The 109,296-nt window shown below is 39.2% G+C and overlaps 1 protein-coding gene and 1 non-coding gene across 5 annotated transcripts; both read right to left on the bottom strand.

The window, feature by feature from the left end:
- Window positions 1–19,255: 19,255 nt before the first annotated feature.
- On the bottom strand, window positions 19,256–99,530 carry SLC39A12 (solute carrier family 39 member 12). 4 transcript variants are annotated; one of them, XM_004757581.3, is made up of 13 exons: window positions 99,415–99,530; window positions 98,141–98,484; window positions 89,810–90,091; window positions 85,945–86,152; window positions 68,182–68,354; window positions 63,788–63,959; window positions 58,732–58,904; window positions 56,021–56,173; window positions 53,636–53,746; window positions 50,763–50,829; window positions 46,576–46,734; window positions 44,946–45,133; window positions 19,256–19,835 (listed from the first exon to the last, which is right to left on the bottom strand). In XM_004757581.3, the coding sequence occupies exons 2-13, from the start codon at window positions 98,399–98,401 to the stop codon at window positions 19,707–19,709; spliced, it is 2,076 nt and encodes a 691-aa protein (XP_004757638.1). In that variant the 5' UTR covers window positions 98,402–98,484; window positions 99,415–99,530; the 3' UTR covers window positions 19,256–19,706. The 4 variants fall into 4 exon arrangements, with proteins under 4 accessions (XP_004757638.1, XP_004757639.1, XP_004757640.1 ...); XM_004757582.3 differs by lacking the exon at window positions 53,636–53,746; XM_004757583.3 differs by lacking the exons at window positions 53,636–53,746; window positions 56,021–56,173.
- On the bottom strand, window positions 79,107–79,264 carry LOC123393356. Its single transcript, XR_006608118.1, has one exon. It is a non-coding gene; the product is annotated as a U1 spliceosomal RNA (small nuclear RNA).
- Window positions 99,531–109,296: the final 9,766 nt, after the last annotated feature.

The following is a 109,296-nucleotide window of genomic DNA, read 5'->3' on the forward strand; positions in this document are numbered from 1 at the left end:
GACCATGAGCCCCAGGTGCGGAGCCCCACGAGGTGGCCTGCGGCATGCCCTCTCCCAGCCCCCCAAAATGGCTGACTGTCCTCTTAGCTTTTCCTCACACTGGATTCATTGCAACAGGAGACCCTGCGCCAGCCTATCTGTCACCATAAAACAGGAACACGAGGCAGGGCCTACTGCAGAGTTAACCTTATCTGAAAGGCATTATGTGATCAAGGGAGATTTGGCAAGCTTGCCAGCGCTCGGCCCTGCAGAGGAGGCCCAAGTGCTGATTTTCGCTTCTCCAGCTCATTTCGACTCCGCTACATGAAGGAAGAGCAAACACAGCGTCAGTGTGATGTCTGAAAGGACACAAACCAGACACCGGCTTGCTAAGTTAAGTACATTCAAAGGAGAAATATTTATATTTTACATTTTAAATAGTCCCCGAGGGAAGCGCAATATGTTTTTCATCTCGCTTGTGTTTAAGAACTTATCGTACTTGAAAAGCAAAGGAGGCTGCCGCAAGCTATGGATTCAAAGGACGGTGATTGTCTTATCGTGCAGATCAAAATAACAGACTTGGAATACAAACGAGGCTTTCTGTGCGAGCACAGGCTACAGAGGTTGGGCAGAAGAAAAGGTAAGAACGATTGTACTAACAGAGTGTGCATTCAGTCGCAGGGCTGGCTGCCTGGACCCAGGCAGCTGGGAGGTAAAATGTCCCCACGCTTCTCCTGAACACTAATGCCCGTTTTCAGGAATGTGTTTCATGAGACTTTGGGCAAAGGATATAGAGATCCGTGGTAAAGGGGAATTAGGAACATTCTAGAAAAACTCTGAGAAGGGAACAGATGGGCATATGGATTTCCAACCCATAAGATACCGTGTGGACGGAAAAGGCACTGTTTTAAAACTGCAAGTCTTTGAGAGAGGGGTGACTTCTCATGGTCCCTGTGGAAAGAGTAAAGGGATGTGTGTGGTTGAGTTGTCTTCTGAGAGGCAAAGGACCACTCAAGCAGGTGAAGACGGAGAGAGAACTGGATGTCAGGGGGTTGGAAGGAGTCATTATCTAAGGAAATGAAAGAAAGAGGCAACATGGAAGACCGCTTGGCCAGTTTACGGAAGAGAACCCTCGTCTCTGTCATGGGGTACAACCTTCTACTCTGGGGGAAATACCAGTACCGTTTGCTATAGACACCTCATTGTTTGCCAGGATTGGGTTCCAGCTTCACTTCCTGCCAGCTGTGTGACTTTGGCGAAGTCACACGCTCTGTGAATCAATATCCCTAACTGATAAATGAGGAAAATGATAGTATTTATCTTTTTTGTTTTCATGAACACACAGCTCATTATGTGCTAGTCACTATGCTAAACTACTTACAAGTATGGACTCCCTGATTCTCATCATGAACTTTAGGGAGTAAAGGTCATTGTGAGGATTACATGAGATAATACAGGTCATTATTTATAAGACCAAAAGAGAGAAAGTGCTTGGCAAATGGTGCTAATGTTAATATGCCTATTGCTTTTGAAAGAACTGAATTTAATCTTTACTTATTTTCTTATAGCTTGACTGATCGAAAAATTTTTTTTTTTAGATTTTATTTCTTTTTTTGACACAGAGAGAGTGAGAGATCACAAGCAGGCAGGCAGAGAGAGAGAGGGAAGCAGGCTCCCAGCTGAGCAGAGAGTCCGATGCGGGGCTCGATCCCAGGACACTGAGATCATGACCTGAGCCAAAGGCAGAGGCTTAACACTCTGAGCCACCCAGGTGCCCCAGATCGAAATACGCTTAGCAGAAGTAACAATATAATGATGGCCATCATTTATGGACTGCTTATTATATGCAGAGGACTACATTCTGTTGCTTACACATGTCATAGCAACCCTATAAGGCAGAAAGTGTAACATGTGCCTCAGATGGGAATGGAGGTTCAGAGTGGTTAAGGAATTTTCTCCATTAACACAACAAATAGTGTCAGAAGTGGGCTTCAGAGCCCATGCTCTTCCAATAGGCCAGGCTATGAAAGCCAGAACTAATAAACAAATTCCATGATCACTGAACAGACCACAGAAAGAAGTAAATTCATTTGAACTGTCTGATGATACCCATATGTGGCTATATATGTTCCCTAAACATCAGCGAACTCATGTAAGAATTCAACTACTTCCAAGTAGTAGATACCCTCGGTGCATCTGGCACACATCGGTGCCTCACAAATGAAGGGGATGTGGTTCCAGGGCTCGTACTGGTACAGGCGCAGCTATTCCTACTATAATAGGATGTGGATGTAGAATGATCCCCCAAACCTCTCATTCTTTCATTTATAGGGTGACATCAAGAATATTGTTAATCGGGGCACCTGGGTGGCTCAGTGGGTTAAGCCTCTGCCTTCAGCTCAGGTCATGATCCCAGGATCCTGGGATCGATTCCCACATCTGGCTCTCTGCTGCTCGGCAGGGAGCCTGCTTCTTCCTCTCTCTCTTTCAGCCTGCCTCTCTGCCTACTTGTGATCTCTGTCTGTCAAATAAATAAATAAAATCTTTATAAAAAAAAAAAAGAAGAAGAATATTGTTAATCTGGGCACCCGGGTGGCTCAGTCATTGGGCGTCTGCCTTCAGCTCAGGTCATGATCCCAGGGTCCTGGGATCGAGCCCCACATTGGTCTCCCTGCTCAGCAGGAAACCTGCTTCTCCCTCTCCCACTCCCCCTGCTTGTGTTCCCTCTCATTGTCTCTCTCTGTCAAATAAATAAATAAAATCTTTAAAAAAAAAAAAGAATATTGTTAATCCTTTTGCAAAGGAAGTTCTTGGCGAAGAAAAGAGACAGCGGATGTCCCAGAAAGAAGACCATAGCAGAACACAGACTCACAGCAGACAGGCAGCGTGGAGGGCAGAGGACGAGTCAGGGGAGCTGGGTTCTGGGCTCAGCTCTGCCACTCACCAACTGCAACACCTTGGCCAGAATCCATGTGATTCCCCAACCTCCGTTTCCTGGATTCCTGAATCCTCTGATGAGCCAATAATAGAGTGAGACTTGGGTGTGCTGTTGAAATTCAGACAGACTAGTCTAATCGGAGATGCTGTGACCTGTCCATCATCCCAGGCAGAGCCTCCAAACCCAGCCCATCTGACTTGGCCGTCTGGATTTTTTTGATGCTAAATGGAAAGAAGGCTTCTGGAACTAGTCTGGAATTAGGATCGAGACTATGGCACCCCTTTCAACATTGTGTCTGGGCAGCTTTCTCTCCTTCTCCCAAATCCTTGCCCCAATGTCAAATCAGTTTCTCCAAACCTCTTCCATTAGCCCTTGCTCCTTTGCGGCCAGCCCTTTGTCATCCAGAACCCACATTTTCCCAACATAGTTTTGATCATACCACATTGTACCAGCATCCTGGTATTTTAAGTTCCACCTTTATAAAATAAAGGATTGAGCTGGAAGCCATCACAGTTTCCTTCCAGGCCAAGCACTCTCTGATTCTCTACATGAAGTTGTATATATTCATATCACATGTCTATTTCAGAGAAGAATTCTGTTTCACTTTTAAGATACTGCCTTACCAATGCAGGACATAACTGGGCAATCAGATAAACACTATGACATGAGCTCAAATCTGAGTGTGTCTTCTCTCTAAATAAATTGTCCAGAATGAAATAATCTACTATTTGTTTAGATATTTATCGTTTGCAAATATTCTCAAATGCACTTTCTCCTCTACTTTTTTTTTTTTTAATTTCTTTTCAGGATAACAGAATCCATTGTTTTTGCACCACACCCAGTGCTCCATGCAATACGTGCCCTTCTTAATACCCTCCACCTGGTACCCCAACCTCCCACCCCCCACCCCTTCAAAACCCTCAGGTTGTTTTTCAAGTCCATAGTCTCTCATGGTTCACCTCCCCTTCCAATTTCACTCAGCTCCCTTCTCCTCTCCATCTCCCCATGTCCTCCATGCTATTTGTTATGCTCCACAAATAAGTGAAACCATATGGTACTTGACTCTTTCTGCTTGACTTATTTCACTCAGCATAATCTCTCCTCTACTTCTTACATGAACCATAAAAGATAAGTGTTAACCCCTCCACCAATTTCTTACAAACATCAAGGTACTCACATAAGAATAACCATCTCATAGTGGTACTAAGGGTCAAAGAAGGTGGTACTTACAGTACCAAGAACAGTGCCTGGTACACAGTCAGTGCTGCACCAATGAAGAAGGTGGTCACAGCATGGTGGTGGTGTGACAGATGTTCTCGTTATGTCATGTGGTGGAGATGTGGTCTGCTTCGTTACCCTCATCTCTAAAACGGCTATCTTTAAAAAAAAAAAAAAAAAAAAGATACCCAGAGACCCTATTACGTGTTTTATCTAACTTTCCAATATTAATCAGAAGGGAAACTTCTGAGCAGTGGTACCCCAGCTGTTGAGCTCTGGAGCTAGCTGTAGCCTCTGAGTTCGCAAAAGACTGTCAATGACTCCCTGGCATCACCTTTCCTGAAAACCGAAGTGTCTTAGTCTGTTTGGGTTGCTGTAGCAAAATGCTTTAAACTGGGTTGTCTGTACTACCAGAATTTTATTTCTCATAGTTCTGGAGGCTGTGATCAGCCCCAGGCAGATTTAGCGTCTGGTGTAGGCCTACTTCCTGGTTCGTAGATGGCTCTCTTCTTACTGCGCCCTGACACGGTGGTGGTAAAAGGAGCTCTGTGGGGCCCATTTTATAAGGACACTAATCCCATTCATGAGGGGTCCACTCTCATGACCTAATCCTTTCCCAGTGGCTGCATCTACAAATACTATTGTTGGGGGTTAGAATTCAACATATGAATTTGGGGGACATTTAGTTCACTATCCACCTTGTGATGTTATTAGCATAATAACTAAAAGTTTTTTTTTTAATAATTTATGAAAAAAACCCCAAAAGGGGAACCTGGCTGGTGCAGCCAGTTAAGGGCCCAACTCTTGGTTTTGGCTCAGGTCTCGATCTCAGGGTCATGAGGTCAAGTCCCACGTGAAGCTCTGCACTCAGCACAGAGTCTGCTTGGGATTCTCTCTCTCTCTCCCTCTGCCCTCCCACACATACCCTCTCTCTTTCTAGAATAAATGAATAAATCTTTAAAAAATAATAATTTACAAAAACACCAGACTAATACTTGTATCATAATGGGTAAATATTTTGAATATCTCACTTGTGACCCCATTCAAAAGATTAGGCTGGTGCTTCATTAGATTAATCTCATCTTTTCGACTCAACAGGTTTCAGATATGGAGGTGAGTTATATACTTTATCCTAGGAGAAGAATTTATGAGATAATCATGATCTCTGGATAATCGAACCTCCTAAAAGCCTTGCATTAAAATAACACTGAAAAAATAATTATATACCATTATACACACACACACACACACACACAAACTTGTACAAAGCAATGCTTTGTAGCCTAAAGATTTGCACAACTCCACCAGGGATTAACATCTGTCACCATAAACAGCTATGTAAAGCAAAGTAATGCCGTATTTCTAGACATATCTCAGCTAACTTATGAATCTATGAAGTAACCAGATAATCAGCTCACATGAAGCAAATGGGGATCGTTTCTTCCTTTCAGTGCCATTTAGGTAAATTAAATCTGCTTCTTATTTGTGAAGACAAAGCAATTTGGCATCTCTGTGAGGTTTTCTGTTTGTTTCCAAATAGACTTTGAAAACATTTTAAAAACTGAAATATTGGTTGAATTTTCAATTCAATTGCCAAAGCACTTTAATTGATTTATTCAGTTATTCATCACATAGTTACTAAATGCCCTCCACAGGCCAATGGTTCTGTAAATATCAGGATAAACAAAATGTAGTATCTGTTCTCAAGAAGATTGCCTTCTGGTGGGAGAGAGCATTGTCTGAACAGTGATATACCACAGCCGTGGATACCATGATAGAGATTTATTAAATCTTTTTTTTTTTTAAGATTTTATTTATTTATTTGACAGAGAGAGATCACAAGTAGGCAGAGAGGCAGGCAGAAAGAGAGAGGAGGAAGTGGGCTCCCCACTGAGCTGAGAGCCTGATGCGGGGCTCCATCCCAGGCCCCTGAGATCATGACCTGAGCCGAAGGCAGAGGCCCAACCCACTGAGCCACCCAGGCCCCCCATGATAGAGATTTAATGGAAAGAGAAAAGATGGTGATTGAATCCCATTGGATTTGGTGAGACCTAGGAAGAAGAAAGAGGGAAGAACTTCTGAAGGAAGTCATGGCCAAGCCATGCCAGGTAGAGGGAACCATGTTGCAAACTCATGAAGGTGAGAAGCAGCAATATATGAAGAAAATATATAGCAGTTTGAATTTTTTGTAATGTAAAACACAAAGAAGGAGGGAATGAAAATTCAACAGGAGAAGTAGAAAGTGACAGTTCATGGACTTGTTAAGTAACTCCATGTTAAGTAACTTGGACATTTTCCTGAAGGCGATGGGGAGAAACAAAATATTTTGAATAGGGGAATGACGTGCTCTGATTTGTTTTTCAGACAGTTCATTATTTAGCACCTTTGGGGCAGAATGCTAGATTCTCAGAGTGTAAACATGAATGAGAGAGATCATTTTACCCTGGAAGAACTAAACATCTGGTGGAAAACACAGATAAGGAAAGAGTTAACTTCAAAATTTTTGGTGAGTGCTATGATAGTGACCTGAATATTTGAAAAAAGAACTCTCAGATATAGTTGGCAAACCTAAAATAGCTCAAAAAATAGCTGGGAAAGTGCTTCTCTTCCCTGAGTTGTTCATAGTATGAAGTTTGAGTCTGTAACACAAATACGTTGTCAGTTTCCATTCCCTCCAACAAAACGTTTGCCTTTGCCTGGCTGTCTGCTCCTAGTCTTGGGGGTGGTGGTAGTTGGGAGTACTTAGGTTATTTAACTCGATAGCCTTTCCCAACTGGGAAACTCCCCCAAGCCAAGGCATCTTGTTCCACTGTTGGAAGAAGATGTGTAAGAAAGGGAATTGCCACAGAGCACTTCTGAATGACCTCTTCTAGTGCTGTCTTTTTATCTCCTTGTCTGAGACAGTGTGTGTAGTGGTAAAGACCTGAGACCTGAGACCATGGAATCACAGTAGCTCTGCCATTTATGAGCCGTGTGGTCCTCATTAATGTATTTAAACTTTCTGACTCAAGTCCCTCATCTCCAATATGGTTTAATATGGGGTTTAAATGATGAGAGAAATATTACAGGTAATGCAATAAGTGCCTTGTAGAAAGAAGTTCAATAAATAGCAGCTATTACTATTATAATTAAAGTATAATTCTAGATACACCTTCTGTCCCCACTTCATTAAAAAAAAAAAAAGGCAAAACTTACTTCCATGAACTCAAAGTGTTGTATCTCAATATTGTATTCATTACCTGGGTTCATCAGACATAATATTATCACAGAATACCATCTCTCTTGAGCAGAAAAAATACATGGGCAATTTCTGACATCTTTTCCTATCTATTCATTTATTGTGACTGCTGATCTGGTAACTTAGTAGCCAAAAACCCTCTGTCTTTTCCAGGTTGGCCTGAGAGCCAGGTGTTTCTCTGTGCATTTTTTTTTTTAAAGGCAATGCATTTGTATGTCTTCATTGGAGAAGTGTATTAGAATGGCCAAAATTGGCAAGACAGGAAACAACATGTGTTGGAGAGGATGTGGAGAAAGAGGAACCCTCTTATACTGTTGGTGGGAATGCAGTTGGTGCAGCCACTTTGGAGAACAGTGTGGAGATTCCTCAAGAAATTAAATATAGAGCTTCCCTATGACCCTGCAATTGCACTACTGGGTATTTACCCCCAAAGATACAGATGTGGTGAAAAGAAAGGCCATCTGTACCCCAATGTTTATAGCAGCAATGGCCACGGTCACCAAACTGGAAAGAACCAAGATGCCCTTCAATGGACGAATGGATAAGGAAGATGTGGTCCATATACATTATGGAGTATTATGCCTCCATCAGAAAGGATGAATACCCAATTTTTGTAGCAACATGGACGGGACTGGAAGAGATTATGCTGAGTGAAATCAGTCAAGCAGAGAGAGTCAATTATCATATGGTTTCACTTATTTGTGGAGCATAAGGAATGACAGGGAGGACACTGAGAGATGAAGAGGAGAAGGGAGTTGGGGGAAATCGGAGGGGTAGATAAACCATGAGAGACTGTGGACTCTGAAAAACAATGTAAGGGCTTTGACGGGGCAGGGGGTGGGAGGTTGGGGGAATACGGTGTTGGGTATTAGAGCGGGCAAGGATTGCATGGAGCACTGGGTGTGGTGCAAAAACAATGAATACTGTTACACTGAAAAGAAAAAAAAAAGGCAATGCATTTAAAACTCAAAATGAGACCATTTTTCTAATCCATAGTAAACGCATTAGGTGACCTTGCACATCAAACATTTGGCATCTGCTTACTCTACTACTCCAAATCACAAAAAAAAGTAAACATCTTCTAGTTCAATATGTGGACATAGAAGGATCCGGAGCTTACCTCTTCCCAAAGACAAATCTATAGCTACAAAAGGAATCATTTCTTCTGAAAATAAAGGCCCCAAATTAACTGGAGGACTCCTCTATAAATTTTCTCATACGTGAAAAAACAAAACAAAACAAAACATTGAGGTGGGATGAAGAGGCTGAAACACAATTTTACCATAAACCTCACCCTTAGCATGGCAACCTATAATGGAGAAGGCATTCAAAATCCCAGACTTCTTCCTGAGGAAAGAAGGGTTTGAACTCCACATCTGGCATCTCAACTTTAAGAACTTTAGGCAGAGGATCCCCAAAACATCTATTTTTAGAAGTTAATAGGGATTGCTGCCCCCCCACCCCCGCGTCCTGGCAAGACAACAGTGATCTAAGAAACAGTTCTTAAATAGCTTATGCACCTCCTCACCCACCCCAGAGTTCAGGGTGGAGGAAGCTGAATGAAAAGTTCCCAGACTTTTTGTGAAAGACACTTATTTGCTTATTTTAAAGCATTAGATTGAGGGGTGGGCATCTAATTTAACACACGGCTAGGGGGCTAGTGAAATATTCTTCAAAGACATAGGCTGGCAGGTACTATTTTAGTGCTTTCCCTCTGCCTCATTCCAGCCCTTGTATCTCCCAGAAAGGAGCTTCTATATTTATCTGGTGCCCTGATTTTTACAGTGTCTGCCCAGGACAAACCTCTGGATTACCTGGCTCTGGTAGCCATTGTGGCTTACGGTAGTGGGTCCCATAGGGCTGTAGCAAACAGAGAACAAATTCGTAACTAGCTCCAATGCACAGAGGACAGCAGAGAGGCAACAGACTGAGGCAACCAGTCTTGCTGTTCAAGAAACCTATAAGCTTGTCTTCATAGCTGTGGCCTGAGGGCAGGCTTCCCATTAGACACACACACATAAGGGTTGACAGTAATCCTCTTCAGAGACTTCAGAGCCTGAGTGATATCAATGTGCTCTCCCTCTGCTGAGCTTGAGAGCACTGGGGTATCCCAGACGGGAGCTTGTGCACACATCTGGAGCCTCAGTTTTCATGTCTGTTGCCCCAGCTCTTGCATCTGCCACACTGAGGCACATCATCCGATAACTTAACTGTGATGGCCAGTGTGGCTGGTGTCCATGGGTTCAGTAGGATGATGGACAAAAAACCAAATGGTTCTCAGATCAGGGCTCATTGCAGAGGGAGCAGACAGAAACACTTGCATTCCAGTCTTCTTTTGAAAGAGATAAATTTGCACATTTTAGAAGTTACTACTTGAGGATCTGACTTCCAATCAGCCTAAATCTAGGTGTTGACAAGATCTTCCCCTTTGGGGCAGTGACAGGTATGGCACCCTCAACTATTGGGAGCCACTAAGGTAAAGAAGCCTGCTTGGACAATCACAAAAGTTTGAGAGACAACCAAGAGTTAGGGCAGGGTTGAACAATAAGGCTCATCTCCTCTAGGAGTTCAATCCTTCAAGACTGGGAGAGATGACTGTTTTTTCTAATGCACAGAAACCAACATAGTGAGTCAAAGAAAATGAAGAAATAGAGGAATATGTTCCAAATGAAAGAATAAGATGAAACCTTGGGAGAGAGCCTTAAAGGAGATAGAGGTAAGTGATTTACCTGAAATTGAGTTCAAAATAATGGTTATAAAGATGTTCACTGAGCTTGGAAGAATGGATGAACAAACTGAGAATTTTAACAAAGATAGAGAAAATATAAGGAAGTACCAAACAGAAGTCCCAGAGCTGAAGAATATAATAATTCAACTACAAAATACAAGAAAGTTTCAACAGCACATCAGATGAAGCAGAAGAAAGGATCAATGAATGCAAATACAGGAGAGTGGAATTAACCCACTCAAAGCATCAAAAGAAAAAAGAATGGGGGCACCTGTGTGGCTCAGTGGTTAAGCCTCTGCCTTCCGCTCAGGTCATGATCTCAGAGTCCTGGGATCAAGCCCTGTATGGGGCTTTCTGCTCAGCGGGGAGACTGCTTTCCCCTCTCTCTCTGCCTGCCTCTCTGCCTACTTGTGACCCCTCTTTCTCTCTCTCTGTCAAGTAAATAAATAAAAATAAAAATCTTAAAAAAAAAAAAGAAAATGAATATAGCTTAACAGTCTGATGGGACACCATCAGACAAATCAACAAACCATTTGCATTATAGGTGTCCAAGACAGAAAAGAGAAAGTAAAATGATCAGAAAATTTATTTGAAGAAACCATGACCGAGAACTTGCCTAACCTGGGGAAGGACACATACATACAGATTCAGGAACTGCAGAGAGATCCAAGTTAGAAAAATCAAAAGAAATTCACACCAAGAGACATATTATAAAGAGTCAGATTCAAAGACTAGGAAAAAAATCTTGAAAGCAGCAAGAGAAAAATAATTTGGCAAGAAGAAGGGAATCCCGATAAGATTATCAGCAGAAATTTTGCAGGTCAGAAGAAAGTGGCACCATATATTCCAAGTGTTCAAAGAAAAAAAACTTCCCAATCAAGAATACTCTACTGGGCAAAAATTTCTTTCAGAATTGAAGGACAGATAAACAGTTTTAGACAAATAAAAACCAAAGAAGTTTATTATCATCTGATCTGTCTTATAAGAAATGTTCAAGGGACTTCTTTAAGCAGAACAAAATGGTACTAATTAGTGAAGGGAAAACATGTGGCAGTTTCAATTTCACTGGTAAAGGTAAATATATGTTAAAATTAGAATAATCTAATGTAGAGATGATAGATTAATCACTCATAAAGGCATACGAAAGCTAAAGACAAATGTAAATTACTAAAACTGCAATAATTTGTTAATGGGTGTATGAGATGAAAAGATGTAAGTTGTGATATCAAAAATAAAATGTTGTGAGGGAATATAAAAATGTAGAAATTTAGATGCATTAACACTTAAGTTGTTACTATCTTAAAATAAATTGTTATAAATATAAGTGGCTTTTAAAAAAAATGTAAGCCTCATGGTAACAGAAAGCAAAAATCTATAGTAGATCCAAAAAAGACAAAGAGAAAGGAATCAAAGACCTCTACAAAATCATCAAATCACCAAGAAAAAGAGCAAGAGAAGAAAGAAAAATGGAATTACAGAACAGCCAGAAATCAATGAACAAAATGGCAATAAGTGTGTAGCTATCAATAATCATTTAAGAGTAAATAGACTAAACATTCCAATCAGTGGACACAGGATGGATGAATGGATTAAAAAAATCCATTTATATATTGTCTATAAGAGACTCACTTCAGAAGGAGGGACACACACAGACTGAAAGTAAAGTGATGGAAAAGACATTCCATACAGATAGAAACCAAAAGAAAGCTAGGGTAGCTATACCTAGTTATAGACAAAACAGACTTTAAGACAAAAATGGTAACAAGAGACAAAGAAGGTCATTACATAAGTAAAAAGGGTCAGTCCACGAAAAGGACGTAACACGTGTAAATATTTAACTACACAACATAGCAGCACTTAAGTAAATAAAGCAAACATTAACAGACCTAAACAGGGAAATACACAGCAACACAACATGCAAAAATCTGTTGCATTTCTATATACTAGTAATGAACTATCAGAAAGATAAACTAAGAAAACAATCCATTTCCGACTGCATCAGAAAGAATAAAATAATAATGAATTTTAACCAAGGATGTGAAAGGCCTGTACACTGAAAGCTATAAGACACTGATGACAGAAATGGAAGAAGACACAGGTTAGTTGAAAGATATTCCATGCTCATGGATTGGAAGAACTAATATTGCTAAAATGTCCACGTTACTCAAAGCAATCTACAGATTCAATGCTATCCCTAAGAAAATTCCAATGGCATTTTTCACAGAAATAGAACAAATAATCCTATAATTTGTAGGAAGCCACAAAGACCCCAAATAGCCAAAGCCATCCTTAGGAAGAAGAATAAAGCTGGAGACATCATGCTCCCTGATTTCAAACTCTTACAAAGATAGAGTAATCAAAGCAGTATAATACTGGCGTAAAAACAGATAAATAGATCAAAAGAACAGAACAGAAGGCCAGAAGTATACCCAAGCATGTATGGTCAATTAATTTGTCACAAAGGAGGCAAGAATACACAATGGGGAAAAGACAGTCTCTTCAATAAAGTCTTGAGAAAACGACAGGTACATGCAGAAGAATGAAACTGGACAACTGTTTCATCATACCATACACAAAAACCAACTTGAAATGGATTAAAGACTTGAAAATAAGACCTGAAATCTTAAAACTCTTAGAAGAAAACAGACTGACATCAGTCTGGTGAGGACTTTTTAGATCTGACACCAAAAGTCCAGATAAAAATAGCAAAAATGAACAAGTGAGACTTTACCAAACTAAGCAGTTCTACACAGCAAAGGAGACCATCAGCAAAGTGGAAAGGGAGCTACCCAAATGGGAGAAAATACTTGCAAATCAGATATCTGTTAAGAGGTTAATATCCAAAGTAGATGAAGAACTTGTACAACTCAATGACAAAACAAACACCCCCCCAATCCAATTAAATAATGGGCAGAGGACCTGAATAGACATTTTTCTGAGTAAGACTTCCAAATGGCCAATAGGTGTATGACAAGATGCTCAACATCGTTAGTCAACCGGGAAATACAAATCAAAACTGCAATGAGCTATTTCCTCATGTATATCAGAATGGTTAGTATCAAAAAGACAAAAAAAAACAAGGGTTGGTGAGGATGTAGAGAAAAAAATGATCTACTGGTAGGGATGTAATTGGTATAGCCACTATGGAAAAGAGTATAGAGATTCCCCCAAAAGTTAAAAATAGAATTACCTGTCGAGCCAGCAATTCACTTCTGGGTGTTTATATGAAGACATGAAAACACTAACTCAAAAATATACCGGCACCCCCATTTTTGTTGCAACATTATTTATAACAGCCAAGATATGGAAACCTAAGTCCATCAGTGGATGAATGGATAAAGAAAATTTGAGATTTATTACTTATATTTATACATATATATGGTGACTTATATGTGGTGATATCTATACTTCGTACATATATATGGTGACTTATATGTGGTGATATCTATACTTCCATATATATCTATATACATATATGTGACATATGTATGTATATATGATATATGATATATCTATATATGATATGTATCTATATATGATATATCTATGTGTATATATGATATATCTATATATGATATATCTATATATATGATATGTATTATATATTAGTTATATCTATAAAGGAATATCAATATATATGTGGTGATGAGAGGTGTATACATTACCACATATATATCAGTATTCCTTTGTATATGTAATATATAATGTATATACTCCACACATACACTAATATTCTATATAATATTCCATTATATACACACACACAATGGACTATTACACAGCCATAAATAGAAGGAAATCCTGCCATTTAAAAAAAGATTTTATTTATTTATTTGACACTGAGAGAGATAGAAAGCACAAGCAGGCATAGAGGCAGGCAGAGAGAGAAGGAGAAGCAGGCTTCCCACTGAGCAGAAAGCCTCACACAGGGCTCGATCCCAGGATCCTGAGATCATGACCATGCTTAGGTGACTGCGCCACCCAAGTACCCCAGATCCTGCTGTTTTTTACAACATGGGTGGATCTTGAGGACATTAAGCTAAGTGAGAGCAGTTTCAAGCCCAGCTAGTGTCTTTATAACCATTATTCTGAATTCTAGTTCTGACATCTTACTTATGTTCTTACTGATAAGTGGACTCTTAAAATCAAAAAAACAAACAAACAAACAAACAAAAAAACCCCAGAACAAACATAGAGGTCCAGAGACCAGATTGGTGGTTGCCCGAGACAGGGGGATAAGGGTGGGAGACACACATGAAGGTGGCAAAAGTCGTAAGTTTCGAGTTATAGAAATAATAAATCATGGGATATAACACAGGTGACTGTAATCAATAATACTGTGTTGTATATCTGAAAGCAGCTCAAAGTAGATCTTAAAAGCTCTCCTAGCAAGAAAAGAAATTTTTTTGTAACTATGTGTGGTGATGGAAGTGAACTAGACTCACCATGGTAAACATTTCATGGTACATACGAATATCTAGTCACTTTGTTGTACATCTGAAATATAATGTTATATGTCAACTGTATCTCAATTAAAAAAAAACAACCTAGCTGTTTAGACTCTAAATCCTCATGGGAAGAAACTAACATGAATTAGGTAGTAAAAGCAACCTCAGATGACTGAGGTCTTCCTGGTGAATTGTTTGATTGGGCAGGACCACGGAGGGCTGGAGACTGTTAAGATGGTGGGACTAGAGTCAGAGGTCTGAACTAAGTCCAATGCCAATTCCTTTACAGAGAGATAAGAGCTCAGGCAATCATTTAGACTCTCCCAACCTCAGTTTCCCCTCTGTAAAGGTGATGTGATGTAGGGATTAAGATCACGGATTCCGGAGCCAGGCTACTGTAAGCTTGGGCAAGTTAACTGACCTCTCTGGGCCTCAGTTTGTTCATCTGTAAAAGGGGGGCACAAAAATAGTATCAGGTCTACATTCTCAGAGTTCTTAATTCAATGACTCCCACAAAGCACCTTTAATAGTGTCTGGCACACAGTGCTATAAATATGTTTGTCATTATAACACTACTAGAAAATCAAAGAGCTACATTAAATGTTTGACTTTGGTTCCAGTGCCAGCATTATGGGATCCTGTAGGCTGAGACCATGGGTCTTTGCTTGATGTTTCAGGAAATGCTGAGTCCATGAGACAACCTAAGACAGAACACAGAAGTCCTAGATACTTTCCAAAATTTTGAGTGAAGCCAAGGGTACAGATGGGAGTGTGTGGGAGCCCAGGTAGGTTACAGTTGGACAAAGCATCTTTCTCGGTGAGCAGGGGAAGAGGGAAAGTTTTTGATGTTGTTTAGTATGATTAGGGATGTGGAGAAAGTTATAGAATGAAAGAGAAAATTCTGAGAAACAAGAGGCTTTGAAAAGCAGGTTAAGGAGTGTGTGGGTTGGGGGTGGGGCTTTGAGTTTGCCGGAGGAAGGTCTGTATGACAGATCTCCACCTCTGAGAGGTGGCTGGTGTGGTGGGGGCAGGGCAGGGAGGGTGGGTGGGTACTGTCAGGCTGTGCAAATACATTTCATAGGTACACCCTTCAAAGAAGCAATGGGTGTAGGGTAAAGGCACTTTGAATTTGGGAATGTCTTTTTAGCTTCTCAAACTCTATGGTTTCAGTTGGGTATTGAGAGGTGCCTACGTAAGTAAAAGTATGAGAATGTGGGGCTCATGCCCCTACACTGAGGGGAGTTATGGCACTAGGGGTATGCGCAGCGTCTAGGGGAGATGGAGTACCACAACCCATGGTGCCCTGGGGGTCCAGTGTAGGCTGTGCATGCTGCCAGCCAGAGGGCTTCTGGCTGTAGAACAGGACAGGCCTCCAGTGGCCAGACCTCTTGCTCACCCTGATAGGGCTGGACTCTTCTCAGAGCTGGTTTCATTCCCTCACCAGGGGCCCTGGCAACAGGGGGGACACGTTGAACTACTTTTTACTCTCCCTGAGTTGAAATCAAGTTGTAAAAGTAACCATGACCTTAGACAGGTTTCTCGCTATCAGGCTCCATGATTCACCCTCCACATCCTTAGCAGTGTGAGTGGAATAGAATAGAATAGGTTTTCCTCTTTTATGAGTGATAAGGAATATGAGAGAGAGGGGCTCTCATCAAGCATAAGCATTAGGACATGTGGATGAAGGCTCTCCAGGGAGATGGGCGGAGTGGGTTCGACCAGAGGGGACCCACCTCTCTGGCTCCAGAAGCCTGCGGACATCTTTGCAGGACTATTGGGGACGAGCCTGGAGGAGTCACTAGAGGACTGCAGACATTACATAAAAATCCTTGATCTCCATTCTCTACCAAGACAAGACATTTCCTTGACCCAAAGTAGAGCTTGGAGAGGTGAACTATGAAATTGACAACAAAGGGGGTCCTGAGGGTAATTTCATCTTTATGGAGCTATTTCTGTTCTCCAGGCACAGTGTTAAGTGCTTCATGAGCAGTAAATATCTCATACGGACCTTATCACCATCCTATGAGTTGGGTTCCGTTCTCAGCCTTATTTTACATGAGAAGAGAGAATTGTTCGAAGAAGTGATAAGGTTATGAAATGGAAGCGCTGAGATTTCAACCAAGATTCCGGGGTAAAGCCTGATTTTTTAATGATCACACGAGAGCCCGAACCTGATTAGTCCAGTCTACCCTAGTGATGCACAGCCTTGTGATATTACCCTTCCCCTCCAGCCCTGAAGGAGAAAGGAAAGGGTAAACGTGCAGTGTCCTGACAGATGCATCTTACAGAAAGAGTCACGGTCTCACCCCTGAAGCGTGTGTTCTAGGAGGAGTGGTATCGGCCACGATTTATAGCCTCATACATAGAACACGCTCATCCTGGTAAGTACGCAGCACTGGACCCATCTTCCCAGGCCCGGTACTTAGCATCACAGTGACACAGTTCCAATTCCCCTTCCCGTAGAGATGGCTGTCTTTGGGCGATGGCAGGCCAAGTAAGATTTCTGTATGATTTTCTCTTTGATTTTGCTCGCGGACCATTTCTAGCTCAGTGACTACAAAACAAATCAGTCACCAAGTAGAAATACAGTGGAATCCTAAATTTAGGCCTGGCAGACAGAAATACTCCAGTATTATTGAGAAATCTGGCTTCAAGGAAAACAGCACATACGCCAACTCTCGTGAGTAACCCATGATGTAGACGACTTACCGGGACGACAAAGTTCAGTCGCCCCAAATTCAGGCTCTGTCCATATTTACAAGGCAAATAGTTGTCATAATAGTTTTATCATTACCATTCAACTTGGAGGACAAAGAGAATTTCTAGCAATGCTAAGATTGTTTGTGGCTGGAGGACCATCCCAGGCTGTCGGGTTACTCAGTGAATTAGCAAAGAGCCAGTTAAGGGAGAAGGAAGAAGTGGTAAGGCTAGAAAGGTGCCCTTGGAAGTGATTACATTACCTACAAGTGACCTCTGATGGCCAGGACTGATGGCTTACTGAGGGCACTAGTTGTAGGCTTGCAAAATGCTCATTGGGGATGTCCCTCCACTCATTCCAACATGCGGCTCCCTTCAAGCCCCTCCGTCCTGTGCCCACGACCTCATCCTAGAGATTAGATGAAACTCCCTTTAACTTGAAGGTTACAGAGTAGCTTACATCGAACATTTTAATTTAGTTCGCCCCAAACCACTCTAAACTTGAACTTGGAGTACAGTCATCCATCAGAGCTTTCCTAATTAAATTGGCATAAATTAAGGCTTAATGTCAACATCAGAACTTGGTCACAGAAACCATAACACAGACGGTGCCAGGGGCTTCTCGTGTGCAGCCCACATGCTGTGACCTGCACAAAGGCGTTTCTGTTCGGTTACAAATCACTGGGTTCCTTAACAAAAGAAGGGCAAAGCTCGATGTGTCAGGTCTGAATAAAAGTGCCTCTCTGTGGACTCGTCATCCAGGGACCCCCGTAACCGTTCCGATGCTCCCAGGCGAGGAGGAAGAGGAAAGGAGTTTCACCCTAGGAATGCTGGTCCCGCGTGAGGTTTGCAGCGTTAATCAGCTTAACCAGAATCACACAGCTCTTGGGCAACAGGGCTGTGTTCCTGCTCTTTCTTGAAGCCAGATGTGCAGACTTCTACCCCACCAGCGGAGGTCAAACAGGGTGGGGTGGGGTGGGGGGGGGTTACCAGCAGCATGGGTATCACCTGGAGGTCGTTCAAGATCAGAGTCTCAAAATCTGCCCAGACATTCAGGATCAGAAACTCTGGGGACAGAGCCGGATGTTCTGTGTTTGGATACATCCTCTGGCTGATGCCCATGTAGGCCAACGTCTCTGAACTACTGCACTTTATCATGAGGTCTCCTTAAATCAAGCTCTCAAGACCACTGAAGAAGAAACCAGTCTCATTTTGAAATCAAATAAAGGCGGTTAAAAGACATGGGGCTTCGGTGGGACATGGCGAGGGTTATCTGCCTACCGGTAAGAAAGAAGCAGAAGAGATGTATTTGATTGAGTACCATGAGGCATTTTGGCAGGAAAATGGGCTTTTTTCCTTGTCAAGAGATATCATTAAAAAAATAAGAAAAATATTAGGCCTCTGTTTTCCAAGAAAAATAACTAAAGCCAGGGTTATTTTCTATTTTCATAATTTTGCTGGGTTATCTGTAATGCGGCTTACACATTTCCAGAACTTACCTACTGAAATGATGTTTAGGTTTCCTCAAAAAAATATAAACTATATTGCATCATCAGTAATATTATATCCATAGGCATGTAGCTGTTAAATCTGTGAGAGTTTATGCATTGATTTATGCATAAATTGATTTATGGGAGAGTTTATGCATTGATTTATGCAATATAAACTATATTGCATCATCCGTAATATTTTATCCATAGGCACAGTCTGTTAAATCTGTGAGAGTTTATGCATTGACTTACTGCCCAACTCCAATTTTATGACTTAAAAAAATTCTTCACCTCCCTTTTTGTTTCCATTTCTCCTTACCTAGAACAGATTTCATTTGGTGGTTAGCTAGAATGCTGATCTATTATCCTTTAGGGTTCCGGAGTTTGCTGATTTATATGCATTTATGAGCCAGTGAATAATGCTTCCAGGTGAACCGCATTGTTTCGGTTTTGCAAGAACTGACTCAGATTCCGACACCCAGTAACAGAAGGTCACACAAATCATCACATCAACACTAGACTTTATTACATTTGTTTGTAATTTATTTTGCTTATGGTTTAATGTCTTACAAGCAGAAGAATATTATTGACATCAAAGAAGTTGCAGCTGGACTTGATCTCAGCAGCCGTTCGTCCACTTCAAATACTGCAAACATTCTTTGTTGGCAAAACAATATTGTTTGAAAGTTTACCAGCATTAATTTAGAATTGGCTAATTACTAAAAAAAAAAAAAAGAGAGGCGTTCCATCATGGTGCTGGGCACTGACACCAAAATTTCTGTTGAGGACAACCTGACATTTATATCCCAAAACAAAAGTGCATCATAAAATTAATAAGTTAATGAACTAAAAGACACATAGCCTTTCTGGAAGATAAAAATGCTTAATTTACAAGCCACTCTGGAGTATAAGGAAAGAAACAAAATGAAGCTGTATAAATTCATTTTTGAAGGATTTTGAGACTCTCAGCTTATATTTTAATATTTTGTTCATATATAGCCAACAGTAAGAGAGAAAGCCAACCTACGGTCAGCCCCAAGTTCTGCAGGAGAAACATCAACCAGGGTCGCCGTGTTTGAACATGAGTCATTTCAGGAAGCTAAAAAAAGAATAAAAAACCAGAATAAGATCCAGATATACTCACTGCTGGGAAAAGTTTGGTGGGAAAACATGAGAGACTCTGTTATTCAGAACTTAATAACCTTTCAAATTCCCAAAACAGTTACAAAATGCTTGATACCTACTCTTGACCAAAACTTAAAAGTGTAAGATAAATTAAGTCATTCAGCTGTGGTTAGAAGGATCGTAGCATTGCCAGAAGTCTTAAAATGACATAGTTATCAGCCTAAAGCAAACCCAATCCTTCTTACTTTGGTTTTCTGAGAGTGCTTAAATGTGAAATAGATAATAAAGTATTATTTTTGACTCTTCTTCTAGGTTTATGAAGCCGTTAGATGTACTGGTTGTTACAAAGCACATATTTGTTTCCTTTCAAAGAGATCACCAAGGTCTTCCTGACCTTCAGAACAATAAAGACATCATGCCCTCAAGCTGTATTTTACTCTCAGAGAGGGAAGTGGCAGCTGTTTTTTTAGTGGAATGGCTTTAACACCACGTGGAAGAAAATGTTCTCATGAGAGTCTGGGGGAAAAGTAGCTCAATGTGTTCCTTTTTTTTTTTTTTTAATCTCTTTCTATTTATTTATTTTTAATTTTTTTTTCATTATGTTTGTCACCATACAGTATATCATTAGTTTTTGGTGTCGTGTTCCACGACCTATTTTTTTTTAAATTGAAGTGCACTTGACACACATTATTACCTTAGTTTTGAGTGTACAACATAGTGGTTTCACATCCCTGTATGTTCTACTGTGCTCACCACAGATGTAGCGATGGTCTACCTTACAAGGTGAGAATACCAGTGACCATATTCCCTATGCTGTAGCTTTCATCCCTGCTATGTTTCTGTCTCATATTCCTTTGAATCCCTTATTATGTAAAGGAGAGAATGACGTATCTCTTGCATGACATAGTCATTTCCATTGGGAAACTGGCTTAAGTCAACGTCGAGGGAAAACCTCACTGGACCATGACATTATTGACATTTGGGGTTGGATAATTCTTTGTTAAGGGGGCTCTTATGTGGGTTAAGGATGTTCAGCAGCATCCCTGGCTTCTACCTGATGGATGTCAGCTGTTACCTCTGACTCCAGTTGTGACAACCACAAAGGTCTCCAGATGTTGTCCCAAGTTCCCCAGGGGGTTAAAAAACAATCACCTCTGTTTGAGAACTACCAGGGTATTGATAGCAAGAAAAAGGTTTAAAACTTACAAGTTTAAAACTTGTAAAATATGCAAGGGTCTTAGATTTATGGCAATAAAAAGTTGATGTATTCTTTTTCTAGGTAGACTTGTTTTTTTTTAATACCTGTCCAAGAGCGTCCTGAACGTTCTCTTTGGGTATGCTTGAGATGGTTGTTTCTCCCTTTTAATTAGAGAAATTGACAGGATGAGGATGAGGGTTATTGTGATCTGCTATCTCACACCCTCACAATGAGCAGTGGACCAAAAGGTTAAGTAGGATCCAGAAATGCTGTCCTGGGTGGATGACCTTAAACAGATTATGTGTCCTTTTGGTCTTTTTCTGCCATGTATAAACATAAGCTTACCCATACTACTTTATAATAAAAAGTATGTATGTATGGTTCATTATCTATTATAAATATAAAATGACATTTTGAAAATCCATAAAGCATTCCCAAAGGGCTGGCAATTGATGGTTCTCTTGAGGGATTAACAAGATACATGCACTGGAGGTTCCAAGACAGCTGATTCTCAGGAGTTTGTAAGCACTTTCCAAGTGTTTACTTCAAAGCCAGACAACATAGGTGACCAGTTTCCTTCTATCTCAATCATTTGTCTCTCAGACCATCTGTGAGACATAATTATGCCATCTCTGGTCACAAAAAGGCTCAAACTTTGATTAACCTTATTTCCAAATATACTAAGACATTGTGTAATTCCTTCTCCTTGTTTTTCAAGAAGGTAATTAATATTCATCCTCAAGATGTGGATGAATTAACAACTTGTCTTATGTCTACTACGTCTGGTGCCATCTGACTGTTGTTCCTCTCTGATGAAGTAGAGGTAATTTCTAGAAAGATTTTTTTTGGCAAATACTCCTATAATATGAATAATTGAATGAACCATCATGGTGTTTTTTTTTTAGTATATTGTTGAGAAAATACTTCAGCCAAGATACAAAGCATGCTGGTGAAAACAGTTCTAGTTCCAAACATAGAACTTGAGATGCATTTTCAAATCACCTATGTCTTAACCTACATTTTAGAAAGCTCATTTTTGAAGTTCCATTTTTGCTGCAAACATCTACTCAGGGTCTTTGGTTGGAAAGATGTAGGTCTTAATCAGCTAGATTTAATAGCCAATATGTTTAAGGTACAAAACTGCAGAGATTAAATTGGTGTCTTGGGACTTCCTTCATAATCTCCATCAGTTTCTGTCCCAACTAAATCCCAAAATGCCACAATTTTTAAAAATAATTTTTGGACCTATTGTTTTTCAAACCAGCCTAAGTTTATAGACCAGCTACTGGCTTATAGTGTGTGACACACAATAAAATTGAATAAATGTGTTGAGAAGAGTTTCCAGGCTCTGTCATTGTCTCCACCCCCAGTAAGAAAACCAAGAATCCTTGACTCTGAGTACATAAATGGCATTATCCACAAGAAAACACCATGAGGATTTTTACAGCTCCGGGAGCCACTAGTCACATGAATGCAATATCTTCTGGAGAGTTTTGCATCAGGATCCCTGCTTTTTACTTTTTAATCAAAATGGCTGCCTCTACGAACTTGCCATCCATGTAGATGGGACTTCTAGGAGCTCATCTTTTCCTTGAACTCCTTCAGGATGCTCTGGCTGAAGGTTGTATGTGGCACTTACTTTCATTGACATCCATTTTGTCTTGCCCTATCTTAAATCCTGCACCCTCATTTCCTACTAAATTATTAAACTCCTTTTATTTAGGAGGAAATAATGGCTCAAGGAGGATAATAACTTACTCAGTCACATAGATGTGACATCAGAATGAGGACAAGAAGCCAGCTCATCTCGTTACTGTAGAGGACTGCAGGAATGCAGAAAACATCGACTCCATCTTTGGCGCTCCATTGTGTTCATGTTTGTTCAGTGAGCTCTCTTAGGGCTATATGTTCTGGCCCTCTTGGAGATTAATATACATGCCCTAGACATGCCCACTGAGGCTGAGATTGGGGGAAGCTTGTTTTGGTTTCCCATGATTCTGTTAGAGATAACATAGTCTTTCTCCCTCCTGATGCACAGGTGATGCCCAAGATCTAATTAAAGCTTAGGTGTCAGTTAGGGGCATGCAAGCCCTTGGAAGTGCATGTGAACACTTTGATCTCATGACAATGAACTTCTGTGTTTTCCCTCTATATAACTGGTGTACTAAGGTCTACATTAAGGTCTGGATTTTGCAAAGAATAACTATGCTGCTGCCATGTATCACTGCCTGCCCACCCCCGCCCCCATCAGTAAATTATCCTGAATAAAATTCTGTGTAAACTATATGGAGTGGTCTGCTTCATTTTCTGCTCTCACCATGCTTTCTCGATTTGGGGGATACTTTACTGTCCCTCTTCCACCTTCTAAAGAACTATAAAGACCAGCTCTCTGCCTGAAATTCATCTCTATTATGACCAACACGTTTCCACCTAATTAGAAAAAAGTGGAAATATCAAAGCTAACAATGTTCAAATAGACATAAAAGTCACTGCATGTAATGAAAGCATAATGAAAATATATTCTGCAACATATAGATATCATGCTGCTTTTGTTATAAAAAGACATCATGCTATTGATTCTGTTTTTAAGGCAAACAATGTGTACTTGAAAAAGCTATTTAAAAAAAGACTAGCTTTGTGAGCCTATAAAAACGGACAAACGATAAAAATCAGCATTTCAAAAAAAAAGTTTAGGGAGAGTCTCATTCTGACATGGATCATCTTAATTTGGGTGGTCTATCTGAACTTCTCATGTCTGTACACAAATGGGCTTGGTAAGAAAATCCAGCTAAGCCTGCTTTTGAGACAATACTTGGCTCTTTTTTTGAATGATTATGGATGAACATATAAATCATAATATCTCTTGGATATACACCAAAATACCAGAGAGTCTTACAAAAAGTCTTTCCAAAAGATACAAATGTAAAATGCCAAATCTCAACCATGTCTGATTACAGCATTTCACTTCCTTTGAATCTACCCACATTTTTTTTATCATTTCAGTAAGTAAATTTTGAAGGAAAATAAAGATCCATATGAACTAATTTTCAAGTGTATATAGTTTGTTTTTTTTTTTTCTTAAAGAAATTCCAGATGTCAGTTTTATTGCTCCCATTTTTCCCCTGGATTTCAAGAGAGGAAAACCTCCTTTACCTCCTGGGCAATTAAATTATTTTATTGAACAATTTTATAGATCTTGATTTATACCCTAAGACTAGAGGGGGGTGAAATGATGGATAGAGTATGTTAACTGAAGAAAAAGGTCAGGAAAAAAGAGAACTGTTAGCAAAACCCTTTGCCAGAGATAGAGCCAAGAGATACATATTTTTTAGATTTCTGCCAGAAACTTGGAAGCCTTGAGGTAGAAAATAATTTTCTTTTTTACCTGCAATGTTTAGCAAGTTCCCCAACTCAAGTCAGTGGATGCCTAAACATGGCAGTCAAGGAATTATAATTTTCTGGCAAAAAAAAAAAAAAAAAAAAAAAAAGAATGAGAGGGGGGAAAAAAAGAGAAAAAAAAAGAAAATCTTTAACTAAAAGATAGTCCTTTATCATGCCATTGTTTTAATCTGAATCAGACACAGGAGAGAAATTCCCTGAGACGCACCAAGTCTATGCAGTGACTAACTTGTCTGCAGATGTAAGTATTATAGCCAACCGGTAATTAGAATTTCTGAAATTTTAGAAAGTGATATTAAGTAAATCACGTATATTTGAGGCAGTTCCCATAACTGTATTCATAGTCAAGCTGAAGTTTTAAAAGCAATGCTCATGGAGAGTGTTAGAACCCATCAGGAAAGAAACTGGATAAATTCTAATGTCTTGTGCTATGCAATTAATTATATACTAGTGAAGACATCTCAAAGGAGGATGATCTATAAAACATTCTCTAGAACTTAGGTTTTTGGTTTCTCCTTACACATCTAAGCTTCAGAATCTTGCCATGCAAAGCCTTCTCTACTTCCATCTGTAATCTGAAACTGGTTTCTTGTTGGTGTTAAAGATCTCTCATAAATGTACATACTGACAAAGTTCTGTATCTGATGCTTCTTATAAACACTAAAAACAAACAAACAAACCCTAAGTCCTTTCACCATGAAAAATTTACAATTTAAATATAAATATTCAACATTCACTTGCTGAAGACATTCGATAGATGTCTCCGTTGCAGGTAAGATTATCATTCATATATTTTTCCTCTCTCAGGAATGCATAGTTTTTGGCATTATCAACTTTCAAGAGAAATGATTTGCTCCTCCATTCGTGAAGCTCCCTTGATAACTGACTTATACCATCTTCTTTTCAGATGATTCCTAAAATCCTTTGTGCACACTGAGTTATGTATCCATTTGCATTTGCTAAGAGGAGCCATTCTTGTTCCTAGAAATATGATGAGAGAAAATCTCAGAAACTTATTTTGTAGGCTGTCCTAGTAAAGTTTAATCTCTCTAGGGGCACAAATTCTCAGATGTGGGTCTTCTCTTACTGTCACATCTGTAATGAGTTTAATTGTGTCCTTGCAGAAGACCCACATCTGAGAATAAGATGGAAATTTGTTAGTGAAAGTCATGATTTGGCTTGCAAATCTGCAACTATCTGTTTGCATATGCAAACTATACACTTAAAAATTTAATAACAAAACTTCTGGTTTCTGGTATGTCATAGAAGATTAAAAGTCATCAATTCACCCAGCAACAAGTAAAAAAGATGAAGAAACTGAAAAATCAACAACTCTCCTCAGATATGACAGAAAAGTGAGATCAAATGGCTGCCCCAAACATTGGAGAGAAAGAAGAGTGTATATAGAGAATCTAGTTTACCTGAGCAGAAACCTATAACCAGAAACCAGTGCCAGGGCAGAGAAATAAACTGTAATGGACAAATTACTAGATTCAGTGTAGATAAGCCTAAAAGTAAAAAAATCTAGGGGGACCCAACCTTAAGTCTTAATCCTCACTTCTGTGGAATTTTTCTGCCAAGAGCTCTACTGAATTCTCACAGGGAGTATTGGGAGGAAAATCCCTTCATGCTTTTATCAAGAGGAAGATAAAGGAGCTATTTTGAAATATGCCAGAGAATTCTGATCTTAACAAGGACTTCTCTTAAGAGAAACTATTTTATCAGAGCCTAACCTTTTGGGGTTTTATTAGAGTTTTATTATCCTACCTGCTAAAGAGAAATGCTCAATTTCACCCCCCCTCTTGCACCCCCCCTCTTGCCATTCTCTTCCATCTAAAGATGGAGGAGACAAGAAGTTCACCATCTGGGAGCACCAGCTCACCACAATACCAAGACCTAATCAAAGACCTATATAATGCTTCCCCTCACCCCATACCTTACTCCAGTATTATTAAAGGACTATTTGCCACAGTTCCTTTTACCCAGAACATTATGTCTTCCTTTCAACAAAAGTAACACGAATTACATGAAAACCAAAAAACACAATTTGAAGACACTGAACAACCATCAGAACCAGAGTCAGATACAGCAGGAAAGTTGGCATTATCAGTCCAGGAGCTTAAAAAGACAAAACAAAACAAGATTATGATATAGTAAAGGCTTTAATGGGAAAAGGAGACAACATAAACAATCAAAAATAATATTAACAGAGAGATGGAAATTCTAAGAAAGAATAAAGAAGAGATGTCAGAGATAAAAGGTGCTGCAAGAAAAATGAAGAATAAAGGGCTCGTTGGTAGATTGCACATGGCTGAGGAAAAACTCTGAGTCTGAAGATATGACAGTAGAAACTTCTAAAATTGAAAACCAGAGAGAAGAAAGACTAAAAACAAAAACAAAACAAACCAACAACAACCCTCAAAATACAATACCCAGGGATACCTGGTGGCTCAGTCAATTGAGTGGCTGCCTTCCACTCAGGTCATGATTCCCAGAGTCCTGGGATCGAGTCCCACATTGGGCTCCTTGCTCAGCAGGGATCCTGCTTCTCTCTCTACCTCTGCCTGTTTGTACACACACACTCTCTCTCTTTCTGACAAATAAATAAATAAAATATTTAAAAACAACCAAACAAACAACCCCCACAATATTATAAGGTACTTCTATTACCCATGAAGTAGTGTTGAGAGTGGAACTGGATTACTTGTAAATGTATAAATAAATAAATGTAACCACTTAAAATACTAGAAAATAAATATAATTAATGTGATAATAAGTGAGTCAAAATGGAATTGTATAAAATGTTCAGCTAAAATCACAAGGCAGAAAAAGTGTTGAAGACAAAAGTAGAAACAAAGAATAATAGGTAACAATTAGAAAACAGTAAAGAATACGGTAGCTATTAATCCAACTATACCAATAATCACTCTAAATGCCAGTGGGATAAATACACTGAAAAAAGACCAGGGATTTTCAGAATGAATCAAAAATAAGACCCAACCATATGCTGTCTACAAGAAGTCCACTTTAAATATACAGATTAAAAAGTAAAGGGATGCAAGATATATCACATTACACTAACTAAAAGAAAGCAAAATACCTATGTTAATTTCAAACAGAGCAGACTTCAGAGCAAAGAATGGTGTCAAGTATAAAGATGGCCATTAGATAAAGAAAAAAGACTCAATACTCCAAAAAGACCAATCCTTATTATGTGTGTACCTAACAACAGGGTATTAAAATATGTGAAACAAAATGGACAGAACAGCAAAGAGAAAGAGAAGGATCCACTGTTCGATTGGAGACTTTAACACCACTCTCTCAGAAATGGGCAGATCCAGCAGGAGAAAATCGTTAAGATCACAGTTGAACTAAAGATCACCAATCCACTGGATATTATTGACATCTGTAAACTACTTCATCCAATGACAGAAGAATACATATGTTTTTGCAAGCTCACATGGAATATTCACCAAGATAGTTCACATTCTCAGCCATTAAACACATCATAATAAATTTTAAAGAATAGAAATCATACAATGTCTACTTCAGCTAACAATGGAATTAAATAAGAAATCAGTGACAGAAAACTCGCTGAATAATCCCCAAATGCATGGAAATTAAATAACATAATTCTAAATAACACAAAGGTCAATAAAGAAATCTCAAGAAAAATTTTAAAGTATTTGAACTAAAAGAAAAAAGAAATACAAGTTATCAAAATTTGTGGGGCTCAGAGCAAAAGAAGTGTGTAAAGCAAAATTGTAGCATTGAATGCATAGATTAGAAAAGAGCAAAAATCTAAAATCAATCATGCAGACTTCTAATTTAGGACACTAGAAGAATAGCAAGTTAAATCCAAAGTAAGGGGGAAAAAAAGCAAATAACAACATTAGCGTAGATATCAATAAAATTGAGAATAGGAAATGAGTAGAGAAAATCAGCTAAACCAAAAGTTGGTTCTGTGAAAAGGTCAATAAAATCAGTAAGCCTCTACACATGCTAAGGAAAAAAGAAAGAAAGAAAGAAAGAAAACACACATTGCTAATATCAGAAATCAAAGAGATATCACTACAAATACCAAGGGTAATAAAAGCATAATAAAGGAATGTTATGAATACCTCAATATCCACAAGTTTGATCATCTAGAGGAAATACACCAATTCCTTGAAAAACACAGCTGCCAAAACTTACACAAAAAGAAATACACAATTCGAATAGGCCTGTATCTATTTTAAAAATTGAATCAATAATTAATAATATTCCAAAAGGTTATTCACCAGTGAATTCAACCAAACATTTAAGGAAGAAATCATACCAATTCTCTACAACCTTTTCTGGAAGATAGAAGCAGAGGGAATACTTCCCAACACATTCTATGAGATTAGCAATATCTTAATATGGAAACTAATGACATCACATAACAACTATAGGGCAATACTTCTTAAGAACAGAGATGCAAAACTTCTCAACAAAATATTAGAAGATTGAACCCAACAATATATAAGAAGAATTATACACCACAATCAAGTGGGATTTATTCAATTATACAAGGTTGGTTCAACATTCCACGATCAATTACTGTGATCTACATTGCAACATCAACAGGTTAAGAAGGTATCAATAGATGCATTAAAAGCATTGGCAAAATTGAACATCTATTCATGATAAAAACTCCCAGCAAATTAGGAAAAGAGAGGAACCTCCTCAAAATCATAATGAATATCTAAAAAAAAAAAAAAAAAAAAACCCTACAGGTAACATCATGCAGAAAATTTACTGCTAAGATCAGGGACAAAGTAAGAGCATTCCCTCCTACCCCCCCTTTTTTTTTAAACATCAGATTGGGATTACCAGTGAGTGCAATAAGAGAATAAAAGCAAAGAAAAGAATACCCCCAAAATGCCATCTAGGTATAAAATCCAAAAGAATCATTAAAAAAAAAAAAAAAAACCCTCCTAGAATAAGTGCATATTGCAAGGCTGCATGATACAAAGTTACTACACAAAAGTCAATTCTTACATATGAAGAAAATGAACAAGTGGAATTTGAATTAAAAACTCAATACCATTTATATTAGTACCAAAAATAGTGCGATACCTATGTATAAAACTATATGAGGAAAAGTATAAAATTCTAGTAAAAGACATCAAGGACAAACTAAATAAATCTAGAGATATCCCATGTCCCTGGGCAGGAAAACTCAATATTGTCAATATGTCAGTTCTTACTATAGATTCAACACAATCCCATTCAAAATCTCAGCAAACTATTGCATTGATATTGACAAACTGATTCCAGAATTTATATGAAGAGGCAAGAGACCCAGAATGGCCACCATAATATTCAAGAAGAATGAAGTTGGAGAGTTGACACTACCCATCTTCAGACTTACTATAAAAACTATCACAACAGTGTGGAACTGGTGAAAGAATAGAAAAACAGATCAATGGAAGAGAATAAAGAGGCCAGAAATAGAACCACATAAATATAGTCAACGAGTCTGACAAAGGAGCAAAAATAATAAAATGGAACAAATATAGTCTTGTGAACAAATGGTGTTAGAATTATCAGACAGCCACATGTGAAAAAATAAAAAACTCTATAATGACTCTGTATGCAGAACTTCCACCCTTGACAAAAATTAAGTCAAGATGACTTATAGGTCTAAATGGAAAACACAAAACCATGAAACTCCTAGAAGATAACAAAGGAGAAAACATAGATGACCTTGGGTAGAGTGATGCCTTCTTAAATATTATACCAGAGACATGATTCATGAAAGAAATAATTGATAAGTTGATTTCATTAAAATTAAATTTTCTTCTCTGTGAAAGACAATGTCAAGAAAATGAAAAGATAAACCAGAGACTGGAAACACTTTTTTGCAGAAGACACATCTGATAAAAGACTACTATCCAAAACATACAAAGAACTCTTAAAACACATAAATAAGAAACAACCCGGTTTTTTATAAAAATGATTAAAAGACCTGAATAGACAGACACTTCCCCAGGGAAGGTACACAGATGGCAAATGAGCACATGAAAAGGTGTTCAACATCATATGTCACTAGAAAATTTCAAGGGAAAACAGCAATGAGATATCACTACACAACTACTAGCATGGCCAAAATCCAAACATTGACAACACTAAATGCTGTCAAGGATCTGGAGCAATAGGAATTCTCATTTATTACTGATGGGAATGCAAAATGGTACAATCACCTTGGAAATCTATTATAAAATTAGACATATTCTTATCATATGACTCAATGATTACACTCTTTGGTATCTTCCTAAGTATACAGAAAACTTAGGTTCATACAAAAACCTGCACATGGATATTTATAGCAGCTTTATTCATAGTTGCCAAAACCTGGAAGCAACCAAGATGTTCTTGGTAGGAGAATGGATACATGCCCTGTGGTACATCCAGACAATAGTATTTAGTGCTAAAAAGAAATGAGGTATGAAGCCAGGGAATAACCTGGAGGAAACTTAAAACATAGTACTAAGTGAAAGAAGCCAGTTTCAAAATGTACATATTGTATGATTTCAACTACATTATATTTGGAAAAGGCAAAAGTACAGAGATTAAAAAAAAAAAAAGATTAGTGGTTTCAAGGAAAGGGAGGGATGAAGAGGCAGAATACAGAGGATTTTTAGGGCGGGGAAATATTCTATATGATATTACAAGGGTCATTTGTTATTTGTCAAAACCCATGGAATATACACCACCACACATGAATCCAAATGTAAATTACAGACTTTGGGTGATAATAACATGTCAATGTAGTTTCATCTATTATCATAAATGTACCTCTGTGGTGTGGGATGCTGAGAGTGGGGGAAGGTATGCATGTATAGGTCAGATGTTATCTGGGAACTCTCTGTACTTTCTACTCAATTTTGTCATGAACCTCCAACTGCTCTAAAAGAAATAAAGTTTTTTAATTAAAAGAAAATCCATTTCCCAGTACAATACACTTCAAGTGCTTGATGAGACAGCCGTACGTGGGGAGTGACCACTGTTGCAGATAGTACAGACCAAAAAAAAAAAAAGCTGATTACCTAAGTCACCAGATAAATTTTTTAAAGGTTTTATTTATTTGAGAGAGAGAGAGAGAGAGCACGATATGGGGAGGGACAGAAGGAGAAGCCAACTCCCCACTGAGCAGGGAGCTCAAAGCAGGGCTCAGTCCCAGGACCTGAGACCATGATCTGAGCCAAAGTCAGATGCTTAACTGACCATAATAAACCTATCTACCATCCAGGCACCCCTGTCACTAGATAAATTAAAGAAACACTCTTAGAAGGAAGTATAGGCCCACTGGGAAAAGAATTATAATGGCTATGGATCATTTTATATTTCTGCTGTTCTACCCACACATTCTTATTAATCTAAAAATAGAACAAAAGGAAAAGAAGGAAAAACTAAAGCATATTTTGAGTTACTGGACTATTTAGTGGCTTAGGTCAAACTAGATAGTGTCATTTCAAAGTCTTCTATTTATACTCAGGACAGAAGGATTTTTTTTTTGCCAAATATTTTCCACAGTCTTATACCACTACTATATCTAGGTTTTTTTTCAAATGATCATTATTGCTACAAAGAGGCACTGGAACATCTGTATATCGTCAAATGCATGAGGAAAAAAAATGATCTTTGCATATTCACTCATCCGCATATTTATAATGTGAATAAGGCAAGCAATTTTTCTTTTGATCTTGAAGAGGTTTTTTTTGTTACTTTCTTTTGATTTTGAAGGGTTATTTGGTAATTATTAATTAATAAAATGTTATCTAGAAATGATTACAAAGAGACGTGTAGGAGTTCTTCCATTAAATAGATAGGTAGATAGGTTTATTATGGTCACAAGTTCACCCAGTGTTTGCAAAACTAAACACTCAGTCGATATGATCCTTTATACATACTCTGTCTCCAAGAAAATTTTCTGAGGAAGTCATCCATGAGATCACAACTTGCTGAAAAATTGATAAATTAGAAAGGCTGTTGGCCTTTATATACCCAATAAAAATAGATAGACTGATTTTTGTTTGTCTTTCTTCTCTCTTCTGTCAGCTGACCAACTTACTTGTTTTAGTAAGTATTCAACCACAGAAACAATCACATGACCTTTTTGTTTTTCTCCCAGGATGTTGACAGCATTCAGCCATATATAAGCTATTTCTTCATAGCAGTGATCATCTCATGCATTCAATAACCATTAGATGAACTGAATTGTAAACAACCTATGTTAGTCCTAATGAGTAAACAAGATTGTATCTGGCATTCACTCTCATGGACTTCATAAGTTTGACAAGGAAGCTGCTCTACTAAAGGAAAAATCATGTAAGGATCAAATTTGTCATACAGTCTTCAATAAGAATTTAACATCCTCCCTTCTAACTTTCAGGGAAAAAATGAAGATTTCTTCTATTTACATATTCTCATCAATGCATGTTTACCTATTCATATAACAATAATTGAGGAAAAAGAGAAAAACATGGATAAAATGGAGGCAGATTTCTGTTTCTAGTGAGTTAAAAAAAAAAGAACAAGAGAAATGACCTCATGTGATTAATGATGGATATCTTCTGACTTATAAATGTCTTTATTTAAAAAACTGTATTCACTATAGTATTATATTTAAAAATTTCTGATTATAGGGGCACCTGGGTGGTTCAGTGGGTTGAGCCTCTGCTTTCAGTTCAGGTCATGATCTCAGGGTCCTGGGATCCAGCACTGCATTGGGCTCTCTGCTCAGCAGGCAGCCTGCTTCCCCCTCTCTTTCCGTCTACTTGTGATCTCTCTCTGTGTGTCAAATAAATGAATAAATAAATAAATAAAATCTTAAAAAAATTACTGCTTATAAAACATGTCCTTCTGATAAATAAAACTTTGTTACACAGTGCCAATACCTTTTTTATTTCTGAGATGTTAAAACATGATTAAAAATTTAGCAGTTGTATGATACACATCAGCACAAAAATCTGTTGTGTTTCTATCAAAAATAACGAACACTTTGAGAAGGAAGGATATTAAGACAACTATTTCATCTGCAATAACATCAAAAAGAATAAAATAGTTACAAATTAACTTAATCAAAAAGGTATAAATAAAGGGAAATACATCCCATGTTCATGGATTAGAAGACTTAATATTGTTTGGATAGCAATACTAGGTAAAGTGATCTACACATTTATTACAATTCCTGTCAAATTCTTAATGATTTTTTTACAGAAATGGAAAAATCTATCTTAAAATTAATTTTAAAAAATCTTAAGGGACCCTCAATGGCCAAAACAATCTTGAAAAAGAACAAAGTTCAAGGTCTCACATCTTCTGGTTTCAAAATTAATCACAAAACTACAATAATTAAGAGTGTGGTCCTGGCATAAAGACAGACATACAGACCAATGGAATACAATAAAGAGCCCAGAAATGAGTTCTTGCAAATACAGGCAATTGATTTTGACAAGACTGCTGAGAGACAATCCAGTAAAGGAAAGAACAGCCCTTCAATGTAAGGAATTGGAAACCTGGGTATCCACATATAAGAGAATGAAATTGGATTCTTACCTTGTACCATATACAAAAATTCACTCAATATGGATCAAAGCCCTAAATCTAAGACCTAAAACTATAAAACCTTTAGAAGGAAACGTGCAGAAATCTCCATAACATTGGATTTGGCAATGATTTCTTGGATATGTCATTAGAAGTTTAGGGAAGAAAATATTAGAAAAAATAGCTTAAATTTGATTTTACCAACACGAAAAACTTTCATGCATCCAAGGACATTATAAACAGAGTGAAAAGGCAACACATGGAATAAGAGGAAGTTATCTGTGAATCACACATCCACTAAGAGGTTAATATCTAAAATAAGTAAAGAACTCCTACAACTCACACTCACACAAAAATCTAAACAAAATGATCAAAGGACTTGAATACATATTTTTTCAAAAGAAAATACAAAAATGGCCAATAAGTACATGAATTGATTCTAAAGAACATCGCTACTCATTCAGGAAATACAAATGAAAATAATGAGATACCACTTTGCATCCACTGGTATGGTTATTTTAAAAATGACAGAATACAATAAGTGTTGCTGAAGTTACAGAGATACTGGGAGGGTAAAATGATGCAGTCACTATGGAAAACAAATAATTAAAGTTAGAATTACCATATGATTCAGCAACTCCGCTTCTGGATATATACATCAAAGAATTGAAAGCAGGGACTTCAAGATCTATTTGTACACCCACATTCACAGCAGCATTAGTCACAGTAGCCAAGAAAGCAACTCAATGTCCATTGATGGAAAAAGGCATAAGCCAAATGTTGTGTGAACATACAATAGAATATTGTTCAGCATTAAAAAGGAGAGAAATTCTGACACATGCTGACAACAATCAACCTTGACGATCTCATGCTGAGTAAAATAAACCAGTCACAAAAAGCCCAATACTGTATGAATCCAATCAAATGAGGTACCTAGAATAGTCCAATTCATAGAGACAGAAAGTCAACAGGTGGTTGCTAGAGAATAGGGGCAGAGATAATCAGGTGTTAGTGTTTGTTTAATGGGTATGGAGTTTCAGCTTGGGAAGGCGAAAAGAGGTTGTACTACAATGTGAATATACTTAACAGAATTCTGAGAGACCTTTCCTCTCCCTGTACTCTGCCATGTGAGGACACAGCAGGACAGACATGCGCAAACCAGGAAGCTGGTCCTCACCAGATACCAAATCTGCCAGCACCCAGGATCTTGGATTTCCCAGCTTCCAGAACTGTGAGAAGAAATGTTTGTTCAAGCCACCCAGTCTAGGGTTTTTTGTTGTTTTTTTTTTAATTATAGCAGCCCAAACGGATCAAGAAATTAACTCATAAAATAATCCATTTTTAGAGGATTAGAATCCTTTTTTTTTTTTTCATAGTCTACAGTGTGGACTACTTTGAATTTCTTTATGATTGTCGGCCATTACATGATGGAGGGAAGTCTATGTCTCCTTTCCTTGAAGGAATCTGGCTGATTCCCTGGCTGCAGGTTGGCTGGGGAAGGTTGCCTCTCCACAGAAAGAGGTTTTACCAACTATAAAATCTCAGAAAGGCTCTGCTGGATTTCTCTTTCTTCAATATTCTAGAAGGTGAAATTTTTCTTTGGAATATTTGCTGAAAAATATTTTATCAATTCTTGCCTCTAACAATCTCCTAAGACTTAAATTCAATACAAGTTTAGGAATGGTTTCCAACCTAATCTACCCTTTTGTCTATGATATATTTTCTCTTTTGTTTTATTAAATTCATTTTCTCTGTCATTTCTTTTGACATCAATGTAAAGGAGGTTAGAAGTATGTTCTGTTTTGTGGGCAGAAGACATGAACCATCATTTTTCTGAAGAAGACATCCAGATGGCCAACAAACACATGAAAAGATGCTCAAAGCCACTAACTACCAGGGAAATGCAAATCAAAACCACAGTGAGGTATCATCTCACACCTGTCAGAATGACTAAAATAAAAAACACAAGAAACAACAATTGTTGGTAAGGATGTGAAGAAAAAGAATCCCTTGTGATGGTAGAAATGCAAACTATGGCAGCCACTATGAAAGACAGTATGGAAATTCCTCAAAAATTTAAAAATAGAATGACCATATGATCCAGTAATTCCACTCCTGGGTATTTACCCAAAGAATATGAAAACACTAATTTGAAAAGATATATGCACCCCTATGTTTATTGCAGTATTATTTACAACTCGTCCATCCAAAGATGAATGGATAAAGAAGATGTGGTATATACATCCAATGGAATATCACTCAGCCATAGAACAGATGAAGTCTTGCCATTTCCAGAACTATGGATGGCTTGTGGAGGGTATAATGCTGAGTGAAACAAATCAGCCAGAGACAAATACCATATGATTTCACTCATATGTGACATTTAAGAAACAAAGCAAATGAACAACAACAAAAAAAGAGAGAGACAAAGAAAAAACCAGACTCTGAAACAGAGAGAACAAACCAACAGTTACTGGAGGGGATGGGTGAAATAGGCAAGGGGAATTAAAAATCACACTTATCAAGGTGAGCACTGGGTGACATGCAGAATTGTTAAATCACTCTATTGTATGTTGGAAACTGATAGAACATTGTATGTTCATTTTAACAGAATTAAAAATTCCATGGTGTGTAAAAGCAGCTGTGGAATAATAATATTGTTTTGAAATAAAATTCACAAATTCTATATGACAAAAAAGAGAAGTGCCTTTGATTTCAGCATCATATTTGATTACTAATAGTAACACCCTGAACACAGATCACCATGTTGACGCCACAATATCCTAAAATTGGAGATTTGTTCCCACTGACCCACGTCCTGTTTCCAATTCAAGTCTTTTTAAATTAGTAGCTCTCTTCACAAAACAACTTAATACAGCAGTTTTAATTTTCTTTTGCAAGCAAGAAAGCGAGGTCTACAGCTTTCACAGGGTTCACCCAGGTGAAAGTACCAAAGACGGGGCTTATCTTAAGGTTATTTTTAAAAATTCAACATTAGGTATTTTCTTTAAAAATTCAAACACAGGGATGTCTGGGGTGCTCAGTGGGTGAAGTACCTGCCTTCAGCTCAGTTCATAATCCCAGGGTCCTAGAATCAAGACCCACATTGGGCTCTCGGCTCAGCAGGGAGCTTTCTTCTCCCCTTGCCTGTCGCTCTCCCCACTTGTATTCTATCTCTCTGTCAAATAATTTTCAAAATATTTTTTTTTAAATTCAAACACAGGATACTATAGACTTCTAATTTCCCGATCTTACCTTCCTAAGGGAATTTATGAAGCAGTTTACGTTAGAAAATAAATCTCCTCCTTCAAAAACTGAGTTGTAAGACAAAGACCACATATAATTCAGAGAGACAAATATATTACCTCTTTTAACCTCTATTTAATAGTTCACGTCTCCATTTTTTTCCTTAGGGGAAGTGATTCTGTTAGACAAATTCTTGTATATTGTATAGCTCAGAAAAGAGAGTCAATGGTCGTCTCTCGTATTTTCTTAAGAAATGGATTACTTTGGAAGATGTATTTACATGCCGAGAGTCTGGCTAGAAGCAAAAAAAAAAAAAAAAAAAAAAATACAAGGGGCAGAAAAATACAAATGTTTCTGGTGGTCAATTTTTTAAAATCACAGAGCACAACATTTATCAAAATTGGGTTTATCAGTCATTTTCTCAGTAGAAAATCTCTAAGCATAGCGTTTGACTGATTTATAGAGAAAGAGAATAAAAATCTTTCAAAATTGTTGATAAGAATGATTCATACTTCTTGCTTTTGTGAAGTAATTGTGCATATTAAATCATGTGCATATTAATTCATGTTAATTTTGCTGCCTGAAATTGTTTTCAAATTCTTTCATTTTTTTCTATAGAAGAAGAGCATTTTAAATAATGTGAGTTGCACTCTTTGATTTGAAGTATAATATTTGTTGAAAGCAAATATGTATATTAAGGTTATTTTGTATGTCTTTCAAATAAAATGTCTCCTTTTATGGATGCATATTTTTTTAAAGGATATCACACCTAGGTATTGTCAAACTTCAAAGAAGAGGTAGCTTACTAGTTTTGGGGAGGGAAAAAAGGTTTTTTTACTGGAACCAACTTGGAGACTTTACCAGAACAAACTTGGTGATGATTGACTGAATTGCATTGGACGTATCTAGCTTTCTCTGAGAAAGCACGAGTCCATCAAAATCAATAAATTGAAAATAAACAATAACAGAGAAATGCAAATAGGATCAATATCCTAAAAGCAGAGAATTCTATTTTAGTTTAATTCTGTAGTCATGCGGTTAGGAAAAACTGAGAAGCCTCACTAGAAATTCAGCTGTTTTGTCAATTTATGTTATTTTCGCCCAATTCACTATCCAGAAGCTATTAAATTCACTGAATTAAAATAAACACCGAGAAGCCAATGCATGTTCATCATCTGACTGCTGATAATCCTTTTTATACACAGATCTTACTTTTGTGTGTGTGGATTTATTTTCAAAGCAGAGGATCTTAAGTTCGGAATCCAAATACTCTTACCCTGCCTTTCGCTCAAGGAACATTATTTGGACATTGGAAAATGGTCCAGGCAAAAAAGTCTGGCTCTGCTACTACTTCAAGGAGACCCTTCTTTGAGGGAACAGATACGTGAGATACTCTGACTGCCCCTCAACCTTGTAGTTTCCTCTCCCTATTACGTAAATGAAATCGAGATGGAAGGAACATCTGTAATCATCTGGAAGAGGAAGAGATATTTTAAAAGAGCATCCCTTCGAATGAACAAACCAACAAAAAAGCAGAGAGGGGAGAGAAAGAGATCCAGAAGAACTACGTAGTCAGGGAGACTGGTTGAGGAGGGTGCTGGAAAGAAGGTGTATTCTCAACTAGATGGCCTTGACGTCCGTGGAGGGGCAGCTGAATTTTGTTTCATTTTGTTTGGGCATGAACCGGTGAACTCAGCGCTCTCCCTTCTCTACGACCTACCTCTCAGAGTTATAGCTTCTGCACTATCAGCATGGGTGCTATTCATGTACTGGGGTCCTGAGCAGCTGTCCAGTTCCACCAATTCTAGGGACATCTCTAATTCTATCTGTGGTGACAGCCCCTTGAGGTTTCTATGGGCTCGTTGTTATGGAAACAGTTTTGCAGGATCTAAAACCTTAGGAAAAATGCCTAAAGGTCTGAAACTTGTTTCTGATCCAAAGTAAACGTTCCCTTGCCATAACCTCTTCTGTTCCTTAAGATGAGTTAATTTATTCTTTAAGTAATAAATCACATTTATTAAAAATAAAGTCTCTCCTACCCAAACTTCTGAAAAATAATACTTCCAGGGCCTGTCCCTTCTAGTTTAGAAAGTTTGTAAACTTAGGGAAGGTGAATATGAGAAATCCTCTGGGCTCCTTTAGTTCTGAGAATTTTCTTAGAAGGAACTTGCAGTTAGTAAGCAGAATGAGACTGTCCTATGTAGCGGTCTCTGGTCCCGAACACATCTAAACCAGGGTTAGTACTTAGGGAGGAGTAGTAGGGATATGTTCATTTTCTCTGGCTGCTGTTAACAAATTACCATTTTTCTAGTGGCTTAAAACAATATAATCTGTTATCTAATAGTTCGAGAGGTCAGAAATCCAGCAAGGGTCCCACGAGGCTAAAATCAACGCTTCAGCAGAGCTGGGTTTCTTTTGGAGGTTCCTGGGGAGAATCTGTTTCCTTGCCTTTTCCATCTTCTAGAGATGGCTGCGGTTCTTTGACTCTTGACCCCTCTCCTCCACCACGTCAGTCAGAGAACCAAATCTTTCTGACCCTTCTTCCGCCATCACATCTCTTTCTGACTATAGCTGGGGAAGGTTTCCCATTTTTAAGGGCTCATGGGATTAGAACGTGGCCACTCACATAATCCAGGCTAATCTCTCCATCTCAGAGTCCTAAACCTTAATCACATCCTCAAAGTCTCTTTTGATATGTAAGATAACATAGTCACAGGTCCCCAAGAAGAGGACAGGGATATCTTGGCGAGGGGAGCATTCTCTACAGAACACGTCTCATGAAATCTTCGTAGCAAACGTGGGAGTACAGAAAAGATACCAAGCCAATAGATCCAGTTATTAAATACAATTTGGAGGAAGTAGATAGACAAGATAAATGGATTCTAATCTATTAATTCCAGGCATTTTGTTTTGTTTTGTTTTTTAAAGATTTTTATTTATTTATTTAACAGACAGAGATCACAAGTAGGCAGAGAAGCGGGCAGAAAGAGAGGAGGAAGCAGGCTCCCAGCTGAGCAGAGAGCCCGATGCGGGCCTCGATCCCAGGACCCTGGGATCAGACCTGAGCTGAAGGCAGAGGCTTTAACCCACTGAGCCACCCAGGCGCCCAATTCCAGGCATTGTTAACTGTATCAGACATTTCTATTACATGACACTTCAAACACTCTATCAAGACCTCACCCCTGGGGCGTCTGAGTGGCTCAGTGGATTAAAGCCTCTGCCTTCGGCACAGGTCATGATGGCAGGGTCCTGGGATCAAGCCCCACATCAGGCTCTCTGCTGCAGAGAGCCTGCTTCCTCCTCTCTCTCTGCCTGCCTCTCTGCCTACTTATGGTCTCCATCTATGTCAAATAAATAAATAAAATCTTATAAAAAAAAAAAAAGACCTCAACCCTTATTTTCCATAGGCAGGGGAAGACAAAGCAATGGTCAGGATATTCTGTGCAAATAGTAAGCAGAAAAGCAGAGGTGCCTCTACTCTATTCCATTTGTCGATGACATACAAAGGAAGCTTCAAGACAAAGAGTTTTCTCAGGGGTAAAGAGGGATCCTTCTGCATGATAGAAGTATCAATTCAATCAAGAGGACAGGACAGCCCTAAATATGCATGCCTCTACTGACAGAGCTTATATTGCATGAAGCAAAATTAACAAAACCAAGAAAGAAACAAGTAAACCCACAAACATAGGTGTATATTTCAGCATCACTCCTTCATAATTAACAGATCACGTGGAGAAAAAGATCAGTATGGAATGTGAAAATACAACTAAAACCATCGAGCAGCCTGACTTAATGGAGATTCACAGAACTTTACACCCAAGAAATGCAGCATTCACAGACTTTCCAAACACGCAGGAGGGCATTTGCCAAGATGGACCACACCCTGCACCATAGAACAGCCTTAAAATATTTGGAAGGACTAAAATAATACAGAGTATATTCTCTGACAATGAAGAAATTAAAATAACTAAGAGCTACCTAGAAAAGTTACAAACATTGAGCAATTAGGCACCCTCCTTCCACAAGGAGGTTACATGAGACATTTAAAGACATTTCAGAGGGATCCGTGTTGAACACACAACAGATTAAAATTCATGGGATCCAGCAAAGTAGTGCTGGGAGGGAAGTTTATAGCTTTCAGTGATTGGATTAGAAAAGAAGGAAAGATTTAAAATCAATGATATGTCATTCCTTCACAAAGGAAGAAAATAAGCAGAAAATTAATGCAAAGTGAAGAGAGAAGGGAATCATAGAGATGGTAGAAATGAGAGAAAATCATGAAACAATGGTACACCATCTTTGCCAGCTCTTCCTTTGGTAGAATTTGTGCTTCCTGTTCCTGCAAAGTTAAACACTGTCCAATCACGGTCTATTGTTTTTGAAAATACACCAGGGAACATTTCCATTGAACTTGAACCTTTAAGTACATTTGTGCTCCTCCTGTCAACTGGCCAGGACAAAGCAGACCCCTCAGGGAAGACCTGGTTTCCCTTTTAGGGGAGAAATCTGGGTCTGCCAAAATGTGGCCTGAAGGTGAGGAGAATCAAAGTTGGATGCTACAGGACAGAGATGGTGGAATATCAAATATTGCCTCAAGACCACCGGGTTTGGAGCGTGTTCCACTAACTATTATGCATTGAGTCTTTTCCTGAGTTTTTGGTTGGCTCCTGTCCTTGAAGGAGCTCCTCGTATTCTCCACCTGCGACAACCAACCACTGCTGCAGAGACCATTTCCAAAGGCGTGTTGATGAGCTTTGCACAGAAGTTTGCTTCAGCCCACACTGTGTTCCTCCTTCTCTGGCCTTGGGCTTCTCTGTGGGACTGCGGTGGGAAGTCCCTTGGCGCTCCAGCATGTGTAACCTGAAAGGGGTGTGTGTGTGTGTGTGTGTGTGTGTTGGGGGGGTATGTTTGTGGCGCTAACTCTGAACAACAGGGATGGGAACCTTCCACCAGAAGGTCCTGTGTGGTGGATCCCCCATTGAGGAGATCGACTTAACAAAGACACACCGTTTTCTTGATTTTTCATCATTTTCTGCCCCCTTCCACCTGCCCTCCATTCTTGCCCCTGGGATCACCCCCAGGGCGAACTGCCTTCACATACGCCTTTGTCTTAGCCTCTGCTTGGGACAAATCCATCATAGCACACTGATCTTTATAAGAGAATGAATTTCCTCTGCCACCCAGGCCTCCTTCATTCTTAACTTTCTTTAGAAACCAATCAATGCCTCTGAGAGTTAGTATGCTTGGAGAAGGCAATACCACTTTGGAGAATTCAGGCTGGCAGATTTCCCTAGTGAAGCCTTTCTGCTTTGCTGACTTCATTACTAATGGCCTGTTTTTTGCTCCTAGTATTTTTTTTTTTTCTTCTTCTGGGAGTTTGAAATAACATGCCCAATTACTTTGAAACAAACAAGCAAGGCAAAAATGTAGCTAATCTTTTCACATTAGCCCTGCTCAGAAGGTGCCTGGTAAATTTCCAGCATTTAGTAAATAACCAGTGCTTGAAAGTATCCCCTGCCCCCCCTTACCCTTTTGTTACTGTTATTTATTTTCTTTGCTGTTTTACAGAGTCTTGAAGACTTGTTTTCTTCCCTTTCAATGACAAAAGACTATTTTCTCTGGCAGAGCCCCAGAGCACAGCAACAGTTAAAGTTGCTGCTATGTGAAAGACTCCCATTTATTTAGAAGTTACTCCAAAGGCCGTGAGAGCAAGCGACCTGGATTATAGGAAGTAGCCCCAGGAAACTCAAGAGTATTTTCTTTCCTGTCTTTTTGCCAGGATGCCAGTTTTTCCTTAACCAATAGTAATTTACAGCAAGGTCAAGATTCATTCTAGTTGGAATCTCATAGGATGTCTGCCACATTTCGTACAAGCAATTGCTTTCGCTTACAAAGCCAGGGGGAGAAACACTGAGAGGAAAATGATGTATTTAGCTTAGGGTTCTCCCTGGCAAATGGTTCTTGATAATATCCTCAGGTCCATTTTGGTAGCTCAGACTCTCTAATAAAGAAAAAGCATTAACTAGATAAATAGACATCCATCATCATCAAAGAGAGATCCAGACTTAAAAAACAAAAAAACAAAAACAGAATACACTTTAAAAGAATACAGCAACTGCCCAGCCCCTCCCACCCCCCACAACCCTGCCAACTGAGTCATAAAGAGAAAGGAATTTGAAAGCAGAAAACTGAACATCAGGAGACTTCGGAGTGAATCGGAGGACTGACATACAGACATTTTAAACAGAAGGTAGCTCACAATTCAGTGATGAGTGACACTGTTCTTTTGAAGCCACTAGGAGAGGTTAGCAATCCAGATTGTTCAAACTGGAAGCCTCACAGAATTTTGTGAAACCGACCTTGGTTTGAGGATTCAGGTTCAGAAGAGCTGTATTGAACTTGCCCCCCCCTCCCAAGTATTGTCTTTACTATCAAGATTAGGAAATTCCCTGAGTATCATAAATAATATCTAAGAACATTTCTAAACATGGAAGTGCCTTTTGGTATTCACCTCAGCTCTCTGAATCTCATGAGAATTAAGAGAACAACCAAAAAGCCAAAAGTATGTAGACCAGGGTTTAAAATGGTTGTGTTAATTTCAAGAGGTCCCTCATCCAATTCTACCTCCAGAATTCACTGTTACCTGGTTGTTTCAGTAAAGGTTCCTGCCTTTCCGATTTTTTTCCTCATGAAACATTTCTCTTCACTTACTTCTGGGGCAATAGCAAGGTTCTCCCATATCACAAGACATCATTTCCTGTTACACATATGACCCTCAAAATTGCTTATTTTACTTTTCTTCTCTAGAATACATGTAATCACATATCTTACTTTCATTTGGACTGGCTTTCTACTGCTCTTCACTGTCCAATATTTCTTTCAATCATTTATATTATTTTATTTGCGTGATTCCAATGTATGAGAAAGGATAGTTATTCAGACTTTCTACCTCAACACATCCAAGTCATACCAAGTCTAATAGAAGGTGACCTTAAAAGACTGGTTTATTTTTCAGATTCCAGAATTTAAAAGGAAAAAAAAAAAGTAAAATTCCCAGCTTATATTCCTTCATCAGATTAGAGAGGAAGACAGGAGATAACCGAGTTCCCAGCCATGTCAGGGAGGATATCTTTAGGAAATAAATGTTGGAATGTGAGAGGCCTCTTGCTATCACCTTTCTCTTTTCACCAGCATGATAGCCCTTTGGCTAGTAAAACTGAAATAAAGATGAAATCATTATTTTAAAAAATACAGTTGGTTAATGAATTCAAACAGCTGATTAATGACAAGTTCAGTTGAACTATTGCCCAGTGCATAAACAAAATAGGTGGCTATTTTGCAGAACTTTCCATTTTTCAGCTAGAACGATAGGTATCCTATAGAAACGCAAAACCAGAGCAGAATGAACTGATGATCACCTTTTTTGGCAATTTGACAGGTTTCACTCATTCCACTTAAATTCGCTTAAAGGATGTCAATATTTTCTGTATCTCAAATTATGTTTCTTCTGCCTACAACTTTACTTTCTCGGATTACACAGAATATTTCCTTAGTCTTTTATGTTATTAAATATAGTCTTTTCTCATCTGTCCTTCCATTTTATAGCTTTGTCTCTGTTTTACATTTTCAGAGTTTAGAAACACAACACAGAAAAGCCACAGAGCTTACCATTTCCACCAAGGATAAATACAAGAACATGCCCGCAGTAACTGTTAAGATCCAGTTTTGAACACACGGATCAGCTGATACTGAGAGACCAACGTAGAGTCCTACGAAGGCGGTGAGAGCACTTAGAAAATTCATAAGGATGGCAATCTTAATAGGAAGGCCAGAGCTTAAGAGCACGGCAAAGTCTCCTGAAATTTAACGGAAAATGAAAACATAATCATTGTGTAATTGATGATCCCTTTCCTGGAGTAATGTGCTATTAGGTTGCTTCAAACTTCAGCAACTGGGACCAATTTTGCAAGGGAAGTTGACCGACCGGTCGCTAAAACATTTCTCGTATCTCTCTAGGATTCTCAGTGTACCATTAGGAAGTTACATCTCAATAGCTGTCTTCCTTTTCCTAGTCCTGAAGCTAACATCTGCCAGGAGGACCGACATATTCTTTAGTTCCTGGCACCCTGTGACCCAGATAAATGCAGAATAAAGCACTTGCTGTTGCAGAGTTTTTAAATCTTTTTGCCTGGAAACTTGCCAGACAAAATCTCCTTACGTTGGCTTTTATTATTTACTTCTGCGAGAACTCCTGTGCACAGAGAACTACTTAATAGATTTTAAAATCAGCCCAAACTGACCTTATTCTCTCCACACCTTTCCTCCTAAGAAGAATGACCTTTTGATCAGAGAGGTATAACCGGTATAACCGGTCCTACGACAGGTCTTAAAACACATTCCCTGGCCTGTCACAGACTGTCACACTCCTCTGTGGTTTTATTATAATAGCTAAAGGCAAGGCCACAGTATGTAGCACCCAGACCAGGTACATTTTAATGGATTCAGGAAGATCCTTGGATGAACTGCTCTAAGAAGGATGGGTGATGAGTTGTTGACAGGATTTTAGGCAGTAGACACTGAACACTGGGGTTAGGGTGGCCCAAAGGGGAAGTGTAGACCTGGCAGTGGGGGGCCATGAGCCAGAGTGCCCAGAGCCCCCTCTTTAGGACGTGTGTGTGCCTGGAGCCAGCCCCCCCCACCCCCCCACCCCCGCTCTTTCTGGGTCTCTTTCGGAAATGTCTATTTTGCCTTCTCTTGTTTCCTGGGAGGCAGAATTTGAATTACAAGGGCTATTAAGATTATCCAGAAAAAGAGCCTTATGCGCATCTGCTAGCATTCGCCTGTCATTTCAATTTTATGCTTGGTCTTAGACATTTTATATAAATCAAGTTGATGAAACCATGGTTTGGCTTTAATTTAAATGTTATTTTATCTCATTGGCCTGTTTGCTGACATGATGGGGAAAGTTCCCCACTTAATGTTTTTCCCACATATAAGAAGCAGATTTTAAAGACTTTGCCGAAGTTCTTAAAATGAGGTTTCTCTAAATGACTTTCTCAGATTTGGAACTCTCCAGAATCCAAAACAAGTGACTTCTGGCCCTGGGGAAACATCATAAAGAGTGAATTTTATCCCAAGGTACAGAAGCTTCCCCCGACCAGTTGTTTTCTTCTTGCCATTTAAATAGATTATGAATGGAAAGTGTTCGTCTTTCAATTGTGTTGGAAAAAGACGCCTACAGACCATGGCTAGAAATACCCTCTAGCTTTCTCAACAGCCATGCTACCGTCTGACTTACCCATTTCGTGTGGAATTTCGTGACACAAGATAGCAAGTGTGGTGGTCGCTCCTGACTCAGATGAAGATGAGAAGGCCGCTCCTATCACCAGGCCATCCGCGAAATTATGCAGGCTGTCCCCAACCAGTATCATTATTGCTAACAGGCTAACGGTTTTGCCTAAAGAACCAAATAAAGTGAGAAGCGTGAACAGGGCCCTAGACACGTCACGGAACCCTTCACACACCACCAGCTCCCCCATTTTCTCTCGACATTCTTAACATCGCGTCAAATTAAGCAACCCTGCGTTGGATCAGCTTTTCAAATGAGTCAGGACTAGAGATGCAGATATGGTAATTGACACATTCGGCTGCACGATCATTGTTTTCCTACTGGATCTGACTCGTAACGAGATAAATTATGCATGACTTTCACTATTCTGTCACTTTGTTCAGCTATCCCAAAAGAAAAAATTAAAATAATGTTGTTATAACCTTCCAAAATACCTCCAGTGACCTCTGCACTGGCATTTTTTGTGAAGCACTTTAAAATAATTTAAGACCCTCCCCGTAGGATGTCGTTAAAATAGAGGCTGTTTTCCAACACTCTCTCCTCTGGGTCAGACTGTCCTTGGTGTTAGATGGCTGAGTTACACTTATGCCCATTTTTTGCTCATTGAGTTTCCCTTTCTGTTTGGCACTCATGGCCTTCCCCAGGTATCTTGTTCACACCCCAGGTGTGACCAGCATAAAACCACGGACAACTCTGCTGGCCCCCAAATCAGCTTTGGAACAATTAGTCAGTGTCCTTTTCTTTCCAAAAAATAACCTTCAGGACTAGAGCTGCCAGACATCGAACAAAATAAAGAGAAGCTCTTTTTTATGGGATTCTATTACATAATATACATTATCTGATTAGTCCAGAGTTACAGAAATAATTACTATCATATTTTCAATCATAATTGGGGCCAGAGTTTTAACGGACAGAATTTCTGCTTTTGAAAACCTAAAACTGTATCTTGGCATAACCTCCTCATGGAATTGGACAACTAATACATTCAAAAAGTACTCCTAGGATTACACGTATTTTCACAGTAAACCACCTAGTGATGCCATTTGATAAGAATAGCTATTCAAATCCATTTCTATTGTGTAAAACTTTATTAGTTACTGTTTAATTACTGTTTAATTAATGTACTGTTTGACCAGTGCAGGTAGTAGCTGTTGTTGCTGTTAGAAGTGAATCCAGGGGCACCTGGGTGGCTCAGTGGGTTAAGCCTCTGCCTTCATCTCAGGTCATGATCCCAGGGTCCTGGGATCGAGCCCCGCATTGGGCTTTCTGCTCAGCAGGGGGTCCTGCTCCCCACCCCCTCTCTCTGCCTGTGTCTCTGCCTACTTGTGATCTCTCCCTAATAAATAAATAAAATCTTAAAAAAAAAAGAACTGAACCCAGTATTCTAATAATTATACACTCAGTAAAACTAGAAAGAGGATACCTCCTGGTTTCTATTATGTGGTCAAAGACTATGGGGACACTGGGCTCTAATATGGTTTTCCACTTTGTCTGAACAATACAGTGCAACTCATTTCACCATAAACTAAGTACCCTCAGTTGAGTAAATGGCAGATAGAGCCCAGGCTATCAGCCAGGAGACAGATGTAGTAACCACTCTACAAAACATGTCCTAGGCATTTCGCTTCTGAAATTCGTTTATTTAGACCTATCCCTGTAGGATAACTTACATTCTTCTTGTGGTTTACTAATACATTTTATTCTTTATCAAAAATGAGAAAATTTCAGGTAATGGTCACATAAACACAGAATAAATATCAAATGATCAAATTCAGGGAGTTCTTATTGGCATGGCCCAGAAACTCTCGGAATCTAATAATCCTACCTGGTCACTTTGCCATTCCTGCCAATTTTTCAGAAATAAAGCTCTTCTTTGTGGAAATAAAACAATTTAAAATAATACGTTTGGCAACATTGCAGCATGCAAATACATTGTGATTTCCATGTACTTTAGGGTAGTTTTGATACAAGTAGCATATCTTCAAATGGAAAATTTTTACTCAATTTATACTCTGCTAAGAAACAGTATGGCTATTTTTGTTTTCTATTATTTTATTACCTCTAATTATGGGTTTCTAAATGTCAGATCACGGACATGTAACAAGCCCCAGGCAAATACATATTTGTAATAGAAACCCCATAAGCGCACTGTATATCGTGTTTAAGGTAATTTACACATGATTCAATGGAAGATAAGACCAGCATTTTCTGGTAATCTAATGTACTTACTACAGAATTATCAATAATATTTTATCTTTGTGTATGTACCTGGCAGTCATATTCATGTCCACATTTCTAACTTATCTGAGGTTTCACATGGTGAAACGGGGGCTGGACCTTGTATCATGTTACTTTTCGTTTATTTAAATCAGACTGTGGGTAGGATGTTCACATCCTGTCTTTTGAAACACAAGCCGAGTTCCACCAATGAGGTAATGTGAAACAAGTAATCAAATATTTGAAGCTAATTCAATAGGTCCCTGGCAAAAGGGCAGTTGAGTAATCAAATTTGGATTTGTTCACTGTGCCTTCTGTATGCCAAGCTTGATATCTGAGGTGGAAAGATAGGAGGCTTCCAAAATCCTTGAATAGGACCATCGCTAGTCCCTGATCTAGTATCTGCCAAAGCACTTCTACGGTGATGGGGTATATCCTTCTCCCCTCTTCCCTTCTTTCAAAAATGGTTGTGAAGAGATGCCCACTGCAGACCAACTAGGTGCCAGGCATTCTAGACTCTCTTCTGGAACTAAAGATTTAGAAGGAAAAATACTACTAGCCATGTCCTGAAAGCGGAATTAGACAGACTACATAATCACATATTTTGAATCAAATAAATAAATTACCAAGGTTAATAAATGTAACACATTTAAAATAGTGACCGTTACAAGCGTGTTTGATCCTTTAGCATCTATATCCCCAACCACATTGCAAACTAGGGATAAAGACCATTGTTTTTCTCTCCAGTGCATGCATTGGTGCCCCCAACACAGCACAGCTTCAAACATTTCTTGAATGAATGAAAGAATGTAAGCAGACACAGATGCATGAATGAATGAATGTATGAATGAATGACCATCATGAAATTGTTGGTCTATTAGCATTTGTAAGTTTCAGTACTGGAGCCTACTAGCTATGAAACACTGGGCAGTAACTTACCCTCTCAAACAGCTTGTTTCTACACTTATTTTACTGGGATAATAATTGTTCTTACTTTAGTCAGTCATAGGAGTATTAAATAAGATAATCCGTGACGTGTGGAGCACTGTGCCTGGCATATAATGTTAGCTAGTTCTATTACGAGGTAACTAATCTGTTATAGTAGAATCATGACAATTTAACATTAAAACACGAGAAGCTTGTGTCACAAAAGGATCCTATCCGTAAGAACCACTAGGCAGATTTGGAAACAACAGATGAAAACTGAAAGAGACCAAAAGAATTCAGAAAATTACAGAAACATAAGCCAAAAGGAATAAAGTGGTCTACAAAATTGGTACATTAAATTCAGAAATAGGGAAAAGCACAGAAAGAAAAAAGGTTGGTTGAGATTTGTATGAACAAGTGAGCTGTAGAGTAAGATCCAAATGATGAGTTATCTCTGATTTGACCTACACTGTTTCAGGGTCAACATCACACATGAGACAGACGTTTGTACCAAATTTCAGCAGACTGTGACAGAAGTCTCCAGGCTTCATAGAGAAAGAAGTAAAAGGCTCAATTATCATGTAAACACGAATTTTTTTAAAATTGATATTTAGTTGACACATATTACATTAGTTTCAGACGCAGAACATAGTGATTCTGCAAATCTATACTATACGCTGTGCTCAGGATTTTAAAGGAGACTTGATAACTACATATGGATTTACAGCAATTGTCATTCCCAGAAGATCAATTTTAAACAGTTTAGGAAAACATCATTTTTAAAGAATGGAGTACAGCTGATGTCAATGCTCAGTGCGTGTGAAAGACTGATAGGATTAAGTATTAAACATTTTCTCATAAAAACTGTAATAGTGAAATGCAAACCCAGGAAGAAATCTACATGATTTCCTCACATTATTTTCAAACAGACATAACCCCATTCTGTGGTACTTTCTATATTTAAAGTTTAACTGTTGAAAATTGGTACTCACATTTTCTGTTGGAGGCCGTCAGACTGCCTACAGGAATTTCAGCTGCCTGTGAATCTTCTGGGCCTTTCTATTTTAAATAAAAAAAATAATAATAATAATAACTGATGAAAGATTAGCACTGCTCATCATTTTGGTGTAAAACGGAAACACCTAGAGAGTTATGATGATTTTTAAACATTTGAATATTCTGGGATGTATCAGAACTTTGAAATTTCATAGGCAAGCGTAGATGGTAAAGACAAAGGGCTAGAAGCAAACTTTTTGTCCTGTGTACCTTTAGACAAAAATAGCTTTCTTACCTACATCAGACCCTTCCACACAGAGCGAGAGGCTACCGAGACAGCCTGTAATTCAGGCTCTTAAATTATGTAAGCCTTTATGAAATCCAAAAGCTGTAGAGAAAAGAAAACGATTCTTGATTCTTGACCTAGTTTGACACTTCTGTATGGTGGACTGTGGGTCTAGGATTCCTTTTCTGATCTTAAAGCACATTTGTGTATTGTGGATAGGGAACAAAGCTATGCAATGCCTCCCGTTATTCCTGAAAACATAATACTCTGTTCCGGGGGTTTTGCCCAAGAGTAGAGGAATCTCGCTGATGAAGAAAGTACAACAGACTTACAAAAGAAAGAGATTTTACTTTTTTAAAAAATTCTTTCATAGGACAGAAAACTAAGATTTTGAAACTGACTTCTGTGTTAAGATGACCTGACTTCATTTCAGAGATTGACTCATGGATCAATTTCGGCCAAGTCATTTCCCTTCCCAGGGCCTTGAATTTCTCATTCTATGATGTGAAAGAATATTTTTCGTAATATTTCTCATAGTATTTTTCTTAAGCTCATGTTACACCCCTTTTGCATTTACGAAAAACCTACACTAGGACCTGTTTTCACGAACTGACAGAAATCAGAAGGGGATTTTTTGCTTTTACAGAGAAAAGTCAAAAGCACCAATGGCCTTCGGCATCCGTTTCGTGGCAAAGCGAAAGCGGCAGCACGCACCCCAGCCTTGAGCGGCGCCACCAAGCGCTTTTCCTGGGAACTGCACTCAGTCTCTCAGCATCAAGCTACCAGACCTTTGACCTGTATCTGTAAAAGAGTTAAGTGATTTAACTCGATTTATTGTGCACACCTGTTAGCAAAATGAGTCCTAAGGTGTCAAAAGGTCCCAATAGAGGTTGTTATTTTTTGTGTCTGGAAATGCTCACACATTCTTCCATGTAAATTAATGATAATTGCTTCTTTATACCATTTTGACTTACAAAAGTTTTCATAGGAATGTTCTTTTTTTTTTGGATAGTGAGGGAAACCTGCATCTGCCTATTGACCACGTCCTTTCAAAGGCACCTGGCTGGTTTAATTAGAAGAGTATGCGACTCTCCATCTTGGGGTCGTGAATTCATGCCCCATGTTGAGTGTAGAGATTACCTAAATAAACTTCCAAAAAACTTTCAGACAAATTTAATGTAAGGCATAAGCATCTTTTTGAAAAATGTGAAACAGAGAATGTAAACTTGTATGTCACATATTAGAACAGTAGCAGCTACTCAAAAGATGCAGTAATGGGCTATTTTTGGGTAAGTGGCTGAGAAGTAAGGTAGGACCCAAAGGACATAGGGTAAGAGTGAACAAGAAAACAATATGATTTTTTTAACATTGTATCGAAAGCTAGATTAAAATTAAAAAGTTCTATAGTTCTACTAAAAGACAGGAGTTCAAATATTTATTCTAGAATTTTTTTCCCCCCAAAAGCCATATACTGTGTAAAGGAATTTAGAGGCAAGCATCCAGGACTCCTTGGTTGGTGAGAATTATGAGCTCCCCTCCTTCCTGAAAAACTGGGAAATTGAACCAAACAATCCTAAAAGCTCATACTATTTTTATTCACTTAAGGGCGATCCTGCAGCTAAAATAACAAAAGGAATATCTTCTTAGTGAGCAAGCTTATTTAAAGAGTTTAAAACTCACTAAGTTAGCATCAGAGATTTGCTCAAATGCATCTTGGAATTCTGAAACCCTTCACTGAAACAGAAGGAATAAAGTCAGCCTGAAAGTGATTTTAAAACTAACCTCAGCCTGAAATTACCTTCTCCCAAGCCACCTGTGACATATCTACACAATAAACATAATAAGGCTTTTAAAAATTGCTTGTTTAAGGGGATGGTTTCGTTCATCTTTGAGTTAGCTTTAGATTCGTAATCTCCCCGGCAGGCTTTCCTTTGCTGTAGCAATGTCTCAGGTTCGGCACCCTTATCTCTAGGTTAGGAATCTATCCTTGAACTATAAACACTTCCCCCAAGGCCATGGTCATATTTTTTCCTGTCCCTTTTCTTGTTACTTTAAGAATGAGAGTGGGAACATTGTTTTAAACCCAATTGGAGGTTGTATTTTGAAGTTTCTCCTGGAATATTTATCCTGGAAAACTCAATGTAACAGAAACCACTTACTATAAAACATCTTCGGGGACAGAATTCGTTCTTCACTGCAATATAAAATGATCACCCCACTCTTAGATGCTCTAATTCCTTGTTCAACATTTATTTGGCCCCATCTAGTCATGGATAAGGATGACTCAGGATGGAAAACCTTAAGGTCAACTTGTTTATGAAAACTTGTAAACAAAATGATTGTGATACATATTATGTCCATCTGATCGTATGTGTTTCAGAGTGGTATATATAGCAAGGATTTGAATTTGTGGAAAGGCTTTTTCCTCTTTAAAACAGCTTTTAGGTGCTTAGCAAAGTTTTCCAAGCTACATATCATGGTTAAGAAAGGCAAATCAGGAGTGAATTTGATTAATTATCCTACTGATTTTTGGCTGTTCATCAAAGAATAGAGGAAAGAAGGTAACTCAGATCAGTAACCTACCAACTGGATAGTTGAAGCAGATTTGCCTCTGCCTGACTGGTCACTTAATTCAGAGTTGAGTGAAAGATGGTGGGAATGTCCCACATGCCCATTAACCAACGACACGCCCTGCTGGATGAGGATGGTTTAAAATTAGTGCTGAAGCCAGAAGAACACAGGTCAGCCTCTGTCAGTTTCATGGTTCTATTTAATACTGCGCTTATCGGCCAAAGTGGTAGGTGGCGCGCGCGCGGAACAGGCACCTGGGTGGCTCCATGGGTTAAAGCCTCTGCCTTGGACTCAGGTCATGATTTCAGGGTCCTGGGATCAAGCCCCACATCGGGCTCTCTGCTCTGCAGGGAGCCTGCTTCCTCCACTCTCTGCCTGCCTCTCTGCCTACTTGTGATCTCTGTCTGTCTGTCAAATAAATAAAAAAAATCTTAAAAAAAAAAAAAGCACTAAGAGAATTTCATCCTGAAAAATACTTGCTAAAATGTCTCATCTTGGAGAAGCACAGGACTGCTCTGAAACATCATTCATATTCCAAATGCCTTAAGAATGAAACTTTAAATGTCTAGTTATGATATTAAAATTGAGTGGTGGTAATTTTTATATTGTCTTTTGAATTTACCCCAAAATCATATTTACTACAAAATTAAATTTTGCTTTCTTTCTGATGGGGATACCAAATGATGATAACTGAAACTATATTACACCGTAACTATGAAATTAATATCTTCAGAAATGTATTCATCCACTAAAGCACTGTTATCTTCTGAAACATTTGCATTCATCTTTATTTTACTCAATATAGTGAATCTTGAAATTCTGTTCTTTTTTTTAAAAAAATATTTTATTTATTTATTTGACAGACAAAGATCACAAGTAGGCAGAGGGGCGGCAGGGTCAGTGGGGAGCAGGCTCCCCACCGAGCAGAGAGCCCGATGTGGGACTCCATCCCAGGACCCTGGGATCATGACCTGAGCCGAAGGCAGAGGCTTTAACTCACTGAGCCACCCAGGTGCCTTGAAATTCTGTTCTTAAAACTCATTTTAAGTTCCCTGGTAGGTCTAAGGACAATCTGAATAAGTTCTAGACATTTTTGGATGGCCAGAGTTTATTGCACTCATTTCTATCCTGGTTAAATTTCTAATCATTACACACAGGTTAATATGTTGACTTTGTCATTTAATTTTCCCAAGCTGACAATGCTAATCTGTTGTGGACAAAGAGGATCTATTATTGTCTTTTGTGCTTATTGAGATGAGAATCCCTTCTGTGGAGGTAAAGTTGTTGAACATACAAGGGTCGGGACTGTGATCAAAGCTAGTATTCCTAATTTCTGAATTATTATAGCATCTTCGCTTGGGCTCCAGGACAAAGAAAAACCCTGCTTCATTAAAAAAAAAATACCATTTCAACAGTATTTTATTTACGGTGATAATTTCAAATAAAAAAGCTGAAAGAACCGTAACTCACTCGCAAGATCCTTAACATCAGACTGTAAGCGTGTTACCATCCATCATCTCTCTGTTCACCCATAAAACCATCTTATTTTTTGATGCACAGAATCTGAATCTCAGATAAATGTAGGGATAATAATAAACAAGTGTTTGATATTTTAAAAGACTGAAGAGACGTTATAAATTATGTGAACAAGGAGAAGGCCAGAAAATAAGTGGAAAACCACATAGGACAATAGAGGCCCAGGACCTTGTAAAGAGAATTTGCTTTATTTTAGTCTCCTAGAGCTGTTTGCACACATTTACCTTTTTAACCATCACACCAGTTAATCTATTGGCTGATGGGATAATGTGTAAGAGCAAAACGAATCCATTAAAAAACCATACTGCATTTTGTGTTTCATCACAGATGCAGAAACTGATCAAATACAGACACAATGGATGCAATTATTCAGCTGAAAAAAAAAAAAAAAAGGATGATCTGCCACAAATCCCATTTCTGAGCTTCTTGTTGTTATAATTTTAAATGCTTTTAAAGGATAGAAAATGATGGGTAATTTTGTGAATTTTCTAAGTTTTTGTCTGCATGTTTATTTGTTTTGGGTTAGGAAAGACATCCAAATGCTGATTAGCAGCTAGGCCTTTGGGTCCCTTCATTCCCAGACATGAAATAGTCTCCTGTTTCTGAACTAGCTACAAAGGTCAAATAGCGGGTTTTAACAAGTACCTTAACAGGCCAGCAGTGGATGTTTAAAAATATTAATAACCATAATTACAGGAAAGCTGCCAGTCAGAATAATCTGTGAATTGTGGAAATTAGAGCCCCGACCCTTACCTAGAGAACCTCATGAAGATGTCAATTACATTTCAATAAGGACTTTTGAAATAAACGATGAGTATTATGAAGCTCTAAAGCAAAAGATAAATAAAATTTAAAATATACCTCGGTATTTGGTGATATCAGAAGAATGAAACATTTTTCTATCAAGAAAAATCCATAAATGCCTCCAATTAATCCTAACAGTTTCCAAAGATGCCCTTTGCTTTCATGGAAATGTCCAAGCTCTGAGCCTTCCTGCTTATGTAAACCAAGAACCTTTATTAAAAAAAGGGGGTGGGGGGGAGACACAAAGAAATAACTTTTGATGACTTAAATATTACTTAATAGGTCCAGTATTAAATATATTCACCTTTCCTTCTGGGGAACCCCATGAAACTGCTGGAATCATTCAAAGCCCAGTCTGTTCTTGGCTGTATGCGTACGTCCACTATCTGATTTATTCAGGGTCAAACAACATGTGTACAAGAGAAAAGAAGGGAGAACCAAAATTTCATATATTCCCAGTCCCCTCTCCCAGAGTTCAATCCATATCTATTTGCCCAGCAAGTCTTTATAACAGATTGATGTATTTTATATCCCAAAGAAAGAGAAAGATATATTTCATCCAAGGTTTATTCCCCCATGCCCACTGCAATTAAAGAAAATCTAAGAAATATTCAGATAAATGAGAAATCTGCCTGAGTGGCTTCTTCCACGAAGTGTACCCTATATACCCGGCAATACTGTCAGCTTTCTGGGAAACAAAAGGATACAAGAAACACATTGGGAATTTTCTTCTAGTTGACTCATCCCATTGGTTGACCTCATGATTTCTTGTGAGTTGGTAAATCAGTATGTATCATATTCCCTCCCAAGGAGAAGGCAGTTTGGGAAACAGCTCAGTGTTTTCTACATTTGGGATGTTACTGACCACCAAAGTAAGAAAAGGAAAAAGAAATTCCATGCACACATACTGTACATATATGTGTTCATACATACTTGTGCATGTGTAGGTGTGTACGCACATATGCATAGGAGTACATGTGTAAGCGTGCATATGTATCCGAGTATATACACTGAGTTTATGAACATAACTAGAAACCAGTATATGTTATTCAACCTTTCCCTCTGGTAAAGATATTAAAGGATACTCATCTCATATTGATGATGATGTTATTTCCTAAAATAATGGACATGGCAAGGTTACAGAACAAAACAGAAGAAAACCCCACAAGCTCAGAATAAAATATAGACCTTTAAGTTGAATGCATTTTGCTAGCTGAGAAGAGGAAATCATAACAGTAGTGTGTTTTTCTTGTTTCTGTGCGGCCACTGATTTTTCTAGCTTCCCAAACACTTGTACTGCATCTTCTCCTTCCGATCCTCAGTAACCTTTATCCATGGGTCTTCTCTCAAATAAAACAGTTGCCTTCCAATCTTCAGGGGACCTAGCTGATCTTTTAAGCTCTTCTCTGGAACATGTCTCTGCAGTACGAGCTGACACACTGCCCCCCAATCTGCCTAAGTCCACGTCTGCTGTCAGGAGCCCCATCCCCCTTTGGGGGAGGGACAGGAAGCTTTTGCTGTTTTTGCAGAATCCTGGGCAGTAAGTAGCTCTGCAATGACTAAAGGGACCTAGGAAAAGGCCTCGGCCACTGCCTCCAGCCAATAAGCCCTGAAATATTTCCAGAAAATTAGATTACAAGGGAAATTAAAACAAATAATGGTTTTGTTTCATTTTCCAAGGCTCACTTTGTGATTTTTCAGAACATCTAATCATTTTTGAGCCTCTGAGCAATAAGAGTGACCCTGTAGGAAATTGCCAGAGGCCTGTGGAAATTTTTAACATCTCCGGCTTTGCAAGAGGGGGGCTCATTTGCCCATCATTATCCATCCCAAGAGATTTCAGAGGGAAGAAATAACCTCATCTTGAGCCCCTTCTGCCTTAACTCTTGCATCTCGGGTCTTTGCCCTGTCATTTATGAACAAATAAAGAGCCTCAGAAGAATTCAGCAAAGAGCCAGCTTCTTGGTACTTATATTTTGCTTAAGGAAAATATAAATATTATTAGGCAAAAAAAAAATTCATTGTGATGGTTCAAATGAAGACAGCTTATTGATGGTGCAACAAATGCAGGCAGTAAGGGGAGGAACAAGGGATAATGAAGTGTCCCGGAGCAACCCCGGGAATCCATTCTCACTCCTAGAGCAGAAAGGGCGAAGGTTGGAACTCATGTTTCTGCAGCTCAGGGGGAGGTGGGGTTGGGGGGAAGCGAGGCGTCCCACGGGAGCTGGAGTATGGTAGGTAATCTGCTGCTTCTAGAGCAAGTGCAGAGCCAGGAGGCATGGGGAAGAAGTACCCCTGCCACTCTCTCCTCCTGCCCTGGCGTTTCTGCTGCGCCTCCCATTGGCTGAATCCAAACAACAGTTCACCCTGCAAGGAAGCGGAGGAGCACAATCTTCTGGGGCAGGAAAAGAGCAGCAGAGAAGGCAGAGAAAGGATCTGATGTGTTAGGGACAACTGGAGAAAAGTCAGCACAAACCTCTTACAGCCCATTCATTTTTATTTAACAGATAATTAGTGGATACTTCCTGAATGTCTCTTAAGACGAATCTGCCTCCGATGACTTTTTTTGGCTTATTTCAAAAATAAGAGTAACTAGTGGCGGGTCTAAGGATTGGTTCTCTCTTCTCCCCTATAAGTGCTTTGGGGTAATGATACTTACTCCCGAGGAAGACACTGGCCAAGTCCCTGTGAAATTTTGCATCGACACCGCCAGTGACTCAATGGAAATGGAAATTAGCAACGCTCCATGGAGAATGGAAAAGAGTTACCTGAGGGATGAGATGGAGCAGAGCATCCCCAGAAAGTGTCCCGACGGCCAGACCCACAAACAGCTGTAAAATCAGCCTGTAGTTCTCCTCACAGCTGTGGAACAGAATCAGCGTCGTCCCGAGCATGGAACCCAGCGTGAGCAAGGCCACGGCCGCTGTGCTGTAGCCATATTCTAAGCCAAACAGAGAGTACAAAAGGGTCAGTGTTCATCACTCATAGTGATGCCCCAACCCGCAAAATTCCAGAAAAACCCATCTTACAATACAGCAGGTAGAGATATGGAATTGTTATATGAACATTCTAGTGTGTAAAAGGTCTTCATCTTTAAGGAAAAGGATGAAAAGACTTATACCATTAACCTTGTTGCTTTGAAGTGACCCCAACTACCCCTTACTAAAATCACTACAGGACCTAGCTTACCTCCCGCCACCAAAGAAATGAACTTCTCTCACTTATTTAAACCACAACATCGGCTGCCATCCACTGGTCGTGATTTCCTTCCAATCCCATTTAAAGCTTCTGAAGTCAAGGAAGCAGAGTTATAGAGGGAGCACACAGTTCAATGTGTGGCCTTCAAATGTGTGTCTTCAATAGGGGCCATTGAAAACCTAGATTTCTGTACAAGGTGAGTACTTTCTTCCCAAAGTTCTCAAAATTATTTATAATGTCCAAAGTGCTTATTATTCTCAGGGTCTAAAATGAGTGCTTGCATTAGTAAGAACTGATCAATGAATGTGTAATGGTTGGGAGAAAAATTTGGACAGCCTACATTTTAAATTACTGCAATCATTTTTTATAACCTCTAAATTTATCAAAAAATAGGTTTCTAAAGTTTCAAAAAATATTCAGGAAGTACAATTTTTAAGATTATTCAAACAGAAGGAAATATGCATGAGGGGAAAAGAAACAAAGAAGAAAAGATAAAAAGATGAAAAGAGGGAAAAATGGCTTTCAGTGTCAAGCCCAGTTGACCCCTGAACAATGTCAAGTTAGAAAAGAGAAAATGTCATTAAGAAAATAATGGGAGGGCCACTTGGCTGGCTCGGTTGGTTGAACGACTCTTGATTCTAGGGTCATGAGTTCAAGCCCCATGCTGGGCATGGAGAGTATTTAAAAATTAAAAACAAAAAGGAAAATAGAATCATAAGAGAAAATACATTTACAGTACAGTATTGTATATGTATTAAAAAATCTGCATATAAGTGGATTTGTGCCATTTAAACCTGTGTTGTTCAAGGGCCAACTGTATAAATGATTTGGGGATAAAGAGTTTTCCAGGCCACCGTTTTCCTTGGTGGCAAATATTCAGAGCAAATACTCTGTCTTCTACTTATTTAGAAATTACTAATAAGCCACGGCAAATTGTAAACAATGAAGGAAGGTAATTATAAAATTAAACCATCATTTCCTTTAGTGACTATGGATAAGAAGTTAAATAATTCAGTTATCATATTAATTAAAACCCATTGTAGATTTTAAGAAACTGCCGCCTTAAAATTTGTTAAGATAGAAAATATTCTGGTCTTCTACTTTACTGTACTTGTCATTCTTGTACAAGCTGGTAACATGATAATAGTCTTTGTTTTTAAGAGGACTTTTATTGAATTATAAGTTCTAAATCATACAGGAGTCTAATATTAAAAGTGTTGTCAGTGTACTCAAAAGAAGCAAAAAACTTCCAAATTTTAATTTTCCCCCTCTTACCACCACCCTTCACTTCTAGGGAACCTCTATAAGACAGTTGTTGTTCAGTGGATACAGAGTTACAGTTTCGCAAGATGAGAAAGTTCTAGAAATTTATTGCACAATAATGTGAAAATACTGCCTGCTGAGCTATACATTTAAGAATGATTGAATTTCATCTCAAATTTCAGGGGTTTTTTTAAGGTTATTTTTTAAATTTATTTTTTATTTATTTTCAGCCCAACAGTATTCATTATTTTTGCACCACACCCAGTGCTCCATGCAATCTGTGCCCTCTATAATGCCCACCACCTGGTACCCCAACTTCTCACCCCCCCGCCCTTTCAAAACCCTCAGATTGTTTTTCAGAGTCCATAGTCTCTCATGATTCACCTCCCCTTCCAATTTACCCCAACTCCCTTCTCCTCTCCATCTCCCCATATCCTCCATGCTATTTGTTGTGCTCCACAAATAAGTGAAACCATATGATAATTGACTCTCTCTGCTTGACTTATTTCACTCAGCATAATCTCTTCCAGTCCTGTCCATGTTGCTACAAAAGTTGGGTATTCGTCCTTTCTGATGGAGGCATAATACTCCATAGTGTATACGGACCACATCTTCCTTATCCATTTGTCCGTTGAAGGGCATCTTGTTCTTTCTACAGTTTGGTGACCATTGCTGCTATAAACAGTGGGGTACAGATGGCCCTTCTTTTCACCACATCTGTATCTTTGGGGTAAATACCCAGAAGTGCAATTGCAGGGTCATAGGGAAGTTCTATTTTTAATTTCTTGAGGAATCTCCACACTGTTCTCCAAAGAGGCAAATTTCAGTTTTTTACCACAATTAAAAATTTTTTTTAAATGATGAAAATGGTTTGGATCAGTCATACACTCAGAGGTTTTATTTTGTTCTGACTTAACAAAAATACCTATGTTATAAAAACATCCCTGGAGATACATAACCAAGATTCATATCTCACTCTTCCACAAATAGACCTTATGTGGGAATGTCATTCTTCCCATTGAATATATAATTAAAGACATTCAAAGGATGTCTAATAAAGTTCAAAGTTGCCACATTTTTATGATGGCTACAAAAGATCAGCAAATGTTGAGCATTCACAAGGATAAATTAGGATGTGGCATTTCCCAGGTAAAGGGCAAAGTTCCCAGTCCTTTGATTCTTCTATTCCTCTCCCCTTTGTCTTGAGGACAACTACAATGGGGTCTGGGAGGAGAAAGGATCCTTTCTAACTTGAGAGCTTAGAAATCTGTTTTGGTCTTCTGTGAATCAGATTTCACCTGCTCTCATGAGGCAAAGACAGCCTGAAAACCCTAACATCTGTCATTTGTGGCCATGGGACTCTGCTAATCACCCCAGGTCCTCACAGAGATATCATGGCTATCTTGACTGGAGTCAGGCAGCCTGCAGACAGGTTCTATAGAAATGTTTCCCAACATTACAATAGAACTTGACCTAATCATTAAATTCCTAGCCATTCTTGAGCAGCTCCCTTGAATAGGTCTGAAACCCGATTTAGGGGGGGCTGTAACACACTTTCCTGGAACCCCACATGCAGATGGTGCTTAGGGGTCAGATTCCAGCACAACAAACCCTGTTCTTCTTAATATTCCCCCCTGCCTCTGTCTTCAGCCCATATTTTCTGTCATTTACCTTTCCCTTAAGTTACATAATGCAACAGTTCAAGTTGAACACAGTAATGCTTTTCTGGGTTCTATAGTCAGTGTGATTTCTCTGAATTGTTCTCAGGAGGACCATACCGCAGAAGGGTCTAGGTGTTCGTTAGAAAGAAATATTTCTCACAGATCTTCAGTTCACAAAGCTATTTCACAGTGGTCCCTATGCAGCAGATAAGGTGACCGGGGGTGGGCATGTAAATATGCTCATGGAGGCTCCTAGATCTCCATGGTCTATCCCCCCTCTCCATTTCCGAGCTAACACTGACCAGCAGGTGCTGAATTATTTTGTTGTTCAGCTTTATTTCGCTTTTTTTCCTTTTGGTGAATGTGGAATCTTAGATATTTAGGTCTGGCAGGTTTTTGTTCACATAAAATCTTCCAAAGAGCCACTTGAAGGTGCGAAATTCACACTGTGTTAGAAGTGTGTAGCTGGGGACGCCTGGGTGGCTCAGTGGGTTAAAGCCTCTGCCTTCAGCTCAGGTCATGATCTCAGGGTCCTGGGATTGAGCCCCACATCGGGCTCTCTGCTCAGCGGGGAGCCTGCTTCCTCCTCTCTCTCTCTATCTGCCTGCCTCTCTGCCTACTTGTGATCTCTGTCAAATAAATAAATAAAATCTTAAAAAAAAAAAAAAAGAAGTGTGTAGCTGGACAGTTCACCCCTGAAGGGCATTGCAAGACTATCTCAAAGAGAAAGAAAACACTCTAAAAAAGTCTACATAAGGCCCTCTGATCACTGGTAATACTTAAAGCATGCATATGTTAACTGTCACATTTTTGCTACCCATCATGGATGTTTTGGACTACAATTTCTTTTTCTTTTACATATACAGTGACTTTCGGGTGCAGAACACATTTTTGTACACATTGCCCCATTTGAAACTTACAGCTACCCTAGGAAGCCTTATCGTGGCGTTCACTTACTGCGGTGATCCAGTGGGATACAGGTGAGTGCAAATACCTAGGCTTTACTTCCTGGGGATGCCAGCCTGATCCGGAGGCTGGCAACTCTCTCCAAGGTCACTTCTACCCTAGAGGAGCTCCTTGGTTTACCCCAGCGTGCCTTTGTTTTTTAGGTGTGTTATGATGTGTGAAAGGATGGTAAGCTGTGTGATATCACTGCTTTCCCACTGTGCAGGGGGGAAAAAGGCTCAGGGAGATAAAGAGAGGGCTTAAGATCATGGAGCTGCTGGGGCTAGAAGGCAGGACTCAACTTTGCATCTCTGATCCCAGCACTCATGTTCTTTCTCTTATACCATGCCACTTCTCAACTAGGAACTTTGAAGTTGGTCGTGCCTGAGTCATATAGAGAGAATAAATCAATTTCTGTAACTTACATACAAAATAGAAACTATTCAATGAAAGGTAATGTAGCACAGTGGCTGACAATGAGGGTGCTGGGACCAGCTTGACCCGGTTTACATCCAACTCCATCACTTACCCCAGTGTGTGTCCTTGGTCAAGTCAATTAACTTCTAGGTGCCTGTTTCTTTATCTGTAAAATGAGGATAATAACAGTATCTAGCTCATAGTGTTGTGAGGATAGAGCGAGCTGAGAAAGGTAAAATGCTGAGAGCAGCGTCTGGTATGTAGTATGTATCCTACGGTCACAACATTACGTGCACTGCCTTATGTGCACTCACTTTCTCAGGGACGAGTCACAACTTACTCTCCAGAGTGGTCGGTGGCAGCTTTGCTGCTTGGTCCTCAGGCAGCTGGCAGGAGCAGCTGAGTAACTGCTGGATGATTCCCGGACTCATTCGTTGGAAGTCTTCCTTGGAAATGGGTGAAAGGCTGTTCTGTACAAATATCTCTGCCAGCTGCCCTGCAGAAAAGCAAGACTACGGAAAGAACATCGTTAGTAATCTCGACAAACAAATTTCCCATCAGTTGTCATTCCTGAGAAGTCAGAGCTCAACGGAATGGGTAAAAAGGACACAAGGAGCCATGACTGCATGTTCCCCCCTGCAATCTTCTCGTGCGTACATAATTTGCGAGGATTATTTTCAACCTCTGATCAATTGCAAGGATTATTTGCAACCTCTGATCAAAGTCAGCTGTATCTCACTTTCGTTTTGAGTACGATATAGTATGAGTTTTGCACCCTTTTTTCTTTCCTGAAAATGTGCGCTGGATTTTATAATGTGTCAAATGGTTTTCTAACCAGCAGTTTAAAATACTTGATGCCTTTTTTTTTTTTTCTTCTCAGTGTGGATGGTGGCTTTGTCTCAACAGAGTCAAGATTTTGTATGATAAACAGGAGCTCTGAGGAATGAGATCATTGTCTTTAATATTCTCTGATTGAAAAAGCCTGTGTAGCCAACATGTATTTTCAAAAGTAATAAAAGTAAATATTTTAAAAGGTGGATGCTGTGTCAACCAGTGGGAGTGTAAACACTAAATAATATGGATACCTTTGGAACTGACCTCCCTTTTCCCCAAAAACAATTGAAATCATTACGATTTCCTGCTGCTGCTGCTGCTTATCTCTATCTTTGCTGGTTTTCTACAGCAAATGTAGACATATTCACTGACAGATAAGGATTATAGGCAAACAAACAATCCAACAGGTCTCTCAAAACTGCCAGAGGGAATTTGTGCATTTCAGGAGAGTTCAGGGCTGATTTTCTGTATCAAAAATTGCATTTAAAATTTTAATGTGTATATAGTTCCAGCAGCACAGATGGTGAAATCAAACCCTAATGCAACGACTTTGTGAGCTTTAGTCACAATCAGTAAGGTCTCTGAAGAAAACCAGAGCTTTGCGAGGCTTGTGGGATTTGCCCTGCTGGAGAATGCAGGGGTTTTTTAACAAAGACAGACTGCTGATCAGAAAATGATGACATAGTTGCTGAGTTTTCCCCACATACATTTTTGGGGGGATGAGTCCATGAGTAAAAAATGTTTTATCTTGATCAGGAAATGTGTGGTTGCCGGGAAGAGAACCCACTCAAATCAGTGAGAACCAAGGGGAGGTTGTATTGGCAGGACACTAAGGATCTCAGAGATTGAAAAGGTAGAACTCAGGCAGAACTCAACTTGAAGCTGGAAGATGAGAAGCAAAGATGTTTCTGTCTCTGTCTCATCGGGGCCAAGTGTTTTCTCCTTTCTGTTTCCCGCTGCATGTATCTATTTCCTTTCGCGGTCCAGTGTTCTCTCCTTTAGTAAACACACGACCATATAAATCCCAACTCTGAAGTGACCTCTCAGCCCACAAACCCAAGACGGAGTTGAGTCTGCAAGTCCTGACAGAGATCTGATTGCTTCAGCAAAGCCACAGATGTGCTTTCTGGGCTCAGGCATCCCTCTGGTTTAATCGGTTTTGCCCACGAGATAGGAGGTGGGATCAGACTGTCCAGACATGGCTGCCAGCCTCACGCCTGTGGGTGAGGAAGGCATTTCTCAGAAAAGGACCGGGCCAGACTCCAGAAGGTTTCTACTAGGGAAAGCAACAACAGAAAGCTAAACTTGGGTTTTTCTTTTTCCCTTTGTCAAAGTAATTTGTGCCAAAGACAACTTCTCTCTTGTACCGTGTTACTAGGAGAATATAATTGCTTCACCATTAGATGTACTGACAACAACAAAGGGAAACTGGCCACAGACTTTCGATGATGAATCCTTTGGAACGAGCATTCTCATTGAGGACGGCTGGATTGGTAAGTAAAGCAGTGCAGAGACAAACATGAACAGAACAACACACATCTTTTACCAGTTCACTCCCAAGAAATTGAATTGTTCTGGTCTTAGACTACCTTCTCCTAGAGTAAGGACATTCTATTATAAGCTTCTGTGCCCTTGATCTTTACGTGCCGTTCCTGTGCTATTTAGGTCGTTTGTTTGTTTTACATTTCTTCTGAAATCACTAACACAAATGTCCTTAATGGTGATTCATTATATTCTATAAATCTGAAACCCCAAATATTTGTACTAAAGAACAAAATCAAATGAAAATTTAGATTATCCAGCCAATAACCTTTAAAATATCTTTATGCCTTCGCATAAAACTTCAGTAGATGGGTATCCTTGCTTTGATATCATCAGACATCTATGATAACTTTACAAACATATTCTAAAGCAGTGGCTCAAGATCTCTAATTCTGAGAATCACTTGGAGGGCTTGTTATAAGACAGACTGCTGGGTCCTACTCTGAGAGTTTATGATTCAGCAGATGCTGGGCTGGGACCCGAGAATTTGCATTTCCAAGAAGTTCCCAGGTATAACACTTTGAGGATCACTGGCCTAAATAACATAGGCAGGATCTTCAGATCTTCTCTGTCATAGGGTCCTGTCAAGAGTCACGAGGAAAGGGACAGGTTGGGACAGAGAAGAACCATTTGCATTGTTAGCACAGGAAATGACTATTACTGATTTTAGAGGTATGCCTTAAGTAGGTAGTTCCTAAATTTTAAGAAACAATTTTCGTTCTTTATAAAGATAAGGCCTCATTAGGCAAATTTGCTCCAGCAAAGCCAGCCCTGAAGAAATCTACTTAGCAAAGATTAACATAAGCATCAGCTCTCTTCACTATGAGTTGAATACAATTACTATGAGTTTGAAAGAATCAAATTTAATACAGGTCTTTATATCTTACATATACATATCTTATGATATACATATATACAGAAGTAACAGAAATCTACTTTTAAAAATATCTAATATTCTAATTAATAATCTGTTTTTGTCTAAAAAACAAAATAAGCAAACAACAACAAGAAAGGGAAACAGACTCATAAACATGGAGAACCAACCAGTGGCTGCTAGAGGGGAGGGTTGGGGAAATGAGCAAATAGATGATGGGGATTAAAAGATACAAACTCTTGGGGGTTGGGGTTGGGGAGGGAATGTATGATACTGCCCAGTCATGTATCTATAACTCACAGGAACAACATTCTGCCCTTTTAAGGTACAGACGGTACCTTGCTCACCTAATATACAAATAACAAAAATAGTTTTATTTAAATCAATATTTCCCAAACAATAGCACAGCTGCTAAGAGCACAGAATATGTTATTAGACAACCTATGTGCATATCCTAGTTTCTGTGAACTGAAGCAATCATTTGTTAGTTCCATGTCTCAACTTTTTCATCTGTAGTATGGAATAATATACCTAACCTCATAGAGTTGTGATAATAATTAAATGAGGCAATGCAGGTGAAACAGTGCCACATCTAATACAAAGTACATACTCAATAAACATAAGTCATGTTTGTGGAACATCAATTTATTAGGATTTCAAATGGTTAGAGTGAAGAATGCCATAGTCATAGTTTGAGAAATGTAGGATTCAATTAGATAAAAGAAGTTTATTTGCTAAAGGACTTCCCCAGAGAACTTAATATGCTACAAAGCAATATGTATATCTAGTATTTCCCAAACCAATTGGACCATAGCACCCCTTTTCAAGGAACATTAAGATAGGCTAGCGAATGTTCTTTAGAGCACGACTTAAGGAAATAACAGATAAAAATATGTTTATAAACATATTTATCACTTTTTCTCAAAAGAGAAATATATATTTCACAACTTACTGTACAGATATTTCTGTTAGTCATGGCTCAAAGTAATCTCTTCATAACCTAAACTATGTTTAAAGCATTCATTCATCATTGTGAATATATATGTAATGTCTATATCCTCCTACTATCCCATAAGTGACAAAGGAATTGTTCCTATTTTTGTTCAGCCTTGTATCCCTAATGCCTGTGATGGTGACTGGCAGGTAGTAAATGCTCAGTATGTTTACTGAAATTAATTACTCACTCATTTAATACAGACACAAGTGGGAAAAGATATATATGAGACAATGCAGATATACACACACATACACTATATATGTTTTTCTTGCCTATCTTGGGCTCATGTTTATGTCCATAGAGATCTATTTATAGAAGAAAAAACCCATTGCCACTCTGTAGGAATAGAATATTTTTACATTTAAAATACACATTATAAATACACATACACAGGAAATACACATTATCCTTTAAATTTTCTGCAACTCTTATAGAACTTTCACAACTTTAACAGTAACATCAGATGGTATAAGAATAATGACCATACCTCATCCCAGGAAGCTGAACCATCATTTGACTCTTGGCCCATGGATACAGAGAGATTAGGGTGACCCCAATCATAGATTGTTAGGTTGGTTTGTGTCCTTTGAAGTTGATGGATTTTACCTTTTCTGATACAGGTACTTTTGGTCCAGAGAATGTTGAGGAGCTGGTCTAGTTCTAGAAATTTCACACAAAATCTGGTGTCACATAGAATAAAGATAAGTCAGTCTCAGGATCATCACAATTTCTTACGGCCACTGTACAGATATTCTGCTAAATAAATTTGGTTCCAATGAAAAGTCAAGATGTTACTCTGGACAATAATAAAAGAACATTTATACTTCATGTGAGTATTGATTGCCTCACAAGATTTACACTAAGCTTTGGAGCTAAATCAGCCTTACGAAGAAGTTCCCACCATTTTTATCTCCTAGTGATGATACAAAGGGCAGTTCCTCCAAAGGGATACCTTCTCTTGAGCCAACTATTTCTTTTTCTAGATGGCCTCTATAAAAATGCAAACAAAAAATAGAACTGGCCTAATCCTTAGGAAATTTATTTTTTGAGGGGCTATAGACATCCTTAGTAGATTAACTATAACTATACATAACTATTTCCTTTGATTAAGTCAATAAAATTATTTTCTTTTTAAGGGGTTGTTCATGCAGAAATAATAAAGGAAATAAAAGGGGTCTAAGATTCTAGAGACAAGCTGACTTTGTTTTCTAATGCTACTGTGGTATGGTTGCCAGTTTATAGATTATGGTTTAGTTTCCCTTAGTAGAGCTCTAGACTTCAAAAAATTGACTGATACAGAGAATAATTAAATATAATGGTGATTTTTTTTTTGATTTATCCATCTTCTTGCTTGTGAAAATAATGTCCTTGGTATTTTCCTGAATGTTATCATCAATGATAGGAGAAATTATAAACTTGAGTTACTATAATATTTCATTTTACATGACTGGATTTCAGTGAAAAAAAAATAGCAGACTTGCAAAAATATGGGAAAGTGTGATTCAGAATCAGGGAGGAAAGCAGTCAATAAGCAGGTGTCTGAATATTCCCATATGTTGGATTTAACAGAAAAAGACTTCAAAGCAGGTATTATAAGTGGGCTTAAAGAACTAAAGTAACTCATATTTAAAGAATTAGTGTGACAATAATAAGTCAATGAATAGAAGAAATAAGAAATTCAAAATTATATAAAAGTCCAGATGGAAATTCTGGTGTTGAATACAATAAGTGAAATGAAAAAATCACTAATGGAGCTCAATTTGGATGATATTTGAAATGATAAAAGGAAGAATTACTGAAAGTGGAGATAGATTAATAGACACAATCCAGACTGAAGAATGAGGGGAGAAAGGATTTTAAAAAAGAATAAATTCAGAGACCCATGGAAAAAGAGCAAGCATACCAACCTATATGTAATGACAAACACAGAAGAGAAAGTTGTAGAAAAAATATTGGGGGGAAAAACATCAAAATTATTCAAATTTGACATAAAACCTTAATCTACATGTTCAAGAAGTTTAGCAGACATCAAGTAGGATAAATATAAAAAGATCCATACCCAGATACATTGAGGCAAAATTGATGAAAGTCGAAGAAAAAGATAAATCTTGAAAGAAGCAACAGAAAAATGACTTATCACATACAAGGAACCATCAGTACAAATAGTACTTGACTTCCCATCTGAACAACAGAGGCCAGAAAGTAGTGAAATGTTATACTCAAAGTGCTAAAAGAAAAAACTGTCAACCAAGAATTCTATATCCAGTAAAACAACTCTTCAGACATAATGGTGAAATAAAATAATTCCCAGATAAACAATAAATGAGAGAATTCATTGAGAGAAGACTTGCCTTATAAGAAATACTAAGTGAAGTTCTTCAGGCTGAAAAGAAATTATTTAAACAGTAAGTTGAATCTATATAGGAAGAAATGAAGAGCACCAGAAATATAAGTATGTGGGCTAATATAAAAGACCAATTTATATTTTTCTCATTTTCTCCATTAAACTCAATGGAGGAAACACTACAGGCTTTTCTTTCAAAGTAAGAAACATGATAAGGATGAAGACTGTCCTCAGTCCTATTTACCATTATATTGGGGTTATTAACAACCAGTGTAATTAGATAAGACAGTAGACACAAGAATTGGAAAGCAAGAGGCAAAACTACATCTATTTAAAGATGGTATGGTTTTATATACCTGAAAACTCTAAAAAATGCAAAAATAAAATAAAAGATTTAATGATGGAACAGGTTATAAAATTATCCCATAGAAATAAAACCCTTTGTATACAAAAAGACAAGTTAGAAAATATAATTTAAGAAAAGACCCCATTGAAGACAGCCAAAAGAAAGCTAAAAGCCTAAATACAAATATAACAGAAAATGTCTAAAACCTATGAGTAAAATAATGAAGAACTCCAAAAAAACACACCTGTACACATGAGCAATGGAGACATATATTCATAGATATAAAGATGTAATATCTTATAAGTGTCATTTTCTCTCTAAGTTATTTTATATGTGTGTGTATACACATCACAATAAATTATCGCAATGTCTTTCTTTCCAGCTTGACATTTTGGTGATGTCTGTTAGGAAGTAAAAACAAGCCAGGAATATGCTGAAAAGAAGAGTAATGAAGAAGGCTAGCTCTACCAGACATTGAAATGTACTAATATTTTAAATATTATATACTAGTATACTAATTATAAGTAAAAACGTAAGTAAGAGAGTATGATACTGGCACATAAATAGATAAGATGACCAACAGAATAGGAAATAGAAATATATTTGATTACATTTGTCAATGTATTATATAGAAGAGGAATCTCAAATCAGTGGAGGAAATAATTTCCACTGCATTTAAAATAAGAAGTATTTAAAAAAATGGGTGGCCATATAGAAAAAATAGAGATTTATTCCTCACAGCATATACCATAATTAATCCAAAATGAATCAGAAATGATAACATACAAATATTGGAAGAAAATATGGATGACTACCTCTATAACCTAGAGGACAAAATCACAAGAGACCTAAGCAAAATGGAGGTAAGTAATATGCCTGATAGAGAATTTAAAGTCATAGTCATAAAGACACTCAAAGGACTTGAGAAAAGGGTAAAGGACATCAGTGTAACCCTTAGGAAAGAGATAGAAAACATAAAAGAACCCATCAGAGGGGCACCTGGGTGGCTCAGTTGGTTAAGGGTCTAACTCTTGATTTCAGGTCAGGTCATGATCTGATGACCACAGGTCATCAAGGCCTGTGTCAGTCTCTGAGTTAGGTGTGGATCCTGCTTTAGATTCTCTCTCTCTCCATTCCCCTCTGCTCTTCCCCTCTTTCTCTCTCTCCTTCTCAAAAGAGAAAAGAAAATATATGAAGAAATCAATAAATGAAATTAAAACCACACTAGATGGAGTTAATAGTAGACTAGAGAAAAGAGAGAATGGATCACTGACCTGGAAGACAGAGTAATGAAATCAAGTTCAATAGCTGAGAGGAAAAAAATTTTTTTCAAGATGAAAACATACTTAGGGAACTCAACAACATTATCGAATGTGATAACATTTGCATCATAATGCTTTCAGAAGGAGAAGAGAAAGAAAGGGAGGTAGAAAACTTATTTGGAGAAATAATTACTGAAAAATTCTCAAATCTGGGGAAGGAAAAAGAAATCTAAACCCAGGAGGCACAAGGACCCACCCCCCCAACAAAATCAACTCAGGGAGGTCCACACCAAGACACCAAAACACGCAAAAAGTAGTGGTAAAGAGAGAATTCTAAGACCAACAAGAAATAAGAAAACAGTTACATACAAAGGAAACCAAAAAGGCTATTAGTTAATTTTTCAGCAGAAACTCTGTAGTCCAGAAGAAAGTGACACTACATATTCAAAGTGCTGAAAGAAAAAAAAAAAAAAACTGCAGCCAAAAATACTCTATCCAGCAAGGTTACCATTCAGAATGGAAAGAGAGAGAATGTTTCCCCAACATACAAAAATTAAAGGAATCCATGACCACTAAACCAGTCTTACCAGAAATGTTAAAGGGGACTCTCTGCTTGGCAAGGAAAAACCATAAGTAATAATAAGAAAACTAGGAAGCACAAAAGCAATAAAAATAAATATATCTATAAAAATCATTCAAAGGACTCACAAAATAAAAGGATATAAAGTAAGACACCATATACCTAAAATGTAAGGGCAGGGAAAAGAGAAAAGAAAGGGCTCAAACTTGAACAACCACCAACTTAATATAGACTGTTATATATAGAACACATTATATACAAAATGAATGGTAACCACAAATCAAAAATCAGTAATAGATATGCAAAGAATGAAGGGAAAGAAATCTTATTGCTAAAGAAAGCCAACTAAATGTGAGAAGAGAGTAAGAGAAAAGAAGAACAGAGAAGAACTACAAAAACAACCATAAAATGAGTAGCAAAATGGCTATAAATACACATATCAATAATTAGTTTGAATGTAAATGGACAAAATGCTGCAGTTGAAAGACAGGATGACAGAATGAATGAAAAAGCAAGACCCATATATATGCTGCCTATGAGAGAGTCATTTCAGACCTAAATAACACAAGCAGATTGAAAGTGAAGGAAGTGAAATGAATTAAATGAAGAAACATTTATCATGCAAATGGATTTGAAAAAAAAAGTCTAGGGAGCAATACTTATTTCAGATAAAATTACTTTATTTTATTTTTTTTAAAGATTTTATTTACTTATTTGAGGGAGAGAGAGAATGAGTGGGAGGAAGGGCAGAGGATAAAACAGACTCCTTGTGGAGCAGGGAGCCCAGTGTGAGACCCTAAGATCATGACCTGAGCTGAAGGCAGAAGTTTAACTGACTGAGCCACCGAGGTGTCCTAAAATGACTTTAAAACAGAGACTGTGACAAAAGACAAAGAAGGACACTGAAAAATCATTAAGGGGCAATCCAACAAGATGATATAAGAGTTGTAAATATTTATCCACCCAACATCAAGGCACCCAAATACATAACATTATTAATAATAAATGTAAAGGGAGTAATTGATAGCAATACAAAAATAGTAGGTGACTGTAACACCCTACTTACCTGAATGGACAGATGGTCCAAATAGAAAATCAACAATAGTGACTTTGATTGACATACTGAACCAGCAGGATCTAACATCTATTCAGAACATTCTATACTAAAATAGCAGAACATATAGTACTTGCAAGTGCACACGGAACATTCTGTCAAGTGGATTACATATAATCACTAAAGAAGTCTCAGCAAATTAAAAAAGAGAGAAGTCATACCATGCATCTTTTCTGAACACAATGCTATGAAACGAGAAACCAATAACAAGAAGAAATCTAGAAAAAGCAAAAATGCATGGAGATTAAATAACACACTATCACACAATGAATGGTTCAACCAAGAAATCAAAGAGGAAATTTAAAAAATACATGGAGGCAACTAAAAATGGAAACAGAATGGTCCAAAATCTCTGAGATTCAACAAAAAAGCTGTTCTAATTGGGAATTTTATAACTTTAATAATTTAAATAATTAATAATAATTAATATTAATATTTAATAATTTTAATAATTTTATAATTTTATTGGCCTACCTCAAGAAGCATTGTAGCTAAACCTTACACTTAATGGCACAAGAAAAAGAAAAATAAACAAAACCCAAAGCCAGGAGAAGGAAGGAAATAATAAAGTTTAAGGCAGAAATAAGCAAAATAGAAATTAAAAAACCAAAAGAACAGATCAATGAAACCAGAAGCTGGTTCTTTGAAAATATCAACAAAACTGGTAAACCTTTTGTGAGATTCTTGAAAAAAGAGGACTCAAATTTAAAAAATCAGAAATGAAAGAGTAGAAATAACAATTGACACCACAGTCATATGAAAGATTATAAGAGAATATTATGAAAAATCATATAGCAACAAATTGGATAACCTAGAAAAAGTGGATAAATTCCTAGAAACATATAACCTAACAAAATGGAATCAGGAAGAAATTGAAAATTTGAAATTGATTACTAGCACTGAAATTGAATCAATAATCAAAAAACTTCCCAGGGACTGGTTGGCTCAGTTGGTTGAGTGTTCAACTCGATTTCAGCTCAGGTGATGATCTCAGGGTTGTGAGATCAAGCCCCACACCAGGCTCCATGGCCTGCTTAAGATTCTCTCTCTTCCTTTCCCTCTGCCCCTACCTCTCTCTCCCTCAAAATAAAACAACATCCAACAAATGAAAGTCTAGGACCAGACAGCCTCATAGGTGAATTCTACCAAACATTTAAAGAAGAGTTAATATCTGTTCTTCTCAAAGAATATTCCAAAAACTAGAAAAGAAAGAACTAGAAAGAAAAGCTTCCGAATACATTCTATGAGGCCAGCATTATCCTGATACTAAAGCCAAACAAAGACACCACAAAAAAAAGAGAACTATAAGTCAATATCTCTGATGAACATAGATGCAAAAATTCTCAACAAAATATTAGCACACTGATTCCAACAGTACATTTAAAAAATTTCATTTCCTGGGGTGTCTGGGTGGCTCAGTTGTTGAGCATCTGACTCTTGGTTTTGGCTCAGGTCATGATCTCATGGTCATGAGACTGACTCCTGTGTCAGACTCCATGCTCAGTGGAGAGTCTGCTTGAGAGTCTATCCCTCTTCCTCTGTCCCTCCCCCTACTCACACACATGCTCTCTTTCTTTCTCTCAAATAAAGAAATTTTTAAAAAATCATTTGCCATAAAAAAAAAATCATTTACCATGACCAAGTGGGATTTATTACTGGGATGCATGGGATTCTTGGGTGGTTCAAATGTGATATATCACATCAATAAGAGGAAAGATAAAAACCATATGATCTTTCCAAGAGATGCAGAGAAAGCATCTGAAAAAAAGTAAAACACATACTCATATAAAAACGATCAACAAAGTAGGTTTAGAGGGAACATACCTCAACATAATAAAGGCCATATATAAAAAACCTAGAGCTAGCATCATCCTCAATAGGGAAAAACTGAGAGCTTTTCCTCTCAGGTCAAGAACAAGATAAGGATGTCCATTCCCACCACTTTTATTCAACAGCTGTAAGAGAAGATAAAGGAACAAAAGGTATCTAAATTGGTAAGGAAGAAGTAAAACTTTCACTATTTGAAGATGAGATGATGCTATATATAGAAACCCTAAAGACTCCACCAAAAAACCACTAGAACTGATATGAATTCAGCAAGTTTGCAGGATACAAAATCAATATACAGAAATCTTGCATTTCTGTACACTAATAATAAAACAGCAGAAAGAGAAATTAAGATAATAATCCTACAATTACACCAAAAATAATAAAACACCTAGGAATAAATTTAACCAAATAACCTAGGAATAAATTTAACCAATAAAAGACACATATTCTGAAAACTATAAAATATTGGTGAAAATAATTGAACATGACACAAAAAAATGGAAAGATACTCCATGCCGATGGATTAAAAGACTAAATATTGTTAAAATGTCTATATTATCCAAAGCAATTTATAGATTTAATGCAATCCCTATCAAAATATCAACAGCATTTTTCACAGAACTGGAAAAAGCAATCCTGAAATGTGTATGGAACCACCAAACACCCTGGTAGCCAACGCCATCTTGAAAAAGAACAAAAGAACAAGAGGCATCACATTTCCATACTTCAATTTATACTTACAAAGCTGCAATATTCAAAAGAGTATGGTAATGGTCAACTAATCTTCAACAAAGGAGGTATGAATATGCAATGGAAAAAAGTTTCCTCAACAAATACAAATGGTCTTGAGAAAACTGTCCAGTTATATGCAAAAGAATGAAGCTGGACCACTTTCTTATACCATGCACAAAAATAAACTCAAAATGGATTAAGGACCTAAAGTTGAGATCTAAAATCATAAAAATCCTAATAGAGCGCACAGGTAGTAATTTCTCTGACATTGGTCATAGCAACCTTTTCCTAGAAATGTCTCCTGAGGCAAGGGAAAGAAAAGCAAAAATGAACTATTGGGACTACATCAAAATAAAAACTCCTACACAACAAAAGAAACAATCAATAAAACTAAAAGACAACCTACTGAATAGGAGAAGATATTTGTAAATGAAAATCCAATAAAGGATTAGTATCCAAAATACATGAAGAATATATACAACTTGACACCAAAAAAAAAAAAACAAATAATCTAAATAAAAATGGGCAGCAGACATTTCTCCAAAGAAGACATCCAGATGGCCTATAGACACATGAAAAGATGCTCAAAATCACTCATATCAGGGAAACACAATCACAACCATAATAAGGTAACATCTCACACCTGTCAGAATGGCTAAAATAAAAATACAAGAAACAACAAATGTTGGCAAGGATGTAGAGAAAAAGGAATCCCTTGTACACTGTTGGTAGGAATGCAGATTGGTGCAGCCACTGTGGAAAACAGTATGCAGATTCCTCAAAAAAATCAAAACAGGACTGCCATAAAATCCAGTAATCACACTCCTGGATATTTATCCAAAGACTATGAAAACATTAATTCAAAAAGTTATATGCACTCCTATGTTTATTGCAGTATTATTTACAATACCCAAACTATGGAAACAGCCCAAGTGTCCACTGATAGATGAATGGATAAAAGAGATATGGTATATACAAAATTGAATATTACTCAGCCAAAAGAAAACAAAATTTTGCCATTTGCAACAGTATGGATGGAGCTAGAGAGTATAATGCAAAATGAAGTCAATCAGAGAAAGACAAATACCATATGATTTCACTCATAAGAGGAATTTAAGAACAAAACAAATAAGGAAAGGAGAAAAAGAGGGTGGGGGAGAGAGAATGAGAGAGAGAGAACTAGGGTGAGCCCTGAGTAATGCATAGAATAGAATCAGTATATCACACACAGAAACTAATATAACACTGTTATGTTCACTATGCTGAATTTTAAATGAAAAAAAAAAAACAAAACAAAACAAACAAAAACAACACTTGAAACTAGCATACTTTCTTCCCAGCCAATATATAATCAGTAGCTACAGTGCCCTAGCTCAGGCGCAGTTGTGAGAGAAAATGCCTCATGGCTTCTAAAATGCCTAATGGAGCTGAGATGGAATGGTAGTCTGAAGTTGAACTCCAAGTGCTCAAATGCTGAAGTGGCTGGTTTTTGTTCAAATAGGTGATACTACACATCTCTTATGAACAGTGTTACTTGGCTTCTTTGACCAAGGTCCACAATGATCAATATTCACACAACTTGCCTCTCTCTTCTGTATTGTGGTCTGACTGCCTCCAATTTCTTAGAGCTGTCAAGACTTCAAGTGGTGTACATTTTTACATCATTTGAAAAATGGAATCATTTGCACCCCTCTGGCTTGCAACAGGAACTGCACTGCTAAAATTTCCCAACTCTGACTTCCCACCTCAGACTGATTCTCTGCTTAACATGCCTTTCTCTGGCTTATTTCCTATGCACAAAAGCTGGGTAACATGATTTAATTATATTTTGACTTTTAACAAAAAGTGCAAGTGAACTGTAGAAAACCACATATGTTATTCAAATTGCTGGGCAAACAGGTCCAGGAAAAGTTCAACACTGAACTGTATGATTCCAGTTCTCGAGCCCTTCTTTCAGAGTTGGGAGTCTTACTCAGATCACAGGTATTTTTGGTCCCTTGGTAAATTCACATCTCCCTTTATGCTGTGACTTCCCAGGAGGAAGTGTATTGGAAAGGAGCACCAGCTCTTTTGCAACATTCCAGATGCTCCTGGTGTAAAAATTTGAAACAGATTTTAAAAATGTCATTTCTGGGGCACCTGAATGGTTCACTTGATCATGATCTCATGGGTTGTGGGGTCAAGTCTCAAGTCAGACTCCATGCTCAGCAGGTAGTATGACTGACAATCTCTCTCTGACCCTCTCCCCACTCACTCTCTCTCCCTCACTTGCTAAAATAAATAAATGTGTCTTTAAAAATATTAAAATTCAGAGAGGAAGCAAGATGGTGGAGGAGTAGGAGACTGAAATATCATTAGGTCCCAGGAGTTCAGCTATATAGTTATCAAACCATTCCGAATCCCTACAAACTCAATAGGAGATAGAAGAGAAGAGCAGCATTTCTAGGAATAGAAAAGCGACCACTTTCTGGAAGGTAGGATATGTGGAGAAGTGAATCTAAGGCGACATATGGGAAGACAGACAGTGGGGGGGGGTGGCTCCTGGCAAGTGAGAGAGCAGTGGAGCACAAAAATCAGAACATTTAGAAGTCTGCTCCACTGAGGTACATTGCTCTAGAGGTTGAGGGGAGGAACCCTCGCAGGGACAGTGTGATCTCAGAATCTGCGGGGTCACAGAAAGACCAGGGGTGCCTGAGTGTGGCAGAGCTCAGGTATCAGAGCAGGGAAGCCAAGGAGGGGCTCTCAGCTTGGAGGTACCTTCAACTGTGATCCAAGGCATAGTTGGGCCACTGTTCTTCAAGCAGGAACCCCACTGTGGCAGATCCGGAGATAACCCCTCCTTCCTCCTCCAGAGGAGTAATGCAGGAACACGCTGCAGGAATCTGCTGGGTTTGGAGACTCCAAATGGGACCATGCACCAGAGATAGAAACACTCCGTCACAGGCCAGAGGAGCAAGGAGTGTGGCTGGAGACCAGGGAGAAGGGAGGGATTGACTGCTTTACTCTGAGGGTGCACTGAGGAGTGAGGACCCAAGCTCTTGGCTCCTCTAGGACCAGAGATTGGGAGGCTGCCATCTTCATTCCCATCCTTCACAGCCATATAGAAAGCATTTAGGGAACAAAAGGTACCAAGAATGAACCTGAGCAGATTGCTTAGCCTGTCCCTTGGCAAGGGTGGTGCAATTCCACTTCTGGAAAGATATTTGAGAATCACTGCAATAGGCCCCTCCCACAGAAGATCAGAAGACAAAGTTCAATAACCAACAAGAACTACGGAACTCCAGAGCTAGGGAAAAGCAACACATAGAATTCATGGGAAAACCACCTTCGTGATCATGGTATCTCCCCTGCCAGGTAAGTATCTTTTTTTTTTTTTTTACTGCTTAATCATCACAGAACTTTATTTGTGTAATTTCTTTAATGCCACAGATAAAACATGCTTCAGCGTGTAAATGTAACACTCTTAATGGTATCAGAAAATGTTTAAGCATTAGTATCTGTGTGTTAAAATTTATACTCATCTGGTAGTTTCTTTGGAAAATTCTTTTTTCCTCAGGGGAGGGAGGAAATCTGTAGTAGTCAGCAGTTAAAGATACAACACTAGAAGAGGAAAACATTTTTTTAATTGAAACTTTCATTTAATCAAAAGTCTTGCAAAGCTAATTTTTTTTTATTTAATTTTTTTCTTATTCTTTTTTAAAAATTTTTCCTCTTTCCTTTTTTAACTTTTTAACTATTTTATGTTTTTTAAAAAACTCTTCATAAATTTTCATTGTTATAGTCATATTTTATCCCTTCATTGTATTTAAACTTAATTTTTTATACATGGGGTTTTTCTTTGAAATTTTGAGATACAATTTCTTCTAATAGATCGAAATATAACCTATATATAGCACATGGCTTTGTTCTAGTCTCCAGCTGATCACATTCTCTCCCCTTTTTTTCCTCTTCCTTTTTCCAACCAACTTATCAATTCCTTTTTTAGAATCTCTTTTAATTTTCATCTTCACAGTCATATTCTATCCCTTTAGTGTTTACCCTTATTTTTGTGTATATGTATAAGTTTTTCTTACTTTAAAATTCTGGGAGGTAATTTCTTCTGAGACCAGAATACAGACAAAATCAAGTGAGTGGCTCTGTTCTACTCACCAGTCATTCATATATATATATATATATATATTTTTTAAAATTTCTCCGCTTTCTTCTCCCCCCAGTATTGAGTCTCTTCTGATTTGGTTAGCATATATTTTTCTGGGGTCTTAGTCACCCTTTTAGCATTTTATTATCTCATTCATATATTCTTATCTGGATAAAATACAAGGCAGAAAAACTCACCACACCAAAGAAAAACAAGAACTAGAGGCTACCAATGGCTAGGGACATAATCAATATGGACATTGGTAATATGTCAGGACTAGAGTTCAGAATGATGATTATCAAGGTACTAGCAGGGATCCAAAAAGGCATGGAAGATATTAGAGAATCCTTTTCTGGAGAAATAAAACCCCTTTCTGGAGAAATAAAAGAACTAAAATCTAACTAGGTTGAAATTAAAAAAAAAAGCTATTAATCAGGTGCAATAAAAAATGGAGGCTATTACTGTAGGATAAATGAGGCATAACAGAATATTAGCAATATATAAGACCAAACGACAGAATAAACAAGTTGAGAAAAAGAGAGAGAAAAACAACTACTGGACCATGAGGGGAGAATTTGAGAGACAAGTGATACCATAAGACAAAACAGTATTAGAATAAATGGGATCCCAGAAGAAGAGAGAGAGGGGCAGAAGGTATATTGGAGCAAATTATGGCAGAGAACTTCCCTAATATAGCAAAGGACACAAGTATCAAAATCCAGGAGGTACAGAGAGCCCCCTCAAAATCAATAAGAATAGGTCCAAACCCTGTCATCTAATAACAAAACTTACAAGTCTTAGTGACAAAGAGAAAATCCTCTCGGGACAAGATAGCATACAATATAGCATACAATGATAGAAATATTAGATTGGCCACAGATCTATCCACAGAGACCTGGCAGGCCAGAAAGGACTGGCATGATATATTCAGAGCATTAAATGAGAAAAATATACAACCAAGAATACTATATCCAGCTAGGCTGTCACTGAAAATAGAAGCACAGATAAAAAGCTCCCAGGACAAACAAAAATTAAAAGAATTTGCAAACACCAAACCAGCCCTACGGGAAATATTGAAAGGGGACCTCTAAGCAAAGAGAGAGCCTAAAAGTAATAGACCAAAAAGGAACAGAGACAAAATATAGTAACAGTCACCTTACAGGCAATACAATGGCACTAAATTCATAACTTTCAGTAGTTACCCTGAAAGCAAATAGGCTAAATGCCCCCAATCAAAAGACACAGGGTATCAGAATGAATTGGAAAAAAAAAAAAAAAAGAAAAAGAAAAAGAAGACCCATCGATATACTCTCTGCAAGAAACTCATTTTAGAGCCAAAGACACCTCCAGATTTAAAGCTAGGGGTTGGGAAACAATTTACCATGCTAATGGACATCAAAAGAAAGCTGGGGTGGCAATCCTTATATCAGATAAATTAGATTTTAAGCCAAAAACTATAATAAGAGATGAGGAAGGACGCTATATCATACTCAAAGTTTCTGTCCAACAAGAAGATCTGACAATTTTAAATATCTATGCCCCTAACATGGGAGCAGCCAACTATATAAACCACTTAATAACAAAATCAAAGAAACACATCGACCATAACAGAAGTATGAGACTTTAACACTCCCCTCACTGAAATAGACAGATCATCCAAGCAAAAGATCAACAAGGAAATAAAGGCCTTAAATGACACACTGGACCAGATGGACATCACAGATATATTCTGAACATTCCATCCCAAAGCAATAGAATACACATTCTTCTCTAGTGCACATGGAACATTCTCCAGAATAGATCACACCCTGGGTCCCAAATCAGGTCTCAACTGGGACCAAAAGATTGGGATCATTCCTTGCATATTTTCAGACCACAATGCTCTGAAACTAGAACTCGACCACGAGAGAAAAGTTGGAAAGAACTCAAATACATGGAAACTAAAGAGCATCTTACTAAAGAATGAATGGCTCAATTAGGAAATTAAAGAAGAATTTTAAAAAATTCATGGAAACAAATAAAAATGAATACACAATTGTTCAAAATCTTTGGGACACAGCAAGTGTGGTCATGAGAGGAAAGTATATAGTGATATAAGCCTTTCTCAAGAAACAAGAAAGGTCTCAAGTACACAACGTAACCCTACACCTAAAGGAGATGGAGAAAAAAACAGCAAAGGAATCCTAAACCCAGCAGGAGAAGAGAAATAATAAAGATCAGAGCAGAAATCAATGAAATAGAAACCAAAAGAATAGTAGAACAAATCAACAAAACTAAGAGCTGGTTCTTTGAAAGAATTAATAAGATTGATAAACCCATGGCCAGACTGATCAAAAAAAAAAAAAAAAAGAGAGAGAGAGAGAGTGAAAAGGGACCCAAATTAATAAAATCATGAATGAAAGAAGAGAGATGACAACCAACACCAAAGAAATACAATTATAAGAACATATTATAAGCGACTATATACCAGCAAATTTGAAAATCTGGAAGAAATGGATGCATTCCTAAAGACATATAAACTACCAAAACTGAACTAGGAAGAAATAGAAAGCCTAAACAGACCCACAACCAGTAAGGAGACTGAGGCAGTCATCAAAAACCTCCCAAAAAACAAGAGCCCAGGGCCAGATAGCTTCCCAGGGGAATTCTACAAAACATTTAAAGAAGAATTTATACCTATTCTCCTGAAACTGTTCCAAAAAATAGAAAAGGAAGGAAAACTTCCAAACTCATTTTATGAGGCCAGCATTACCTTGATCCCAAAACCAGACAAAGATACCATCAAAAAAGAGAACTACAGACCAATATCCTTAATGAATACAGATGCAAAACTTCTCATCAAATACTACCCAATAGGATCCAACAGTACATTAAAAGGATTATACACCATGACCAAGTGGGATTTATTCCTGGGCTTCAAGTTTGGATCAACATCTGCAAATCAATCAATGTGATATAATACATTAATAAAAGAAAGAACAAGAACCCTATGATACTCTCAATAGATGCTGAAAAAGCATTTGACAAAGTACAGCATCCCTTCCTGATCAAAACTCTTTAAAGTGTAGGGATAGAGAGTACATACCTCAATATCACCAAAGCCATTTATGAAAAACCCACAATGAATATCATTTTCAATGAAGAAAAATAGAGCTTTTCCCCTCAGGTCAAGAAGACAGCAGGGCTGTCCACTATCACCACTGCTGTTCAACATAGTACTAGAAGTTCTAGTCTCAGTAATCAGACAACAAAGAGAAATAAAATGCATCTGGATTGGCAAAGAAGAGGTTAAACTCTCACTTTCTGAAGATGATATGAAAATCCAAAAGACTACACTCCAAATCTGCTAGAACTTGTACAGGAATTCAGTAAAGTGTCATGATACAAAATCAATGCACAGAAATTAGTTGTATCTCTATACACCAACAGCAAGACAGAAGAAAGAGAAATTAAGGAGTTGATTCCATTTACAACTACCCCCAAAACCATAAGATACTTAGGAGTAAACCTAACCAAAGAGGCAAAGAATCTGTACTCAGAAAACTATAAAGTACTCATGAAAGAAATTGAGGAAGACACAAAGAAATGGAAAAATGTTCCATGCTCCTGGACTGGAAGAACAAATATTGTGAAAATGTCTATGCTACCTAAAGCAATCTATACATTTAATGTAATCCTTATCAAAATACCAGCAATTTTTTTTCAAAGAAATGGAACAAATAATCCTATAATTTATATGGAACCAGAAAAGGCCCCAAATAGCCAGAAAAATGTTGAAAAAGAAAACCAAAGTTGGTGGCCTCACAATTCCAGACTGGAAGCTTTATTACAAAGCTGTAATCATCAAGACAGTATGGTACTGGCACAGAAACAGACACATAGATCAATGGAACAGAATAGAGGGCCTAGAAATAGACCCTCAATCCTATGGTCAATGAATCTTTGACAAAGAAGGAAAGAATGTCTAATGGAAAAAAGATAGTCTCTTCAACAAATGGTGTTGGGAAAATTGGACAGCCACACGCAGAAGAAAGAAACTGGACCATATCCCTTATACCACACACAAAAATAGACTCAAAATGGATGAAAGACCTCAATGTGAGAATGGGAGTCATTAAAATTCATTGAGTTTTTTGAATTCATTGAAGATAACACAGCCAGAAACCTCTTCAACCTCAGCCACAGCAACTTCTTCCTAGAAACATGTCCAAAGGCAAGGGAAGCAAGGGCAAAAATGAACTATTGGGACTTCATCAAGACTAAAAGCTTTTGCACAGTGAAGGAAACAGTCAACAAAATCAGAAGACAACTGACAGAATGGGAGAAGATATTTGCAAAAGACATATCAGATAAAGGGCAAGTATCCAAAATCTATAAAGAACTTAGCAAACTCAACACCCAAAGAACAAATAATCCAATCAAAAAATGGGCAGAAGACATGAACAGACATTTCTGCAAAGAAGATATCCAGATGGCCAGCAGACATGTGAAAAAGTACTCCACATCACTCACCATCAGGGAAATACAAATCAAAACTACAATGAGATTCCACCTCACACCAGTCAGAATGGCTAAAATTAACAAGTCAGGGAATGACAGCTGTTGGTGAATATGTGGAGAAAGGGGAACCCTCCTACACTGTTGGTGGGAATGTAAGCTGGTGGAGCTACTCTGAAAATAGCATAGAAGTTCCTCAAAAAGTTGAAAATAGAGCTACCCTACATTCCCCCAATCACACCACTGGTTATTTACTGTAAAAATACAAATGTAGTGATCTAAAGGGGCATGTGCACCCGAATGTTTATAGCAGCAAAGTCCACAATAGCCAAACTATGGAAAGAACCTAGATGTCCGTCAACAGATGAACGGATAAAGAATAGGTGGTATGTATATACAGTGAAATACTATGCAGCCATCAAAAAGTGAAATCTTGCCATTTGCAATGACATGGATGGAACTAGAGGGTATTATGTTGAGTGAAATAAGTCAATCAGAGAAAGACAATTATCATATGATCTCACTGATATAAGGAATTTGAGAGGCAGTGCACAGGTTGTGGGGGGTAGGGAAGGAAAATATGAAACAAGATGGGATCGAGAGGGAGACAAACCATAAGAGACTCTTAATCTCACAAAACAAACTGAGGGTTGCTGGGGGGTAGGGATAGTGTAGTTTGGTTATGGGCATATGGGGTAGGGATAGTGTGGTTGGGTTATGTGCTATGGTGAGTTCTGTGAAATGTATAAGCCTGATGATTTAAAGACTTGTACCCCTGGGGCAAATAATACATTATGTATTAATAAAAATAATTTTAAAAAATTAAAATTCATTTCATTTTTAATGAATACAATTTAATGAATAAAACTCATTTCATTTTTAATATCTTGTCAAGGACAAAGAAATGCGCCAGACAAACATTCTGAGTCCATTCCTAGCATCCTGTTTTATCTTGGAGCTCAAAAAAGCTGCCAGTCATGAATGTAGCCAGAGTGGATAGTTCACATGATTTTTACTTAAAATTAAATATTTTACTGTTATGATTATAAGGAAACTCTACCAAGGTTCTTGCATCATTTGGCATACCCTTTCATCACTCTTGGCAATATTATGCGACCCCTGGCTCAGGACCATGTACCAAGTAGAAAAGTGTTCCTTAGTACTTATAGCAGGTCATAAAAATCTCTCCGTTGGCTCTATATCCATAATATCATCAATAAATGGGTCAAGTCCCTATTTTTGCCCCATCACCACAAGGTCTGAGCTCTCTTACTACATGTAAGATGAAATGGGTGTTTAGAACATACCTGAACAAATTTATTCATAAAAAAGCATCAGTCTTTCTTTTAGGCACAACTCATTTAGTAGGAATGACTTAGTAGTTAAATTCATGAAAAGCATTCTTACCTGAGAGGTGGAGAGTGTTTGTACTATTCAAAAAACTGAAAATATATTCTGTAAAATAGTCTGGGGAAGGCAAGTTTCTTTGCCCCAGACAAACACCTTGGAGGGACAGAGCGATGATTGTCGCTGCTAACTGAGGAAGTGTATTTTCATCAGCACCATCACTGCTCAATATTCCAGATTTTTCCTGCAGCATTTTGGTTTCCATACACTGAAATCAGATACATAGTAAAAAGAAAAGTTTGAACTTCTGAAGTTTCATTGATTAAAATATCTCTAGGATTTCCCCAAAAGACAAGAAACAGTTCTTTACCTTACAGAGGTCTGAACTGTTTGTAGGAACATGACTACCCTCATTCTCTAGTCTTGAAATTCTGCTTGGAAACTTGTTTCTTTTATTCACCCTGACACTGGATTTTTTAACACCCATCCTACTGGTCCTTATTTACTTAACCTTTCTCATTATTCCTTCAGAGATGGGTTTTCTCCAAGAAGATCCCTTATTCTTACTGTTCATACCCTTCCAGTTGGAGAACTGTTTCTCTCCAGCTTCAAGTAGAGTCTGCAGTGTAACGACTTTCAAATATATATTCCTGACCTTGACTTCATACTGGCTCTGTTGCATTGTGTCATCATAAGAAACTTTTCTTTTCACCCTTGCCTTTAGTTTCAAGTTCAACGTGTGGTAAGTGCAAATCAAAGTTAGCACAGTATGTTTTTGAACTTCCATTGAACCTAGGATCTTTTCCATGTGTACATCAATTTTCTTCAATGAAATTATGAGTCTTTGAAAGGTGAGACTCTTGCCTTGCATTCCACTGGAATATCAATTCACTCATTTAAACATTTATTGAGTGCCTATTGTGTGCCAGACACTGTGCTAAGTCCATTACATTATTCTCTCTTTTCATTCTCCCAGAGCTCTGTGCAGTGGATACTCTTTACACAGATCACTGGGCTGATAAGTGAGTCCCAGTGTACACCCAGATAGGACTCTGTAGCCCAAGCTCTTAAATACTCTTCCTCTTAAATGTAGAAATAAATGGAAACACAGATGGTGATGGGACTTTCATATCATTAAAGTGAGTTCCATAGCATAGTGCTTGGGATAGACAGGTAAGGCTTTAATATTATCTCTGTTATTTGTAACTGAGTGACCTTGAGCAAAATGATTAACTTTGCCAACCTTCATACTCTTTATTGATAAAAAAGGACTAGACTAATGCATGAAAAATTCTTAATATAGTAGTTGGTACATAGGACACAATCAGCTAGTCTTCGCTACTATTATTGTGAGACCCAGTGTCTAGCTGTGCATCGGATAGAGTAAGCTGAAGAAGGTGACAAGAATCTTATACTCAGTGCTATGAAAACTTTTCCCCTAAAGGCTCCAGGGAAGACATTAATATTATAAACAAAAGAGTAATACAGTAAGGTATGTTATAGAAATGTCGCTCTGGTGGTAAAGTAGTGAATAAATTGCCAGGGCTAGAATTAAAGAGCAGGAGTAAAGTTAAGAAGTTATTGATTAACCCAAGGTATTTCTTGACCTCAGATGGTAGCACTAGAGATAGAAAAATGGCTATATTTGAGGAATATTACAAAGGATTTGGAAGAAAATGTGAAAGAGTCCGAAGAGTTAAAAATGGCTCAGGTTTCTGGGTTTGTCAAATGTAGGACGGTAATACTATCCACTATTCCCTCATCGAAGAGTCAGGGCTAGTAGAGAAGTCTGTACAGATCCCTGTTTATTCATCATGGAAACAGCCAACAGTAGAAAGAACAGAGAGAGGTGGGAGCAACAGATTGAGTCAAGGAGATCAACAGTAGTTGGACAAAAGAGAATGAGGGACTGGAGGGATATTAACATTCTGGGCCACTAGGGAGGGTGGCTATATTAGGGTCCTCCAGTGCAGAGCTCTTTGTTGATGACCTGGTGAAGGCCCACCTAGAGCACCTGTTAGTGGCTTCACCTATGGAGGCCCAATCCTGTGTAGATCAAGACCTACCTGTTGGTAATGGTGGGCCTGGTCTACCAGCACCTTCCGTGACCTCACACTCTCTAATTGGAGACAGTGGCATCCTCCAGTGAGAGGCCAACTGGCCTCCTGTAAAAGTCTGGGTTGACTTGACTAAGGATTCCTAAGGGAATTCCAGCCCAAGTGAATGGGTTAAAGGATGGCATTGCCATCCTCAAGGAGACAAAAGCTCTAAGGCCTAACGATCTGCTCTAGGAATGTTTAATCTCACATACACTTGGAAGCCCAGGAATTTGCAGTATGTGTTGGATAACCAGAAATCTGCGTTGAACATATACACACCATCTGCTTTTAAGAGCAGGGTTTTCATTCCCACTTTATCTGCCTCAAAAGGCAGTAACAGATGGGGTGACTAAACTCCTAGTGGCTAATTTGAACTGATCTCATATCATATAGATGTTGCACCGAAGAAATTATATGTGGGCCTATTTCCTTATTTAAGCAGAAACTGAATTCCAGAAAGGAACCCATTTTCTCAATTGGAAGTGGAAACAAAAATATGGCCCTATTTTGAGATTCGTGAGATGAGAGTCACCAGAGTGACGCCCACACAGTCTTTAAGAAGCAGTCTTTCCATCTGTGTGCCAATCACACGAGAAATTAAACATTTTTACCACAAACTGGAGGATATGTTTGCTGGTCGTTAGGCCACAGCATGATTGCACAGAAACCTCTGGGCTCCCAGGAGCCAGAAAGGAGTTCCAAAATCAAATATACCTACATACGTCCCTGTAGACTGAATGACGGTGTCCCCCTCATCCAAATTCATATGTTGAAATCCTACCGCCTACTGTGACGGTATTAGGAGGTGGGGCCTTTGGGAGTTGACTGGGTCATGAGAGTGAAGCCATCATGAATGGGATTAGTGCCCTTATAAGAGAGACCCCAGAGGGCTTCTCTACTCCCTCCACCATGGGAGGAGATGGTATCTTTTGAACCAGGATGGGGACTCTCGCTCAACTCCAGAACTGTGAGAAATAAATTTCTATTGTGTAGAAGCTACCCAGTCTATTATATTTTTGTTACGGCAGCTCAAAGACACATGTCAATGAAAAATTCAAGAGGAAAAAAAAAAATGATTCACAACTCTCTTCAAACTGCACAGGCGGTTGCACAATTCTTTAAGAAAATGTGGCTTAAATTTTTTTTTCTTTTTTTAATATTCAGAGCACTTTATCCACTCAGACTTCCCACTGCAAAGCTGATAAAGGTAATTGAAAGGCCACCTTTTGCTGGAACAGTAATGAAGGCCAGAAGGGACCAAGAGCCTGGTTCCTCACAGTGGGAGCCCTGAGAGGAGAAAACCACTTCCAGAGACCCCTTGAACAGAAGCAGCAGGAATCAAAAGCTGCAGAAGAGATATGGTCTGGGCTGACGGTCATGAATAATGCTTTTTGCAAGCTGTTTCTCTGGTGAGGTAACTAATGATAAATTCCTCTCCCTCAAATGGTTCCGCCTTTTTTTTTTCCCCTGGCCAGAAGGCAAGGCAAATAGGCACGGTGCCCTCCCTGACGTGGGTCAGTCCTTGGAGACTGATCAGGAACTGTGAATCACTCGCTTTCATGTGCAGGAGAAGAGCGCTGCCCCGTCACCTGGCTTTCCTGCCCACCCACCTTCTGGCTAGAACTCATTTTACAATCATTACTCATCCCATCTCCCCCTTTTATACTCAGAATTTTAAATGACATCACTTAACATCCCATAACTGAAAGCCACAAAGCCTTCTCTAAAGAGTCCCTGACTGTCCTAGGGATAAATAAGTGACAGGCAATAAGGCTCAGGGACTGTATCTCAGGAGCAAAGCCAGCTGACACCTTGGCCCTTCTTACCTGGCTTCGAGAAGTGTCAAAGTACTGCCTGGTGAATGCCAAGATATCTTCTGTCTCGTTCTGTGAAAGGAAATAGGAGTCTTCGTCCTGCCTGAGGCTGAGGAGGCTGTGTAGGTAAAATTTATACTCTCGATTACTCATGTTGAGCTTGGAAGAACAGATCTCTTCCTGATGAATAATGTAATACAGGAGGAGAAGGGAAACTCTCTGGACCACTTCCTCTCGGAGCTGCTCCTCAAAATCTCCCCCAGCTATTAGTAACAGGGCATCTGGTTCGAAGCACTGTTTCAAAAACACAAAATAAAACACAAGTAGACACAAGGCTTAGTGAAGAGTCCTAGAACACTAACGACCACCCCTTATTATTTTATGAACAGTAAGGAAAGGTGGGCAGCCCCAATAGTCAGCTTCAAATAAGATAATCCAGGTTGGACTTTCATACGTCAGGGATGCCCTCTTGGGGAGCCCTTACTCCCGGAGAGGAGTTCTTCTATCTCCAGTTCTCCATATGTTGCCTGGAGTAAAAGCAGTTGACTCTTTGGCTTTTAAAGGAATGTCCCCATCACACTTAGAATGAAATCCACGCTCTACACGACTTTCTCATCCGTCTGGCTCTTGCCTACCTCCCAGCCTTCTCTTCCCTTAACCTCTTCCCACCTCTCGTTCACTTTCTGCCCCTGATGTGATTTTCCATCAGTCCCACCAAGCTCCTTCCCACCACGCATCAGGTCTTCTTCCCCCTCGTTTCTCAGATCGAGCTTATAGTGACACCCCCTCGGGGATGCTTCAGGAAAGCATAGAATAGGAAAATCTGGTATCCTAGGAGAATTCTTTTTTTTTTTTTTTCCCAAGATTTTATTTATTTATTTGACTATTTGCTCCTCTGGCCTGTGACGGAGTGTTTCTATCTCTGGTGCATGGTCCCATTTGGAGTCTCCAAACCCAGCAGATTCCTGCAGCGTGTTCCTGCATTACTCCTCTGGAGGAGGAAGGAGGGGTTATCTCCGGATCTGCCACAGTGGGGTCCCTGCTTGAAGAACAGTGGCCCAACTGTGCCTTGGATCTCTAGCATAGGAAATCCCCAACCCTGCCCCACGTTCTCCGGTGTGGCGCTGTTCCATGGAAACAGGACCCAAGCCACAGAGGTGAGCCACATGTCGCTTTAAATTTTCTAGTAGCCACATTTTAGAAAGCGAAATTCACTTTAATAACGTATCTAATACTGTCCCTTTTTGAAACATACATGCAGAGTAAGATTGCTTCGACATGTCATCCAAGTTTTTAAAAATTATTCATGAGCTATTTGACATTCTTTTGGACGGGTTAAGTCTTCAAAATCTGGTGTGCACTTTACACCTCCAAGCAGGTCTCAATTCAGATGAACCACGTATCAAATGCCCAGCAGTCACTTGGGTCTAGTGGCAACCTTAGTATAGAATAGATTTATTTTCTTTGTGGCCCTAGTATTCTAAAATTGCTTTCTCTCCATGTTTATTTTCTCTCTTCCCCTGAGAACAAGTGGTCCATTGGGCCAAGTTTTGTCTGTGCGCAGTTCTATCCTCAGCATCGAGCACAATGCCTGGCTCTTGGGAGGTGTGAAAAGCAATGATGAATGCCATCTGCCTTGCCTTTACCCTACCTAAGAGAATTGCTTAAAAATACTTCCACGATGATTTCTTTGTTTCACACACACAGCCCGACGCCCGGCTCAGCTCCTCTGGGAAGTTCACACGGCAGAAGGTGTTTTGGGTAATGATGGGACGATAAGAAAAAAAAGATACACACAGAGCTGTGGAAGGGAAACTCTCCTGACAAAACAGGAGATGCCTTACTTCAAAGACGGTGAGGCATTCCTAAGAATTCTCTTAGGAGGGGGCGCCTGGGTGGCTCAGTGGGTTAAAGCCTCTGCCTTCAGCTCAGGTCATGATCTCAGGGTCCTGGGATCGAGCCCCGCATCGGGCTCTCTGCTCAGCAGGGGGCCTGCTTCCCTTCCTCTCTCTCTCTCTGCCTGCCTCTCTGCCTACTTGTGACCCCTGTCAAATAAATAAATAAAATCTTGGGGGAAAAAAAAAAAGAATTCTCCTAGGATACCAGAAGCAGCCCATGGCATAGCCTCAGTCTCAGTCAAGGCATGAAGGGATGCCTGTCCTGAGCCCCAGAGGGATTTTTTTTTCCCCACAGCAGGACAGTTTACTAGAATATCTTTTAATTTACTCTCTGAGGTGGAAGCTTCAGGCGTCATAATTCCACGTGTGCTGGGTGTCCCACCAGGGAACATCTGGGACATACCGTCTGAGTCAGGAAGGAACATGTCATCTGTCTCGAAAGCAAAGCATTTGTCTCATTCTTCATGAGCTATACAGATTCCATTCTCACCCCAGCTCAGCGACACTGGGATAAGAACTCAACAAACAGGCTTCCCAACAAGACCAACTCGATGTGGCTATAAAGCTTCACCACTGAAACCAACCCAGCCCTTTTCTGTTTCTTGATTAGCCCACAAGAAAAGTTCATGGGTTGGTAGCTGTTGGCAGAGCTGACACCAAGACTTAGGGAGGCGAATCAGTTGAAACAAAAGTGTAATCGAGCCATGTGTCCAGAACACTGCTAAGCACCTTAGGTATTCAAGCATTCCCCAGTACAAATATCTAACTGGTGGGATGCCTGGGTGGCTCAGTCAGTTAAGCATCTGCCTTTGGCTCAGGTCATGATCCCACGGTCCTGGAACTGAGCCCCATATCAGGCTACCTGCTAAGTGGGGTGTCTACTTCTTCCTCTGCCTGCTGCTCCCCCTGCTTGTGCTCTGTGTCTGTCAAATAAATAAAGTCTTGGAAAAAAAAAAACCTAAATCTAATTGGTTCTGGAAAAAAAAAATGTGATCATCTGTTTTTTGATGGTGAGAATATGATTCCATTATTTTAAATGGAAAAAACAAAATGTCCCCAGCCTATTTGATAACCCACCAAATATTTCTGCATAATGTTAAGCACTGAGAATACCAATTACCCAATTAACTCACAGTGAATAATGGGTACATTATTATATGGGTAATGGGTAATAATGGGTACATTTCTGTGCAGTATGCAAGGGCAACGCACAGAATCCAGCATGAGTTATGTCTTCCTTCTACAAGGAAGGTATAACTATAGCATATGTGAGAACCAAGTTTAAGAAAGTCTAAGCAACGTACCTAAGGTCACAGAGCTAATACTGCCCAATCTTAACTCCCCCTCCGCCACGGATAGGCTTTATTCTTTTATTCCTTTGTTTTGTGCCATGAAGAACATAAGCTGTAGACCCAACTATGTACTTAATGTGCAGCCTTTTGACCAGAAATTTACTCTCCCTCCTGTTTGATAGAAAAAAAGGTCAATTAGGAGACCAACAGACTGGTGGTTCAGTGGGTTAAGCATCTGTCTTTGGCTCAGATCATGATTCTGAGGTTCTGGGATCGAATCCCATGTACGGCTTCCTGCTCAGTGGGGGGCCCTCTGTTCTCCCTCTCCCTCTGTCCCTTCCCCTGCTTGTGTTCTCTTTCTCTCTCTCTTTCTCAAATAAATAAATAAAATCTTAAAAAAAAAAAAAAAGGATACCAAGGGATGGATAAGGCTCGAATGTAAATCAGTAAGGACATAGCTCCACAAGAAGAATGAATGAATTCTTGCTGACAGACTGTCAAGTGCCGTTCAGGTTGTTTGATGAGTCTGGGTATGTCGGACAAAGTGCCAGTGGAACAAAAAATGGCACTTCCACGAGGCCACAGGACCAGGCACACATGGCCAGGGTTTGGTTGACAGCGCATAGCAGAGTACACGGCCACCCTTCATCGCATCCAGGGTGCCTGAGACCCCTCTCCGTGCATGGCTCCTCCTCAATGTACTCTAGGATGGGAAGAGGAGGGATAGGGCACCTGGGTGCCTCAGTGGGTTAAGCCTCTGCCTTCCGCTCGGGTCATGATCTCAGGGTCCTGGGATCGAGCCCTGCATCGGGGTCTCTGCTCAGCAGGGAGCCTGCTTCCCTCCCCCTCTGCCTGCCTCTGCCTACTTGTGATCTCTTCCTCTCTGTGTCAGATAAATAAATAAAACCTAAAAACAAAACAAAACAAAAAAAAAGAAAGAAAGAAAAAACAGAAGAGGAGGGATGTGGCCTGGGGCAGCAGAGATCAGGATGAGATATGGTTTGTGAAAAGCATAGAATGGGGAAGGTAAATTGATTTCTGACTGAAAATGTTTATATAGTAGTGGAACATCTCATTCTGTCTGATGAGAGATTTCCTTCATCTCGAATGAACACAAGTTCTCTAACCTTACTTTAATTTTCTGATGCCTGCTTGAATAAAGCTCAGTGGGGAATCCAGTGACCGTGGACTGACAATATTTTGCCTTTTTATGATATTGGACTTTTAAGAAGTTACCTGCATATGGAAGGCAGTGGCTTGAGGAAAGACTACTCTTGGGCACATCATGAGATCTAACAGACACTGACAGGACAGAAAACTCTATGGGGGTGCGTGGGGGACTGGACTTTCCAATTCATCATCACTAGATATGGTTAAAACTTTTAGCAGTGGCTGGGTTTTGTTTGGGAAATAATGTCTAGTAAAATTTTGCAAATACTTCCACCTCATAGGCAATAAGATCCGTCTAAGGAGCTAACTCGGGTAAAGTGATTCTTTGTTAAAGAAGAAAGGACTCATTCAGGAATAATCCATCGATTTTCCCTTTGATTTCTTGTCAGGTGGAGGCAATCAGGTTTCAAAGGGAAAACAAACAGATTCTGGATTCCTGTAGTCAAATCAGATCACCTTCCCCAGCCGCCTCATTTAGTTTTGTTCGTTGCTGATGCTAGGAAAGCTTCAGTGACAAAAACAAGAGGAAATCTTTCTTCTGCATTAACAGGACAGTTGTCATACCTGTAGATAAACTTAAAAGATTTTAGATGCAAAGGTATTTAAGTTTGACTATTGTTATGGATAAATCCACTGGCCTTTTTCAAGTTCTGAGATTTTTTTAAGGTCTCTTTTGGGGGGGGAGGGGCCTTATAATGGACTCTAAGAGGGAAATTATATTTCTTCTTTTTCCTGCCAAATCAAGAGTTGGAAGAATGTTGGCTGATGGCAGGTACTGGCTTTTTGTGGGTCTATACCAGATTCTGTGAGATTTCTGACTGACAGAGATAAGTCTTCCTGAGATAAGAAAAACCTGTAAGATCAACAAGATAGAGTTTGAGCTGTTCCCTGTTTATCCTGGGACAGAAATGACAAATGGGGGAGGGAGCACTGAATTAAATGCAGGACCTTAAACCTGTGGTTCTCTATCTTGAAGGTGTCTGAGAATCTTCTAGAGATCTTGGATAAAATCCCCAACCCCTGGGATGGAGGGCAGGGAAGTCTGGGGACAGGGCAGGAGGGGGATGCTGAGGATTATCTCATTTCTCACCAGCACCACTCCAGGGTCCCTGGGAAAAGGGGATGGACATGTCCATGGTGTATAGGAAATGCGAGGGGACAAAGAGAGCTTGAGCTCTTGTGCCCCATCTCATGGCCATGTGGTCCTCACACACAGCTCCCTGAGGAGAGAACCAGCACTGGGGTCTTATAGATGAGGGAGCTGAGGTTCAACATGTCCCAACAACTAGAAGGTACCAGAACAACGATTTGGGCCCAGTGCTGGCTGACCCCAGACACCGGGTTCTTATCCCTTCACCATGTCTGGAATCCATGTAGGGTCATGGTTCCCACCACAACTGAAGTGGAATTTATTCACTTAGAGTTACTTAATCCCTCATTAAATTCATTAAAACTCCATTCTAACCTTCTCATTAAAAAATGTTAAAAAGGCCATGATCAGGCAAGACTATCCATTTTCAAAGGCTAAAGCTTGAATGGATTTATTTTTAAATGTGCAGTGTTTTCAGATACTGCAGATTGATTCTCTCTCTCTCTCTCTCTCTCTCTCACACACACACACACACACACACACACACACACACATACACACTCAGTTTTTAGCTAAACAGGAAATAAATTTGGGGACTTTCTTTTCTCCTCACAAATTTAAGACACCTACTTCCCTCTTTTCTCCCCACACATTTAAGGATATGAACTTAACCCCTTGCCCTCTTTTTACCACAGAATTTCTTTCTTTTTTAAGATTTTATTTACCACAGAATTTCTAATACAAATGCTGCCTCTAAATGGACAAAGTCTCTAAAAAGACATAAGAGATTCAAGAACGAGCTGAAGCCCTGTGGTTTGTGCCAAATGTGATTGTTTGAAAAACCAACAGGACACTGTTTCTCCCTGGCTTTTTTATGAATAACAAGGAGAGATTTCATGGGATCCTCACTTATGGGGAGCTCAGGTGAAGTGTAGCTCTCTGAGCAGGTGAAGTGGAAATTCGCCCTTTTCTTTCTTTTTTGTCTCTCTTTCTTTCTTTCTTTCTTTCTTTCTTTCTCTTTTTTAACCTCAGTCTTTTCCACAGAGAGAGAGCTGCAGCAAGAGGGCTATTCAAGACAAGGGTTTCACTTCCTAGGAAAGGAAATAGCTCAAACAGAAGATAAATTGGTCAAATGCTTGGTAACGTCACAGAAAACAAAAAGTGCAAAACAATTTCTCCGCCCCTCAAAAAAACCAGGAGAACAATTTTGCATGTTTACATTCGTCCTAGCTAGACTAATATTCAACCAGCCTTAATAAGGCACTTTATGTCATTAGAGGAGAACATTTCCCTGAAGCAAATTCTCAGAGGACATTAATAAGATATGACTCTGAGTTATTTCCATGGGGAAGTCTTATGTTGCTATATATATAAATTAATGTCATTACAGATGAGTTGCCTATTTTAACACATGTTTTCTCTGGGAGCCTTTGGGAATTTCACTAATTATCAAATTATTTATTGTTTGCACAGAGCAGAGAAAAAATTCTATTAGTAAGACCCCTCTGTCATGAAAAAAAAGAAAGAAAGAAAAACAAACACATACACACACACAAAACAAAAAACAAAACACTTGGCCAGGAAATGTTTCCCCTAGAATGAAGCATGATTGAGAAAGTCTGCCAAACTTTTTTCTTTTCTCTCTCTCTCTCTCTCTTTTTTTTTTTTTTTTTTGGCTGGAGGCAGTTATTTGCTTATTTATTTATTTATTTGTAGATTCATTCTGGGGAAAAAAAGATCTCGTCAATCAGGAAAGGGATGGTGAATGGTGTTTTTGTTTGTTCTTGTTTGCTATCCTCTGACAATATGGGCTCCTAACTCTGTGGGTCCCCCCTCCTTGATGGAGACTTTCTGGTTTTACGTTAAATGCTGACTTTACATTAAGGTGGATTTTACATGAAAGCAGCCTGCGGAGGATATTTTTAAAAATTCCATTCTAGGCAAGTTAAGTCTCTTCCATGGAGGGAGGAAAAAGCCCCAGCATGGTTTTTGGGGAAAGCTGCCCAGACAGCGCTGAGGAGTGGACAGGGTTTGAGGGTCGCCGGGCAGACCAAGAGAAACCTGGGAGCCCAGCCCCTCGAGCCACAGGCTTCATTTTAGCTCCATCTACAGCACTTCTCTTCCCTAGGTTAGATGTGTCATTAAAAAAAAAAAAATTACTTATTTTAGGGAGAAAGACAGAATGAGCAGAAGGGGCAGAGGAAGAAGGAATCTCAAGCAAACTCTGCACTTCAGCATCAAGCCTGACATGGGGCTCGATCCCATGACCCTGAGATCAAGACCTGAGCTGAAACCAAGAAACCAAGACTCAACCGACTGCCTCACGTGGGCGCCAGTCAGATGTGTCCTTTTTGAGAGGAGATTATCCAATTCACGAGCGACCCACCATGCAACATTCTAGAAAACACCAATCAAATCCCAGGATGAAGTACTTCAAAAATTCAATGTTAGAAAAATATCTTATCATTATCATCCTGCTCCCCCAAATGAAGAGCATCTAACCAGGGAAGCACAAGTTCTCCACAACCACAAAAAATAAAATAAAATAAAATAAAATAGTAAATCAGAAAGAAGAGAGAACTAAAAGCTCACACTTGCAGCTAAATACCTCTCCATGAGCTGGAGGGTTGCAGAAAGGCTTCCAGAAACTTTACCGTTTTAATAAATAAAATAAAATTCCCCCTGTTTCGAAGTGCTGTATAGAGGATGCTGAGTGAGTGACTCGCAGTACCCTAGCTGCAGGCGTTATGACACCGCAAGGCGCCACCCCCCCCCACCTTCCCCCAGGTACTGCGTCCTGATTTTCCTTTAGCGAAGTAAAGGGCTGGAGAAGCCACGGCTCTCTTTGGAACACGTCCCCCCGGTACCTGATCCCATACCCTAATGCACTAACCAGACTGCAATCTCCTTGCGTTCGACTTCTCCTCCTCGGGCAGCCAGTTTTCTCCAGCAAGGTTTTGATGAGGCTTCTCGAATGGTTCAGGGGTGGGGGGTCACCAGCAGACAGAGCTCCTAGTACTTCTGTCAGGTGGTCGGAGCTCCAGGGGCTGCCGCTGTCCTGCGTGGAGGGTCTTTCCGTCTCAGTAGAGGGGACAAGGCCGAGGAAAAGGAACACGGGCAGCCCCAATATTGGAAGCTTTGTCCAGAAGCGCATTTCCACCCTTCCTTTACCTGGAGACCCTGTGTGATGGAGTCAGGCGGCTTGCTGTCGGTGTAAACTTGCAATGGGAGGAACTTCTGTGGTAAAGGGAAAAAATAAAGGCTTTAATTATTCCTCCTGCAATGTGTTTGAAAGGATTCATTAATGGGGTGGCTAAGCTGATTTGCAGTGGTCAGCCGGTTCTGAACGGCAGCGGGGGATGAGGGGGTGTGTGGGGGGGTGTGTGTAGGTCATTTATAACTGCAAACAGCAGGCAGTGCTCAGGGCTGTGCACTTAGTTCAAACTGTAGAACAGCCAAGAAGTTCGTGCGATTGCCTCTCTCTAAACTCGACAGAGGAACTGAATTAGGAAGAAGTTTCTCTCTTCACCCTGCAGGAGGTACTAGTCCCAGGACCCAGACAGGAAATACGCTGTTTTTTTTCCCCATCCTAGAGTAGAACTCTCATGGCTGAGGGTCCTCATTGCTCAAGTAAGTAAATAAAAAATAAACAGAAAATACATTTCCATAAATTACCATGTCACACGGAATGGGACGGTTTTTGTTAAGGAAGGAGACTAGAAGAAAACAGTCACTGTTCATTTTTCATTTTTTAGACACTGGTCATTTTTAAGGTTTTAGTTTATTAAAAGTACCAACTAGCAGAAAAAGCCCAGGGTTTCAAGACCTCAAGAGCTGTCATAAATCCACAAACTCAATGGTCACTAAAGGCATGAGGGACAACTTGAGAGCCAATCAGCTTTCTGCAAAAAAATAAATAAATAAATAAATAAATAAATAAATAATAAAGATAATAATCCCTTCACCCGATTGCCTAAGGAATGCAAAATGTGAACAGCATCTCATGTCAGATCTTGGCCCAAAGATGAGGTAATAATGACTGTGGGGTAATAGAGGTGTTATTGGGATAACTTCTATGGGTTAAGAAAACAGAGAGTTTAAGATTCTTAAGTTAGCATTTAAAAAATGACAGAGAATAAGACAAACATTTCTAAATGTGGTGCTTACCGTTAGGAGAAAGATAAATGATTATTTATCTGGAGCTCCATGGCCTTTTAAATCTTGGAGAGTACTTTGTGGTTACAAAGTCCTCTGTTTTTAAAATTCCTTGACTGTGCACTGGGAGCTGGAGAGGATTATTTCAACCCAAAGAGGTTTTCAGTTGCTATGGAGAGGGCTGCTCTGGGGGTAACAATGAAGGTGGATAAAAATGAGAACTTTCTGTCTGGCAGATTTTCAGGAAAATCAAATAAAACTGGCTGGTGAACCCGACTTTTTATATCAGTATTTATGAATGCTCTTAAAAGTCAAAGAAAAACTTAGAATTTCTTACAGTCCCTTGCCTTTTAAGGGACAGATCTAGGTCAAAGGATTTCACCTTGCAGAATGGAAAGGCTTTAGTGTTAGATCAAGATCTTTTTTTTCCCCTTTCCAGTTGATTCTGTAACTGTTTTAGCCATACTCAAGCCAAAGATTTGTTGAAAAGATAAGCTCTATAAAGCCCTTCATTACATAAGGTGCAAGAGGTTTAAAAGATTTAAGGCATTCGAAAATCTGTAAAAAGAGATCTTCAAACAGAAAGAAAAGTATTTGTTGGAGGCATAAAGTTCTTACCTGGGAAGTAAGAGAATGGAAGTCGGGAACTTGAATTAGCCTATACATGTTATGATCCCAGAGTCTGCGGTAGGAGCGATGATGTAAGTATCCCAAGACCCTGTGGAAAACGTTCCAGACAAATTATTAGCGAAGCAACGACTGAGCGAACAAAGTGCTAAATTGTGGAGGAGGTCAGAGAAGGTAAACCCCACGATTTCCAGATGGACAAAGTCCGTGTACGTGGCCCATGGCACATGAAACACCACGTGATGCCGAAGGATGCAGGGAAGGGACGAGGTTCTGAGTTCGGGGCCCGGGTCGGGGTGAGGAGGGTGTGGAGGGAGTGGGGCTTCTTGGCGTGGGGGGCAGAGGAAATGAAGAGAGAAAGACATCGGGGGAATCGGTCTTCTCTGTCACTAACGATGTGAGAACTGGGAGCAACAGCGGGAGACAACCTTAGAGAATGCTGTGACTCTTATGGAAACAGGGGGGCAAAAGCTCCCAGAAATGCCCAGCTTCTCTCCAATGACACACATCACAGAGCAGATGGATTTACCTCAACTGTCAAGGGAAGGGACTTGACCTGTTTCTCCTAAGCCCTCTGGTGAGCTGAGCGGGAGTCAGTGTCCAGGATCATCAGTCCAGGGGCGCCTGGGTGGCTCAGTTTTGGTTGAGCACCTGCCTTTGGCTCAGGTCATGATTCCGGGTCCTGAGATCCAGTCCTGCATCAGACTCCTTGCTCAGAAGGGAGCCTGTTTCTCCCTCTGTCTGCCGCTCCCCCTGCTTGTACTCGGATAAATAAATAAAATCTTAAAAAAACAAAAAGGAGAGAGAGAGAGGAAATCATCAGTCCAGCAGGGAGAGCAGTGAAGAAGGGGTCAGGGCTCCCCCGCTGGGGCCCTGAGTCGGGGCAGAGAAGGGAGTGGACTCAGGGCAGAGGAGCATGGACAAGCTCCTAGCAGCTCAGGCTCCTGGCCTGTGGCCACCCCCACTGGGGGACCATCTCAGCCTTATCTGTCTCAGGCATTGGTGTCTACAGCAAAGTCATCCAAAACATGTTCGCCGGGCCTCCCAGCGTCTGCTACCTTTCAGTACCTCTGCTGACCTTGTTTCTGGAATTAAGCTGGGAGTTCCGCATCCTGCACTAATTAGCAGGTCCTAAAATCTGTGCTCCCTGCCCAAATCTTACCAAGTGACCTGCGGGATACAGAAGAACCCGGTCTTGACTTGCTCTAACCTAGGGTCCCAGGACAGTGGCCCTTCTGAGCCTTTTCCCCATTCCTCTGTGCCGACGTCCACCCCAGGAAGGCCTGTTTTCTTGTCTCAAGCTCTCCAGGGCTACAGATGCCCTCCTAATAGCTTCAGCTGTTCCCACTACCTGTGCCAGTCTCTCCGCTGCCGCACGACTTCCCCACTGGATAAACAACTCCCTCCCAATGTCACATGGCCAAGCCTTCTCTGTTTGTCCCCAGGGATTGCAGCACCCCACAGTCAACCCCCAGCCACGGTCCTGTCCCTGTCCCTGGGGTCACGGCATTCAGGTGGGGCAGGCAGAAGCCCAAGATGTAGTCTCCAAGTCAGGCCAAGCTGCAGAGGGCCAGCAAGAGAAAAGCAGGAGTCATAAAGGAACAGAACATGTAGCAGAACCCAGTGGCTTGACCTTCTGCACCTGACTCCGGGTTGTAGCTTTAACGGCCTGGGTGCAGTCTGCCTGAAACCAACCTTCCTTAAACTTGCTTGTATTTGCAATCCAAACCAACCTCTAGGGGTAATGAGTTTCAGATGTTAGTTAGCCCTCTGCACAAAGAAAGAGCTAATTTACTCCTGATTGATAATCACAAGGCATTTGGCCCCATTTGAGGCCAACACTTACCTGATGCAATACGTCTTGATATACAGACACTTTGCATTCTCACAGGAAGATGTAGCGGACAGGAAGTGGGAGAGAAGGTGGGACTTGACCAGTCTTTCTTTTCTTTCGGTTCTGAGTCTTTGTCTTTCGGTATGGCCTGTGTTTCAAACTTCTTCTTCGGGCCTTATAATATATTTACATGTCTACCCTGCCTTGAACTAAAAAGAATTTAAAAGAGGCCCACCAGGAAACATAAAATAAATGGCAGCAACTTAAGAGACTGACACCAGGGTAAAGCCATCTTGTGGGTCTAGGTCAGGACTGCCCTGTGCAGTTCTGAAGGTTGGGCATTGCACAATTTTAGGGATCATCGTTTACTTCCATAATCATCACAGATTTCTATATTTATTTCAACAATTTTCCAGCAAATTTTGGCTTTGTTTCTGCTGAAGGGATGCATGTGCCCTTCTTCTCCAACATCCTGCCTAGACCCTGTGGGGCCAGCTCTGACAGTAATAGAAGTCTTACCTTTCTGAGCTGCTCTGGGCCCAGTTTCTTCCCATGTGTCCTTTTACATGGTTTTCTTCCTTCTTTTCCAAGACACTAACCTCTCCAAATAATAATAATAATAAATGTTCATTAACACTTTTTAAGTGTCTTCTATGCCTAGGCACTGTGCTAAGTACCTTGTATATTTTCTTACATTATACCAATTGAACCTAATGAACATCTCACTATGCATTCCAGAAATATCCAGTGTCATACAGCTGGTAGGTATCACCAGAAATCCAGGCCCATCCAAATGGAAGTTGGTGCTTATCCTACCAAGCACCCGTCGTCAGTCGTGATGAGTCCCCTTGGTTTTATTTGCAAGTGCAAGTCTTTTTGCAGCACAACATGGGGTGGGTGGGATTCATAATCCGAAGAGAGCTCATCACCAAGGAAATAATCTGCTACATTCTGATTTTTCAATTCTTCTCCAAAGCCTTTCAGTCCAGAAATTCTTAGAGGAAGCGAAAAATGTAAGCAGAACTCAGAGCTTTAAAACAAATATAACCGCGGGCTCCACTCTTGTGTAATACTTCACAGGACTACCTACGAGGCATTTGAAACAAATGCTACGTGTCTTCTAAAGGATTCTTAGAGGAAAAACAGAATATTCCACTGAGAAGGCAGCCCCTATGGGGTAGGGACTATCTTACACTTCTTCTGATTCTGTGACACTATCCACATCACTGTATGAATTACAATTAGATCAGGTCAATCGTTTTTTAACTTAGACTTTTAGGGCATCTTTGATTTGGAAGCTGATAGTAAAAATGACTTAAACAAAACAGACATGTTGTTATGTGCAACTTTCAAACAGTATTTTTCCTCTCTATATAAAAGCCATCTATGGTCACTAATTTTAAAAACCTATAGAAAAATACTTAAGAGTATATTTAAAAAAAGATGCTCTCTGTGTTATATCTGTGTTACCTTTTAGTGTATTTCTTTTTATTATTTTAACCTAATTTGGATTACGTTATGTGCGTCACTTTAAAACTCATCATTTTTTCCTCATTATCTTGTGTCAGTCTTGCTGGAAATGGATCTATTTTATTAGACATTTCAAAAATGCACCTTCCCATTTGGTTTTGAGGAATCCTCATTTAGAGCTTGTTTTCCATGTCCTGAGTCTCCGCTCTTTTTATTTTCCCCTTTTCCTTTGTCTTGTCTTTCCGTGGTTCTTTTTGTGAGAACAAAGCTTTGAGTGGCAGACTTTACTAGGCGCCTACTCCATGTCCATCCCTTCTCTTTCCACTGTTCAAGGCAAGCGAGGGCCCAATGGGAACCCCTCACTTTGTTCCAGACTCATGAGAAGTGAGCGCGTGACCCAGATCTGAGGTGAATGTGGGCGGGAGTCTGCTGGGGATGCTGAGGGAGCATCCTGTCTGGAAGGCAGAAGTGACACTGAGTGTGGCCCCAGCGATCTGAGGAGCAGGAAGCCAAGGGCCTCCCCACTCAAGCTGGAGCCTCAGGAAGACGGAAGAAGGAGTCTAAAACACTAGAAGTCCAGCCAAGTCACCACAGGAACCCTGGCGGCCCCTCCCTAAAGTTTGGGGCCCTGACCCAAGGCTGGGTCCATTTCACCAAGGCTTCTGTTCGTTTGTGCCACATGCACGCGCTGGTACCCCGTGAGACAACAGTGATACGTCTTGTCACCCTCTTTGGTTTCTGGAAGTGACATCTGCAGACAGGGAAGAAGCCAATAGAAATGGAGAGTGGGTAGAAAGAGGCCTGCTGACCACTCAATTTCACAACGAGTTTCTGACTCACTCTGGGTGAATCACTGTGTAAATAGGTATATTAGTCATCCAGTTCTGCATAACGGAGTCACACACATCGAGGATCTAGACGGGAGACATTTATTATCTCACAGTTGCTGTGGGTCAGGCGTGGCCGTCCTATGCTCCACGTCTGGGAGCTCCATCGGGCTGCAGCCCGTGTTTCCAGCGACACTGAGGCTTCTCTGGGAGACTTGTGGGTGGAGGGAGGGCCTTTCAGACTCACAGGGCTGTTGGCAAGCTTAGGATTTCTAATCAGGAAGGGGCCTTTCTTATTTCACCTGTCAGAAGGGATTCACGTGTTCCATCCACACCTAAGGGTGGGGCAAGGGGGGGTAGCCAGAAAGAGGTGAATACCAGGACGTGGGGATCCCTGGGGGGCATAACGTGTCAGTGGGAGAAGCTTGGGGAGTTAACTACAGTTCACATTCCCAAACGTTCTATTTTTCATCCATACTCTTTTCCGGGGAAGTGGAGACAGTGGAACATCTTTCTCCATTTTCAGCCACACCCCAACTTCTCTTGTTTCCAGGCCTTTCCGGGGTTAGCCACAAATATGACAAAGAATATATTCAACATCTAATATTTATCCAGCATCTTCAGTGCCAGTCTAACACACTGGAAATTTTTTCCTTTTTAATTTAATGTCTTCCTTGCTTGTTTCTAAAATGAAGAACTAATCCTTTGTAATTTGAGATGAAAGGATATTAAGGTACCTAACCCTCAAACTTATTTTTTAATCCACACACCAAAACCACTGAAGTTTCTAGAATATTTTTAGAAAAGTGGCAGAATCCTGGTATATCATTTTAGCACGCTCTTAAGATTAAGAGGTTGGTGTCAACAGATGGGTATTTCAGAATTATGTGACGTGCTGAAATTTCTATCTTTCGGATATCCTTTAAGTTAATGACAATTTAAAAATTTTTTTGAACTCAACTATTGCCAGAAGGAATGATTCAACACTATTTATATTGACTTAACTAATGGTCTTCACAAGAATTCTACAAAATGAATTGTTCAATGTTTATTATTTGGTAGATTCTATTCTCAGTAGGAAAGAGATCTTTGCAATATTTATCCAGTCATTAGGCAAATTGTGTAATAAGAAAAAGTTATTTTTACACATTTGTGTGTAATGTTACAGAGATCATAACTATGGCAAATATATTCATGGCAAGAATATTACTATAAATTAAGTAGTAATATTTCCTCACTGGTGGTAGGAATATAGGTGATGTTTTCCTCCTTTTTTATGTTTTCCATATTTTTTATAGCAAACGTATAATTTTGCACAACGGGGGAAAATCATTTTTAAAAGAGGACTGGAATACATCAAAGATTTTCCTTTCCTCATCCATTTATTTATTTTAGCATCAAAACGCTTCTTTTAGAGGAGGAAGCCTAATATATGAATCTGAGAAGAGTGATAATTATGTTTTGAAAAGTATTTTTTATTGTTTGTGGAACTGCACAACAGCTGAGGGCTCTTTGAAATCCTTTTTTAAAACCACCAGCCAGGATGGTTTTAGAGTTCTTTAAAGCAGGGTGTGGTGATAATAGGAATCAGACCTGGGGGAAAGAATACTGGCCTCATGTAGGGTATGTTATGGGCCCTTGAGCCTTCTCCTCACTTTCTTTTTTCCAGATTTTATTTATTTATCTGACAGAGAGAGAGCAAGCGCACAAGTAGGGGAAGCAGCAGGCAGAGGGAGAAGTCTCCCTGCTGAGCAGAGAGCCCTGGGGCTCCATCCCAGGACCTGGAGATCATGCCCTGAGCTGAAGGTAGTCGCTTAACGACTGAGCCACCCAGGTGCCCCGAGCCTTCTCCTCATTTTTAAGATGGGGCTATCACCTGCCTTTATGGCATTTTGGTAGCTGGCACAGCTGTGAGTTCATTAAATGGACTGTCATCGCTCTGCAATTATTACGCAAGCTCTACAGTAATAATTCCATGGAAAGTCCCTCACTAGCCTCTCTTTCTTCGGCTCCTTCTCCAGGCCACTTCCCTTCACTTCTCTTACCTGGAGCTTCTCCAGCTTCTAGAATTCATGCTATTCTGTCCAGCGAAAATGGCCCTTTCTCCCCTCGACGGCCAAATCTTTGTTCCTTTTGTTTGTGTCGCTTTCTCAGACCCAGCTCAGACGCCACTTTCTTGTAAAAGCTTCCCATGATTCTCATGCCGTAGTAGAATCCTCATCACCTGTGCCTGATATACTTGGTTTTTATCCTACTTTTCCCATGCTGTGATGATGTATATGCTTCTCTTACCATCTCTGAGGCAAAGGGGCACTGAAATTCCAGCTTCTGGCTGAGAATAGGGGAGGGAATAGAGAGGGTTGTTTGGGAGAAAAAAAAAAATATCCCGGAAGAGTTAGTATTAGAAAACGGAAGTTGTCCTTACCATTTACTGAGAAAATCGTTCCCTGAATAATACGTTTTCTAGAGATAATTTCCAGAAAACTTTGAGATCAACACATAACAATTCGGTTCAGCTAGCACCTGTTTAGAATCTGCTCCGTGCAAGTTACCATTACAGTTTGTGTGAAATACAATGACCTCCACTCTCCGATCTCCTGGGCCCTTGTTCTGTTGGGACACCTCAGCCCAGCCCCAAACAACAATACTACAGCGTCGTTCAGGGCCTGTCCTCTGTCCTCCTGTGTGGAGGAATCACTCAGCTCTGATTTTAAGGAGAGAGGGTAGGACTTCATTTTTAATGGGCTCCATCCAGTGAGAAGAATAACTCCATCCAGCAATCTCCTTCTTAATTAAACTTTGGAGAATTGAATGGAAAATTAAAAAAAAAAAATCTCAACTAGGCATTTGTAAAGAGACTGGGAGCTAAGAAATGGGGCAGCTTCACCCCAAGCATGGCCTTTCCCCTTGCTCACTCTATATCTTTTCGCTTCTGTACCTTCTCCGCACATGCTCTTCCCCTGCCTGCACCCCTAGTCCTCCAGTGATCAGTTTCCCTGAACTCTGACTCATTCCACCCTTTTTCATTTTTCTCAAGCCTTCTCTGACCCCAATATGTACCTTCATGACTTCCCATAAGTTCCTTCCATGATGCTTACTTCAATAATGAAATCATTTTTAAAAATTCTGTCTTTCCTACAGTCCACCAAGGTCTGTAGCTGAAAGGACTATGTCTTCCTGTCCCTGCTGTCTCCCAGTTTTCACACAAAGTCCCTTGCATATGGTGGATGCTGAATAAATATCTGATGAATGAATCAATGAATAATTGAATGAATGAGCCAGAGAAGGAAAAGTAGATTAGAACTGTGTGATCCCTGGATGGATAAAAGAAAATGGATGTGATCAGGAGACCAGCCACCAGGGAAGGAGAGGACTAGCTTAAAAGAAATGAGCTCAAACACTGAAAGAGAAAAAGTCATGGTCCAGATGATGAGGTGATGAAAAAGTGCTGAGAGGAGGAAATGGTATCCTGAGGAGCCATGCTCCTCTGATCTCTTGGTCTACTTACAATCCTCCTCTTCTATAGACAAAATGAAGAAACCAAACAAATAAATAAAACCAAAAACCTCCAGTTAAGGTCTGAGCCTCATTTGATCAACTGAACACCTTTGTTCAAATAATTGCTGTATCCCAGGATTCCTGCTGTGAAGGGTACGTTGCAAACACCTAGATCAGACCTTCCTTGAACTGGAGGGCATTTCTTTTTCTTTTTTTTTTTTTTTTTGGATTTTTTCTTTTAAATTTATTTTCAGCATAACAGTATTCATTGTTTTTGTACCACACCCAGTGCTCCATGCAATCCATGTCCTCTATAATACCCACTACCTGGTTCCCCCAACCTCCCACCCCCCACCCCTTCAAAATCCTCAGGTTGTTCTTTAGAGTCCATAGTCTCTCATGGTTCACCTCCCCTTCCAATTTTCCCCAACTCCCTTCTCCTCTCTAACTCCCCATGTCCTCCATGCTATTTGTTATGAGGAGGGCATTTCTGTATTATAAGGAGAAGCCCCGTTGGGGTCCCATGATTGCTGGTAATGAGCCCTGGATTCATCAGAGTGGAAGTCTCAACTTCACTTCGTATCATTCCCATAATCCTTGAGGTGAACGGTGCCCCGTAGGGCCATGCAGGGAAGTGGCCTTATTCACAGTATTTTGGGACCTCCCATCTCATGAGATCAGTCACTTTATTCAGAGAAACAGAGCCAGTAGGAGATACATAGATAAAATTCAGATCGATGATGGATGGATGGATAGATATTGATCGATTGATAGTAAGGGCTTGGCTCATATGATTATGGAAGATAAGAGGTCCCAAGACACCTAGTCCCAAGGCCTCAGAACCAGGAGAGCTGATGGTTTAAGTTCTAGTCCAAGTCCTAAGGCAGGAGAAAACCAATATCCCAGTTCAGAGATCCTCAAACAGAATGAATTCCCCGTTCATCTTTTTCTGTTCAGGCCCTCACCCGGCTGGTTGACCCATCGTTAAGATGGGCCATTTGCTTTACTTGGTCTACTGATTTCAAATGCTAATTTCATCCAGAAACAGCCTCACAGATGCTTCCAGAATTTATGTGTAACCAATTACCTGGGCAACCCATGGCCCTGTCAAATTGACATATAATATTAACTATGTATTAATATAGTATTATTGAAACCACTTTCCTGTTATATTAAGAACTTCTGGAACCTCAGTTTCTTTTTGAAACTACACAGCATGTCCCACTTGAACTTCTTTAGACTTTAGAGTTTGAGAGTGTAAAAAGATTAAGGCTAAAACAGGGGGATATTAGAGGCGTAGGGTGGGCTGTCTTCAGATAGAACTAAAACAGGTTCTCACCAACCAGTTTCTAAGATAATTAGAATTATCTTATTTTTCAAATGCCATTTGAAGAGAACAACAGACCCTGGAAAATCACATTCAGCATATCCTGTCCTCATGGACATACATTCATTCACAAAACTGAACTTCGAGTCAATCTATTCATAGTGGTCAGGAATTAGCCAGAAGAGTATATAACAAGCATGGAGTTAAGAGAAAGGTTTCAGGCAGATGTTAATTTAAATCCTGGGCTCTGTCCTTTGTGAGATTTATGACCTTGGCCAGTTTACTGGATCTTTGTAAGCTTCAAGGTCCTT

The sequence above is a fragment of the Mustela putorius genome, unplaced genomic scaffold (genome assembly GCF_011764305.1).
Source record: "Mustela putorius furo isolate JIRA1106 unplaced genomic scaffold, ASM1176430v1.1 tig00000827_pilon_pilon_pilon, whole genome shotgun sequence".
Taxonomy (NCBI): Eukaryota; Metazoa; Chordata; class Mammalia; order Carnivora; family Mustelidae; genus Mustela; species Mustela putorius.

Coding starts and splice junctions, on each gene's coding strand:
- SLC39A12 (XM_004757581.3), bottom strand. CDS start 98,401: ATGCGCTTCTGGACAAAGCTTCCAATATTGGGGCTGCCCGTGTTCCTT. Junction 68,355..85,944: donor AAACACTCTCCACCTCTCAG/GTAAGAATGCTT, acceptor TGAAATTTCTAG/AACTAGACCAGCTCCTCAAC. Junction 50,830..53,635: donor CTGCTTCAACTATCCAGTTG/GTAGGTTACTGA, acceptor TATTTAAAATAG/AAAGGCCCAGAAGATTCACA.